At 46.3% G+C, this 144,179-nt stretch overlaps 3 long non-coding RNA genes across 7 annotated transcripts; 2 read left to right on the top strand and 1 right to left on the bottom strand.

Annotated features, from left to right (window-relative positions):
- Positions 1–9,679: 9,679 nt before the first annotated feature.
- LOC144134938 (uncharacterized) lies at positions 9,680–31,608 on the top strand. Of its 5 annotated transcripts, none has more exons than XR_013315311.1 (6): positions 9,680–9,919; positions 21,380–21,452; positions 22,515–22,614; positions 22,718–22,809; positions 25,202–25,291; positions 31,415–31,608. It is a non-coding gene; the product is annotated as an uncharacterized LOC144134938 (long non-coding RNA). The 5 variants fall into 5 exon arrangements; XR_013315309.1 differs by having other exon boundaries at positions 22,515–22,654; XR_013315310.1 differs by lacking the exon at positions 21,380–21,452 and having other exon boundaries at positions 9,686–9,919; positions 22,515–22,654.
- A 54,026-nt stretch (positions 31,609–85,634) lies between these two features.
- Positions 85,635–104,424, top strand: LOC144134936 (uncharacterized). The gene is made up of 5 exons (XR_013315306.1): positions 85,635–85,760; positions 95,924–96,066; positions 96,127–96,218; positions 98,013–98,102; positions 104,200–104,424. It is a non-coding gene; the product is annotated as an uncharacterized LOC144134936 (long non-coding RNA).
- On the bottom strand, positions 90,785–139,973 carry LOC144134937 (uncharacterized). The gene is made up of 3 exons (XR_013315307.1): positions 139,889–139,973; positions 134,878–134,982; positions 90,785–90,841 (listed from the first exon to the last, which is right to left on the bottom strand). It is a non-coding gene; the product is annotated as an uncharacterized LOC144134937 (long non-coding RNA).
- Positions 139,974–144,179: the final 4,206 nt, after the last annotated feature.

Below are 144,179 nucleotides of genomic sequence, written 5' to 3'. Positions count from 1 at the left end.
GAGAGGAGCTCCCCAACTGGGAGGCGAGGAGGTCTGACCGGCGCCGGCCTGGCGGACGCGCCCGTCACGCCTGAACATGTTCATGCGTCGCCGTCTTGTGCGACTCATCCCAAGCCGCTCCTTCTTGCCCTCGACTCCGAGGGTATATAAAGAGAGCTGCCCCGGACGCCAACGGGAGACTTCGATTCCTTCCTTCGAGTAACGTGGTCGCCCTGACCGGCTGCTCTTTTGCGATGCCAGAATAAACAAGTTGTTCTGTTGCCAGTCGACTCTTCCTTTGCCGGGACCTTCGGATGTTTCCAGCTTTGCCCCAGGCCGCCAGGCCAACGCGACCCTTGGGGCTTGCAACCCAAATGCAACACTCGGCAGACCGAAGAGCATGGTGAAAAGCAAAAAGGGATCCCAGTTCTGAGCACAAGCACTTGAGTCATCAAAAGCTGCCAAAAAGTGGAATACCGATGCTGTTGCCGGTGAAAACACTGTCTGGACCTCGAGCTTTCAAGATAGGATCTTGTTGTCTTAGAATTCGCACTTAAAACAGTGAGAAGGACTAGGAACAAAGAAACAGAAACCAAAAGCTCAGTTGCACTACACTTTCACTAATTTCGAATTGTTGCGTCCTTGAATGAGCGAGTGAACTTTTTAGAACTTTGGGTATCGACTTCTCTAGTCTTGTTTCTCAAAGAAGCTGCAGTCTCCAGAAATAAAGTGACAAATATTCTCTCAGTGTAAAGCTACTGGCGCAGAGTGCTATTATAAATTGAACTCTCAGGTTCTTAGACATGTTTCGCGGTTCATTTAGAAAAACCTTTATTTCTGAATAAGCAGTGAAAGCAAGAAACACGTCGCCTATGTCCACACTTTTTTCTTTTACAAATACTGCTGAAAAAACATAAAGCGACTGCAGGCTTCTACTCTCTACCATCCCAATACAATACAAAAACAACGTAGATATGAAGACCTTATTACAGTACGATTTATGACATAAGTAAAAAAAGTCGTTGTCACCAGTTCAGGAACATAATCTCCACGTAGTCCAAGTTCCACTAAAACTGAAGAAGCAGTTCAAATCTTGGCTTTGTTGCCTTGTATGTATATTTAAATTATCGGCCGACGATCGCACCACATGCGATGACGAAGCGCTTGCGGTAGCCGAAACCGTGCTTCATAATTCATTGTCATATTCATCACTCGTTTCTCTCTAGGACTGGTTAGAACACTCCCGTTTACTCCGTTGGAGACAGCGAGCCTTATGGGAGCAATTTCTTTCGTCAGGACACATTGACCTGGCATAGATCGCGACTGCTGCTCTCGAATCCGCTCATTAAACGAATGCGTGGCTCATTTCCTGTGTCACATTTCGGGTACGAGGATGATGTAGCAATGCACATGAGGATAAGACTAAATTGCTTGTGTATGTGAGATTCACGAAGGATGGCTGGGCAGAGATTTTTCACTATATCGACTTCATGTGGCTGGCAATGCAGTATTTCTGGCGCTGTTTTAACAGGAATTTATTCAACCCATCTTATGTAAAAGAGCTCTACGGCTTTCCTGAAAGGAAGTGGTAGAGATGCTAAAGTTGATACTCATTCCGGCCTGCAGTGTTCGGATGGTTTCCTCCGGTTTGATTGCTGACTAGCGTACCTGGTCAACTCCACTCAATATCCGCTAGTAATACCTTACCAGAAAGAGAGTATTTTCTTTTAAATCCAGCCGGTTTCTTGAATACTGATAATACGAAAGCATGACAGAGAAAGCGCTGAAGTCCTAAATTCTTCACGCAAAGAGAACAATCTATATTGTCACGTAGTGGTGACGGCAGTCGAAGCAGCGATGAAGACGGACGAAAGAGTCTTCTAAAAGAAAACTGTTTATTGGGCTGACTTGCACCCAAAATGGACTGAATCACTCGGCGGCGGCGAAGCGACAAGCGTGCTCGGCGGTCGTCGAACAGAATGCCCGCCGCTGCAGGCCGTGCTCAATTTAAAGCTGATAGCGAACTTTCGAGATAAAGCGTGCAAAGTTACTAGAACATTCCGGAACAATGTAGAATAAGCTCTACCTGGCTGCGATCAATCGAGATAAATCTAGTTGCGCCTTGCACCGCAAAGAAGGCGATAAGTCGGTGTGCCGGCAGATTCGAAAAACGAACAAAGATTGTAAATAATCGTGGCATTATTCCCATCTCAAAGAAGCATCGACCTGATGCATTAAAACAAATATTGCGACCAGGAAAAAAAAGGATCTTGCGAAAAAAAGAGCATGGAAATGCAGCGGCCTTTATCGCGCAAAATACGGCTTCAGACGGACTTCATGGACAACTTGTGGTCGTACGCGACGTCGCTTGGATGCAGTCATTGCGTCAGGGATGACTTCATAATCCAGTTCACCTAGCCGACGAAGAACCTTGTACGGGCCGAAATAGCGGCGCAAAAGCTTTTCACTCAATCCACGGCGGCGAATGGGCGTCCACGCCCAGACTTGGTCTCCTGGCTTGTATTACGCGTTGCGTCTTCGTAGGTTGTAGCGTCTGGCGTCGGACAGCTGCTGATATTTAATTCGTAATCGGGCAAGCCTTCGAGTTTCTTCTGCGCGTTGAAGGTAGGCGGCAACGTCGGCGTTCCCTTCTTCTGTAACCTTGCGCAGCATGGCGTCTAGCGTGGTCGTGGCTTCCCTGCCATGGACGAGTCTAAAAGGCGTCATCTAGGTGGTCTCCTGCACTGTGGTGTTGCAGGCGAAGACGCCGTAAGGCAGGATGACATCCCAGGTTTTGTGTTCAGAATCAACATACATGGCGAGCATATCGGCGATGGTTTTGTTCAGGCGCTCGGTCAGTCCATTGGTCTGTGGATGGTATGCAGTTGTCCTCCGGTGGCTGGTTTGGCTGTAGCACAGGATGGCTTGCGTTAGTTCCGCCGTGAATGTTGTTCCTCTGTCCGTGATGAGCACATCGGGGGCGCCGTGTCGAAGAATGCACTCCACGAAAAATTGGGCGACTTCTGCTGCTGTTCCGTTCGGTAAGCCTTTCGCCTCGACGTAGCGGGTCAGGTAGTCGGTCGCTATGATTATCCACTTATTTCCAGATGTTGACGTTGGAAAAGGGCCAAGCAAGTCCATGCCGATCTGCTGAAAGGGCCTTGAGGGAGGTTCAATGGGGTTCAGCAATTCTGCTGGTCGTGTGGGAGGAGTCTTTCGTCGCTGACAATCTCAGCAGGTTTTCACATAGTGTGCGACATTGGCAGACAGTCGGGGCCAGTAATACTTGTCTTGAATGCGGCGGAGGGTGCGAGTAAACCCGAGATGTCCAGCTGTCGGCTCGTCGTGTGAAGCCTGTAGTACTTCTTCGCGGAGACAAGTAGGTACAACAAGGAGGTAGGCTGTTTTGTTTGCTGTAAAGTTCTTCTTCACAAGGACCTCATTCTGCACACAGAAGGAAGACAATCCTCGCTTGAATGAAGCGGGGGGTGAAGAAACCTTGTCTTCCAGGTACTCGATGAGGCCTTCTAGGTCGGGGTCCGAGTGTTGCTGCTGAGCAAAAGAGCTGGGGTTGATGGGTCCTAGGAAGGTATCCTCATCGTCGTCCGGCGGTGGTGCATCTGCAGGGGCTCGTGAGAGGCAATCGGCGTCTGAGTGCTTGCGTCCGGACTTGTAAACGACGGTGACGTCAAACTCCTGGAGACGCAGACTCCATCGAGCGAGTCGGCCAGAGGGGTCCTTCAAATTGGCAAGCCAGCAGAGCGCGTGGTGATCGCTGACCACCCTGAACAATCGTCCGTAAAGGTAGGGGCGGAATTTCGACGTAGCCCAGATGATGGCAAGGCACTCCTCAGTTGTCGAGCAGTTAGCCTCGGCCTTGGAAAGGCAACGGCTAGCGTATGCGATGACTTTCTCCAGCCTGTCACTTTTTTGAACGAGGACGGCGCCTAGTCCCACGCTGCTTGCGTCGGTATGAACTTCAGTATCGGCGTTTTCATCAAAATGCGCAAGGATCAGTGGGGACTGCAAACGACGCTGAAGTTCTTTGAAGGCTTCTGTTTGCGGCGCTTCCCATTTAAACGGCAAGTCTGCTTTCGTCAGTTGGGTCAGGGGCTCGGCCATGCGCAAAAAGTTTTTCACAAATCGTCGGTAATATGCGTACAGTCCGAGAAATGTGCGCACTGCTTTCTTATCGGCCGGCGGTGGAAACTGTTCAATAGCAGCGGTTTTCTGCGGGTCTCGGCGTACTCCTTCCTTGCTAACGATGTGGCCTAGAAAGAGCAGCTCTTCGGAGGAAAAGTGGTATTTCTCTGCTTTCAAGGTTAGGCCACACGACTTGATTGCGTCTAGTACTGTTCGAAGTCTTTTGGGATGCTCTTCAAAGTTCGAGGCGACGACAACGACATCCTCTAAATATACCAGACAAATCTGCCACTTCAGGCCTGCCAGGCCTGTAATGGATAGGTATGTATCCATTACTCGCTGAAACGTGGCTGGTGCGGAACAGAGACCAAATGGCCTCACCTTGAACTCAAACAGCTCATCCAAAGTTATGAATGCTGTCTTCTCGCGATCTCTTTCGTAGACCTCAATTTGCCAGTAGCCGCTATTGAGGTCCATCGATGAGAAATATTTGGCGTTGCAGAGGCCGTCCAGTGCGTCGTCGATGCGGGGGAGAGGGTAGACATCCTTCTTTGTTGTGTTGTTCAAGCGGCGGTAATCCACGCAGAATCGAAGTGCGCCGTCTTTCTCACTAGAACAACCGGTGCCGCCCATGGGCGGTTTGTAGGCTGGACGACGTCGTCGCGAAGCATTTCTTCGACTTGGTCCCGGATGGCTTGTCGTTCTCGCAGTGACACACGGCAGGGGCTTTGACGGAGCGGTCGGACGTGTTGATCCGTTATAACGCGATGCTTGGCAATTGGCGTCTGTCGCACCTTCGGCGATGTCGAAAAACACTCACTGTAGCTTTGAAGCAGATTCTGATCTGGTCTTGTCTGTTCCGGTGCTGGGCTGGGTTGACATCGAAAGTGGGCGAGTTCTTTTGGTCAGGCGAATCTTTTGCGGAGGGGTCGGAGAGGGCGAAGGAGTCTCGTACGTCAAATATTTTGTCGAAGAAAGCAATCGTAGTTCCTCTGTTAATGTGCCGGTATTCTTCGCTGAAGCTATTCAGCAGTACTTCGGCCTGGCTATTGCAGAAATGTGCGATGCCTCTTGCGAAGCTGATTCCTCGGTCTAGAAGCAGGTGCATGTTCCTCTCGATGATGGCTTCAGCGTTAATGGCTTTCGTGGCGCCTACGGTCACGATAACGCTTGATCGGGGTGGGACGCTCACTTCTTCCTACAGATCACTCAGGGCAACGTGATTCTCGGCAGTTTAAATCGAAGCGATGGCTTTGTCTGTCGAAAGTGTGATCTGCTTGGATCGGAGGTCGATGATCGCCTGATGCTCATTAAGGAAATCCATACCCAAGATCACTTCGCGGGAGCATTGCGGTAGTACAACAAAGGTGGCAGGATAGATATGTCCTTTGAGAGTCACTCGCGCTGTGCATCGTCCTAGTGGCGTCATAAGATGGCCCCCTGCGGTGCGAATATGTGGGCCATCCCAAGACGTTGTGAATTTTCTCAGCTGCGCTGCGAATGTTCCATTCATCACCGAGTAATCGGCTCCTATGTCGACTAGAGCGGTAGCTTTCGGGCCGTCGATAGTCACTTCTAAGTCGGAGGTCCTGGCTCTCGCATTGCATGTCGCTCTCGGCGCCGGGTCACGGCTTCGTCGCGTATGCGAGTCGCGGGTGGAGCGTGTGGTCGAAGCTCTTGTGGGTGGCGGCGTCGTTTTCAATGCAGCCTTCGTCGTGGTCGGGGTTCTCATTGTGTGCGGCGTCGGTGCAGCGAGTGCCGGTTCTTCATGCGGCGTCGCGGGTGCAGCGTCTCATGGGGCGTGGTTGGTGGAGGATCTTCAGCGTTTCGCTCTTGAGCAAAATCACCTCCAGAGGTTGCTGCCTTTAGTTTCCCCTACGGGGGCTGGGAGACCTTCCTCATACCGCGGCTGCATAGCTGCGGCGTGGCGACGCAAAGCGCGAGGTTGACGGCGATGGTGAGCGCGAAAAGCGGTTCGGCGTGTACACTTCTCAACGCAGGTACTCGTCGATTTCCTGCGGACGTTGTACGAAGTGTGGTCGTGGGGCGTTAACGGCAAATCCTCGAAGACCGATACGTCGGTACGGGCAGTGACGAAGAATATGGCCGGCCTCACCGCAATGGAAGCACAACGGCCGGTTGTCGGAAGTCCTCCAGGCTTCGCATTTCCTGGGGCTTGAGCGTCGGTCATAGGCTGGGCGGGCGGGGGCTGGGAGGCGGCGTTGTGGAACAAGTGGCTCATTTCGGGGAGCACGTGAGGGTTGTCGTTGGGGCTGAGCAGTCCTTACTGCAGCGGCGTAGGTCATGGCCTGGGGTTCTGTGGCCGTCGGGGTGCCAAGTGCCTGTGGCACTTCTTCCCGTACCACGTCCATTAGAGTCACTGCTTGTGGCTGTGGAGAGGATGGCAGTAACCGGCGTAGCTCCTCTCGGACGATTTCGCGGATAACTTCCCGCAAGCTGTCGCTGGTGGTGGCCGGCGTGTCCGAACGGATTGCACAGGCAGAGGAAGGGCTGTTGTACTGCTGAGCTCGGACGTCGAGGGTTTTCTCAATCGTGCAGGCTTCTTGCATGAATTCCTCGACTGTTTTTGGCGGCTGGCGGACGAGGCTGCCAAAGAGTTATTTTACGCCGCGCATTAAATACTGAACTTTCTGAACGGGCTCATTCGGAAGCTGGATCCTGGACTCGAGGAGTCGTTGTGCTCTTTCTTTCCTCACCACACTGGTGAATACCTTCAATAGTTCTCTCTTGAATAGCTCCCATGTCATAAGGAACGACTCGTAGTTTTCGTACCACGTGCGTGCGGAGCCATCCAATGAGAAGAACACGTGTCCAACTTTTTGCCGCATCATCCCACTTGTTGAATGACGCCACGCGCTCAAATTCATCCAACCATCCTTCAGGGTATTCGCCTAGGGATCCATTGAAAGTTGGCGGCACCCGCGGCTGCTGTAGTATCATCGGTGTCGACATCTTCTACGAGATTGCGGTGCTTGTAGCCGCGTCTTTTCGCAGTCTGGTGCGGTCCGGCAGTTTCCCGAACTCATGCTCTTCTCCCTGGAGACTTCGGCTGGCTCGCTGAGCTGCTGGCTCGTCCTCGGGTGCGAAGCGCTGAGGACTGGCTTCACGACTTGAAGGGGGCGTCCGGAACATGGAAGGTTACCCCGCACCTCCTCCAGATGTCACGTAGTGGTGACGGCAGTCGAAGCAGCGATGAACACGGACGAAAGGGTCTTCTAAAAGAAAACTGTTTATTGGGCTGACTTGCACCCAAAATGGACTGAATCACTCGGTGGCGCTGAAGCGGCAAGCGTGCTCGGCGGTAGTCGAACAGAATGCCCGCCGCTGTCGGCCGTGCTCAATTTAAAACTGATAGCGAACTTTCTAGATAAAGCGTGCAAATTTACTAGAACATTCCGGAACAACGTATAATCAGCTCTGCCTGGCTGAGATCAATCGAGATAAATCTAGTCGCGTCTTGCGTCGTAAAGAAAGCAATAAGGTGGTGTGGCGGCAGATTTGAAAAACGAACAAACATTGCAAATATTCGCGGCGTTATACTGTTCAATTCACTCTTTCGAAATCATGCAACGCTAACGCTGTCAATGTTCCCTCATAACGTTGCTGAGATCATTTTCCTGTACGCAAGCTGCATTTATTGCCAGCCGATGATGGTAGAGTAAAAACTCGTCACTAAAAAACTAAGACAGAAGTTCATTGGTTAACCTTCTAGATCCTTAAAAAATTAGGCCTACTTTTAAAAAACGTTTCGAGTACACTGTCAGCTGAGAGACTTTTAAAGTACGCGAAATGAAATTAAATTGGAGTGATGATCCCAAGAGTCCATATTTCCGCCTTCCATGGAGCATTTGTGTAATAGAAGCACACAGAGTTTTGGCAACTTGAGTTCTCAGAACTTATCCGCTAGCTTTCGGACAAGCTACTCAAGCGTCACTCTGTTTTGGCGCGGAAACACTACTTAACGCGCTCCCAAAGAAGAACGTTGTGCGAAGCCTCCGAGTAACCCGGGTAAGTTGGGATTAGTTGGGAGCACCGTTGCGCAAGCTGCAGCCATTGGGAGGAAGCTGGTGTAACTTTGAGTTAACGCCAGGTACACCTATGGTAGGGTACGGCGGTGGACTCGGTGGTGAACATTAGGCTATCGGATGATCGGTAGTAAACGTGATCATGGCAGCTGATGTCGATAACATAAAGACTGTCCAGCATATAAACACACAGATGGAATGTACGCGCAGTGTACACATTATTCAGCGTAATGTAGCAAACCACAAGTTACAGGGATAGATTGTCGCTGAAATCTTCGTGTTAACGTGTGAAACGAAAGCTGTACGGATGAGCATTGTTTTATTCAGGCAAAAAACGTATGGAAGCATTGAAAGGTTGAAACAAATAGCATTATTCTGAACGCTGGCAACGAAATGCCTCTGCCAGTGAGCGCAGTAGCAAGAGCAGTTATTGTGAAACGGGAATTGTTCTGGTGATATCGGCGCTTGTATTAGCATAGCGCTGAGGAGCAGGTGCTGCTGGGCCGTAAATAAAATGGTCAGCTTGGAAAACGGACAATGCATTGTCTTCGAAAAGCTAGACTCAGTTCACTTCGATTCTTGTAAAACGGTTTAATTTCTTGGAAAACGGACAATACGTCGACTTCTAAAGCTAGACTCAGTTCACTTCGATTCTTGTAAAACAGTTTAATTTCTTGGAAAACGGATTATGCAGTTGCCTTCGAAAAGCTACACTCAGTTCACTTCGATTCTTGTAAAACGGTTTCATTTCTTGGAAAAACGGATTATGCAGTTGCCTTCGAAAAGCTAGACTCAGTTCACTTCCAATCTTGTAAGGCGATTTTTCTTCTGAGTAACTGTACCCCTGCTTCTGAATCAGAAGACCTGCACGGATACGGTTTCGCCTCCTACTTCACGAGAACCGAAAAGCGATTCATGCGAGTTTATTCTTAAAGGCACCTAAAGTCAGTGATTTTCAATACAATAAAGATGTATCGGTTTACTGTTCTGCTGAATAAGGGCTAAATATAACTTGAAAAGTTTCTACTGCTTTCTAGGTGTTAGATTGGGCACCAATTTTTATAGATAGGCAGTACCATCTTCCAAGCACTCAAGATTAAAAACTGCTGTCATGTCTCAGTTGAGGTCATGTGTACTGTTTCTCTTCACTGGATTGATAATACATGTGAATGCGTTTACACGGGAAGAGTTGTTCTACGGAATGCCGGATGCAGACACCCAAAAATTAAGGCTTTCTTCCATACACTGTTCTGCGAAAAATATTCCGTGTTCTTCACAAAATTCTTCACAAAAAGTTGCCTTCGAAAAGCTAGACTCAGTTCACTTCCAATCTTGTAAAGCGATTTTTCTTCTGAGTAACCGTACCCCTGCTTCTGGATCAGAACACCTGCACGGATACGTTTGCGCCGCCAACTACACGAGGTGCAAAAAGCGATTCATGCGAGGTTATTCTTAAAGGCACCTAATGTCAGTGTTTTTTTTTTCAATACAAGAAAGATGTATCGGTTCACTGTTCTGCTGAATAAGCGTTAAAAATAACTTGAAAGGTTTTCTACTGCTTTTTTAGGTTTTACCTAGGGCAGCCGTTTTTATATATAGGCTGTACCATCTTCCAAGCACTCAAGATTAAAAACTGCTGTCATGACTCAGTTGTGGTCATGTGTACTGTTTCTCTCCACTGGCTTGATAATGTGAATGCGTTTACACCGGAACAGTTGTTCTACGGAATGCCGGATGCCGACGCCAAAAAAGTAAGGCTTTCTTACATACTCTTTGCAGCAAAAAATATTCTGTGTTCTTCACAAAATTGCACACTTTAAATAAATACGCCCGGAATAGAACGAACGCGCTGCTTTTATGTTTGTTGTAGCCTCCCAGTGCTTGCTGCCGCACTTGTGCTTATATGTGAACGTTACGTTTCGACTAAGTTTGAAGGTGCAGTCTCTACAGTCGAATGCTGCTTCAGTACACTATCAAGAAAGCTAGAAAGTCTTGACTCCTTCGTTTTTTGACCGAGGTGTTTTACCTACCCAAACCAGTCCGAATAATAGCCAGTAAAGTAAACAACGTTGCCAGTTGGAAAAAGCGCCACCCACGGGCAACCCTCACGAGGGCAACCGTTCTATGCGCAACCAGTATCTGAGGACGGCTTGGGTTCATTTATTTCTTCATTGTCACTTATCTTATCGTCATGAAACTTTTTTTTACAAAGATCGCTTTCAGCAAGTTAAAATTACCTTGATAAGAAAAACCTGACATGCCATAACACAAGTCGCAATGCAGAAAATCCGCTGGAGCTGAGATATCAAAGGCGCTTTAGACTACAATGCGTAAATTTCTGTACATCAAGAATACTGTTTCTGTACAAGTTTTTTTGGTCAGTGGTCACTGGCGTGCGGAAGGTCCTTAAAAGTACATTCGAGATACCGTGTTAGAAATTGCTGCCGGTGCCGTGAATGCCACACTCAGAGTTAGGCTATATTTACATTCAGCTTGCAGGTATTCTCTTCTTGACGGCAATTGTCATAAGGGGCGTCGGCTGCTATCGCAGCCAACCTTATTTTTCTCTGCTTCTTGTTTTCGGGACTGTGATCGCCACCTCTGATAACTGGGAGATATGCTGATTCAGACTCGCAACCACCGAGTAGACTTGGCAGACGGGAAGGCAGCATTTTTTAGGCCCCTCAGGGCGTGTTTTGAAGAACTTTAAGGTAGCCACCTATTTCGAGAGCTCCAGCACGAGTTGGGATTTTTTGTTGTAATCTACACAAACAAAACGGTAGTATATGAAGCTAGTATCCTTCGTGTCATTCGATACGTGCGTGAAGACCGGACCGGCCTACAGCTCCAGAGAGACATCGAAGAACCAAAGGTCGTTAATATGTAAGACGTAGAAAGCAAGCGACCGTTTCTTAGTGAACACCCATAAAGACGGAATAAAATGCGATTTTTTTTGTACACAGTGTGAAAGAACAGATTTTCGCCAGTCTGGCAGCCAATGTTCGAAAGACACTGACTGTAGGCATAATAGTTGCAGCAGACTCTATTTTCGAACCATGCAATACGACCATTTCGTACAAAAATTTACAGTCCACATTCAGAAATTGTCCGCCAGCAACAAAACAATTCTGCGAGAGGCCCGCAGTGATAGTCAACGAGGATTTCTCACGAAAGCCGCCATTTTCTCAGCTGCTTAAAGCACTATTACTAATGGATGTGATTCGTGAAGCAGTATGGTATGCACTCATGCCTCCGTCATCGACAGGCGCATGAAAAGAAGTAAATGAGGCCCCCACGCCTCTTAGTTAAGATTTCCCGGTCCCAATCAACACTCCCTGCGTCCTGTTGTGGCAGCCAACATTCCAAAGAAAGTTTCAACAGCTGGCTCCCTGCTCGCCCCAGGTGCCAAAGTACCGAGCGCACTGCAGCTCATCTGTCCAAGCTAAGCGCGACGCAAAGCCATGGAGACATGCCACAGCAGGTCATAAACACCACGGAACCCGGTCCACCAGTGCCCTGGCGTCATCCACCCTGTGTGCTCTGCCACATCTGTGGAAGCGGCGGGCCGATCTCGACAGCATACTTGTTCAAAAAATTTGTCTATAACCTTAACATGATGATGGTACAGGAAATGACACCTTTGGCAGTTAAGGAGGCATGGCGCCGCACAGGAGGCATGGAAACAGGAACTCTGTGAGTGCCAGGCAGTACTAAATAAAGAACACCGTGGACGCGAGAAGGCAGGTGCGCAGATGCACCTTGACAGGACGCGAAGAAATATCCATCAAGAGGAAGCCGTTAGAATGAGAGCCTAGAAGAACGAACGACAGAATAGAAACGAAACCTCGTTTTTAACAAAGGAAATGCATAAAACAGCCGAAATTCAGGACGGATATCTCAGGCGTAAAGTGAACAAAAGGAGGAAATTTGAAAGATAAAAGAGGTCGGGAAGTGGAGGGTTTCGTATGAATTTCGAGCATACGAGGCTCGTGAACATGCACTCAAGTTGCGATGTTCACACAGGCGTCCTCAATGTTCTCTTCAATAAAAGAGGCCACCGCTAGCACGACTGAGCCCGCATCCATGCTCTGAGCAGCCTAGCGAATTAGGCACTGAGACACGGCGACGGGAGCACGTAGGCACAAAAGTAATACCACTTCCGCGATGAAGAAAAGCAACAGTTGGACGGATCGGTTCATATAAAAGAGGAGGAAGGGCAGATGGACGCTCGTAGGCTTCGTCGCAGTCCTGCTTTGATTTGATTCATCTCTAAATAAACCCCCGTGCGTGCTAAGCCCGTAACAGTTGTGGTGAGAGGTGCCGTGTATCGACCACGGAGCATTCCACCTATCGATCCAGCCGTAGACTCGCTGGCTTACCGCCAATGCCATCGGACATGACTGGAGACGAAAATACCGAATAACCAGGACCATCGAACAACTGGCCACATTATTGAGAGCGCCGGACATTCTTTGAAAATGCTGAGCAGAACGTTGACGATTGGCTGAAACACTAATATAGAGTGAGCAAATATAATCGCGGGAACACTGCTACTGAACTGGCTAACGTGGTGTTCGTCCTTGCCGCCACTGCCTTCGACTGATTCGGCAATCATGACGATTCACTAACTACATGGGATACGTTTACAAGCGAGATCAAGAAAAATTTTTGGGACGAATATGCCAAGAAGAAGCCTGCGGAAAAGACAATGTTTCACTGGGCGCAAGAACCCTGATAAATTTGCACTGAATACATCGAAGTTATCTTAAATCCATGCAGCTAGTCAATTCCAGTGTGCTTCAAAGCGACGAAGTCGGCCACCTCCAAAAAGGAATTGAGAATGATTTTTATAATTTCCTGATTAGCAATGAGAGCCTGAGCACCACCGCTGGCGTTATAAAACATTGTAGAACATTTGGAGCTCTCACGCTGCGGCGAATTACTTCTAAATTCAGTACACTGGCCAATGCCACCTCTGTAGCCAGTGTTGAAGCCTGTCCTCTACATTCCATGGCCGATATGATATGAAGAATGTGTGCGAGCAATTGTCCAGATCCAGGACACCTTCTGCCGTGCAGAATATCAGCGGCAGAGTTGTGCACAGCAGGCAGACGTCGCTGCCCTCTCCACTCCGTGGGCCCAACCTAACGGCGTTTCGCATATGCACGATCGATGCAACTATACCAAACGTTATGCCCACTAGTCGACGGGAAGGAGGTCCGACTACCCTGAAGACGTAGTTCGTCAGTAGCGCGAGCCTGGCTACAGCCAACGTCGCGACTTTGTTCGCCACGACTCTTATGGCGATCGCTTGCGCTCTCAACCTTTGTGTTAACGGTGTGGCATTGCAGGCCATATCCCTAGATATTGCCGCCGCCGTTTCCCGACTGCTCAAGACTAGCGAGCTCCTGCGAATATTCATCGACAACTGCACACCGAACAGCAGCGATCCCCGATTACGTCCGCTTGGGACACGTACCATTCGACACATTTGCGGAGTTCAACACCTGCATCTGATCGCAGTGTGACGCCGCCACCTGAGCACCAACGGCGGTTACCTTCCTCTCGATGTCGTGCTTCCCCTCCAACTCCGAGAAACTAGGAGGCGCGGCCGGTGGAGGTGAGGCCGCTGGCGAGACAATGACATCCATACTTCTACCCGTGTTCATGTTGAACAAATTGGAAGCGTTCATTGATGGTGTGAAAACAATGGCTCTTGTAGACCTGGCACTACAGTATCCGCTATGAGGTTGAGGTTCAAGAACCGTTTAAGCCGGAATGTAATGTTTAGTGGTGACCGTGCAGCGTTATTTCGTGGTGTCGGTGGTGAACTTTTGTTCCCACTTGGTGTGTGTGCTGAAGATGTTCTTATTGGTGGCCTAACGTTTCGAGCAGAATTCGCAGTGCTACCTGTGTCAACGCATGATGTGATTCTGGGGATTGATTTTCTGCAATAGTGTGGTACAACTTTATACTGTCGTACCGGAGAGATTGCTTTGAATTCATCACTGTTTTCGGCATTTGTGGATGAACCGACAATTGATTTTGGAGAATTTGCGGCGGAAGAAGACACTATTGTAGCAGCGTTATCTGCAGCATTCATGCGGGTTTTCTCGATTCACAATCAGTGCGAATCTTTATTAGCTGTAGTACAGCCAACGACACTCGCTTGCTCTAAGAGCATTCTTGTGCCTCATCTCGTCGTTCCCGTGGTCTGATGCCTCCACCGAGCTGTGGAAAGTCAACCAATCTGAAGAGCCAGCTGTGTTGCATCGGGGCCTAAAACTCGCCCGTTTCAAGAAAGGCGTGCCAGGTTCCGTCGCGGCGCTAATCAGCGCTGTCATTGAGCAGCCTGTGAAGCGAAATTTGGAGACCTAACTTAAGGCTATGATTTTTCAGTCCCTTTCTACAACCGAGCGTCGCATTCTCGTGGAACTACTTCTGAAGCACGTTTCCATGTTTGACTCCACCAAGGATGACTCAACACCGCTGCTACCAGTCGTATTCGCCACATGATCAACACCGGGTCCGCACCTCCTATACTTTAGATGCCCTATTGAGTATCAGCAACTGAACGTAAGTTAAGAGTTGACTAAGTTGGACACATGCTAAAACGTGGCATTATTCGAGAATCTTCTAGTCCTGGGCAGCTCCAGTTATCCTTGTTTGGAAACAAAGATGCCACATGGAGGTTTTGTGTTCTCTACCGTCGCTTAAATACAGCGACAAAGAAAGACGTCTACCCACTTTTACGTACTGATGACGCATTTGACTTTCTGCACACAGCTTCATACTTTTCTTCTATTGATTTCAGATCATGCTAGTGGCAAATCCCCATGCACCCTACAGATCAAGAAAAAACGGCATTCATAACACCAGACGGCCTTTATGAATTTAACGTTATGCCTTTTGGATTATGTAATGCGCCTACAACATTCTAGCGGTTCATGGATACAAGCCTGCGTGGTCTAAAGGGGCAAATTTCTTTATGTCATTAGTATTGCGTTATTTTTGGCAATACATTTAGTGAGCACTACAGCCGTCTGGACATCGTGCTTGATTGAATTTAACGAACTGGTCTTGTCTTGAATTCAAAGAAATGTCATTTTGGAAACCGCGAAAGAGTCGTTCTTTGTCACTTGGTTGATAAAGGTGTTCGACCGGATCGCAAAGAAATTGAAGGTGTCAAAAGTTTTATGGTGCCCCAATGAGTAAAACAGCTGCAGAGCTTTTATAGGGCGCTGCTCGTACTTTCGGCGCTTTGTACCAAGGTTTGCGGACATCGCTTACCCACTCACGTGTCTGCTGCATAAATATGCACCATTCAATTTGACCAGCAAATGTGACGCAGCTTTCCGCCATCTGAAATTTCTTCTGACCTCGGACCCATCCTACGCCTCCTCTACCCATCACCACCAATTGAATTGCGCACTAATGCACGTGTTATCGGTATCGGCGCTGTACTTGTACAACGCCATGGCAACGATCAGCATGTGGCCGCATACGCCAGCCGCTCGTTGAGTAAGTACGAAAAGAATTACACGGTTACCAAGCAAGAATTTCTCGCCGTTGTTTTCACTGTACAGCGCATCCGCTCCTCTCTGTACGGGAATGCCTTCACCGTCGTGACCAACCACCACGCGCTTTGTTGGCTCGTGAGTCTACGTGACAGCTGAGGACGGCTCGCTCGATGGGCTTTGCGCCTAGAAGAATTTAATTTTACTGTGATGAATAAAAGAGGCCGTGAACACTCAGATGCTTATTGTCTTTCGCGTTTGCCGCTTGAAACGACTGAAGACGACTGAAGACGACGCAGACTACTTTGATAAATACTTGACTTCACTTTTACAAGCCTTCGCCGATATTCGAGTTTTGCGAACTGAGCAACGCAGACCAAACTAACCTCATTGTTTGATGCCGCCAAAGATGTGGAGAACACTTTTTGTATTCGCGAGGGATTACTCTATAAAAGGAATTTCTCTTACCGGGGATTCCGCATCTTTCTTGTCGTGCCAGAAAGCTTACGCATCACAGTTCTTTAAATGATGCACGACGACGCCCCGTCTGGACACATGGGAGTGGCACGAACACTCCACCACACACAACAATGATTTTACTTGTTAAGATACGTTCAACCATCCAGCGCTATGTAGCCAGCTGTCAGCAATGCCAGTGTTTTAAGCTGCTGACTTCAAATCCACCGGGAAAACTGCGACCAGTCACACCTCCAGCAGCCCCATTTGAGCAAGTTGGCATTTACCTTCTCGACCTTTCCCAAGGTCTTTCTAAGGAGACCGATGGATTCTTGTGTGCGTAGATTACTTAACCCGTTATTGTGAGACAGCCGCGATAACATCTGCTACTGCGTCTGATGTTTTTCATTTCCTACTTGGATTTGTAATTCTTCGTCACGACCCATTTGCACTTCTCATTAGTGAGTGTGGACGCCAGTTCACAGCGAACGATGTAGAAAAACTCCGCCTCAGCGCTTGCAGTTTTTTCCACTGGACGCCATATCATCCCCAAACGAACGTTGTGGTAGAACGCGCTAATCGGACGCTCACCACCATTCTGGCTATGTACGTCGCAGCAGATCATGAGGATTGGGATGGCGTCCTCTCGTTCATTACTGACGCATACAATAAAGCGCAAGATGAGACAACTGGCTACAGCCCTTTCTACAGCCCTTTCTACCCATGATGAACCTTCTCTTGCTACCACACTCGGCAGACCTGAAGAAGTTCGCCACTTTGCCCGCGTTCGAATTTTATCTCCCCAAGAGCGTCCCAAGAACCGATACGATTCCCGACACCAACAAGTACCTTATGTTCCTGGTGACATTGTGTGGTTGTGGTCGCCTCTAGGCAAGCCTGGTCTTTGTCAAAAACTGCTGTCACATTACACTGGACCGTTTCTTGTGTTAGACTGCATAAGAGACGACCGCAATTACGTTTTACCACGCCTAACTGTAAGTTGTCGGGGGTCACGCCAGTCTCAGGTGGTGCATGTAGCCTGTCTAAGCAATATCATCCCAGAGGTTTCATTTATTACGCCCGACGGGCTTCGTCTGCGCAGAGGTAAACGTTACGTGCCTACGTAGACGGATGAACAAGCAGTTCAACGGTTGGACCGATCTGTAGAGGTAAAAGAGGAGGAAGGGCAGAAGGACGCTCGCAGACTTTGTCGAGGTCCTACTTCGATCGATCCCTCTCTAAATAAACCCCCCGTACGTGCTATGCACTAAATAACGTATTCTTCCGCTCCTGCGGGAAAATACTGGTTTCGAGGGCACGAAAGGCAAATAACTGTCTCAATCCTCGGCGGACACAACAGCAGCGCTGTAAGGGAAGTAAAGGTGGGTTTGTAAGAACAAAATAGGTGCCGCAGGGCAGGTTCTAGGTGGGAATCGAACCAGGGCCGCCAGCATGCGATATGGGGACGCTGCCACTCCTCCAGAGCACTTCGACGTTTGAAGCTGAATGAAGGCGCATCTAGTGAACGCATCTAGTGAATTCTTAAAAACATGTCTTCGAGATATGTACTGAGGCCTACAATGAGTAGTTATGAGTATGTTAATTACAGATGTCGCATTAAAGCGAGTACAAAATTTCATCCGTTTCTGGTAAATTTCCACCGAGCTTGGCGTGCAGTCTTAGCGCCATCACGCGGCACGCACTGAACGCCCCCTCCCATCGCAACGTACCGCGCTGACCCAGCAGATGGAGCAGGTAGTAGACCGCACACAGCTATCGCATTTCCGCACGTAAGGAGACATGCATACACCTCTAAATTCTTACGAAAACGCATGCATTTTGGCGCGATGCAGGCAGAATTTTATAGTATAGAGCCCCAGCCGGCGGAGGGGGGAGGGGCAGTTACTCTGTTACGGGATTATTAAAACTGATATGGATAATGATTACGGTGGGCTACGCGGCTCACAAATCATGAAAGCTCATAGTAATAGATAAAATTTGCCTATTAAGCATAAGGTATGAAGCACGCTATTTAGCCCATTTTAGCTGTATTCCATGCGCTGATCTTTTAACCATGCTTTCATAAAAAAGCGCTCTCTAATCCAAAAGGCCTCTCTTTAGAAAATACTGTATACTTTAGGTGATACACCCAATTTTTTTTTCGACATTTGCACATGCCTCTTCTGTAGACTGGTTGCCCAATGACTTTATGGTTGATTGAAGTTTGACAGGGCAAACTCCGCTGTTGGATTTTTTGAAAGCTATAGATAGTGACTTGCTTGATATTGAATTATTTCGTAGCCTGACATCCTAACTCAATATGGGTTATTGTCGAACAACGTTTCCAAAAAAATAACGCGCTGTATTTCTTGAATTGTACAAAATTCTTTTATTTCTATGGAGACAGTCCATGGCGCAAAGCCACATAAATGTTTTCTTAATTACTGCTTATTCTACATCCATCAAGCTGGCATAGAGTCTTGCCACCTTTCTTTACGCGCGTACAATATACTTCCTTGGAAACTGCATCTTGTTTAGATGTGCGCCGTTGGAAAACCTCTTTATTTTACAGAACCAGAGTCATCGTCGATTGAATGCCGCTACCGGTGTTTTCAAATCTTAATCACCAGAGTGCACCCCTTACTATACCCATAAAAAAGAATTTTACCGCTGGTGTGAGAGTGCGCCTGTTGCACTCAAAACCATCCGCGACCTCTTTAATGTCGCACGCGCTGTTCGCGTACGTTAACTTTTTTCGCGATATTTATGTATCCCTGTGAGCATTTCGTCTCACCTTACAAGCACCTCTAAAGCTCCTTCACTGTCCCGAAGAAGAGAAAACATTTCTGTGCCTCCCTAATAATTCGTATTCAACTTTTTCTTCTTATTGATGACTGAACGTTCCAATACACAGCCTAATTTTCTCCTGCTTCAAATAATGCTCTCAGTTTCGGCGCTGAGTATGACTCGAGAGCAGAATTCCTCCTTACCAGAAGCAAAGCATTCAACTGTTCAAAATCAACGTCTTTTTTTTATGTGCGGTGTGCTCGGATGGGAGGCCTGTAGAAACTCGTTTACTAGATAATTCTGAACGCGTGTCAGAGCGTCAATAGTTACTACCCCCAGCCCATTGTGAGCAGTAATGAAACACTGTTACAGGGGTACATAACATGCAAAATATTTATTCAGTAGGTTTTCTTTGCCAAAACTTTTTTTTTCCTGACGACATAACGTCCAACATCGCGGATTCATGAATAGACGACGTGGTAAATTAAACTGAAGGACTGTTTGAAGCCGAGTTTCACTTTCGATATGTTCATGTATGTTGCATATTTCAGAAATTTTAAAAGTGGGCTAACTGAAGACCATTAAGACCTTGGATTCTATAATCAATCGGGGCGCATTCAACATGGAAACATTTGAACGCTTCTTTAATTTTCTCGTTACTTCATTCCTTTTAAGTGCCTCTATAATAAACATAAAGTATGCCTTACCCTAGAAACAACCGAGAGAAACAGTGACAGCGTATCTTTAATTGCAATACATGAGCACTTGCCAAATTAAAAAAACGAAAAAATATTCGTTCCGCCGCTTCCAGTTTTTGTATAAGTTAAGCGTAGACTAAAATTTGGAACAGCATCACTTTGGTTTTGCATTACTTTAGCAGAGCGCAATACTCTTGAACTATCTTCTGCAGTTCTCGAAACCATTTTATCCCCAAGCAGGCACACCTACTTTCTCAGAGCTTCCACTCACTTACTGTTCTAGATTGGTTTGGTCTGTTAGGGTCTGGCGGAGCTCTGAAAGGAACTCCGACTAAAGTTGCGGCATGCATAGCATGTTAAAAAACGTCCCTTCATAAATACCCTCTGCAAAAGTGTTTTTTATGCATTTTGCGGGTGCTGAGTTGTGTGTAGTCAAAATCTGAATTTACGATTTCGCGCCTTTCTCTCTCCTCTCGTCAATTTTTGTAATCAGAAATGTCGGCGCTCCTCCGTCGGCCCCAGACGTTAGGTCCCTCCGCCGGCTGCCAACGCCCGCGGGCGGAGGGGGGGGAGGCTCAGTTTCCGGCCGCGGCCATGGTAGCTGGTTCACGTCAGAAATGGACGTCACGGCGAACCAATGACAGCTCTTCGCTGCTAACGCAACAAGTGCTGCATGACACGTTGAGTGCGGATTCCGGTTAAAGCTCTGCATCGCAGGTCGCCAGACGGCTTGAAAGCACGAATTTTTTAAATAATTTGCAAGCGATGGTTCGCTTTTGAGGTCGTTTACACGGCATGAATGCTCGGTGGCCCGTACTCTACATAATCAAGCGTATTATAGTCAACTTCTAACATTATTTTCAGGGACCCTTTAATGTCTCAAAGTGACTCAGCTTACGTTGCGACGACCCAGTGAACGGCTCTGGAGAGTTTCGACCCCCTGAGGTTTTTCACGTGCGCTGGCATTGTACAGCACACGGGTCTTCTACCAATTCGCATTTAACGGGATCTAAGTCACGCATTTCTGGTCAGCAGCCGAGCACCACAACCATTCACCTACCGCGTCGGTTGTTTCTGGTAATAAAACAATGTGAAAAGCATAAGTCGGAATTTTCTTGAGCTTACCGTTTCGTTCAGCTCGTGTTTCAGTAATTGAAAAGTGATGAATCGTACGTTTTATTGAACACTAGCAAAATTTACAGTGCTATTCCCTCATCTCGTGAGGCAAATCGTTTCTACTTTAGTTGATTGTAGAAATTTCTCCGCTAAAATTTTGTTGGTGTCTCAAACACATCTTGGTCCACGTTAGACCAGAAATTACTTCCCGAGAGCGAAGCCCCTTCTGGGCTCGCTGCTCTTGTATCAAGAATGACATGACAAACAATCCGTTGGTACTTCAATAGAGGTGATTAGAAATAAATAAAGAAAAAATTGTCTCTGGTACTGACTACACGGCAGTGGTAATTAAACCTATCTTTAGGTTTTGGTTCCTGGCATTTACTTGGGTCATAATTAGTGCCGTATTAGACCTTAATTCTTCAAACAATTTTTGCAATTCATTTTTCCCAGTGCACCAGCGAAATAGAGAGAAAACGCATTTTTCTCCACACAGATGTAAAGCTGCATATCTAGATGATGACATTCAATTGCGGCGTAGGTTATATTGCATTGTTTTGAAGTAAAAACAACACATTTTTCCGGTTTAATCTGCAATGGCAAGAAAATTTCCAGCAAAATGGTTTGTTTTTTTCAGAGTTCATTAACAGAAGAAAAAAATCAGTGCCACGACAAATACGCGAATAGAGCAGCGTGTAGCACCTGCTCCGGTAAGAGGTGTTAAATATGCCTTGCAATAATAAATAGCTAAAAATGGGCCTTCTCTAAATTGATATCCATTTGCTCGGGAAAATGGTATTAATATGCCTTGGAATAATAGATAGCTAGAAATGGGCCTTCTCTATATCATTAACCATTTGCTAGATCGCTTTTATAGATAATGGCGTTCTAATAGTTATAGAGCCACTATATTTAATGCTAGCAAAAGGCAGGTTTCATAGGTAGCTTCCAAACAAGTAATAAAATGCTGAGGAATATTATGTTCCTAATACCTGTAATATTAATAATAGTAACTTTACAATTTGTGGCCTCTCACTTTGTTGCTACAAAGCCAGGTCAACAGATATTGTGTAATAGTTGTCCTGAATTGTATACTTCAAATTTTATTCCTTCCAATTTGTGAGGAAGAAGCGGAAAACTTCATTAGCTATGACGAACAAAACAATCTTCGGTGGAGGCTGGGTGACCAGAAGACACAGCTTCGTGTTGACCTCGGGGGCTCGCTTGAGGCCCGACATTGGACAGCCAGGTCTGAGCTGAGAAGCCCGGCCTCCCGCTGTTCAGAAGTACTGAGCTGCAGCTCTGGTTTTCCGGGGTCAGCTGGGCACGCTCATAGGAAGTTGATACAATCGGTGCGTTGACTGCGGAGGGCGCCTTCGGGGCGACAGCTACCGGGAAACATGGAGGCATACAGAGCCCACGTATGGTGAGACAGCCATTGAAGAAGATGCCAGAGGGCTGTTTTATATATCGTAAGAGATTTATATACCGGTGGTAACCGGAACCGATTCCTCGATATTGTATCGACTTGGGGTGGTACGGGACCAGCCTGTCCTTCCCTGATAATACCGCGTCGAAATGTGCTAAATGCCCTTCTCGATGGGTGAGACCCCCAGACACATCCTGTGCAGGAATATTTCCCTGTGCGAAACTATCGAAACTTGCCTGTGGAAGAAAAATAGTTGCAACCTTGATGCATTTCTGCAAGTTGCCGAAATCCATCCGGAAGCTAAGACAGCCACACTTATTTAGCATGTGAATTTCTTTTACAGTTCGTCAACACAAATGACAGAATATGGACAGTCTTAAGTAATCCGGGCGAATCAACGCCGATATGCCAGCTGGACCACTATCAGTGCAATGGAGGATCAGGTTGCCAGCTTCAAAGACGGTCTTCTATCAATAACAGAATGTAAGATATCCAACTAAAATAAACACAGGAAGGATATCGCATTAATTTTTTCGTTTTTCTCAGGGTGAAACGCCACTTCAGGGTAACGTTTTATGCAACTTTCACGCACCGCTTGAACCACGGGCCATCGGATATACCCGAATTTCGTAAAAGAGGTATGATTTTAAACACATTTCTCTGCTATGCTCAAAGCTGGGTTTTGTATAAAAATATTTAAGAAATTCTATCTTACCCCACATGAATTTTAGAGTGCTGACACATGACTGTTGCGCGCGTTACGCGATCAATATCAGATACGCATTTTGTAGCTTGCATCTTAGCGTACAAATAAATACCTATAATGTTTTTTCAAGCTCGTTAAGTTAATCAGATCGATGCTTCATTAAACACTCAATGTGTTGTCTGATATTTCAATCAAGAAGTGCCAAAAAAGAAATCAATTTTAACCAGGCCTGCCGGAAATTTTTACGCGTTATAGTTAATTTTACAACCTTACGCGGTTATTTGTAACATAAAGGTGAAAGGTTTACAGACCGGATCAGTAAAAGCATGCTAGCCTTTCATTTTCAGTGTCATCTTTGTGAAGCTTAGAAGGCCCCAGCCGCCGCAGAAATGAACGCAAAGAGTCCGCCTCAACTTTCATGGAAATGTTCTGAGCTCTTCGCAGTAGTTACATATCTGTGAAACGTGCTCTTATGCCAGGCCGTTGATAAACATTTCTTGATACCATTTGGCTTGCAACCAGGTACAAGCTAATTTCTTATAATTACTGCATCGTTGCAATATATTCTGTTAATACAAAAAGTATAGACAGCAAAATATATTTAATTCTGTGAATAGAAATGCGCACTAAATAGAAAAGCATAGCTAATTATGGCACGTATTATGGAACTTCTGCAGCAGCCTCGTTCCCCCCGTAACTTCAAGAACAATGTTAAAATGTACCTTCTGTCCCTGTCTCCTCCATAAAGTGTCCAGTTTCTAGTTTTTTTTTTTTTACTCGCTGGGTGTATGTCCAGGTTCGCTATTTTTGGTTTTGTTGTCCTAAAGACGTAGGAGACATGCGATGCGGTTTTCATTGTTTTTGGTTTGCGTGCTATTTCTCCCCTTGCCTGTATGTTAATTCTGTGTATCTCATTGTTTGCTATGTCAATTTTTTTTGTTTTGTCCTAGAGACATTTTAGCTATGCGTTGTTGTTTCCTTCATTTTTCATTGCATTTGTGTTAATTATGTGTAACTCATTGATCCTTACATATAATTCATGTAGTACGTATGCGATGTTGTTACTTTTCTTGTTTTGCTTTGTGTATTTTGCTGTATAATTTGCCACCCCCCTGAGCAATGTAACGGGTGACGGGGCCACGTCAGGCAAAAAATGAATTGCCTTTTGTCCCGTCACCTTTGACAAATCGATGTCAAATAAACTTCAAACTTCAAACTTCTAATGCTGGGTTCTGCGTTAGACCGCTACGCGATTGCCGTAGCCTACAATCCAGCTTGGAAGACCACGAGTTTCTCGTGCTGTGCTGGAGATGTCGTCGTCTGCTTCAACTTTTATCCGGTCCCTAAATTATTGTAAGAAAGCGCCGCAATGAAGCGCCCTCCGCTGTGCCCTGAGCGGAACGGAACGGCGGAAGGTTTGATCTACGCAGAAGGGTCGCATCGAACAAATACGCCGAAGCCACAAAGCTTAGGTATTGCATTCTGTCGCATTGAGCGCCCCCTTAATTTGAGGCTTGCGTAGAAAGCCGCACCACCGCAAGAGTGCAGTTGGATATTTCACTAGTCGCTTAAAAGATTTCACTGGCACAAAGGATATCGATCTGAGGACTCCAGCGCTACATTTTACGCGGTGACTGTCGGCATAAAGCAGTGCCTGACGCCATACCTCAGGTTCTTCTAGTAAATCATCGTCAAATATTCAAAGCGATACCAAATTTGCAAAAAGAAATCCATCAGCACAAAGAGACATATCTTTTGTTATTTCTCCGCTATATTCTAAATTACTAAGTCGATATTAGCCGCCAGGAGAAAAACTGATTAGAGCATTAAAAAGGATTGTTCTCATGCATAATTATGCAGTAATCTTTAAATGCTAAAACTTTGTGCCCTTTCATTGTGGAGGGAGCCAGGTGTATTTTGCACATGCTTCTTCCGTTGCTCCTGAACAAATTTCCTCTTACAGGGCTCAATTCACCCATTAATGGTCGTTAGGAACCCCGGCACCACGTAGTCCTTACAAATCAGGTGTACATGAAGCATGACGAACACCAGCTAACCTTGATGTCAGCCCTTGGCTTAGTGTACAAGAATTGTATTACTCCACAGATGCAATGCGACGAACGGGGAATAAAAGAAAGGAACGCGCAGTGACGCAAAAGAACGCTGTGCTGTGCCTCTACGTGGTCCTTTCTTCGATATCCCGATCGTCGAGCTGTAGGTATAGAATATCGTAAACAACTCGCCCAACAACCTACCTTGTCAAAACTTGATTATCATTTTCCACAACCGCATCCGATTTTAGAGACCACTTTAATCTTTTACAGACACAAATAAGTTACGCCTAACAGAGACGGTCATGTACCTAAGCAAAACCTCAACGTGCTCTGTTGTTTATGTTTATCCGGGCGTCAAAGGTCAGTATCTTTTCATCATTTAGGGTTATCAAGAGTTATTTATCATTTAGGTGTATATATAAGTTTTTATAATTATAAAATGTTGTTCTTATAAGTTAACACCACATAATAAATCATTATCACCTGCAAAAGCAAGGTTTTGCAGTTTTGACCTCAGTCTAAATCTGTAATAAAATTACTAAGTCTTAAAATTACGCTTAGGGACACGACTGAGCACTACTCAGAAGAATAATGTTTTAAGGGTTAATGCGAGGCTGGCGGATAAACGTTTTAACGGGTGAACCAACCCGGATGAATATTCAAATATGACGTGCTGTTATGTTATTAGAACAGGGCTAATTTTTCACTATTATTTCTTCAGATAGACTACCTTTATTTAGAGACTAGGGGCAGACGATTAAGCACTCAAGTTAACATCCCTCACACGCCTGTAGCCTCTTAAACCTCCATCGCGTCCGCTGCGGGGCGTGGCAGTTTCCCGGGAGACAGACGAACCTCGTCCGCGAGCAAGTCAGAGTTGCCTGTGGTGGCGGTCTTGAGCCGAGCCATATAGGCCACTCGGCATTGCGGGAGCGGCTATTGTGCGTGTTGAGATCAACTATAACTTGAATTCTGTCCCTCAATTGACTCAGTACGATGAGAGGGACACAGTACCTAATCAAGTAAGTGGTACAAATCTCGAAATTGTGTCTCGAGCAAAACCAAATCCCATGCAGCACCTGTGTCCGCAAAGTGGCACTCGTCGATGCAAAAGCGGTCCTTTCGACGAGCACCTCCAGCACGAAATAATAACTTAAAAACTGAAAGGGCGTCATGCGGCGAAAATGAGAGGACCATGCCTGGGCAACTGCGGGGCAATCTCACGTACAGAAGATAGAATGATGAATAAAAGATGAGGTCATGACTACCGGTGTTGTAGGCCTAGGTCACAAATGGCTTCATGACATCTGTGTTTCGAGGGTGCGGTGCGGCATATATCGGCAGCATATTTATGAAGGTGCAATCTGTGCGCTCAGTGAGATTGATCTATCGTTGGTAAAGTCCAGAGTGGGGGTTGGCGACGCAAGTTGGCCGAAATGTTTCTTCTACACCGTGAGCAGTAAATTGCCATACATGATTGCTAATTATAATACTATATATATATATTATATTATCTATTACGTATTATGTGTATTATACTTATAACCGTTATAATACTCGCTAATAACAACACCCGGAACAACAAGACGAAAAATAAAATAGTGCAGCATAAAAGCCTACACACCAGTCGCCTTTGCTTAAACGAGTGCTGTAGTTTCCAAAAAATCTTCAAATATTCTAAATACGCGATAACTCAGTGTTGTATGTATGAATAGATGGGAAAGGGGTCAAGCAGGTCGTCACGGATTTTTGCAACAGGCGACAATAGTGGCTTGACCCACTGCAGGAGGCCTGCAGGAGGAGTTGGGCAGAAGATAAGGCGTTTAAATTGGTCACAAATTAAGATCTATACTTTTGTTGTGTTATACAAATTAGGCCAATAGAGACAGTTATGGGTTCAATGCATCGTACCGGAGAACAGCAGGTAATGCGATGTTAAAGCATCGTGCATGCAAAAAATAATGGCGTGAGGAGGTTTTCTGGAACACCCAAAAGCAAATAGGCACAGACAAACCAAGTATTTTTCGTACACGAGTCCGTCGTGAACAATGAACAGCATGTGAAAGTACTGCAGCGTGTTCTTTCTGAAGTAAACGTCGAAAATCGAGATTGTTTGATTCTTCTTGCTGGAAGGTTGCTTCATTTGGGAACGTCATGGAGAGGGAAACAAAACACCTCCCGAAGCTGCCTCCCCGCAAGGTGCAGTTGGCAAAGGATGGCTTGTCAACAAATCTGCATCACTATGGCGACGACCGGATTGCAGAGGACAGGAAAGCTGTACTTCTACAGGCGCAAATGCGGACATGCCAGGCGACTAGATGTGTAGTCTAGTCTCATGAGCCAACAGAGGAAATGATGATCCACTGTGCTCGTGCTCGGGTTGCGCTCGGAACTCGTGCGCAGCGAACATAACGTCGAAAAATTCAGTTAAGTTGTAGTTGGTCTGTAATTTCGTTCATTTACTGCAGGCATATAAAATAACGTGCTCGGCACCGCCGTATATTATGACGAGTGGGGCCCCCAGGCAGAGACCACTGGTTTTGATGTGAATCTCAGTTGCAGTGGTAGGATCAAAGTGGCGCAAAAGGGATAACGAGGTAAGGGAAATTTTCAGCTGCTAAAGAATGGTTCACAATCGAATGAACACAAATTTTTGAGTCCTTGTGCCGAATGCAAGTGGCCAGGTTCGCAAGCTGCTCAAAGCCAGGAATGAAGCGCCGAAAACATGAAGGCCGGCCGAGACAGCTACGAAGACAGTTTATCGCCCGCGGGTTCGTGAAATCTCTAGCTTCATCATTATTTTATGGATCAGGCTGGATCACGTCCGGAGTCCTCGTCAGCGGCCACGGAAAGTAGTCCACAAAACCCCTGTTTTCGTCGCCAGCAAAGAAAACCATTTCTTCCGCAGGTGCGGGGAATTGAAGGAAGTACCTTCAGATTCCGAAGCGAGCACGCAACCTATAGGCCACAAAACCGCGTTTCTTAGAAAATGAAAACAAACTTAGTGTGTGCGTTGCCTTACGAGTGTATGCTAACTTGCAGTTGGCCTGGAAGCAAGGAAAAATATAAATTATAAATGAATGCTTTCGTCTTCTTAGTGTGTAAGTAGTCTTATATGCCCTCCGTAATTTTTGTCTCTGGACTGTACCACTCCTATTGCGAAGTCATCTAAGTGTGAGGAAATCTCTGTAAGGGTGCGTTATGTTTCTTCATGGGTATTTTGTGGCAGGCAGGTTCAGAATATGAGAAAGTGTTATTCAACATATCGCAATGTATTACAATCTGCTGAACTGCACAGGATAGATCCTAAACTCCTATCGTAGTGAGCAAGAAGCAGAGAAGCCTTAAAGGTGCCAGGCAGGCATCCATGCAGACGCCAGTTTTCAGTATGTGCAAATATCCTTCAAACTTAACAAAGCAAGTGGAGAATAAGAAGGCGGAAAATTCGTAAAAAGGTGCTTGAATTGATTTCGTAGGCGTTCTGGAATTGAACAGTTCCGTAATTTTCCATGCAGACGGTTACGGTTTTGAGCAATACAACATGCGGAGGGAAGCAGTGTTCTACTGTAGCTGTGAGGTCATCTAGGTGTGAAGAAATCTCTTTAAGGATGCACTATGCTTCTTCTGCGGCATTTCGGGTTCGGTATATCGCATATATAAAAATGTAATCATCCATTAAACGCAATATCTTAAAAGTTTATGAACAGCACAGGCTAGTTGCTAAACTCCTATCGCCGCCATAAAGTAGCAAAACACTACCTACAGGTACGAGGCAGAGTTTGATTCATATGCTGGTTTCCTGTATGCGAAATTTTTCTCCAAATTCAACCAAGCAAGTGGAGAGGTGAATTGTAGGAACGTGCTGGAATTCGCTTTGCAGGCAATCTGGAATTGTGCATGCCGCAGATGTCGACAGAGTCGGTTGTGGTTTCGAGCAGTGCAGCTGCAGCATGCGGAAGGGAACAGCTAGTAATGTAGTCACGAAACAAAAAGCCCAAATTACCACTTCTGAAGTCGCAATTTTGAGCGTGTAGCACCGTATCTATAAATCCCTTGGATGTCGCAAAAGGGTTAAGCAAATCGAACGGCATTACATAGAAATCTAAGCTGTTGAATGGTGAACGTTTGGCGTCCGGCTAATCAATAATATTGATGCTTAAATACAGGATTTTAAGATAGAACATTACACAGTTTCTCCTAGGTTGCGCCAATTTACTATGGCATTCGTCTCGTGCCCCCCCCCCCCCCCCCCCGCTACCCGATACGGCGGCCGATGTAGTTTTGGCTACTAGGCTTTGCTCTGGTGGAAAGCCAGCGGTGGGGATGGGCTGGCCGGGGTCCGTCCTCGACGAATGTGAAACCCCGTGGGAGTGGTAGCTACTCCCAGGTGACTTTGAGGGCCAGTCGCGCTCGTGTGGTCCGATGCCTAAGCGGAGGCAGGCCTGGGGATACACCAGGGCTGAACATACGAAATCCGGCACGGAAGGCATGTGTAAAAGTTCAAAAGGTTTTCAAATACATGCTACTCCGCTCCACATTTGGGGCCGCCCACGTCTGGCGACCGACACGCAGGTTTCTGGCTACGGAGTGGCCAGGTCCGCGCGGGGGCTTCCAGCAGCCAGGCTCCTCGGAAGCGTTTCTTCAGAGAGGCAGCCTCACGGCTGACTTCGGCGCCATTGCCGTCATTGCAGGACACGAGGTACAGGGGCGTAGTACGGCAAGAGCAAAAACCATCGATTTGGTGGAGTACCAACAGGGTAGGCCCGGGTCATCTCGCCCTAAGCCACGTTCTTGGTTTGTGGCCTATTAAGCCCATCCTTGAACACTCGCTCCCCAATAGGCGAGGATCAAGCTATTGGAGAAAAGAAATCCATAGCTTGCTGGTTTGAAGCACAGGTAGGTTCCCCCGGAGGTGTTATGTCAAGGTGCCGAGGGCCGAAGGTCCAATAGGCTTATAACCTAAGCTTATATTTACCATATCACACTACACGCACTTCCGGTGGCTGAAAAACCACGACAAGCACTCGACGGGAAGTAGCTGGCAGGTCCGAAACATGCCCTGAAAGTCATGGAAGGGACCGATGTAGCTGACCTTGGATTAGGTATTCATGTGTCTGTCGGTAGGAGCCCGTTATCTTTGTGGGTGGTCGAGCATCCCGTGAGCGGGCCACACCATTGGCCAATCTTGACGCCCTCCCTGTCCGGACGAGGCAGGCCAGTAATGAAATCGAGAAAAATGAAGGATCAGAGCAAATAACCCGCTCTCCCCATTCCCATCCCAATAACCTTATCCCATTCCACCCAACCTCTCCGCCACGTCCCAGGGGGATCAGGGGAGTCTCCACAGGCCCGCTCCCTTGGATGTGTGTCGCTATATAGCTTTTTACACCCCCCCCCCCCCCTCATTTCCTCATGTTCCCCACCTACGGGTGGTATAATTACATCATTGCCTTCGGGCTTTTTCATTTATCTTCAGATTGGATTAAGCCTGTTCTACGTTGGTGGTGCAGGCCGGGGCTCATAAATTTTCAATCTTTTTAGGTTGCCCCAACCTAATGAATGTGACATTAAGCTATAACTCCTCTGCAACTGTAATTTTGAGAGGTCTGCAGTCTGGAATTCATCTTACAGGGTTTAGTCGCTTGGCTCTGGAAAGGTCATAAGGCAGTTGTTCAACAAAACAGCAGCAGGTTGAGGAACTGTAAACAAATATGCTGTCCTTGCATTAGAAACTGCTTTTGAAATGCTTAGGCAACGCCGGCTTTGGCTTGCATGCGGCGCTTTTCAGTTCTTTCTTAACCCTGACCAAAATCTTTCGTCACTAAAGAGCCTCTCTCTCTACGTGCAGCACGAACTCTTAGCTTTGAAAAATAAACTTCACTGCCTCAGCTTCAGAAGCAAGCAATGCAGCGTCATACACCTTAATCCCACATCGGAAGTACACACTGCTCTGTCTTGAAGCCGACACCTATGGCCCTTGCCTTCTGCCCGATACACCATGCCTAGGCGCGGCCACTCTGAATTCAGTTTGCGCCCTGTCTTAAGGCAGGCTTTCTACCCTGTCGTAGCAGACCGACAGCGTCGCCTGTCACCGGTTCCCACGCTCCATATGAGGGGGAGAACGCTCCTCGGCTACTCGACCAGCTTGGCTGTGTGCGCTTGTGGGAACCGTGACATAACCTGCCTTGAAAGACGGGCTCCCGCAGGCCATCAGGTTTTGTGGCCTCAACTTCAAATTTTAGGTGGTTCTTCTGTGATTTCTTCTGGTGTTGCATGCTGTGCACACTCTCAAGCAAAATTCACTGTTTCGGGAGCTCAGGCGTGAACAGCTGTGGCTTTAATATTATCTCAGAAGGAGCTCATCTCCTGTGCCTCCTTCCTTGCTATGTTGATGCGCGCAGTGGCGGCATCTGTTTAGTCAGTGTTTTCTTCTGCACACGATGTAGTAAAACTTTACTAATTTATTTTTCTCTCTATATTTAGGTGGCTGGGTCGATCTTCGAGTAAGTCAATCATCTATTGAACAAGAACTTGATTTGGACAGCAAAAAATTCTTTTGGGAATTAGTTGCTGACCACGCAAAGAGATACGGCAAACGAAATTGCAGTAAACGTGTGTATGCACCTGTTTGTCAAAAAGCTTTCACAAGAAGTTACACTGTGTAGATCTGCAGAACAGAAGTCACAATAAAGCATTATGAAAGAGAAATCCCGAAGCGAGGATATTGTAACTCTAGAGGGAAAGGAGTTGCGGCTGTTGTTTAGGCTCTCGGACAAAGCCGCCGACCTCATCACTTCAATCCAATTAGTAGGAATTTCTTGGGCAGGAGACATGAGTGGACCGCTGCTTGCTGTCTTCTGATTAGATATACTGTCGATCTTAAGCAGAATTCTGCAACTTCATGCCCAAAGCACAACATAGCTGAAAAAACCTATTTGCAAAAAAAACAGAAACTTTCTGTTGTTCTGGCAAACTTTCCCGTGCCATTTTGAGACCTGAAAACAAAAAATTTTATGTCAAGAGCAAGACTTTCTCTAGTAATATGCAGTCCGCTGCAGTAGGAAGACAGCCAGTTCGGTCGCATCAACACACAATTACAAAATCCGCAGGAAAATCACTCGCAACGACAAAACGACACAACTTTCGGACGTTTTATTGGTCCCTGAGGAGCAAAACAGGATGTCCGGATGTGTCGCACTTTTCGACTTCGAAAGTGCGAAAATCACTGCTCTCACATTTAGATGTTCAGAATTGTAAAAATTAAAACCGACAGCATACACTTTGCTCTCATCCCCAACTGTTCGTTCTAGCGATACGTAGAGCTTCCGAATTTATGGCGAGTTTCAGCGACTCCTTCGTTTCTAACATAAGCTCGAGCAGATCACGCAGCCAAGGACAACAATGTGCCACATTTGTCAAGATTTGCACATGCGTATAATCCTACGACCAGTAGTATAAGACAACTATTGACGCCCGCGTGAGAACCAATTGCAAAAAGCAGCGTCGTCTAGAGTCTTTATTTCCAAAACCAGTTTGTCTTCTATTTTCAATCTACTGGGCACACCTTTGCTAGATTGGATTCAATGGAGTGCTAATTATTGATTACGTTGCATCATGCGGCCCAGGCTGGAGTGTGACGACGTAAAATGACCTTCTGCACTTCAGGAGCTGGAGCCAAACTGGTCACTCTATGTGTTTGAAAAGAAAGCCAGCCAGAGATCTCGGAACCGATACCGTGAGAAAAATGTACTTTGTAGAAACTGAGCACCTGCCGCAGTGGCTCAGTGGTTAGGGCACTCGGATACTGATCCGGAGTGTCCGGGTTCGAACCCGACCACGGCGGCTGCGTTTTTTTGGAGGAAAAACGCTAAGGCGCCCGTGTGCTGTGCGATATCAGTGCACGTTAAAGATCCCCAGGTGGTCGAAATTATTCCTTAGCCCTCCACTATGGCACCTCTTTCTTCCTTTCTTCTATCACTCCCTCCTTTATCCCTTCTCTTACGATATATGAGACAGATACTGCGCCATCTCCTTTCCCTCAAAACCAATCATTATTATTATTGTTGTTGTTATTGTCATTATTATTATCACAACAATGAGCAGAAAATATCTAGACTTTAATGCGCAAGTAAGGATAAAAGCATTGACTTTATTTTTATACTTCTGAGTTGTGCGACTCCGTCCTTCGTGAGCCACTATGATCAACGGCGAAGCAAAAGTCACCGCAGTAAGGTAGATTTTCGTCACAAATGTGGAACATGTGCATCATGGTACTGACACAACACTAAAATTTACTTTTGTCCGAAAAGTTTCGAGACTGATTTTTTTTTCTAGAAATGATTCCCCAAAACAAATCTTGGTGCGTTTGCGTAACGCTATTTTTTCGGGCTAACCAGAACTATTTATTTTTATTGCTATGGCAGCCGCTAGATGACACTACATGTAGATAAATACGTCTATAGTCGTCTGAACATTCTACGGTCAGTGAATGTGGAGAGATGGACGTACACCTCGAACAGCGTGTAAACATAAACTTCTGTGTGAAGCTTGGCAAGACAGCCACACAGACGTATGAGCTCTTTCGTGACGCTTACCGGAACGAGAAATTATCGCGGGTGCGAGTTTTCGAGTGGCACAAGAGGCGCGTTTCGGGAAGAACGTCGGTGGAATACGTCAGAAGGCAGGGGCGCTCTTCAACCTAACGGAATAAATACAACGTGGCTTGGATCAGGGAAATCTTACAGCAAGACCGCACCATTACAGACCGCATGCTGTCAGATGCTCTCGACATTAGCTATACAATATAACACCAAATTTTTCTTGGGAAGTTGAGGAAACGAAAAGCTATATGTCAGTCTTGTGCCGCATTCTCTCACACAGGACCAGAAGAAACGCGGGCACTAGTCAGCGCTGATTTGCTCTTAGAAGCAGAAAAGGATGCTGCATTCGTCGACAGCATCATTGCTGGAGGCGAAACAAACATGTTGTTTTCAATACGACCTTCAAAAAAAGAGGCAGAGTGCCGAATGGCGGTCCACAAGCTCTCCATTGTCGAGAAAGGTGCGGCGACAGGAGACTAAAACAAACACGGTGCTGATAGCATTTTTCGATGACAGAGGTGTCATACACCACGAGTTCATCCCACAAGGGCTGGCGGTGAATCAGGAGTTTATATATCCGCGTGCTCCAACACAAGCGTGATCCACTGCGACGCCGTCGACGTGACTTATGGGCATGTGGACAAAGAAGCCTTCTCTACGATAACGCAGGGCCAAACATTGCTCTTAGTGTGACCAAATTTCTCGCCAAGCACAGCATTACTGTACTTCCCCATGCGCCATACTCGCCTGACCTCTCCCCATGCGATTTTCGCCTGTTTCCTCGTCTGAAGAGCACCTTAAAAGTTCAGTGCATGGTGAGGGTGGAGGCCATAGATGCCACGACAAAAGAACTGACCGCCCTGCCAAAAGAAGAGTTTTCCAACTGTTTCCAAGACGTCAAAAAGCATTGACAACAGTGTGTAGACTGCAAGGAAGACTATTTCGAAGGTATGCGGCGCAAATGATTTTAGTGTTGAACGCAGGTTTTTAATGGACTCAGTCTCGGAACTTTATGGACAAAGGTAGTATAAAGCATGCTACGTGGATAAACTTTCCGCACTGAACAAGTAGAAACAGCAGTGCGAAAAGAATGAAACACGGAAAAAGAATGTTGCAAAAGGGATAAAACTGTGTTTACAAGATAATTCAACGGTAGAACGCATGTTCTGCATAATTTATATACTTCATATTTCTCTGTTCTCGTTTAGTTCTTGCGCTACACCACAGCTATCCGAGCCATCTGTCGTCCAGTGCCTCTTTGTGCGTTTCGAATATGAATTTGAGTTGTGTAATACGAGCGGCCCTCCTACAGTTCTATGTTGTTCACCAACGTGACAGAGCGCTTCAATACAGCGTTTTTCATAGCGCGAATTCCTTTCGTACGTTATACCCCATAAACCGTAAACCAAACCATCCAATGTGACACTATGCTGCAGGCATAGTCCGAAGCATACCGCTTTGAAAACTGATACCACAAGACGCTTCCATGCTGACGAGAGTGCGCATCTTAATTATGGTCATCACTGGTTCTCGCTTGGAGCCTACTAGGACTTTCAGTACAATTACAGCTGGACACGTTTATCTACGGCGGCAATTACGGCACTTAGTAGGAGTGCCAGGATGAAGCAAAATGCAGTTTGACCTGTCCAGAGAAAATAATGGGCTAATATTATTAGTAATCATACTCTGGAGTGCCCGAAAGTAAATGCACGGTCATTCAGGCAAGACTTCCACGGCCAACTGCAACATTTGTTTGCGCTATCGGGGAGTCTACCAGTCGAGAACGGACTGGCTGCTTTCCTGAAGTGGATGCTCTTTGCGAAATCTGCGTGCACGTTTCTGGGTGCCGTTGTGTGACGATGCTATTTAGACGATGCTTATCCTCACTCGGAGACGAAAAAAAACATGGCGTATGAGGATTTAGGAGACAATATTCTTCCTACCTTGAATCCACGGCCTGGTCAAGTTTAGACCAACGGATTAAAATCATTCAGAAAGATATTTACCAAATCCTTCATGAAACCGTTTTCTTTTATGCTGCGCAGAAACGCCTTTATGTTAAAGCATGCCTAGGAAAGATAAATGTTTTCCATGGATAACTAGCTAGGATAACGTCCGCTGCTTTGCCGACCGCAGCTCTGGGCGCTCGCTCTTGCACTTGTGATGCCTAATGCATCAAGTAATTTGCCTTTGCTGAAACAATTTGCTCTCGCTGAACTCTTCAAAAATTAAAGATGAACCAAAGCAAATCTGTGCCTAACAATGTTTAATAGAGCCTTTGCGGTGCATTTCCTTGGCCAGGTGATTTGAAGCAAAGCGTTTTTTAGTGTTTGCGGATTTTCACATGCCGTAGTTTAGTGCTGCTGCTGCTATCCGCAAGTGAAGGTCTTCTGTTCGCAAAGTAGCCAGTAGTCAATACGAAACCTGGCGGCAAAGATACGAAATAGCGTATGCTAATATACAAAAAAGATGCTTTTTTCCACCCTAACTGCATTCCTTTACACAGAGCTAGTAAGCTTGGTAAAAGACACAAACCTGCAAGCTGATAGGAATCGGGGCATTAGATGCACTGGAAATCTGGAGATATCAATCATATCGGTGCCCACTTAGGCTGTCTGTTCTCGCCATCTTTTGCATGAAGATATCTTCTTTCGTGAAATCTAATATCTTCTTCTATGGTTCTAACGGTTTCACGCTTCTGCGCAGGTATTCTGTTTCTGCATGCCTTCGCCACTGCTCTGTCGGCACGTTGAAACAACTCCCGGGGCAACTTTGGTAGTAGCTCACTTCAACCTCCTCCTGGTAAGAAGAAATCGTCACCAAATACCCGTGTACTAAAGCTGAAACTATCGGACGTGAAAGGAAAGTTAGGGGAGTTGGTTGTGGTACATGCTGAAATGTGGTGAGTAGAACAGACAAGGAGAAGAAAACTACACACTACAAGCATTTAAATCTCATCGAAAGTTTTTACTTAAAAGAAGGAAAGAAGCACACCATCGTGTTTGTTCAGGATGAGGAGGAAAACATTATTGCACTGTAGTGCTTCCTAATGAGGTTTTGGGGCACTTTTATAATGTTCTCTTTTTTGGCAGTATCCCCAGGAGTCATCTCTGTCGACCTCGTCCACTTTTATTCAAATGGTTGGCTGCCCTTAGTCCAGTGGTGCGCTCTCCACCGTCGGCCGTTGAGCTTGCTATACCAGACCTTGTTGGTCTTCACAACGGTCGCTAGACAGCAGAGTCTCCGATAGCTCCGCACACAGGTTTTGTATTCGGGGACCTTGTGTATGCTTTGGCTGGCCCATGTCATGTGATATATTGCGGGTGTTTCGTCGCACCAGGGACACTTCTCTGCGTATATCGTACAGTGAATTTTGTTGATTATGTATGAGCTTGGGTAAGAACCTGTCTTATGCTGTTTCCAACTGACAGCCTCCTCTCTGTGGAGAGATTTGAGCGGCGGGGAATATCACATTCCTCTGCCTCTAGTTTTTAGTATGGGCGAGTATTTCTTGCAGCTTGAGTCGCAAAGACTCACGCTGCTGCAGTCAGAGACTGGAAGAGCGCTTTCACAGAGACTCGGATACCACAAGCAGATGCGAGAAATGACGAGGACGGAAGCAATACCCGACGAGCTTCGCAAGTCCCTCAATGCAGCTAATACAAAGGAACATGGACCCCATCCTCCAGCGAGAGAGAAGAGAAGCGAGGGCTGAATACCTCGAGAAAACAAACGCTCCTCAAGCCATGACAGTGTACGCAGACGCGTCCTCCAAAGGGGGAGCACCTGATTGCAGTGGGCACGGGAAGTAGCCGTTGTTCTAGCGGTGGCGGAGGGCTATACCCATACAAAAATGTCCTATGGCCGGCTATAGAATTTTGGCCCAAATAGCTATAGACCTTTCCTATTTCTGTCTATAGCTGTCTATACAGGTTGATATATTTTTCTATAGAGAGCTTAAGAAAATTGTATGGTTCCAAAGCTATAGCTTTAGTGGCATAGATTTTTCAATAGCTGGCAATAAGCACCTCTGTGGGTGCTTATAGACGTTCATAAAAGGCCATACACGGACATAGCTTTTTCCATAGACGCCCATAGGTCTTTTTTGCATAGGTAGGACCTGGAGGTTCCTTTCAATACTCAAGGACTCTCAAACATCCTCCCAAATTACATGAATGGCTGTATAGGTCGTCATTAGATCCGCATACTCCTTGCTGCGAGCAACAAAATAAAAAAACATTGACAAGAAATCGACAAGACCACACAGAAAATAGTGTGGGCACAGGGACACACGGGGATTGTAGGGAACCAAGAGGTCGACATGATAGTTCGACGATTAATTATTTTTTGACCATCTGACCAGACCCCGAAAGTCGCGCTTGTTCAACATGTTGAGGCACAAAAACCATAGGAAATAAGGGCAGGTGGCTCGCTGGTCCAGATGCGCTAATTCCTTGCGGCGTAAGACAGTAGAGGGCTTTGTCACGGAAACCTTACTCTTTTTTATTATCTACGCCTCATCTACCTCCCTGTACATATGAACCCACCACGATATATCGAAACTTTAGCGTCGAACAAAAGAGCGGCCACCGAAGGCTCAGCATAGCATCGCTAAGTAACATACTTCGTTCAGAGTTAATATATACTAGCGGTCTTAACCGTGCATGTGTTGAAAACAACCGGTTTGGGTGATTGTGATGTGTTTACACGAAAAACAAACACAATAGACAACTCCTGAGGCATATGGCAATATTTGATTTCGCGTTTTACACCACAGGTATGGTTTAGAATATTTCGTTCTTAGATCCGCTTGCTAACCGCCAAGCAAATCGCTCAGCTTGTTTCGAGCAAAACAAACCATCAAACTATCTACGGTAGGCAACTTTTTTGTGCGAAACCAATATTGGCCTCCTAACCTTGAAATTGGCGGTGTGGGGTGAAGCCTCTAAATTTATTCATGCGGGGCCGGAAATGGCCTTTTATAAACGAGACATTTAATTAGGTTGACCTTAGCAAACATGTAAAAATATTATAAATATTGCCGCGACTGCTTTTTGTAACCACTGCGACGCGAGCAGATCAGCTTCGGTGGCCACTGCACGAGAGCACTGCGCTACCACAACATTTGATCCCGCGTCGTGTTGAACCGCAACACATTCTCGCGCTAAGCATCGCGCGCCGTCGTTTTCATCAACTTCCATCAGTGCGCAAGCCGTGAAATGAAAGTAAATGTGCTTTCAATTGCATTTTCAGACTCGGGGCGTTGATGTCCATCCGGAAAAATCGACTTTCGCCATATCTTTCGTGGTTAGCAATGCTATACCCCAAGCAATTTTTTGCACGTCCTTTCTAGTATTCGACAAGCGGTATGCATGTGGGAGGACCACTGTCTTTTTTTTTTGACTACTAAGTTTATTTCTTCAACTCTTGATTGCATGACACATATTCCAGGTGCGAAATGGATGGTGATCTCCTTTATCTCGCTGTATTGTTGCAAATTCTTTATTGTCTTGATGAATTATATTGAATGCGGTCGATCGCCCTGTCGACCTTAAGAAGAAATATGATGCTTTGCGCGGCCCTGAGCATCGACGAAACGTCAACCTCTTTAGTATGAACTGTTTGTTTACACCTTTTTTTAAATGCTTGCCACACGACTGTCATGGTCGCTTGAGCACCATGGTTTCTACCATCCAGCCTAAAGTGGCTTTCGTACGTCCATAGGCACAGAAGATGGACTGGCTGTCTTGGCGTCAGCAGTTCTGCGTCAACTTGCAGCCACAATGTACATACTGTACTAGCCATGGACGTTTAAAAGGCGTACGATAATCTGCTGAGCCTCAGTCTGGGCTCCCTGATCCCCGCTCGGCAGCTTCACGTCCGGACCTTATTTCTGCAATGATCGCGGCGGATTTGCCACCTGACCACGCCAGAGCGCTCACCATCCTGTTAGTTTCCTACAGTGACGTCTTCGATTTTGGGAATCGTCCTCTCGGCCAAACTACCGTCGTGACCCATCACATAAATACGGCGATGCCAGCCCCATACACAGAAGGCCCTATCGTGTCTCCCTTCCTGAGCGCCATGTCATTCAGACGGAGGTGGACAAGATGCTGGCGAATAACATTATCGAGCCTTCTAGCAGTCCGTGGGCATCCCTTGCTGTGTTGGTTAAAAAGAAAGATGGTAGTTGGCGCTTCTGTGTCGACTATCGCCATCTTAATCAAATAACAAAGAAAGACGTCTATCCTCTTCCGAGAATTGATGACGCCCTCGACTGCCTACACGGCGGCAGCTATTTTTCTTCTATTGATCTCCGCTCCGGCTACTGGTAAATTGCTGTTGACGAACGGGATCGTGAGAAGACATCCTTTTTTTCCCCTGATGGCCTGTACCAATTCAAGGTCATGCCTTTTGGCCTCTGCAACGCTCCTGCCACCTTTGAGCATATGATGGACTCGCTCCTGCGTGTATTCAAATGGACGACGTGCTTGTGCTACCTGGATGACGTTGTCGTTTTCCCCCCACTTTCGAAAGCCACCTACACCGTCTTTCTACTATTCTTTCCGTCTTCCGCCATCCGGCCTCCAACTTAACTCCAAGAAGTGCAGCTTCAGCCAGCGACAACTTAAGGTTCTCGGCCACTTGGTCGATGCTTCTGGTGTCAAGCCCGACCCTGACAAAGTTCGTGCCGTCCGCGAGTTCCCCACCCCCCGTTCCTCGAGCGATGTGCGCAGTTTCCTCGGGCTCTGCTCGTATTTCCGCCGGTTTATCCCGAACTTCGCCGACACGGCCCGTCCCCTTACTTCCCTCCTAAAGAAAGATGTGCCTTTCTCCTGGGGCCTTGACCAAGCTAGCGCCTTCACCGCACTTGTTGCGGCCCTCACTGCTCCACCTGTGCTGGCCCATTTCCACCCTTCTGCGCCTACGAAAGCTCGCACCGACGCCAGTGATCATGGTATTGGGGCCATCCTTGCGCAGCGCCAGCGCGACCACTATCGTGTCATTGCTTACGCCAGCCGCCTGCTATCTCCCTCTGAACGTAACTATTCCATCACTGAGCGGGAGTGCCTTGTACTTGTTTGGGCGTTAACAAAATTCCGCCCTTATTTGCTTGGGCGGCCTTTCTGCGTCGTTACGGACCACCATGCCTTGTGCTGGCTCTCCTCCCACAGGCCGACTGGGTCGCTGGGCCTTGCGCTTGCAGCAATACACATTTACTGTTGTTTACAAGTCTGGCCAACTACACCAAGACGCTGACTGTTTGTCCCGCCATCCTATCGATCCTCCTGATTCCCACAACCATGATACCGACGACTGTGTTTTGTCCATCTCGGACTTTCTACACATAGACGACGAGCAGCGCCGTGATCCATCTCTGCGCCCTATAATCGACCGCCTCCGAAGCGGCACTTCCGATCCTGACCTGAGCCTGTTCGTGCAGCATCACGATATTCTCTACCGTCGGAATATGCACCCTGATGGCGCCGACCTCTTGCTCGTCGTCCCGACGCATCTCCGCCCCACGGTCCTTGCCCAGCTTCATGACGCACCTACTGCAGGGCACCTCGGAGTGTCCCGCACGTACGACAGCGTGCGCCGGCGGCTCTTCTGGCCTGGCATTTACCGCTCTGTCCGCGGTTACGTTGCTGCCTGCGATCAATGTCAGCGCCGGAAAACGCCCCCGCTCTCGCCTTGTGGCCCGCTTCAGCCCATCAACATTCCGACTGAGCCATTTTTCCGTGTTGGTCTCGATCTGCTCGGGCCTTTTCTTACATCAACTTCCGAGAACAAGTGGATTGCCGTTGCGACCGATTACTCTACCCGGTGCGCTATCACGCGCGCTATACCGACCAGATGTGTCTCTGATGCCGCCGACTTTCTCCTCCATGACGTCGTCTTGCTTCATGGCGCTCCACGTTAGCTGCTTACAGACCGAGGCCCCTGCTTTGTTTCTAAAGTGGTCCGCGACCATCTCCGCTCCTGCTCCACCCGTCACAAGTTCACCACGGCCTACCACCCCCAAACTAACGGCCTTATTGAGCGACTTAACCGCACCCTGACGTACATGCTGTCCATGTATGTCTCCGACCACCATCGTGACTGGGACGTCAGTTTACCCTTCGTGACGTTCGCCTACAATTCCTCACGCCATGATACCACCGGATACTCCCCCTTCTACCTGCTTTTTGGCCGCGACCCGTTGTTACCCTTTGACAGCTTACTGCATTCTGGCCCGTCTACTAGCAGTCATGCTTGTGACGCCATTGCCCGTGCTGACGCCGCCCGCCAACTCGCTAGGGATCGTCTCCACGCTTCTCAGAACGCTCAAAAACGTCGTTACGAACTTCATCATCGTGACGTCTATTACCCTCACGGCTCCCTGGTACTCCTTTGGCTCCCTGCACGCCGTGTGGGACTGTGTGAGAGGCTCCTGCCTCGTTACGTCGGTCCTTACCGCGTCTTGAGGCAACTGAGTGATGTGACCTATGAACTCACGCCGCTGCACCCCCGCTCTCCTTCCGTGGCCCCCTCCACACAGCTTGTGCACGTCGCCCGTCTTAAACCCTACCACACTCACCCACCCCCCTAGGCCTCCCCGGGTCTGTGCCTTCTCCCGCGGGGCGGAGGGGGAGGGGTAGTGTTACCGTACGCAGTCGCCAAGCGAAGACGACGTTGTTGTGTCGCTGAGTAGACGACGAAGACGAAGACGCTGCCGCTAGTGCTTGTGTGCTTACTAAGGTGAAGAAGAAGTGCTTGTGTGACCCGTTTCGTGGTGTGTCTTCTGTGTACGGCGTACCGTTTCTGCTGCTGAACTCGCCTCGTAACAATATGAGTCATGCTGTCATCTTGGAATCGCTTGACATGCTGCATTTCTCCGTTAGAGCACACAATTTTGTTAAATCCTTCCTCGAAGGCCGTCACTTTGCCATACTCCTCGGTGGTGAGGCCGTCTGATCATTTGTGCCTCATCGCGGCGTTCCCCAGGGATCGATGGTATCGCGAATATTTATGTCTCTAGCGCTTACATGATGTCTCTGAGATGAAGTTCTTATTGTATGCTGATGGTATAACTGTGTGGAGCACTCACAACGACCTGATGACTCAAGCAGCAGGCCTACAATCAGCCATAGACATTACGTCGACTTTTGCTTATTTAATTGGTCTGCAGCTTTCAGTAAGCAAAATCACGTTCATGTCAGTCGCCCACCGCTGGGGGCGCCGTAAACTGGCTGCAACACCAATTTGTCTCTATCTATCCAGAGCTCCAATTCAAGAAAGTTCGACCGTAAAAGTCTTGGGCTTGACAATACACGAGTCAGGAACAGGTACTGCTTGGCTTTCTCGGGCTAAAAAGCAAGCATTTCAGGCGTTGTTTCTGATTAGACGCATTGCTCCTAAAACAGGCGGAGCCCTCTCTCATGTTTCACGACAGTTGGTGCGGGCGGTTGTGCAACCGCGCCTCGATTACCAAGCCCAATTCCAGCATTTGACGAGAGCTCAATGGGATCGTCTAAAAGCTGTTAATTGAGAGGCAATGAGGGTCATCACTTGCCTTCCCCGCATTACCCGATCATGGCGCTCCTAGAGCACGCGCTGCTGAATGCTCTAGATGAGCTGGTGCAGCAACGACGCGATGCTCGCCGCCTGAAGTCAAGCCTTACACACACAACGTGTGCACTCAGTGCATATGCTTCATCGCGCTCCATTCTACAGCCGCCCCCGCCAGTTCTTCCTCCTTGGCGTTTTGTGCAGCTAAGCGACAGCAAGCCAACTGATCTACGCCGGCCATCATCTACTCGCGTGGCATCGTCGTTTCGCGACCGAATTAAAGAGCAAGACGCCAATCTGCCGCATGGCTCCATCGTTATGTACGTTGACGCAAGCATTCAGGCATGCGAAACAACAACGCCAGTTTACTGTCCTTGCAAGCCTGCTCTGAACAAAACGCCAAGATTTCGCCTCTCAGAACATCCTTCCTCCTTCTGTGCGGAGATTCTTGCGGTTCAAGAGGCACTTTGCTCTGGGGCCGCCGTTCCCATGCTACCCACGGCCCACATTGTCATTCGCACCGATGCCCTTCATGTCACACGCCTACTAGGACGAGTCACTCGCAAACCAGAAATCTGCCAAGACATCCATCGTCTATGGGCACGCGTCCCACGGCAAATCCGAATAGAGTGGGTCTCGCGTGACCTCCTGAGCGACAAAACCGCGCAGATTCTGCGACCCGCCTTTCGACCCCGACCTCGTCTTTGCCTCGAGTTCTCACTCTAGATGACACCACCCTCCTTTCAACAAGGAACACCTCCAGCACCGCACACGTGCTCTAATCCCTCCGTGTGCGGTAACCCTCTCTCGTGGTCTTACACGTGCAGAGGAGGTTGCGCTTCGGAGGTTACGGCTTGGGGTGGCCCTAACTCCAGCAGTGACATGCAAGTGGCCGCATTTCAAAGATTTATATCCCATCCCGGGTGTCCAGTGTGCCAGAACAGAGACTGTCCCACCACCGGTTGTGAAACTGCCCGGCGCTGAAGCCGACGAGAATTCGGCACCTGGCAGCAGTGGGACTCTCACCGGACAATCTGGATTGCTATATTGCCTGGACACAGGGTCCATATCATCGTTCACTTCTTGATTTCATCAAATCAGCCCACCTTTTTTCATTTATTTAAACATCTTACTCATCTCTCACTTTATAGTTTTTATGCCCTGAGGCAATAAACATCGCTTCAAAAAAAATATAGAGGTTGTCACTTTGGTCTTGTAGACTAAAGCAGGTGTTGTGTGTAAATATATGTTTAAGCGGATATCTTTTCACTGCTTTTTCTGTTCTGTCCGACTTCGCGACAGCACAGTCAAAGAGCAAGATGCGGAGAACATCATATTCCCGCTCAAACAAATTAGCTGAAGGCACTAATAATACGTACATCAATAACACCAAATATCTGCTCTGGCAGGGGCCGGTAAGTGAAGACACACGACGGCGATATATAGAACAGCACGCCGCCCCCACCTACCGTGGCCGGACCTCTCACAAGAAAGTACCCAGGAATTTTCTACACCCCCATTTGTTATACGCAAAGCGGCATAGGAATTTAATTTTTTCGCAAATCTTAAGATTTCCCTATAAGAATGAATACATCAACAGATCCGTCCGCCGAATGTTTCTAGGTTCCCGCTTTTTCTGCGAAAATAGACAACCCATTGGTTTTCTGTGGAAGAGTTAGCTGCTCCGTGGGGGCGGAGGACAAGCTTTAAAAAAAGCTTTTCTTACACTTGTGAACATTAGACCATTCCTATCAATTTTTTATTTTTGTATCATACAGCCCTGCAAAGTTAGCCGACAATTATTTCAAAAAGTTATTGTATTAATCGTATCGCCTCGTAACATCTGGGCGCCAGCGTAAGAAAAACTTTTAAAACAAGATGTTTTTGTACATCGGAAGGTTATATAAATCTCTAGCCGCCGAGCTAGCTCCGCGGTTAGGGATCTTGGCTGCTGACTAGAAAGACGCGGGTTCGATCCTGTCCGCGGCGGTGGCATTTGGACGTATTCATTATCCCGAGCCCTGAACTACGACGTCTATTATACCCTCAGTTGCTTTGGAACGTTAAATACCATAAACCAAAAACACCCGTCATGTCAATGTTTTCGAAACAGTATTTTCAAATATTCCACTTTTTTCCTCACAATTCAAAGCGACGGCCTGGGAAGATGGAATTCCGGTAGTTCGCGGCAACAGAAGCTTATGAGGGGCGCACAATACTGCTTTTAACTTTGTATCAGCCGCACTGCATGGTTGGCTGTGTCCTTCGCGGCGCTTGTTCTTGCTAGTGCGGACTGTGTTCGAGCACCAGACGGCACCAGACAAATGGAAAACGCAGCCAAGGACACCGAAAGAAGGAAGAGGATGGCGGAAAACCGCATCCCCCAGCCAGAGGACCTGGTCGCCACCCTAGAACAGCAACCGCCGTCGATGAGTTTTCCTAAAAAAAGGTATACCTTTCTGGCACAGAGATTTTTTTTTACTCCTACTTTCTGCGAGAGGATAGACTGCCATTACTTAGTCGAATTCCATTATGAATATTCTATTCCGCAATACTGATTTTGAATTAATAACTTGCACTGTGCCAGTTACCGGGTTGATCATAATGCGCAGTACAAAACATGAAGTGTTTAACAGGACGGTTAAATTTATGCAACGATGCCAAGCTTTCATGCGGTCAGTCTTTAAGCCATTTGTTTCGGAAATCACACTCTCCGCCTGTATTAGAGAAATGACTAAGCGGCAAGCGCACAGGCTCTTTGAAAGCGGGTCGACATGCGGCCCTCGCTTCTCATGAGGTGACTGCAGGCGCCCTTTCCATTTTAACCCGCAGAACTGTTCTAACCTATACCAAGAAATATCAGAGCCGTCGCAGACTTTCCAAGTATGTTGTGCTAAGAAATTTAAACGACGAGATGCATCACTCGTCCAAAAACTTAACAAGGTACATTTTTAGGCTGCTGTTAAAAAATACCTTAAAATTTTTCTTTTCTAGGGAGCTACTACTTACGACAAGTATGCAGGCATTGGAAAAGCAGAAGCGCGCATCCGCTGCTGCTTTGTAATGCCAATATTGCAAATAATAAACAAACAAAAGTAAAGGCACATGTCCATGATATATGCTTCCCAGAGGGCTTCTCGACTCCTGCTTTTCAGGCAGAGGGAAGAAATATAGGTTAAATATATTCTTTTGGCCCTCATCTAGAGCTAGAATGGGGGTAGGTGAAACAAAACGCTTAATTCAATTCAAGGAAGTGTTCGAGGAAGTCGCCTAATTTTCCAGATAGTCTAGGTCCCAATTGCAGACTTCTGGTATCGACAACACGCGCGTAATAATACACATATATTCCTCTAAATTAAAAGAAGGCAGAAGTTGAGTTTCTTCTTCCGGTGGCTATGAGAGGAAACTACTTGATGATGAAATCGGGGTTTCTTGATGACCCGGTGGTTCTACTCGCAAACATTCACATTACTCAAGGAAAGGAGAAGGTTAACTATTTATTTACAACATAGGTAAAAAAACGAGAAGAAACAAAGCAAGGAGAAAACTATTTACATGACTAAATCGTGGATCAGACGAATTCAGCCCCCGCCCAACCCAGAGCGCTTGTTTTTAAACCCTCTGTCTCCGCCCTTAGCGGGGACAGCAACCAATAAGATAACAAACGACCCATCTCGCCAATCAGTGGTTAGGGAAAGGAAAATAAGGTCCGCCCACTGATCAGAGATTGGGGAGAAAGTTCTGATTAAAACATTTGGGAAAGAGGTTTCAAATAACCACACAAACAACACAAATGCAACTTCCGTTCCCCACGCCACCCACGGCACCACAGATTCTAGAAACATGTGCCGACGAGGCGATGACTCAGGTTGTTGACAGCAACAAAGAGAGCACAGTCGTTAAGGGAATAATCCGTTTCCTGGTCACCCAGCACTCGGTCCCCACCCAGCTGTATCTCTCCCTCATCGCCGAAGTCTCGTCACCCCTTGACGACGCACACATGTCGACAGCTGTACATGGTTAACGTTTTTCCCGGCGGGTCATCCCCGGGACGGCGCGGTGTAAACGAGGACGTCCGCCGCACGAAGGGGAGGCAGGGACGGGACGGGCCCCTTTGTTGGCGACTTCCGACCCCACTGGAACGGCCTTCCTTGCGAACACAAGACCAACGAGTTCGCGTAATGGTCAGCGAACTCCACACCTCCCAACCAAGAATGTCACGCGGACACTTGCTGTCAGTGTGACATAAAAGTCCAGCCGCAGTTTCTTGGAACAGAATTACACACACACACGTGCACATGTATGCTCGGCTGTTCAATCAGTCCACAAGCACGCACACACGCGCGCACATTGCGGTTAATTCAATCCGCACAGGCAAGGTTAGGACACCAATCGGCACATTCCAGAATCCACCTTGTCAGAACGGTGCACCAAATTAACAGAATGATTTCTAGCCACCTACAGCCACCTACATCTCGAAAAAGGAGTTGATGTTTCTCTTTAGCTTTCTTCACAAGATTGGACCAAAATTCTAATTTATCCGGCACGGCGCCGGTTGTAAAGGCTACCACCGCTATCGGGTCTACATCGTCGTTTTCATCATAAGCAACAAAGCTCACCAGCTCCCTGCGTTCTACCAAGATTACTGCTGCCATCGCATCTGTGCTCTCTGCCTCTTTAAATTTCACAGTTTGGATAGGCCTGTCACCGGCTACTTCATATGCAGTTTTACATCGTGCTTCAGGTAGCGCTAGCTCCTTGTACGGCTGGCAGCCGACATTTTCTTCAAAGAAAACCTTGCCCTTAAGCATTCTTTTCTCACAATTACCCTGACCAGCTTGTTCCCGCTCTTCTCGTAATGAGGTCTTATGCTCCATGTTAAGGCTTACGGGGATGGGTGCAGTATCCGAATCCCCCAGTTCCCTATCTGCTGCGAAACTCGCAGCGGTTCCTGTTAACTCCCAATCTGCTGCAGGAACATTTGCAGCTTTCGGATCTGCCTGAAGCTCTACTAAAGCCCCGGTTTTGTCGTGAATCGAATCGTGGGGACTTTCGAAATGCTCTTCGAAATCTGAACTCTGATTTTCTTCTTCTAGCTGCTCCCTTTCAGAATGCTCTGTTAATGCGTGTATTTCCGGTGTTACCAGCTGCCCTACACCTCTAGCTAGATCTGCTGTCACTGTGAGTGCGCACAGTGTCAGCACCGGCTGGTAAGACAACTCCTCTTTGGCAGCTAGATTGCCATCGACTGCAAAGCACGTTCTCGCACTCATATCCGCCTTCTCGTCCTCGACATTTACTGCTGCGTCAGAGTTAGCGCACATAGACTGGGTCACGATGCTGAACCCTTGATCGCGAGCAACACACTCAAGTGCCTCCTGGGTCTGCTCTATATTCGGTTGCTCTGACAGCAAATGCTTCACAGGTGTGACTAACGCCCCTATGCCTGCAGTACACTCTTGGCTTAGCACACAACGTTATATCACCTTCCTGTTTTATTATTTCGGCCCCTGAATCCACACAGGCTTCAGAACTCTGGTCGTCAGTGAGCAAGTCGCCGCATGCCGGCTCCAGTATCTCTACCTGAGCTACTAGCTCGCACACATCTCCCCTCACCGCGGGAACATCTTGTTCTTGCTCTTTTGGACACTCAATCATCCATTGCCCAAATTTCATACAGACAAAACATTGAACTGATGCGAATAAGACCTCGCTATCGACTTTCGCCCCCTGTCTTAACTTTAACTGCATCTGTGCAAGTTTTCTCTTTTCCAGTTCAATTTGCAGTTTCAAATTTTCAATTTCACTTAGCTGTTCAGCCTCCTCCTGCTCAATGCATCGCATCCTGCCCTCCTGATCATACCGTACGGCAGCCATCTCCGTTTTCCACGCTATTGTTTCTAGCACATAAATACTACACCGACATGGTGAATTCGGAGAAAGCAGAAAGGTCTCCTACCTTACTGGTTGCTCTCTGCCCCGGTGATGTCGTCGTCCTCCGTGATGACGACAGGCACCTCGATGCGGACGACTTGAGCTCTGGATCTCTCAGCAGCTCGCTGACTTTTGCCTCGTGTGACTGGCTTGACTTGGTCGCCTGGTTACTTCTCAGCAGCTCGCTGACTCAAACCAGTTCGAGGTGGACGCCTGGTTCTTTTCAGCAGCTCGCTGACTCGAACCCTCGATGGCTTGTTGTTGCCCGGCTCCTTCAGCTCCTAGCTGACTTGAGCCTCCGACGTCCTCTCGAACTCGACCCGTGATCCTGAAGCTTTCGACGTCAGTCTTTCGACGCAGCTTTACGTTTTATCCTTTAGGACAAACAGCTTGTCCACCGACTTGTTCTTCTCACCTTCCGTCCAATGCCTTGAGTAGAAAGAAGTTGCGATCCTGTGTCGACTGCGCCAGTTGAGTTTCCCCTTCCAGGTGGTTATGAGAGGAAACTACTTGATGATGAAATCGGGGTTTCTTGATGACCCGGTGGTTCTACTCGCAAACACTCACATTACTCAAGGAAAGGAGAAGGTTAACTATTTATTTACAACATAGGTAAAAAACGAGAAGAAACAAAGCAAGCAGAAAACTATTTACATGACTAAATCGTGGATCAGACGAATTCAACCCCCGCTCAACCCAGAGCGCTTGTTTTTAAACCCTCTGTCTCCGCCCTTAGCGGGGACAGCCACCAATAAGATAACAAACGACCCATCTCGCCAATCAGTGGTTAGGGAAAGGAAAATAAGGTCCGCCCACTGATCAGAGATTGGGGAAAAAGTTCTGATTAAAACGTTTGGGAAGGAGGTTTCAAATACCCACACAAACAACACAAATGCGACTTCCGTTCCCCACGCCACCCACGGCACCACAGATGATAGAAACATGTGCCGACGAGGCGATGACTCAGGTTGTTGACAGCAACAAAGAGAACACAGTCGTTAAGGGAATAATCCGTTTGCTGGTCACCCAGCACTCTGTCCCCACCCAGCTGTATCTCTTCCGCATCGCCGAAGTCTCGTCACCCCTTGACGACGCACACATGTCGACAGCTGTACATGGTTAGCGTTTTTCCCGGCGGGTCATCCCCGTGACGGCGCGGTGTAAACGAGGACGTCCGCCGCACGAAGGGGAGGCAGGGACGGGACGGGCCCCTTTGTTGGCGACTTCCGACCCCACTGGAGCGGCCTTCCTTGCGAACACAAGACCAACGAGTTCGCGGAATGGTCAGCGAACTCCACAGCAAATAAACGTCAATGACCTTGTATCTGTTTGCACGTAGGCGCGCCTGCGCGCGATTTGTTTCCACTTTACGCGTATGCTGACAGTGCTTTAATGGTGACCCTTCAACCTTCGACGATGGCTTTCGTCGGCGCAGCTCCTCACTCCGCGATAACTTGATCATCATTCAAGCGCGCAATGCACTACTTCCACATGAATGAAAAATGCGGATGGGGCTCAGTCTTTAAAGTGTGCGTAAAAGGAAACTCTCAACTCCATCACGATTCGCTCTTTCAGCCGCTGTATTAAGGATAAGCATCCTGCAAGCGCCGACGTTAAAAGCACTCCAAGCGCCAGTGCACACTTCAGTCGTGGCAGGCAGGATCTCAGAAAAAGCACGCCGGAAACTCGGAGATGCCAGCAAGGATAGTTGGCCTTGATTCTTTCGCCTCCTGTGAAAAGTAATCGTCTCTGAAGGATTAAAATTCTGGACCCAGCGCTCAGTACTGCAATGTGAATGCGTAGCATTGCTCAAATCTCGGGCGGCCACTCTTACGCAGCCACATAGGGCGCTTTACTGCGTAGAATTGATAAGTTGTTATAAGAAAAGGTGTGGTAGCTGTCTTCCGATGGACACACTCCTTGGCCGAACGATAAGGAAGTGGTTAAAAAAGAAGGAAATAGGGCAGAAATCTACACATATTTCACCGTTTCCAAACATTGCTGAATTTCCCGCATTATGCAACAGGCGTAACAGCTGCAAATTTTTTTTTCTAAATACTTTACTGGATGACGGTAGTGGATGACGATGAGGATGAGGATTGTACTCAAGCTGCAAACATTTAATTAAGAGCGCATTAAAATTTTGCATTTTTACCTTCGTGTAGTGCCGTCGCGGACTTTGTTATTGTCCTTGTACGAGATAAACTGCGAATAAAGAAGCCGATAGAGATTTATACCTGATCGAGTGTAAAGTTTATTTCACGTGCTTAGTATCCAATCTACACAGTGCTCAGTCATGACAGTCATGCTACTTAGTAAGTGTTGTCCTTCCATTCTCTGAAATAAAGTTTTTCAATTGAACAGGCGCTGTGTTGTCGATTTTTTCTTCCTGAAACGACATTATAAACCCATATTCACTGCTGCATTCACGGTAAAAGAAGCAATTACGTCGCGAGCAAAGAAATATGTTCTAATAGCACACGAGTACAATTTATAATGTTAGAATATCGTCCGCACTCCTTCATAGTCATGAAACGTCGCGTAAAAGTGCTTTTGAAATTAGTGTGCCAAGTATCTCCTCAGGTGGGCACAGAAAGCATAACTGCAGAGCAGTGTAAAAATAATAATGATAAGGTAGGCTCAGGAAAAACTCTCACATAACGACTAACCTTATTTTCTTATTTCTTTTCCTTCTGGTGTATAGTTGCCACGGAACCACGGGACCCTGCCGCTCCTGAAAGCTGGCGCCATGTGGGCCTCCGTCCCGAGCCCCATTGCTGCGCTCGCAGCGAAAAGCTGACTCTCGTTGCTGGCTTTCCGTAGATCTGTCGATACCCTGCAGCTGAAAAATACTACAGTCGCTGATACTACATAAAATAGTGTGAGGCATTATAAACGAACAAGAAAATGTGTGCCTTCCTACAGTCAAGGACAAGCAATAAATAGTGAGGAACCGGTTTTCATTTTTCAGGGAGCGTGAGCATGTCGGACAATTTTACACAAGGTGCAGCTTGAGCCGTGGAGTCTACTTACGCTTGAAAACTGCGATCAAGCGCTTCACAATATCTTTTTTTCTTTTTGCTTTAGGGGGCTTAACATTACGAGTTTGATCTTTTAATGCTAACGCCCCCACCGTAGTCAGCCGCAATGAAAGCGAGTAGCCAGGCGCACAAGATACTGTAAAATAAAATGGCTGGCGGTTTAGCATTGCCAAGCATGAAGTATTCCTCGAAAGCACAGTTTATTGCACGTGGACACTCCCGCCGCGCAATTGAAGGCGCGTTTGAGTTGTACACTGACCAAGGGAGCCAGCTATGCGTGTCTTCATCTTTCCCATCGTCAATCCAATTTACCCAACGTACGCCGGTGGCTTATGCTCCAGCGTCGCGTTTCTGCACAGTTGTCAATGCCAACGCGTATTTCTCAGTGTCGTGTTTCTGCCACAACATGGTCCATGCCATTGCATGCAGCGAACATCTTGTCACTGCCGGCACATAGCCCAGAGATCCAATATTAGTTTGATAGCAGTACTACTTAATGAAAAAGCGATGCGCAATTCACATCGAGAGAGTGTGTTGCAGTTAAACATGAGGCGTGCCCGGCAGCGGCGATAGCCTAGTGCTTTCGTGCACTGGCCTGCGAAGCTGTTCTGTTCGCGCCGCCGCGGGTTGGGATCCCAGTCGCGGATACTAATTTGATTTTTATGCGAAGCATAATAGGGACACTACTTAGCTCAACCATAGCCCAGCCTGGCGCGGCCGCGACCACCAAGGCTAACTCCCGCTCCTCCCGCTAGGGGTGCTGCAGCCGAGCTGAAAAGGAACATAGGCCCTTATTGCTAGCATTTCTGGATATTAGGGGAGCCTATGACAACGTTACTCAGGAGCCTTTGTGGGACATATTGGGCACGTTGGATGTGGAAAATGGAGTAATTAATCTTTTAAAAGATATATATAGAGGTAACAGAGTGCTCATAAAATGAAAAAAAATGTATCAGGGCCTGTAGAGATACACCGGGGGCTTAGACAAGGATGTCCTCTGTCCCCTTTGTTGTTCATGTTGTACCTGCAAGGTTTGGAGGCCAAGCTAGAGGGGAGCGGACTAGGCTTCAACCTATCTTTTTTCAAGCAAGGGGAATTGATTAAACAGACATTACCGGGACTAATATATGCGGATATATAGTGATAATGGCTGACAACAAGGAAGACCTGCAGAAGTTGTTAAACATATGCAGTACAGAGGGAGATATATTAGGCTTCAAGTATAGTAAGGAAAAATCTGCAGTCATGACATTTAATGAAGAGGGCGGCGAGCATAGAATACAGGAGTTCGTGCTAAAAGTAGTGAATGAGTACAAGTATCTTGGGGTGTGGATAAATAACAGTGTTGAGTATCTGACAGAGCATGCAAAATATGTAATGAATAAAGCTAGTAGGAATGCAGCTGTCATGAAAAATAGGGCACTGTGGAATTACAATAGGTATGAGGTGGTAAGAGGGATCTGGAAAGGGGTGATGGTCCCTAGCCTGACCTTCGGGAATGCGGTCCTGTGTATGAGGCCAGATGTTCAAGCAAGGCTGGAAATTAGGCAACGGGGAGTAGGGTGGTTAGCTTTGGGAGCACATGGCAATACACCAAATCAGGGGGTACAGGGTGATATGGGATGGGCGTCTTTCGAGAGCAGAGAGGCTAGCAGTAAGATAGCATTTGAGGAACGATTGAGAAGGATGGAGGAAAAGCTGTGGGCTAGGAAAGTTTTCAGATACCTGTATATAAAGAATGTTGACACGAAATGGAGAAAGCGAACTAGAAAATTGACAAGCAAATATCTGGACAGCAGTAAGGGGGCAAATCAGCAATTATCGGTTAAGAAAAAGGTTAAAGGAACAGAGAGAGCTTTGTGGAAAACAGGGATGCTGACGAAATCGGCACTAGAAACACACCGGACCTTTAAAAAGGAAATTGTCAAAGAAAATATCTATGATAATTGTAGGGGAAGTTCTTTGTTGTTTGAGGCCAGGACTGGAGTTTTGTGGACTAAGACGTATAGTCAGGTACCAGGAGATAGACACTTTGTTGCATTGCGTGCGGAGAGGAGGAGGAAACGGCTGAACACTTGATACTTTTCTGTAAAGGACTTCACCCTACAGTGGAAGGCAGCGGGGCTGACTTACCCAAGGCATTGGGGTTTAGGGATAGTGAAGGGAAAGTGGATTTTAGAGGTTATAAGTAACCAAGCGAAGGTTATCTGATTGGTGGCTAAAAGCAAGACATGAGTAAAATTTCACAAGACATGGCTAGGTGGCTTGAGCCACCGCCCGATGTAAAGGGTTCAGCCGTATCCATCCATTCATCCATCCATGGTCTGACGTCACGACAGCTGAGGAGAGACGGGGCTCAACTCGCGCGGTCGCCGCGCGGCCGCGACCACCAAGGCTAACTCTCGCTCCTCCCGCTAGGGGCGCTGCATCCGAGCACGTGGTACGTCACGCCAGCTGTGGAGAAACGGGGCTCAACTCGCGCGGTCGCCGCGCGGACGCGACCACCAAGGCTAACTCCCGCTAGTGGGCGATTGTCGTCGCGGCATTGTATAAAAGAGCCCCGCTCCTCACGCCGAGGCAGTCATACAGCGAGATGCCGCCTACATACAGGGAAGCTCGGCGGAATGAAAATCGTAAGCTTCAGCGAGCCACCGAGGCTGATGAAGAACGAGAAGAACGACTCGCCAAGCGTCGTGCCCAGTATACAGCTCGACGACAACGTTCCTCTATGGAAACAACGGTAAAGGAAGAAGTTATGAGTTTGCTCGACAGTGCTTCTGCCAGTTCGGAGCACCGAAACGCAACCAAACGGCAGATGCGTGCTCAAGAAACTCCCGAACAGCGACAGCAGCAGTATAACCAAGTATAACCAAGTGTCACCAGACTACACCATTTCACAAATCTATTATGCTTCGCATCCTAGGCTTAACCTTAGCTAAGCCAGGCCATTTTTTCTTATATATTGGTTTCGTCCCACCAAAACCCACAAATATCGCAAGATCTTTCTCAGGGTTTAACCATCATAATAGTGCTTTTGCACTAAAACCGAAAGCGCTACATCAGTAGACGCAATTTCCTTATGACCGCTTAAACCACTTGCATGCAGAATGGTTCTGCGTTCGACGAAGAAGTAATTAATGCGCACTCTTAATGCCGCGCCTGGAACACTTTCTGCAACCTTACCATAAAGACCAGCCAAAGAAAGACCGAGCCAGATGCAACTCTAAATTGAGTAGCGAGGTTGTTCTTCTAGGGGAGGCTGGAAAAGAAGGCCTCATTTTTCCACCGAAATTGCCGGGACGTTGCATTCACTGATTCTTGTTTACATAAAATTTGTTCAACAAGTAACCCTCTGTGCTCTACATGCAGTGTGCCCGAGGATCTTCCGCATTTGAGCTCCCGCTGCCAACTCTTCAACAATCATCACAATGCACATTTAAGTGCGTTAGGACTCCGACATGACGGCCCCGTGCAGCTGAAGCGTATCTTTGGACACTGGAAGGACGCGGCTTTAAGTGTGCGCGGGACAAAAGCATTTTTAGTGTTTTGAAGAGACACGGGTTTGGTGGATATTTTGTAAAATTTATGTGTGTGTGTGTGTGTGTGTGTGTGTGTGTGTGTGTGTGTGTGTGTGTGTGTGTGTGTGTGTGTGTGTGTGTGTGTGTGTGTGTGTGTGTGTGTGTGTGTGTGTGTGTGTGTGTGTGTGTGTGTGTGTGTGTGTGTGTGTGTGTGTGTGTGTGTGTGTGTGTGTGTGTGTGTGTGTGTGTGTGTGTGTGTGTGTGTGTGTGTGTGTGTGTGTGTGTGTGTGTGTGTGTGTGTGTGTGTGTGTGTGTGTGTGTGTGTGTGTGTGTGTGTGTGTGTGTGTGTGTGTGTGTGTGTGTGTGTGTGTGTGTGTGTGTGTGTGTGTGTGTGTGTGTGTGTGTGTGTGTGTGTGTGTGTGTGTGTGTGTGTGTGTGTGTGTGTGTGTGTGTGTGTGTGTGTGTGTGTGTGTGTGTGTGTGTGTGTGTGTGTGTGTGTGTTTGTCAGTGCGTACGTGTGCTTTATTTCACCATTTACGCTTTATGTTTCTCTTTTCTTTTTTTTCCGCCATCCTCTACTCTACTCTTATCTTCTTTCACCTTTCCCTGGAGTAGCATGCCAGGCTGACACCCAGGCAGGCCTCTCCTGTTGCATTAAATTCCTTCCCCTCCTCCTCCACCTATTAGATTTAACATCAAGCTGTAAAAGGTTTTGATGCCGGATTGCAGTGTAGGATGCACATGAAACGGTGTATTGAAACAGTTTAAATGTTCTAGATTTAAACAAGCTTCGTTAAGACGAGATGTAACTTCAGAAGGTTGTAAATTATGTTTGTTTGTACTAATTCCCGACGTAGTGTTGCACCAAATCATTTGAACTCCTTCTGGGACTACTTCATTTTAGGGCCACCGAACCACATAACTTGACGGGACGAAAAGACTTCAAGAAGGGGGCCTCTGCTATGTTACAATACGTTAGCGTAAGAGCAATGTTGCGAGCTGCAATTTACAACGACAATTAACATATTGCCACACTACTCATTCTAGTGGCGCCGCCACGCGGTCGCGCTGTATTATCGGGCATTTGGCCAGTCTTGGGAAGGCGCAAGTGAGATTTACATCTCTCCGCTTAGATACCTTCCAACCTCTGTAGGTGGCAGGTCGCAGCGGGCTCTTCTGTACAGCAACCTTGGAAACTGACAGGTTTCTTCTCGTTGAAGCCACCTTGTGGTCTCTACCTACTTTACGTGAGAAGAATTAAGGAAGATTTTTCGCTCCATTTTGCCACCTGCCAACCGTGGCAGGTTCTAACTGGCTCTTCCATATTATAAGTTTCCACCTGTCAAGGTGCGATTTGCCGTATTGCTTTGCTCGCCTCCATCGAAATCCGACAGCCGCAGCCGGAATCGAATCCGCGTATTTTATGGCAGTTGGCTGCTGGCCCGAACGACGCGGGTTCAATCCAGGCCGCAGCGGTCGAACCTCGATGCAGGCAAAATGCTAGAAGAGGCCCGTGTGCTTTTCGATGTTATTGGACGTTAAAGAACCCCAGGTGGCCGAAATTTCCGGAGCCCTTTACTACGGCGTCTCTCATAGCCTGAGTCGCTTTGGGGCGTTACCCCCCCCCCCCTCTTAAACCATAAAGAACACTTTTCTGTCACAAAATTCAGCGCGTATTCGGAAGCAATCTCAGCAGCTCACACAGAAGAGGCCTTTTGAAGTTGGGAGAAATTATGACTCACTTCCGACGGCGAGCGCGTAATCTCGAGCGTGCTGAGGAATGCCCTCTGAACTTCACTCTTAGGGCCGGCGCCGGTTCGGAAGGAGGAACTCGAAATCTCTGGAAGCCAATCACCACGTCTGACCCAAAGCGACCCACGCCCAGCGCGGAGATGAGTGAAATTTTATAGTTATTACTCTCTGCATGTGCCCGTTCCTCTGTTCGTTGGACTCTCGCGGTGCCCTGTGAAAAAAACTGTGTTCTGTTTTAAAGCGAAATCTTTAATGGCGGTAAACTCGCGATTTCGCCGTGGCGATACTCCATCGAGGCACGTGACGTTACAACGCGCGCCTCGCCGCGGAAGGCTACTGTGCTTCGCGCGCTCGCCACGCCATCTGGCATGACGTCAAACCGCGCCGCTCACCGCCGCCGCCGTTTAGTAGGGCGTTACAACGCGTTCCTCGTCGTTGATCTCGCCTCCGCTCGCTTCGACAGCTTCGTCGCATGCGTCATAAGAAGTCACAGAATTGAAAAGGAGAGTTGGCGTGCGCCGCAACCATAGTTGAGGCCACAGTATGGACGGCGACAATTCTGATAAGCTGGAGAATGCCTGGAATTGACAGCGGAACGAGATTAAGCGGAAACGAATCGCCCAGGAAACAGACGAACGGCGCGCCGATCGACTGTCTAAAGACAGCCGTGAATATGCCGTCGCGAGACAGGCGCGTCTGACGTCCGGTGTCTCGACCGCTAGCAGCAGCGACAGCAGCCAAAGGAGAGACCGTAGTCCTGCTGCACTTAAGACGGCCCGTGATGAACTATAGAATGCGAAAATGAGACTTCAGCGGCGGGCTTAAGAAACCAAAGAACAACGTGCCATTATCCTGGAGGATAGGCGTAAGAGTGACGCGACCCCTTCAATCCTTAGATAGCCTTGGTGCTGAAATCAAACACGAACCTGCAGGTCATATTGGACTTTTATGCCTGTGCTTCATACGTTGTGGAATATCTGAACAAGGCCAACCGGGGAGTTTCACACTTGCTTTCGCTACATATTGACGCCAGCGCTCGAGAAGACGAACGCGCCGATCAAGAAGAGAACGAAGTGTTCAGGAAGCGCTCTTGTACAGGGCTACGCCGTTACTGACTCTCGGTCGCTTAGCGCCGTTGCTGAATCTACGCCAACGCCCACGTGACATTTGGTGCAGGTGCCGGATACGTTGTTCATGTACCGTACGCCCCCTTCAAGCCGGAGTTCAAGTCCCGAAGAAATACCTAAGGTAGACACGCTAGTCCACCAAGGCAGTCGACGATTGCAAGGCCTATCTCCCAAATTTGCACAACTCCCTTCTAATCCACCCCGATGGGCTCCCACAATGAATTCCAACACAGCTACATATCCGCCGGTCCTGCTCCACCACCAGCGTGAGCCACCGCATTTCCACGGCCAACCCCACGAGAACGCCGAAGACTGGCTGGACCAGTACAATCGGGTTGCCATCTACAATGGCTGGGGTGCTGACTGCAAGATGCGTCATGTTTATTTCGCCCTCGAAGACTACGCGAGGACCTGGATTATCAACAACGAATCTGGCCTTCGAAAATGGGATACGTTCGAATCCGAGTTTCTCCAAGTGTTCAAGGACAGCACATTAGGCAAGGAGGAGGCTGACCTGCTTTTGCGTGCCCGACATGAACTCCCCAACGAGGGTGTGACGGTGTACGTCGAAGAAATGAAGCGACTCTTCCGACGTGCGGACCCAAGCATGTCGGAGGAGAGGAAGATAAGCTTCCTGATGAAAGGGGTTAAAGAGCAGTTGTTCGCCGGCCTGGTTCGAAGTCCTCCAGTGACTGTAACTGACATCATAAAGGAGGCGAGCTCCGTCGAGAAGTCTCTTGACATGAGGGCCCGACAGTACGACCGCCCAACAGCATCGATGCACACGGCCACTGTGGAGGGAGGCACGATGAACTCGGCAGAATCTCTACGTGAGATAATTCGATCCACTCTGCTCGAAGAACTGGCGAAGCTCTTTCCGGCTAAGGTAACGCCTTAGGTTGCCACACTTGCTGATGTTCGCGAGGATGTGCAACCAGCTTTAAGCACGAGCACACCACTACCTCTCCCAGACCAGGTACAGCCGCAGCACCCTGATCTCAGCTACGCCGCCGTCACCCGTCGTTTTATTCCATCCCAGCCGAACCCACGTTACGATACACCTGCCTCCGCCGCTATGCCGAGTCAACCTCTCCAGCCGAATTCTCCACAGCGCCTAGGACGACACAAAACGGATATCTGGAGAGCACCAGACAAGCAGCCGCTGTGCTACCATTGCGGTGAGGCTGGACATGTTTGGTGCCGCTGCCCATAAAAGGAGATGGGTCTTCGAGTATTCCCCGTCGATTGTCCTCGTCCGACGTGTGGAGAATGAGCGCAGGAGATCGCGGACTACATCTCGCAAGCGGGCTCAGAACAGCGTCGCTTCTCTCGATCACCATCTCCTTGTCGCTACGGTTCGCCAGGACGAGACCAGTCTCGGAGTTCCCGTAGGGGAAACTAGATGCAGCAGCTCATCAGACAAAGTGCCTCAAGACAAGCCGATGTCCTCACGTACCCGTCCGTGGCCACGACACCTTTCCTCAATGCCGAACTCCTTCGGCGCACTGCAGCCGAGACCGAATGCCTCGACATCCCCAAAGTAACACGCTAGCAACAGTCGACTTAGAGATTTCGGTCGATGGCGCCGATATAACGGCGCTGGTGGATACTGGCGCCGATTTTTCTGCGCTCAGTGGAGAATTTGCGCCGGCACTGAAAAAGGTCATAATAGCTTGGGACGGCCCGCAAATGCGTACGGCAGGGGGCCATTTGATAACGCCAACGGGAACATCACGCCGCGGGTAACCGTGCAAGGCCAAACATTTCTGGCAACGTTCGTAGTGCAAGCCGAGTGCTCTCGGGACGTCATACTCGGCATGGACTTTCTGACTGAAAACGGTGCCGTCATTGATCTGCAATCGCAGTCCGTCAAGTTCTCGATCGAGAAGGGCATGTCCGTCGATAGTGTTCTCCCAGTGGCGCTGCACATTATAGACGAACCCGTGACCGTGCCTCCACGTTCCAGTGTAATGGTAACCGTCGGCTCAAAGAACATACGGCAAATTGAGGGTGTCGTGGAAAGCAAGCAATTGTCGCTTCTGGACACAGGACTTTCCGTCGTCAGGACGGTTGTCTTCCTCGAAGATAGCAAGGTGAACGTTCTTCTCACCAATTTCAGCAACGAACACCAGCACCTTAACAAGGGGACGACTGTGGCATATATTGACGCTCTTAGTGAAACTAGGTGTGTGTGCACATTTTAACGACTCATTAATATAAATGTGAAAAAGTAGGGGCCCTAGCACAGAACCCTGGGGAACGCCTGAGCCCACTGTAGAGTAACGAGAGTTGGATTTATAAGCAGTCTCGTATTTAGAACGATTAGTGAGGAAAGACTGAAGCCACAAGATGATGTTAGAGTCGAGATTGAGATTATTTAATTTGAAAAGTAGTAATTGGTGAAAGACTGTGTCAAAGGCTTGGGCGAAATCGAAGAATATACAGTCAGCTATGGAACCCCGGTCAAGAATGAAATGAAGATCCTGTGTAAAGCATAGAATTTGCGTCTCGCATGAGAATAATTTACAAAACCTGTGTTGGCAATGACTGAAAAAAGAATTTGACTCAAGAAAATTGGCAAGGTGAGAGCAGATGACATGTTCCATGATCTTACAAGGGATGCTAAGAAGTGAAATGGACCGATAAATATTAGGAGAATGTTTCGCGCATCTTGCGAAACATCGCATAATTACTGTTAAAATGTTCCACCACTCCGGCAGTCACCTTATCGAGCGTCCACTAAAGAATGTGAGGTTATCAGCACACAAGGGAAAGAAATGCTCGCCAACGACGCTATTCGACCTTCTTGGAGCCCGTAGGCAGCACCTGTCGTGCTTGTGAAGAAGGATGGCACCTACGATTCTGTGCTGACTACCGTCGGTTAAACAACACACTAAAAAGGATGTTTACCCGCTACCCAGAATTGGCAATGCCTTGGATCGCTTATGCAACACCAGATATTTCTCCTCCATGCACCTGAAGGCTGGATATTGGAAAATTGAGGTAGACGAGAGGGACCGCGAAAAAACGGCATTCATCACTCCAGACGGCCTGTGCGAGTTCCAGGTGATGCCATTTGGTCTTTGTTCGGCACCCTCTACATTCCAAAGGCTCATGGATACCGTTTTTGCGGCTTTGAAGTGGCAAACTTGTCTGGTCTACCTGGACGACGTCATCGTTTTTGCCCCGTCTCTGGAGGAAGTTTTGCTGGCCATAACGTCATCAGGCCTTACTCTAGAAGCCGAAAAATGCCTTTCTCATACGAAGACTTCAAGTTTTAGGCCATGTCGTGAACTACGGAGGAGTCCTTCCAGATCCCGAGAAAACATCCGCCATTGCCAATTTTCCACCACCGCATGATCATAAGGGAGTTCGTCGATTCCTCGGACTATGCGCGTATTACCGCCGCTTCGTGGAGAATTTCTCTAACATCGCCTCACCCCTTACTGATCTCACAAAGGCGCATGTGCCGTTCAGGTGGGAACCATCACAGCAGATGGCGTTTCAAGAGCTTCAACACCGCCAGCAGTCACCCCCTGTGCTGGCGCACTTTGATGAACTTGCAGACACCAGGGTCCACACCGACGCAAGCAGCGTTGGTTTGGGCGCTGTCCTAGTTCAAGTTCGGCGGGACCAACCATGCGCCATCGCTTATGCGAGCCACGCACTATCGAAGACAGATGCCAATTACTCTGCCTCTGAAAAAGAATGCCTCGTCATCGTGTGGGCAGTTTCGAAGTCCAGACCATACCTTTATAGCGGCTCTTTCAAATTAGTGACCGATCATCACGCACTATGCTGGCTTACCAACCTCAAGGATCCCTCCGGGCGCCTCGCACGATAGAGCGTTCGACTCCAAGAGTTCGATATCACCGTCATTTACAAATCCGGTAACACACATGCAGACGCCGACTGCTTATCTCGTGCTTCCGTGCAAGCAGCTCCGGACGACGCTGCTGATGACGATGAAGTCATCTTGAATGCAATACATGCCAACGATTTCGCCGAGCATCAACGCGCCGACCCCGATCTCCATGACATCATTCGTTATCTTGAAGGTACCAGCAGGAGCGTTCCTAAAGCCTTCAGGCGAGCTTTGTCGTCTCTCTGCATACGAAACGGTGTTCTCTTCAAGAAGAATTTTGCCGCGAACAGAAGGCAATACTTGCTGGTCATCCCTGTGAACCTACGCGACGAAATTCTTCGCGCCTGCTATGACGAACCAGCTTCCGGCTGGTGTTACTAGAACACAAGATAGGATTCAAGACAAGTACTACTGGCCTCGCCTGGGCCCTGACATTGCGCATTACGTCCGCACTTGCCGGCATTGCCAGCGCCGCAAAGTTCCGCCCGTGAAGCCAGCCGGATTCCTCAAGCCAATTGAGCTGCCTTCTCAAGTGTTTCAACAAGTCGGCATGGACTTGCTCGGGCCCTTTCCTACATCAGACTCCAAAAAAGGTGGATAATAGTAGCCACTGATTATCTCACACGTTATGCTGAGACAGCATCTCTTCAAAGTAGCACCACCACCGAAGTATCCCAGTTCCTTGTTACTCAAATCGTCTTACGTCAGGGTGCTCCACAAGTTTTAATTACGGACAGAGGGGCTGCGTTTACCTCTGAGCTCCTGCACCATATTCTAATTTTCAGTCGCACCAGTCACCGTCGAACGACTTCTTATCATCCCCAAACTAACGGACTGACGGAACGTCTAAACAAGACGCTTGTGGACATGCTTTCAATGTACGCGGACGTGGAACATAAAACCTGGGACGACGTCCTACCCTACGTCACGTTCGCATACAATACAGCCGTGCTGGAAACAACCAACATGACACCATTTGGCCTAGTTTATGGACGTCAGGTCAAGACAACACTCGATGCCATGCTGCCTCATGTCGACGATCATCCAAATGACGTTGCGCCTTTCTTACAACTCGCCGAAGCTGCCTGCCAACTCGCACGTGTTTGAATTCAGGACCAACAGGGCCGGGACGCACAACGCTACAAACTACGGAGGCGGCATGTGGAATACCACCCAGGTGACCTTGTCTAGGTTTGGTCTCCAATCCGACGACGCGGACTGAGTGAAAAGCTCTTGCGCCGTTACTTCGGTCCTTACCGAATTGTGCGACGCCTTGGAGCCGTCAATTATGAAGTCGTCCTTCATGAGACTCAACAATCTCGACGCCAGCATCGGCCCGAGGTGGTCCACGTGGTTCGCCTGAAGCCCCACTACGCAAGGACACCACCCTAGCTCGTCTCGAGACCCCCTGCTCTCTTTTCATCATCGGGTCGATGCTTCCGGAGGAGGGGGCTAATGACGCCAGCGCTCGAGAAGACGAACGCGCCTATCAAGAAGAGAAGGAAGTGTTGAGGAAGCGCTCTCGTCCAGGGCTACGCCGCTACTGACTCTCGGCCGCTTAACGCCGTTGCTGACTCTACGCCAACGCCAACGTGACAAAATATCCTGGTATAGCCGAGCAAAGCCAAAGCCATTTTTTTGTTTGCCTCTGTCTTTTTTTACTGAAATTTAGGTCAAACATTCCTCTTCTATTGTAGTCTCTTTCATCTTACTTTGCATTTGTTGCATTGTATTGAATATATTTTTGTGTGCTCTTAGGAGTAAATATAAATTCATCTGTATCGTCACTTTCTTGTATAAAGTTTTCTTTTGTTTGTAAACCTTAGGTTCCGGCATATTCACTGGCTTGCGATAGGCGAAAGCTGGGCACCATACGATCACCACCTTTGTCACTTGGTAGCTGGTTTCTCGCTAAGATTGTAATGTTGATTCGAAGGTAACTCCTTTGAGACCGAGACCGCTACCCTCCCACGCTCTAAGGGTGTCTTTGCAGTGCACGCGACAAGTGCACGAAGGTGACACTTGCAGATAGAAGTATGAGAAACTGATGTGGTGCAGAGACATGGGGCTCTTACGTCATGAATAATAAAACAATTTTATGTACCTATCAGCCAATAGCCACTACTGTTACCTTCTGCTGGAAGTCAAAGACATATCACATTTCTTTCGTTCTTTTTAGCTCGAGAAAAGTGCAAGCATATAACACGCAAACAAGTGCTCGCAGGCACTGTATGTCGCGGCGCTGTATCTAATATTTTTCTTTTTGAAAAAACACTTTGCATGTCTTTTTCAAGAAATCTTACTTCACAGATTTGTAAGCCTTGCACCTATAGTTTCTTGCTTACACCTAGAAAAAATTATGCTGGGATTGAAACGTTTCTCCTTTGCTCAGCATTGCGTCCGCCAACCTTCACTTCGAAGCATATTGCGAATAGAACAGTACCACTTTATTATGTGGGTGTCGGGGTCAGCACCCATCTATTAGCAGGTAAACGTCACGGCTACTCCACGCCACACAAGTTCAGCGAGCGGGAACGCTCTCAGTATTTTACGGTTACACCCTAGCTTCTGCATGAAATTTGAGTAGTGTTTAAACTCACTGTGGAGCTAATAAAAAAACACGGAGCTTAACACCGAAAAAAGGTCATCCAGAAAAAAATGAGGTTTTCCTATAGAACAGAATGTTCTAGTATTTATAGAAACAGAGCAATTTTGTTCTGTTACAGATCTCTGAATGATACCTTGCCGGTAATGCCTAAATATGATATCTTAATATAATACGTGCACTACTTCTACATTTATATCTAGTGAGAACTGTACAACATATATCTAGTGCAAAGGGTGCAAATGCCGTGCGGCCTTCTTATTTTCATTCCGAAGAGTGCATGATAGAATTCAGAGCGAAATAATGGCGTGTTTAACATTTTCAGAATTGTTTAAAAGAAAATGACTGCTTGCTTTTGAAGCTCAGTATTTTAGCGACAAGTAAAGGTCGCAGGGAGCGTTAAGGATGTATTCTATAGATGCTAGTTGTGGCATCTTCAGTTTGAAAACAAAAAATTGGTAAGGTTTTGATGTAGTTAAAACGAGTAGATGTTCAAAAGTATGTGTTCAATCTGGTTGGCCCGTGGTTTTGCTTTGCTGAGTCGTCTCCGCGTCTCGTGACAATACTAGTTTGATAGTGTTATTAGTTGTAGAGGTCGCCCAGGGAGACGACCGCGTCCACATTTATTGATGGCTACCGGAGAAAAGACAGCAGCGGAGCGGCGGCGGCAGCGTCCGGCCCTGGCTAAGGTCCCGAGCGTTCTCCCCAGCGCGTGCTGGGGAAACTTCGGCCTCTTCGGCATTTAGCTAGTGCCGGCCGCGTGGGTCGCTACATTAGTTATGTGCAGTGCACAACGCGAGAGTGGGTTGCAATTCAATTCGAGGCATGATCGGCGTGCTGCGCGCAAGCCCATGATTTCTTAATCTTAAATATCACATCTGCTTAAGTCACGAGTTGTCCTGAAGTAGCTTAAACCGAAACTAACAGGATTTTCCTACCCCTGGGGACACCCTGACAGAAGCGCATTTGTAAAGGCTCTGAAAAGAGTAATGAATTATGCGGCGTGATTCATTTCATTCAAAAACATCTAAATTTCATGTTTCTATGTTATTCAATCTTTTACATTCCGTTTTGCACCGCGTACTGCGTCTCATTTTTTGTCTGTAGTCAAACAAGCGACAAGAAGCGTGTTTAAAGTTTGATGCAGAGCCGCGTAATGTAGGTTAAAATTATGGCAGCAGTCAGAAGGCGGTTGCTCCAGGTTTTCTCTTATATAATAAAATTACTTAACGGTGACATTGACCAATACCACCGCAGTGGCCCCTGCGCAATCTTTGCCTATCCGGTTGCCGCACTCCATCGCCACTTTTCTGCCATTAACTGTCCAATAAATAAGGTTTGCAGCTGGTCTCACAAATTTATGCCAAGATTTGCCCGATAGAATGAGCTTCAAGCGCTATGTTTTTCTAGATATTCAGGCGCTTCTACTACGATTGCACGGGAATCGCCTTAGCCAGTGTTGACTTAAAATGCTATTGTTTCGAGCATTCACCTTACTTATCGCAAATATCTAGGCAACAGAAGTGTCTAAAATTACTAGTTTTATTTGAGCCCATAATCTCTTGTAGACGGCTTCACAAGATTTTCCTCCAGATCTCGAATACGCTGAAGCAACGTAAAGCAACTAATGATTGATGCTTTCCGCCTAGTAAAATCATAGCGCTGCCGTCTAAACCGAAGGTTATTTGGAACTTTTTCGGAATGTGGTATTTATTACATTGAAATATCGTTCATTGCAGCGAGGAATTTCGAAGCAAATATGGTCACACTGTAGCATTGTTATGAGCCTCCGCCGCAAGCCGCCTGAAGGCTTCTTTCTCAGCTTTCACTTTATGCACTGTGCTTTTATATTCTCAGCAAAATGTGCATCTGTTTCAAGCATAAGTCTACCACTGAACGCTTTGTCACATTGCTTTGTGAACAGTACTCCCTGTTATGGGCCTTACGGTGCGCGCAAGATGTTTCTTAGCCTAAAGGGCACAACATAAGCTACACTGCAGAATATTGAATTCTCGTTGTTTATCCTGAAAACGAACACCAACCTGAACATCATACAATCTGTGAATTGTTTTCTGCCCTTTAGTAAAGCCGCAAAAGCCCCGTTGGAAAGTCTAAGTGGTCAGCTGGCACACCGTATTTCATTAGAGCTTTCGCAGAATTTTTTTTGTTCTCGGAAGAACTGTTGCAAGCAAAACTGCGAATTTCATAACGTGAAATTTCTCTCTACCAGCGAAGACACGATGCAAAATTGCTAAAGCGATGCTTTATAGAACACTGACTCCTCATTCTTTTCTTTTCTTCTTCGATGACGTCTACTCTTTCTTCGCTCCAGCTTCAGAACTTTAAAAGTATTTTTTTATTAGACTTCACAAACGAAAAACATGTGCAAGTCTGCTTGCGCTCTGCAGTCTCACATGTTGTCTAACCCTAACGGCCCCCGTCTTGGGCTGTGTTCGAAAGATTTTGACACTTGTTGAGCGTACAAAATCCAGATTGAAAAATAAGCTTTTGCGTCCAACTACCAGTTTATATCAGTTCTAAAAAAATAACGCCTCTTTTCCAGAATATTTTTTATAATAGCTATCGTTCTCGCATTCCCTTTTTGCAGTATTGTAATACAAATCACGATATTTTTGAACGTTACTTATTCCTGTTGCGTCACAGCCTCCACGGACCGGAACAAAGCATAAGCGGAGGTTACATAAATGTGCGCAAAATCACTAGTATGGGTAAAATGATTATGCAATGCATATTGGCGCCAGGGGCCTTGTCAGGCGGGTACAGTCTCGCCTTTTGCTCCGCCGCCATGACAATCTTGTATTGTCAGAATTATAATAAACTTCAAACTTCATATTTGCAGACAGCATTAACAACGTATAACATTGAATTCCCCGCAAAATGTATGCACAATCCGCGGTCAAGTACTGAATGGCAGACTGCACAGTGCTACAATAACTCAACTCTAAGCTCTGTGTTACCCTAACAGTAATCAGTATTAAATTCCATTTAGTTATACACATTTTCCAATAATGGATGTTATTGTGGTCTACTTCTCAGCTTGCTGTCATTTTTGTACATCTTTTTAAGCAGTGACAGTGAAATACAGAATGAAGTGTAAATCAATACTAAAAAATAGGTTCTAGAAGTAAACCTTAAATTATCAGTGAGAGGAAAACATGAACCAGAGCTAAAATCAAGCATAGGATGCCCAGCGCACCGAAGTGTGCCAACAGGCTTCCCACAACCCGTAGCGTTTGCATTGCCTTTTCACAAACACACCCACCGTAAAAAAGCAGCAATACCAGAAGGCCATATACTAGGACGCGGTAAAATGAAGCCAGAAGATGTAACATTCAGTTTCATATGCCAGTCAACCGTGTTGTTGCTGGCGTTAAACGTGGCGGGAGTTATAAAGGAAAAGAACCAAGACTGAGAAAAAAGCCCACAACGCACGCTATGATTGTTGCGTGCGTTGTGGGCTTTTTTCTCAGACTTGGTTATTTTCCTTTATAACTTCCGCCATGTTAAACGCCAGCAACAACACGGTTGACTGGCATATGAAATATGATTGTTGTTTGGGCTTGAACCTACCTGAATTCAGAGAAAGTTTGCATTTAATTTTTTTTTAAATGTAGGCAATAACCTTTTCCCGTCTTTTTGCATGCTTGATCCTGTAAACGCTTTGATTGCTTCTGTGAGCTTATCTGCAGATATGTAGTGAGATTTCAAATACATTTTTCCGGTCCAGGTGCAAACTGACTAACGGCCATGACAGCCCGGTAAAGTCTCCTTTTAATCTCAAAGGACATACCATGGACCTCCATTTGAATCAGAAAATCACGCCAAAGTGAATGCAGTAGACATCCACAAGATGATTTCACTACATCGTAGACACAAAAGCACCGTTATTCGCTGGACATTTTACTAGGTATTGAGAACACGCGATTGGAAAATCGAAATACTCTCAAAAGATTACATGTGTTCAATTGTGGTCGAGCAGCTGCAATTTGAACGCCATTTATAATGTTTCAGGAATTACACTGTCGAGCTACACTACTACATAGAAGTGGGAGACAGGTCAACTGCGCCTATTTCCATTCCGTCTTGAGGCTCAGATGGAGCGTCCCCGTTGAAGAAACTGTCGTTCCCTTCAGTGCAGCCAATCCGATCATCTCGCTCGCCTGGTACTTGTCGTTATCCAGTCGCTATGTCGCGGTTGTCCGAGAGCATCTAATTGCGCATCAAGAATCTTCCATCACATTTTTTTTTTGCTTTTCAGAAGTGAAGGCTTGAACAAAGTTTTCATAACTCGTAAATGAAACAGCTCTCTTTTGCGAATAATTTTATCGCTTCTCCGAAATAAAATAAAGAGATCAAGCTCCTTATCGGAACTGCACGCTTACTGACGCTACGCCCCCATATGTCTCTATCATTTCTCTAATCTTTTATCACTGAACATATCTGCGTGCCCTATCGAAAATGAAAGAAAATTTTCTGTTTTCTGAAAAGACCTTCCTGTAAGCTTTCCGTACCTTACGGCAGAACTTCTTGTAATAAGAACAGGCTTTTTTGTATGATTGCGCAGTGCCCTGCCGTAACGACAGAGCCAGTTCTGCGGAAAGAAATGATAATGTCAATGTACTACAGAAAATTATGTCTCAATGATAGGATGACAAAACTTTGGACCGGTGCGGTCATATATGATACTATCGATGATTTCCCACTGGTTGAATAGGACCTAGGAACGCCACACTCTACTGAGCATTTTATTTTCCATTATTGCTTTCGGAATCGACACCATCAAACAGCGAACCAAACTAGCGGACGATAATTTCTTCAAAAGCACGCCTGCTCCTCTTGCCATCTGTGCGGCCGACTTTCCCCTGTCTATCGGCCTCAGAGACGAGTCTGCCGTAGGAAGACGTGCAACAGCACCTTGAACGATCATATCCCGTTCAATCTTTGAGTAGGAGCCGATGGTAGACTTTGCCTGAAGCTGAAGTGAACTTTCCACAGTTTGACAACACTGGGTAATTTGAAAGCACGTTCTTTTAAAATGTACAGCTTACGCGAACAAACTTGCAGATTATGAGCATGAAATAGAGTGTCCCGCTCAAGTGCTGGTAGCAGTGAACTTTGCATTAAGTCCCTCTGCCTGCCCTGCGCAGCAGCTCTGTGACTTCGAAAATTGTTTCGCCATATTTGGAGAACATTAGACTGATTGAGAAGATTTAATACTTTTTTCCGTAGGCTTTGATTTTGTATTCATCGCGCACTGACCTTTTTGTCTCCCCGCTTGAGGTTAGTGGACATGTTCACCAATTTTAAAAACTTGCCACATTCATCTCCATTCCATTTCACGCCAGACTAAAGGTACTAGAATTATCTTCTGCACTTTTATATTTTCTTCGGGTTTCCCTTTCCATCTTTCTCATAAAACCAGAGGGAGCCTCTCTTTTCAGAGGGATGAATCGGCGGGTAGATAACGCACTACAAACAGCAGACACAACACTGTTTATTACGGGCTAATAAATGAGCACTAAGATGAAAAAGAAAACGAGTGCACCCGCTCCGCAGCTCAAGCCAACTACAGCGCCCCATTATCCCATAAATAGACTAACGTTTGAGGTCTGCAATGCTACAGCGCGCGGACGCCTGTAAGGACGCTAGGCTGCGTTCAGATGAAACAAGACGCTTCACGCTCAACAAAGTGCACGGCGGTAATCGAGCCTAGCGCAACACAATTAAATGCTGAGTTCGTGGCTGTAACAGCAACTCATTCCACGCACTTCGACTAAGCTGCTGGTGCGCTGCCCTGGCGAAGGACCGAAGAACGCCGCTTATGCAGGACAAGAACCATGAACATGTCGCCAGCGGCTAGCCTGCGCCGTGGAACCACGAAGTGCGCTGGAGGCACTCCCGCTCTAGTCTCCCCCTGCGCGCTGCTCGCTCGCCCTTGAGCCGCTGTGAAGATCACGCGTGTGTTCATCGCACTGGCGACGAGGCGACGAAGTACTTGCGAGACATGCCTGGTACATTTGTACCCCAATGCACTCAACGCATTCTAATGACGCAAGTCGTACTAACTTATGTACCGAGCCACATAGGGAATGAAGGCCCCACATTTTTCCTTCCCCTCGAAGACCGGACACATCAGTGGCCGTCAAGGTTCCTCCAGCCGCCGTGAAAAATGAGAATGCAAGGTCTCGAGGAAGGTCGAACTGGTCGCCGGAAGGCTTCCATCGCCAGCGGCGGCGTCCTGCATGAAAACTACCAGTAACCGCTTTGGAAGGAAATGCCACCTGCGCAGCGGTTGCTCTAGTGGCGTGTTCTATGGTTCATAACCTGCGGCTGGAGTATTGCAGGGCATCGGCAGCATCAGCCTGTTTTAGCGCCACGTGTTTTAGTGGATCTTGAACGCGGGCCGTCGCCTGGACGCCTCCGGCCTGTCTGCAAGTTCACGCTCGGAGGACATATTTGACTGGGACCCTGTCTTCCATCAGGCGCAGTGAAAACGAACGGCGAATGGCGTAGTGGTATTCAATTGGCCCCATCTACGGTGGCGCGTAGAGGCGATGTGGGACTTGCACTAACGCTCTCGTCTGCGTAAAGCGGGATAACCACCGCATGTGGGATCCTCTCAACTCGCGCGAGGGTAAGCACAATGGAGCTTTGCCGTCTTCGTTCCACAGTAGAAGGCAGCGACACAGCGGCGCTCCTATAGCCGCTTTTATTTTCTACGGTAGAGAACGGAGGTCGAACCGGAACTCCGAAGCCAATTTTAGGTTCCACGGTCTTGTACGGATGTACCAGGGGTCCTTAATATGAAATTTTACGTTCCACAATTCAGGGTGGTAGGAGGTACAACGACGCCTTGGCAGCCACATTTACGCACCCTTGTGGCAACAGTAAGCGCTGCAGCGCCTCGACTATTGATACCGTAAAGATCAGAGATGGTAAACAGGCCACCTTCTTTAGTCCGCTTACCTCTTCCGTTAAAGGGCGTCAAACTGCCCGAGCTCTCGGTCCCAGGACGGACGTTCTCTGGTCGCGAATTCACTGAGTTGTGCCAGGTTGTTTCAGAGCCCTTGTTCTGTTTGGAGAGTGGCGCGTGCCTGATTTATCAACGCGGCCACCTAAGTGCGATTCTGAAGCATGCTTATGACCTAAGGAATGTCCCGGGCATCTGCGCTCTCCTCGCCATTATATCAGCCAATGCTTCTTGCTTTGTGTGCTGAATATGTTCAATCTCACAGGAGAGGGCATTATGTCTGTATGAAGCAGTAACTCCCGTAACACATACTTTCGGGGTCTGCCTCATGCCCATCATGAAAGATCCCGTCGGTTTCACAGGCAGGCGGGAAAGCAAAGTTGCTTTTCAGAAGACGAGCTTGCGTATATGCCTCCTTGGGCTCAGCTGCCTCTTGTGGATCCGTGAATGGGCTAGGTAAAGAGCAAATCACGGTTCGAGTAGGCGACATGCTCTACCACTCGGTTCGGTCCTATGCGACAAAGCAGAATGAATCCGAAGTGGCAAAACAAATTTTCAAGGCATGGAGCTGCTGCGCAGGGAATGCAGAGGGACCTAATACACAGTTAACTGCTACCAGCACTCGCTCGGGACACTCGATTTCATGCTCATAATATGCAATTTTGTCTGCGTAAGCCGTACATTTTAAAAGGTTGTGCTTTCAAGTTAACGACTCTTGCCACAATATGGAAAGTTCACTTGAGCTTCAGAAAAATGATAAAACGTGAAATTTCCTTTCATTTTCGGTAAGGGGCGCACATGTTTTCAGACATAACTGACTAAAAATGATAAATACATACGGGGGCGTTGAATAATCAGGCGTAAAAATCACGCTGAGCGCCAGTGATGGAACCTGAATCTTCAGAGCGGTTAGCCGTGTATGGTATCACCCGATGAGTAACACGCCACAAGCAGCACGCATATCGTTTATTATGGGATAATAAAATAAAACCTAAATAAACAAGAAACGTAATGCGCCCGCACTACGGTCAAAGTCAGGTACACCACTAATGCTAGCGCAACACCACAATAGCGTCCGAGTTCATCAGCGCTACGGCGCAGGGGCCGTTCTAGCAACGCTAGGCTACGCTACGATAAAAATTACTGATAGCTATGTTGGGCCAGGATATACGTAGCAAAAGCACGGCGACTTGTGCATCGGAAGAGTCAGTATATAAAACCCGTGCATTCAATAGATGCGCCTTTATTCATGATTAGAGATTTAGCCGTCGTGGCGGAGTGGTAGCGTCTCCACCTCAAACGCTAAAGGTCCTGCTTCGGTTCCCAGCCTCTTTTTATTCAAGTGAGTGTTCGGGGGTCTTAATGGCTCCCATAGATGCCGCCAACGTATACGTTGGTTAGCGGTTAAGCGCGTAAGGACGGGTAAGGGTAAGGGCGGGTAAGGGCGGCTCCGCGGCGAGGCGCGTGGTGTGACGTCATGCCAGATGGCGCGGCGTCCGCCCAGCTGTGGCGGTTCCTAGGCAACGGCTCAAGGCCGGTCTCTGTGCCTCTTCGGAGCACCGACAGAGCGAAATCGGAAGCTCGTGTCAGTGTAGATTTCGCTACAAAACAAGGCGCTATCCGCTCTAAGAAACATGGAGGCGATAATCACGCTCGTGGCTGCGAAAATGACGGTGCCGTTGGTGCAGTAGCCACTCATGCAAGGTACCACTATGGCTCTGCCCGTAGACCGACGTAGCGAAGCCTAGCAGCACACAGTGCTCGAGCCGAACAAAAGCCATGAATGTCTCGCGGGCGAATGGTAGACGCCGTCGAAACCACGATATGCGCGTAAAGCGTGTCCGCCATCCTCTCTCCAGATGCACTGGTCGCTCTGCCGTTACATGCTAGTGGTCGAAATCACGTGCGTGCTCACCCCGCGGCGGTGAAAACTCGCCCGTCATGCTTGAAGGTGTTCTACTCGGACGCGCCCACTCGCACAAGAACCGCGCAAGAACGTGTAGTCGGGCAGCGCAGTCTTTAGTGCTGAGCCATAGAGGAGTGTGGGCACCACAAACTTTTCCCCAACACAGATTAACATGTCAGCGGTGCTTAAACGCGGGTTATAGCCTCTGCCTTACCTTTAAGAGTTTATATTCTTCCAAGTCCTGATTTCTATCCACTGCAAAACGTTTTCAGTTCAAGACTTTTGTTATCAGCAAGCGAATATTGCATTAAAGAATATTTAATTTTCTAAGTGAGAAACTATGCTTTTTCTGTCCTGCCCTGATACGTCCACGTTTTAATCAATGTTGCTCTCATGGCCTGTTATACTTATATTGCTTCACTGTCATATAAACGACTTATGCAAAGACATAGGAACATCTCGTCCTTGAGCCAAAAACAATCAAGAACACACTTTTTCGTGAGGCGTCCAGTAGATTGCCTGAAATACCGAGCTCTACCGTTCAATAGAATTTGGTGTCTTCATTTAGATTAATTGGCTTGATCTGTTTCTACACTTGCTCTTTCATATTTCACCTAATTTTCCCACATGCTTACTTTACCGCATATCACATTGAGCATGAGGAGTGGAAAGTCTTCAAGTCGCGTTCAGAAATGCGTTCATGAACTTAATCAACCTTCAGTCGTTGATGGCTCTCCAGGGCTCTATAACGGCGATCCGGCCAACAGTGAAAATTTGCAATTCATTTCGCCATGCCATGCCTCAAGGGAAACACCTAAGATTCAAAAGTGCATTGCGGCGTGCATCGCTCAGCTTGGGCGATGCGGAGAAATAACGCAAAGAAGGCTTTTGTCGCGAAAATGTAGACCTTCTAACCCGTATTTTTCTATTCCTAGCATTGTTTAAAATTTACCTCAAAAATTCTATATTTTCTGCGCCCTAGAAAGCGAGAAATTGGCATTTTAATATGGGCAACAGAAGGACGCCCTTCGCTTCAGGGGCGGCAACACCAGCTGCTACTGATTTCAAAACCCACCCGCGGGGCTTTGAATAAGCGTCTGTTGCTTGCGAGCCATCGTTAGGAAAGACGCTTTGAAGCGCTTCGGACGCGCATATATACTTTCGCAAGAGTAACGCTAGAAGCGTGCTGCGACAGAAAAGGTAACTATAATATTTTAGAAAGAGCGAAGCTTCACTCCCTAGGAAAGAAAGCACAAGTTGGTGGAATCACTCCCATAGAGCGAATAAAATATTTCTGCCCCATTGCGTTTGTTTGTCATTGTCGTTGCATACCTTTTGCGATAGCTTTGCAGGTTCGAATGTTTATCTTTTCATCCTGAAGATGCTATAAATGCAAAGAAAACTTCCGCACCATTCGGCACGCAGAAAACGGCATTAATTACCTAAGTTGAGATGCAAGAGCGATTATAAGGGGCTCCCAAACTGGCTGATTTTGTTTTTGTGTGCGCGGATTCTTTTTTCTAGCAAAACGACATGCGATTGCGCCTCAACATCGGACTTCCTAGCGCTTCCCTGGGTATCTACCGAGCTTGCTTCGTAGAAAACAGCGTCGTCCTTTTAAGCCAAAGTGAGCAATGCACTCGCAATCCGCACAGTGGCCACGAGGGAAGAATGTGGTGAGCGAATACCGTTTGTAGAAGCTGACATCCTTGCAAACAATAGTAGCTTTTATTTTGTGCCCTTCATGGTTTGGTAGAAACGTCAGCAGCTTGCGCTCGGAGGAAGCAGGACAGGCTCGAGTCATTGCTTCATAACTTATGGTCTCGTTCAATGGGCAGTATTGGAAATAGGGGCGTACTTTCCTCTTCAGGACACAGCCTTAGGCGACATTGTATAATCAAGGTGATTAAAAATTCAACTTTGCTTATGGCTCGGTTAAGCCGAAGAGCATGGTGAAAACCAAAAAGGGATGTTAGTTCTGAGCACAACCACTTGAGTCATCAAAAGCCGCCAAAAATTGAAATCTCAATGCTGTTGCCGGTTAAAACACTGTGGGGACGTCGTGCATTCATGGTAGGGTCTTGTTCTTTTAAGATTCACACTTAAAACAGTGAGAAGGAACAGGCATACAGAAAAAGAAACCAAAAGCTTTGTTTCTCTACACTTTCACTAATTTCGAATTGTTGCTTCCTGCAAATTACCGAGTGATTTTTTTACAACATTACGCATAGACTTCTCCAGTCTTATTTCTGAAAGAAGCTGCAGTATCCGGAAATAAAGTGGCAAATATTCTCTCAGTGTACAGCTACAGATGCGAAGTGCTATTATAAATTGAACTCTCAGCTTCTTAGACATGTTTCGCTCTTCATTTAGAAAAAAATTTATTTCTGAATAAGCAGTGATAACAACGAACACGTCGCCGATGTCCACACTTTTTTCTTTTGCAAATACTGCTGAAAATACATAGAGCGACTGCAGGCTTCTGCTCTCTACCGTCCCAATACCATACAAAAACTGCGTAGATGTGGAGCCCTTATTACAGTACGATTTTTGACATAAGTAAACAAAGTCATTGTCACCAGTTCAGGCGCATAACCTCCGCGTACTACAAGTTCAAGTAAAAGTGAAGAAGCAGTTCAAATCTAGGCTTTATTGCCTGGTATCTATATTTAAATTATCTGGCGACGATCACAGCACATGCGATGACGGAGCGCTCGCGGTAGCTCAAATCTTGCCTTATATTTCATTGTCATAATCATCACTCGTTTCTCTGTAGCACTGGTTAGAACGATCCTGTTTACTCCCTTGGATACGGCGAGCCTTATGGGAGCACTTTCTTTCGTCATGACACATTGACCTGGCATAGATCGCGACTGCTGCTCTATGGGGCGCTCATTAAACGAATGCGTGGCTCATTTCTTGCGTCACATTTCGGTTATGAGGATGCAGGAGCAATGCACATGAAGAGGAGACCAAATTGCTTGCGAATGTGAGAGATTTTAAGAAGGATGGCTGGGCAGAGATTTTTCACTATATCGACTTCATTTGGCTGGCAATGCAGTATGTCTGGCGCTGTTTTAGCAGGAAATTAAGGTAGTCACTCGACCCATCTTATGTAAAAGAGCTCTCTGGCTTTCCTGAAAGCAAGTGGTCGAGATGCTGAAACTGATACTCAGTCCGGCCTGCAGTGTTCGGTTGGTTTCCTCTGCCTTGATTGCTGACTAGCGTACCTGGTCAACTACACTCAATATCCCCTAGTAATACCTGACCAGAAAGGAAGTATATTCCTTAACTCTAGCCCCCTCCCCCGCCTAGAAAACTTGACCACACGCAGACATATGAAAACAATACTTGCACTTCATCATGCAGGCATTTTACACCAGAAGTTAGACGCTAGCATAAACCATGCTTACCCCTGAAATGCTGCTTGCATAGCATACCGCACAAATAATTTTAATTAAAGGAGATAAAAATTATTAGAACCTAATAAAGGTAGACTATAGGTACCTTAAATAATCAAATACGGGGCGTTATTTTACAGCGGAGAAGCCCAAATGAGATTCCCATCCTTCATTCCCTGTTCGACCCTGACAACGCAATACGCAATATCCTCATACAGCCTGTTTACAATGGTGATAATAGTAATTTTTTCATCCATTTTAACACAGCAGCAATTCATCACTGAAAACACACCTCAAGAAAACAACTGAATCTTTCACAAAAATTTCATTACACAATAACCAAACAGCACTAAAATGATCGTGCTTAACGTCCGGTTTCTTGAATACTGCTAATACGAAAGCATGACAGAGAAAGCGCTAAAGTACTAAATTCTTCACGCAAAGAAAACGATCTATATACTGTTCAATTCACTCTTTCGAAACCATGCAACAGTAGCGCCGTCAATGTTCCCGCATAACGTTGCTGAGATCATTTTCCTACGGAAGCTGAGTTTATTGGCAGCCGTCACTCGTCCAATGAACATCTTGCCATTTATGGTTCTACACGTTTCGTTCTTGCAAATTTTCGCGTATGCTTTCAAAGAGCTGGGAAGTTTCGATGAAATACAGCGAGCAATTCTCGTGTGGTCCCACTGATTAAGAGCAGTTTCTTACCAGGAAGCCATACCTAATAACTAAAAATGGAAGTGTGCATTATTCAATTTGTAAGCTCCCAAAGGTACGCTGCACATGCTGATAATGAGCAAAGAAAGCAATTTGTAGTGACATTAACTTTATATTAAATTTAAAAGCCGAGTAAGTTGTATAAAGCACAATTAAATTTTAATTCGGGAGGAGCCTTGAGCCTGGCAGTGAACTCGGCAATGTTCATAATGAAACCTTCGACCAGCTGCGCGATTCAGGCGTCTGTAGCTGGCCAGGAAAAAATACATATACATGATAATCTTTTTGAGCTCCTGTAATATGAATTTTCTCAAACTGTAGCGATTTTCCTTATTCGTAGTTGTAGCACAGTTGGGAAATGTACCACAAGTCAGAGACTTACAGTGCAGTGCTTGTGGATCTGCACGTAGGTTTCTTTACAGCCAGGCTTCAATGCTTGCCTCACAGAATGGTCACTACGCCCACCTAACAGAAGTGGTAAAGGTATGTTGTCGTTCATGTCACCCGGAGATCTTGGGCTAATCTGTAGAGGCACTGCAATTCTCTTAAAATGTTTGACGTCAATGTTTGTGCTACGTATGCTCTTCACAAGGCATTCGCAAATAATTGCATTAATGATTGACTACTGTTACAATCAAAAAGAGAAGCAAATATCTCAATGTTTAATCAGACAGCAGAAGTTGGCCATTCCTCTTAAAACACATGAACTGTATATCTCAGGCAGTGAAAGGCGTCCTAGATAATTTTTTCAGGTTGCTGACCTCACATTGCATGGCGCAACATGGGCCCATTACACTGTAATTGTTACAGATGCTTCCAGGGACACCTAGCAGGCAACGATCTGTATTTTTTCAGTCTCTCTCTAGGAGCTTTTCTATACAAGTCCTGGATTACACACCTATATTTCTAGCTCAGTTTATGGCTCTTGGGCGGGCTGCTTTGAAAATTCTCACAAATTTTTCTCAGGTGGTATTCCTCTCGGATTGTCTCTCTGTTTTGTTGACGAAGGAGTCCACAGAGGACGCACTTCGTTTTCAACATCTCATGTACCCATGGAAGGCTCGTACGTGTAAATCTCGGCAGTGTTAGGTAGCGATGACTCTCATTCAGTGCAGGATCCCCTGCTTAATTCTTTACTTGTGCTGATGCGCGATCAGTCCCACATGCCTTTGCGCGGCTTGTGGAGCAGTAGAAACATTGGAGGATTTCCTTCTCTCTTGCCGGAGGTCTGTACCTCAGAGGAGGACCCACCAAGTTGCTTCCATTACAAAGTTGGGGCTCACTTTGTCGCTCCCAGTTCTCCTCTCCTTCGGTGCGAGCGCAAAAAGTTTTTCATTGTACCAAGTTTGCGAATTCATCCACAATTGTGTAATAGCTACTGCCAGATTCCATAACTAATTGTACCTAAAACTTCAGCATTTAAAAGATCTTTCAGTAATTTTCTTGCATTCAGTTCGCTCACATTCACTGCTGTTATTTTTTCCCCTGTTTAATTATTCTTACATAAGGCACCACCATTAGCTTGACACCAGTTATTCTCTTCCTTTAGCTCTCCTCCCCGATTCCTAGCCTTTCCCTCATCGAGAGTATGGGCCATGTCAATAAGGCAACGATAAAAACAATTTCGACCACCGGCGGATCTTTAAAGTGCACTAACATCGCACAGCACTCGGGCGCCTTTTTGCATTTCGCCTCCATCGAAACGCGGCCGCCGCGGTCGCGTTAGAACCCGAGTACTCCGTCTCAGTAGCCTAGTGTCCCAACCACTGAGCCACCTCGGCGGGTAATATAACATTCTGTAAATAGCATTCTTCGAAAACAAGTCTCGTCGAAATCCCATAGCCATTAATTTATTGAGTTGAAATAATGGAGCGAGCATAACAGTAAACACATACGTGTTCTCAACTGCAGTCCAGCTTCAGAATCGCAATCCAGCAGTCAGTAATTTTTACAAAGCCCGTCGCCTCACTCGCCTTAGTGTTCTCGCCTCCCGAGATCGATCCAAAGCGCGCTATGATGGTCACAGCTGTCCAGCTTCTTGCACCCGTAGACTTCTATCACCCCAATTCCTTTCGTTCTCGCCTCCGCCGTAAACTTAATAGGCGCCACAGATGGCGTTGAGGTCGCTGGACGTCTGCCGCTGTTAGAGCTAACCCCTCCCCTCTTGTAGTTATGTTACAGAATAAATATGAATATTCTAGGTGATGGTGCACCTGTCATGGCTTTAGTTGATACCAGAGCTACTATTTTCCATACAAGTGTTTGCTCGGACGTAAAGGTTTGTGCCAGCGGGACAAAAATGTCCATTTTTTGTGGTGTGAGAATTGAACCGTTGCCTGAGACTTAACTTTGCATTTTTAATGTTTCTTTCTCTGCAGTATTTGCCACAGAAACGACGGTGCTCGCCCGATCGACAGTCGACGTCATTCTTGGACTGGACTTTTTGCAGATGACTGGCGCTAACTTCGACTGTCACGTTAATAAGCTCAGCGGCGACAAATGTCTCGACACTTAATTTATAGAAGACTCCTCCAGAGCTGAGAGCGCGCTCTTTGTTTCGCGTGATACCTTCGTGCCTCTTTCTTCAGCTCTATGTGTACTGCTTGCCAGCCGCGACACGGCTCTCGACGTCCTGGATGCGACTATAGAGCCGAACCATTTGGCCTTCATGAAAAAGAATGTACAAGCTCCCCATCTCCTGGTTTCTGTGCCAAAAGTTCGCTCTGAACTGTGGAAACCAAATTCTTCACCGATTCATCAACTGAAACTTGCGCCATGCAGCCCTAACTCGCCAGTGCCAGTTGCCTTGGTTACCGACTCCTTCACGTTCTCGCTTTCCAAGATTCGTATAAAACACTCTACGACATCCACCGCCATCTTGTCCCTTACAGCCCTGGTAATTTGTTCTTGTTCTGGCGGCCTATCAGAAGGCAGGAATTTTCATGAAAGCTGTGCCACAACGATGGAGCTTATGCCATGATTGGCGAAATCAGCGCACTTAATTGAAGCAAAGCGACTGACTGCAAACGGTCGTCGTTCTGCGAACGCTCTAAGTACTCATATTGCACGCATGGTGCCCTACCAAACGAGCAGCGCTTTTTAACTCGGCCTGCTTGCTTCATATGCGTAGGGTGCAGTGTAACGCACATCAAGCGGCGACGCTTCTACTCGTTGTCGGCATCGCCGACTACGCAGATAATGAGAATCAGGTAGTAGACTCCTCGTGCTCGGCAATCGCATCGAGCTGGTTTTAATCACCCGGCCATAGCCTGAAGAATGTGTGCTCGTAAAAATATATTCTAAGGGGCGGGGGGGGTATATTTGTTATTGCACGTTTGGTAAATTCACATGAAACACATTAGGAAAGTGGAAAGCTGAATGTTTACACTACCAACTGTTTTGAAAATAAATTTTATGTCGAACAAATATTATGTACGAAGTGCATTTGAAACTGGTTATTCCCTAGACTGCGCATTATGTTATTAACATTTTCTAGCTCCAGGCGCCTTAAAAAGCAAAGTACTGGAGAACAGATGGCAAAATTAATTAGAAAGAACGCAAATATATAGAGTGCATTGCGTAGGTGGCTGTTGCTTGGAGCTGCTAATTTTTTCACGAAAATAACAAACAAATGCCACTATTTTGAACCTGTAAAGCAATAATGCGGAACCACTCTCGAATTTTAAAGTAAAGTACACTATTCTGCTCGCTCAAAACAAGCGCCCAGTCATAATGATGCACTGGCAATAAACCTAAATATTGCAAAATTTTAACGGAGCTTTATTTCAACGCTTGTGAAATGTGCGGTTTTTAGAGAAAGTACTTGACACTATCAAAGGTGGAAACAGTGCATTTCGTTTTATTTTATTAACTACCTCTTTTGAGAAATAAGTGCTTTCTTTTAAGCACTATAGAATAATGCCAAGAACTTCAAGTATGTAGCATAAATTTTAGGGTCGCAGACAAAAAATGAGGTGCCGATATGACATTGATACAAGCTATTGACGCTAGTCTAAAAGAGTAAGGCCATGTTAAGGTGTCTGGTGCCTCCTTTCAACCCGCTTCCTTTTTGCAGCCTCATCGGGAAAGAAAACTCCGATGTGCGGGAAATCCCTCTCGATACGTGACTATATGGCTATACATTTATGATGCTATTATAATATATAAAGAGTGAATATGAGCCGCAGCTTTGAAGAATGCATATTTTCGCCATGCTTTTATTCTCTGAACCGAGAGGAGATCTTCTAAAAAAGATAAAATACGTTTCAGGAGATGTGGAGCAGGCCCCAAAATTTCTTCGCCCGGTTCATTTGAAAACAACATTGCTTGACCAAACCAACCATGGTGTGCCGGCACAGCAAGTCTGTTTCGAAAGTTGCGGCCTGGGTCTTTGTTTGGCAAGGAGGTGATGATTTTCATACGATAAAAATTTAATTTCTATGTTTGGGATTGTAAGCTGAACACTCGGGTGCCCCAAGCTTCGGCACAAAATTAGTAGACAAACGCACGCTGCTGACTGACAATTTACTAAGACGGCAAGACAGTTTTAAAGTTTTGTGCATTCTCCATACCTGTCTTGAGGATGCCCTCGGCAGCACGGCCCTTTAGAAACTAACTGAGCAAATAAAGTAGGAAAAACTGTGCTTCTTTTATTTGTGATCCGGTCTATTTGTCCCGTCATGGTTGTCACATATATTAAGAAGCCTAAATTAAATTTTAAAGGAAAAAAGTGTGAAGAAGACGACACGCATTAACCGAAGAATAAAGAAGAGGAAGAAGAAGCATTCGTTGAGGTGGAAAGAGATGATTGGTGAAGAAGCATTCGGTGAGGTGGAGAGATGATTGGTGGAGAAGAGAAGAAGACGACGACAAGGCATACGCGGACTAACACCGAGGCTGTAAAAGGGCGAGAGCGAGGCATAGGGGGAAACTGCAGAGAAGCGTAGGCTCCGGCGGGTCAGGGAAACATCGGCTGGAAGAGAGCGACGCCGGCTACTACTCCGGTGAGCTCGCGTTCTACGACATCGCATCGTGGACTTCCTGGCGTGCCTGAGCCCGTTCCGAGCAGTCAACTGAGGACGCTACCACCTGCTACGTCCAGGGGTGTCTCCAGCGCTGTTGCCACCCGTCCGCGTGGTGCCCCCAACGTAAACAACTCCGGCATCACCTCCACGGGCGCTTGGACTGGAAGCTTGTACGACACAGCCAGCGACGCCGCCAGCGACGCCAGCCCAAGCGCGTCGAGCGCCGCCACTGACGCCATCCCAAGCACGTCGAACGCCGCCTCGACGTCGCCTCGACGCCGCCTACTGGGTCCATACAACGCCGCAGCCACACCGAACCTAACGTGAGCACGAACGCCGAACGCTAGTAGTAGACGCTGATAGCAGTGTGCCCGGGTCGTGTGTATTTATAGTATTTGTGTTTTGTGCTAGTTTTGTTAGTTTTGTGTTATAGTGTGTGTTTCACGTAGGCTGTATAAAATGTGCGTTTGTGTGGGTACACCCGTCGTCTAGTCCGTTCTTTCGGTCCGAGTGTTCTCCAAGGAGATCCGTGACAATAGTATAGAGGTGAATCAAACCTGCTGATAGCACTTCTTATGGACTCTGAAAACTTTGTCTACAAAATATATAGCCTGGTATGTGGAAATAACTATAAACCACTATGCGGTGTACAGATCAGCATACCATATTTCTTCAAGGACAACTCAAAGATTTTTCTTGTTGGTAAATGTATGCAAGCCAGAAATCTACACAGCCAGATAAAACCAAGAGTGTGACACATTGCTAAGATCGATAATGTGCTGGCTAGCTTTTTCGCAATAATCACGTATTTATTTGCTCTCACATTCTTGTCACGAAGTGTGGTTTTAACTAAAAGCACGTTGTATTATCCCCCATGCCTTGCCAACTTTAATAATGGTTGCTCTGCTTGTATTCCTTCATCTTTGATACTGATTTTCAATTGGAGTTGATATTAAATATATATCCATTGAGCATATGGTTGTATTTATCACGCGTAATTATATGTCTCGCCAGGAAGTAAGAGACCTTCACTCCCTGAAAAAAAAAATTAACAGTTTCAACATGGGTAATGCCGAACGCGCTTGAATCAACCTAGTTATTATCATTCTTATTTACCCATCACTAAAAAATTCATGCAGTAGTTCGTTGGTTAAACTTCTATATCCTTAAAAAATAAGGCCTACATTTAAAAAACGTTTCGAGTACAAAGTCAGCTGAGCGAATTTTAAGGTCCGCGAAATCAAATTTAATTGGAGTGATGGTCCGAAGAGTCGATAATTCAGCCTTCCATGGAGTATTTGTGTAATAGAAGCACACACAGTTTTGGTAACCTGAATTCTCAGAACTTGTCCGCTAGCTTTCGGACAAGCTATTCAAGCGTCACTTTGTTTTGCCGCGGAAACACTACTTAACGCGCTCCCAAAGAAGAACGTTGTGCGAAGCCTCCGAGTAACTCGTGTAAGTTGGGATTAGTTGGGAGCAGCGTCGCGTAAGCTGCAGCCAATGAGAGGAAGCTGGTGTAATTCTGTTTGAGTTCGCGCCAGGTACAGCCATGGTAGGGTACGGCGGTGGACACGGTGGTGGACATTAAGCTATCTGGGGATCGGTAGTAAACGTGAAAATATCAGCTGGTGTCGGTAACATAAAGACTGTCCAGCATAGAAAAAACAGCTGGATTGTACGCGAAGTGTACGCATTAGGCAGCGTATTATAGCAAACCACCCGTGCAGGGATATATTTTCGCTCAATTCTTCGTGTTAAGGCGTGAAACAAAAGCTGTACGGATTAGCATTTTTTTTATTCAGGCAAGAAACATATGGAAGCATTGAAACGTTTAATCAAATAACATTATTCTGAACGCTGGCAACGAATTGCATCTGCCAGTGAGCGCAGTAGCAAGAGCAGTTATTGTGAAACGGCAATTGTTCTCATGATATCGGCACTCTTCTTTTTAGTATAGCACTGAGGTGCAGGTGCCGCTGGGTCGTAAATAAAATGGTCATCTTGGAAAACGGATAATGCATTGTCTTCAAAAAGCTACACTCAGTTCATTTCGATTCTTGTAAAACGGTATAATTTCTTGGAAAACGGGTTATGCAGTTGCCTTCGAAAAGCTAGACTCAGTTCACTTCGATTCTTGTAAAACAGTTTAATTTCTTGGAAAACGGATTATGCAGTTGCCCTCGAAAAGCTAGACTCAGTTCCCTTCGATTCTTGTAAAACGGTTTAATTTCTTGGAAAACGGATTATGCAGTTGCCTTCGAAAAGCTACACTCAGTTCACTTCGATTCTTGTAAAACGATTTCATTTCTTGGAAAAACGGATTATGCAGTTGCCTTCGAAAAGCTAGACTCAGTTCACTTCCAATCTTGTAAAGCGATTTATCTTCTGAGTAACGGTACCCCTGCTTCTGAATCAGAACACCTGCACGGATACGTTTGCGCCGCCAACTGCACGAGGTGCAAAAAGCGATTCATGCGAGGTTATTCTTAAAGGCACCTAATTTCAGTGTTTTTTTTTCAGTACAAGAAAGATGTATCGGTTCACTGTTCTGCTGAATAAGCGTTAAAAATAACTTGCGAGGTTTTGTACTCCCTTTTAGGTTTTACCTAGGGCAGCCATTTTTATATATAAGCTGTACCATCTTCCAGGCACTCATGATTAAAAACTGCTGTCATGCCTCAGTTGGGGTCATGTGTACTTTTTCTCTCCACTGGCTTGATAATACATGTTAATGCGTTTACACCGGAGCAGTTGTTCTACGGAATGCCGGATGCCGACGCCGAAAAAGTAAGGCTTTCTTCCATACACTGTTCTGCGAAAAGTATTCCGTGTTCTTCACTAAATTGCGTAGAACAAATATATACGGCCGGAATAGAACGAACGCGCTGCTTTTCTGTTTGTTATAGCCTCCCAGGGCTTGCTGCCGCACTTGTGCTGATATGTGCACGTTACGTTTCGACTGAGTTTGAAGGTGCAGTCTCTACCGTCGAATGCTGCCTCAGTACGCTATCAAGAAAGCTAAAAAGTCTTGACTCCTTCGTTTTTTGACCGATGTGTTTTATCTACCCAAACTAGTCCGAATAATAGCCAGTAAACAACGTTGCCAGTTGGAAAAAGCGCCACCCACGGCCAACCCTCACGAGGGCAACCGTTCTATGCGCAACCAGTATCTGAGGACGGCTTGGGTTCATTTCTGTATTGTCACTTATCTTATCTTCATGAAAGTTTTTGTTACAAAGATCGCTTTCAGCAAGTGAAAATTATCTTGATAACAAAACACTAACCCAAGCCGCAATGCAGAAAATCCGATCTAGCTAAGATATCAAAGGCGCTTTAGTCTACAATGCGTAAGTTACCATACATCAAGAATACTGTTTCTGTATAAGCTTTCTTGGTCAGTGGTCACTAGCGTGCTAAAGGTCCTTATAGTACATTTGAAATACCGTGTTAGAAATTCCTGCTGATGCCGTGAGTGACTCACTGAGAGTTAGGCTACATTTACATTCAGCTTGCAGGTATTCTCTTCTTGAGGACAATCGTCCTAAGTGGCTTCGGCTGCTGTCGCAGCTAGCTCATTTTTTTCTGTTTTCTTCTTGTTTTCGGGACTGCGATCTCCACCTCTGATAATTGGGACAAGTGCTGATCCTGCCTCTCAAGCACCCAGTAGACTTGGCAGACGGGAAGGCAGCATTTTTGTTAGGCCTCTGAGGGCGTGTTTTGAGGAACTTTAAGGTAGCCACCTATTTCGAGAGCTAAAGCACGAGTTGGAATTTTTTATATTAATCCACAAGAAGAAAACGGTAGTATATGAAGCTAATGCGCTTCGTGTCATTCGATACGTGCGTGAAAACAGAGCCGGCCTACCGCTCCAGAGAGACATTCAAGAACCAAAGAAGACCGTTAATATGTAAGACGTAGGAAGCAAGCGACTGTTTCTTAGTAGACACCCATATAGACGGAAGAAAAGGCAATTTTTTGTACACAGTTTGAAAGAAATGCTTTTATTCGGTCTGGCAGCCAATCCTCGAAATGCAGTGACTGGAGTAAGAGTAGTTGCAGCAGACTCTAGAATTCCGAACCCTGCAATACGACCACTTGGCACAAGAATTTGCAATCCATCTTCAGAAAATATCTGCTAGTAATAAAACAATTCTGAAAAAGGTCCGCAGTGATACTGAAAGAGGAGTTATTTTGGATGCCACCATTTTCTCTGCCGCTTAAAGCACTCACACTTATGAATGTGATCCACGAAGAAGTATTGTATGCATTCATGCCTCCGTCATCGATGGGCGCATGAAAATAAGTAAAAGAGGCCACCCACGCCACTTCGTTAAGAAATCACGGTCCCTCTCAACACGCCCTGAGTCCTGTTGTGGCAGGCAACATTCCAAAGAAAGTTTCAACAGCTGGTTCCCTGCTCGCCGCAGGTGCCACAGTACCGAGCGCACTGCAGCTCATCTGTCCAAGCTAAGCGCGACACAAAGCCGTGGAGACATGCCACAGCAGGTCATAAACACCACAGAACCCGGTCCACCAGCGCCCTGGTGTCATCCACCCTGTGTGCTCTGCTACATCTGTGGAAGCGGCGGGCGGATCTCGACAGCATACTTGTTCAAGAAATTTGTCTAGAACCTTAAGATGATGATGGCAGAGGAAATGACGCCTTTGGCAGTTAAGGAGGCATGGCACCGCCAGGAGGCATGGAAACAGGTATTCTTTGAGTGCCAGTCAGTACTAAATTAAGAACGCCGTGGACGCGAGAAGGCAGTCGCGCAGATGCACCTTGACAGGCGACGAAGAAGTGTGCATCAAGAGGAAGCCGTTAGAATGAGAGCGTAGAAGAACGAACGAGAGAATAGAAACGAAACCCTGTTTTTAACAAAGGAAATGCATAAAACAGCCGAAATTCAGGACGGATATCTCAAGCGTAAAGTGAACAAAAGGAGGAAATTAAAAAGATATAAGCGGCAGGGAAGTGGAAGGTTTCGTATGAATTTCTAGCACACGAGGCTCGTGAACATGCACTCAAGTTGCGATGTGCGCACAGGCGTCATCAATGTTATCTTCATTAAAAGGGGCCATCGCTAGCAGGACTGAGCCCGCATCCAAGCTCTGAGCAGCCTAGCAAGTTACACACTAAGACACGGCGACGGGAGCACGTAGGCACAAAAGGAACACCACCACCACGATGATGAAAGGCAACAGTTGGACTGAATTGAAGGTGTAACCGAGCAGGAAGGGCAGAATGGCGCTCGTAGGCTTCGTCGCGGTCCTGCTTCGATTCACCCCTCTCTAACTAAACCCACGTGCGTGCTAAGCACGTTACAGTTGTGGTGAGAGGTGCCGGGTATCGACCACGGAGCATTCCACCTATCGACCCAGCCGTAGACTCGCTGGCTTACCACCAATGCCATCGTACATGACTGGAGACGACAATACCGAATAACGAGGACCATCAAACAACTCACCACATTATTGAGAGCGCCGGTCATTCTTTGAAAACCCTGAGGAGAACGTTGACGATTGGCTGAAACACTAAGATAGAGTGAGCAAATATAATCGCGGGAACACTGCTACTAAACTGGCTAACGTGGTGTGCGTCCTTGCCGGCATTGCCTTCGACTGTTTCGACAATCATGAGAATTCACTAAGTACATAGGCTACTTTTACAAGCTGGATGAAGAAACATTTTTGGGACGAATAGGCCAAGAAGAAGCCTGCGGAACAGACGATGTTTCACGGGACGCAATTACCCGGATAAATTTGCACTGCATACATCGAAGCTATCCTAATTCCATGCAGATAGTGAATTCCAGTATGCCTCAAGAAGCCGAAGTAGGCCACCTCCAAAATAGATTGAGGATTATTTTTATAATTTCCTGATTAGCAATGAGAGACTGAGCACCACCGCCGGCGTTATAAAACATTGTAGAACATTTGAAGCTCTCACGCTGCGTCGAGTTACTCCTAAATTCAGAACACTGGCCAATGTCACCTCTGTAGCCAGTGTTGAAGTCTGTCCTCTACATTTTATGGCTGATATATTACGAAGATTGTGTGCGAGGAACTGTCCAGATCCAGGGACACTTTCTGCCGTGCAGAATATCAACAGCACAGTTGTGCACAGCAGGCAGATGTCGCTGCCCTCTCCACTCCGTGGGCCCAACCCAGCGCCGCTTCGCATATGCACGATCGGAGCAACTATGCCCAAAGTTATGCCCCCAGTCGACGGGAAGGAGGGCCGCCTACCCTGAAGACGTAGTGCGTCAGCAGCGCGAGCCTGGCTACAACCATCGTCGCGGCTTTGTTCGCCTCGACTCTTATGGCGATCGCTTGCGCTCTCAACCTTTGTGTTATCGGTGTGGCATTGCAGGCCATATCCCTAGATATTGCCGCCGCCGTTTCCGGACTGCTCAAGACTACCGACCCCCGGCGAATATTCACGGACAACTGCACACCGAACAGCAGCGATCCCCGATTTCGTCCGATTGGGACATGTTTCATTCGACACATTTGCGGAGTTCATCACCTGCATCTGATCGCAGTGTGACGCCGCCACCTCAGTGCCAACGGTGGTCACCTTCTTCTCGATGTCGTGCTTCCCCTTCACCTCCGGGAAACTAGGAGGCGCTGCCGATGGAGGCGAGGCCTCTGGCGAGACAATGACGTCCATACTTCTACCCGTGTTCATGTTGAAGAACAAATTGCAAGCGTTCATTGGTTGTGTGAAAACAATCGCTCTTGTAGGCACTGGCGCTACAGTATCCGTTATAAGTTTGACGTTCAAGAACCGTTTATACAGGAATGTACTGTTTAGTGGTGACCGTGCAGAGTTATTTCGTGGTGTAGGTGGTGAACTTTTGTTCCCACCTAGTTTGTGCGCTTCGGATGTTGTTATTGGTGGCCTAAAGTTTCGAACAGAACTCGCAGTGCTACCTCGGTCAGCGCATGATGTGATTCTTGGGATTAATTTTCTGCAATAGTGTCGTACAACTTTATACAGTCGTACGGGAGAGCTTGCTTTGAATTCTTCACTGCTTTCGGCTCTTGTGGATGACGCGACACATGATTTTGGAGAATTTGCGGTGGAAGAATTCACTATTGTACCAGCGTTATCTGCTGCATTCGTGCCGGTTTTTTCTATTCATAATCAGTGCGAGTCTTTTCCAGCTGTAGTACAGCCAACGACACTCGCCTGCTCTAAGAGCATCCTCGTGCCTCATCGCGTCGTTCCCGTGGTCTGATGCGGCACCGAGCTGTGGACAGTCAACCACTCTGAAGAGCCAGCTGTGTTGCATCGAGGCCTTAAACTAGCCTCTTTCGAGGAAGGCGTGTCAGGTTCCATCGCGGCGCTAACCAGCGCTGTCATTGACGAGCCCGTGCAATGAGATATGGAGGCCCAAGTTAAGGCTATGATTAATAAGTCTTTTTCTACAACCGAGCATCGCATTCTAGTGGAACTACTTCTGAAGCACGTGATCATGTTTGACTCCACCAAGGATGACTCAACACCGCTGCTACCAGTCGTATTCGCCACATGATCAACACCGGGTCCGCACCTCTGATACTTCACATGCCCTATCGAGTATCAGCGACTGAACGTGAGTTAATAGATGACCAAGTTGGAGACATGCTAAAACGCGGCATTATTCGAGAATCTCCTAGTCCTGGGTAGCTCCAGTTATCCTTATTTGGAAAAATAGATGCCACATGGACGTTTTGTGTTCACTACCGTCGCTTAAATACAGCGACAAGGAAAGACCCCTACCCACTTTTACGTATTCATGACGCAATTGAATTTCTGCACTCAGCTTCATACTTTTCTTCTATTTATTTCAGATCAGGCTAGTGGCAAATCCCCATGCACCCTGCAGATAAAGAAAAAAACCGTCTTCATGACACCATACATCCTTTATGTATTTAACGTTATGCCTTTTGGATTATGTAATGCTCCTGCAACATTCGAGCAGTTCATGGATACAAGCCTGCGTGGTCTAAAGGGGCAATTTTCTTTATGTTATTTGGACGACGTTGTAATTTTTGGCAAAACATTTAGTGAGCACTACATGCATCTGGACATCGTGCTTGATTGCATTTAACGAACTGGTCTCGTCTTTAATTTAAAGAAACATCATTTTGGAAACTGCGTAACAGTCGTTCTTGGTCACTTAGTTGATAAAGGAGGTGTTTGACCGGATCGCAAAGAAATTGAAGGTGTCGAAAGTTTTATGGTGCCCCAATCAGTAAAACAGCTGCAGAGCTTTTATAGAGCGCTGCTCGTACTTTCGACGCTTTGTACCAAGGTTTGCAGACATAGCTTATCCACTCACGTGTCTGCTGCATAACGATGCACCATTCATATTGACCAGCGAATGTGACGCACCTTTCCGCCGTCTGAAATTTCTTTTGACCTCCGACCCATCCTACGCCTCTTCTACCCATCAGCACCAATTGAAGTGCACACTGATGAAAGTGGTATCGGTATCGGCTCTGTACTTTTACAACGCCATGGCAACGATCAGCATGTGGCCGCATACGCCAGCCGCTCGTTGAGTAAGTACGAAAAGAATTACACAGTTACCAAGCAAGAATGTTTCGCCGTTGTTTTCACTGTAGAGCGCTTCCGCTTCTATCTGTACGGGAATGCCTTCACCGCCGTGACCAACCACCACTCGCTTTGTTGGCTCGTGAGTTTTCTTGACAGTTGTGGACGGCTCGCTCGATGGGCTTTCCGGCCAAAAGAAGTTAACTTTACTGTGGTGCATAAAAGCGGCCGTAAACACTCATATGCTGATTGTCTTTCGCGTCTGCCGCTTCAAACGACTGAAGACGACGAAGACAACATCGATGAATACTTGGCTTCACTTTTACATGCCTTCCCGGATCTTCGAGTTTTCCGAACTGAGCAACGCAGACCAAACTAACCTCATTGTTTGATGCCGCCAAAGATGTAGAGAACACTTTTTGCATTCGCGAGGATTGCTCTATAAAAAGAATTTCGTTTATCCGGAGCCCGCATCCTTTTTGTCGTGCCAGAAAGCCTACCCATCACAGTTCGTGAAATGATGCACGACGATGCCCCTTCTGGGGACTTGGGAGTATAACGAACACTACACCACACACAACAATGATTTTACTTGTTAAGATACGTTTAACTATCCAGTGCTAAGTAGCCAGCTCTAAGCAATGCCTGTGCTTTAAGCTGCCGACTTCAAGTCCACTGGGAAAACTGCGACCAGTCAGACCTCCAACAGCCCCATTTGAGCAAGTTGGCATTGACCTTCTCGACCATTCCCAAGGCCCTTCAAAGGAAACCGATGGATTCTTGCATGCGTAGATTACTTAACCCGTTATTGTGAGACATCCGCAATACCAGCTGCTACTGCTTCTGAAGTATCTCATTTCCTACTTGGATTTGTAATTCTTCGCGACGACCCTGCTGCACTCCTCATTAATGAGAGCGGCCGCCAGTCACAGTGGACGTCGTCGAAGAACTCCGCCTCAGCGCCTGCAGTTTTTGCCACTCGACGCCATGTCACCCCCAAACGAACGGCGTGGTAGAACGCACTAAACGGGCTGGCTAAGTACGTCGCTGCAGATCATGAGGATTGGGATGGTGTCCTCTCGTTCATTACTGATGCATACAACAAATCGGAAGATGAGAAAACTGGCTACAGCCCCTTCTGCCGTCTCCACGCTCGCTCGCCTCGCTGTGACCTCGACGCCATACTGCATTTTTCATCCATGATGAACCTTCTCTTAATACCACACTCGGCAGACCTGAAGAAGTTCGCCACCTTGCCCGCGTTGGATTTTCATCTCCCCAAGAGCGTCCCAAGAACCGATGCGACTCCCGACACCAACAAGTGTCATGTTCCTGGCGACATTGTGTGGTTATGGTCGCCTCTACGCAAGCCGGTTCTTTTTCAAAAACTGCTGTCACACTACACTGGACCGTTTGTTGTGTTAGAGTGTATACGAGATCCTAATTACGTTATAGCACGCCTCACTGTAAGCTGTCGGTGGTCACGCCACTCTGAAGTGGTGCATGTAGCCCGCCTAAGCAATATCATTCCAGAGGTTCCATTTAACTCGCCCGACGGGCTTCGCCTGCGTGGAGGGAAATGTTACGTGCCCTTGTAGACGGAAGAAGAAGGTGAACGGTTTTACGAATCGGTAGAGGTAAAAGAGGAGTAAGGGCAGAAGAACGCTCGTAGGCTTCCTCGAGGTCCTGCTTCGATCGATCCCCCTCTAAATAAACCCACCGTGCGTGCTAAGCACGTAACAATATGTTTCCGCTCCTGCCGGAAAATACTGGTTTCGAGGAAACGAAAGGCAAATAACTGTCTCACTCCTCGGCGGACACATCAGCAGCGCTGTAAGGGAAGTAAAGGTGGGTCTGTAAGAAAAAAATAGGTGCCGTAGTGCACGGTCTAGGCGGGAATCGAACCACGGTCGCCAGCATGCGTGACAGGGACGCTGCCACTCCTCCAGCGCACATCGACGTTAGAGGCTGAATAAAGGCGCGTCTAGTGAACCCAGAGTTCTTAACGTCTTCGAGATATGTACTGAGGCCTACATGAGTAGTTATGGTATGTTAATTACAGATGTCGTAATCAAGAAAGCACAAAATTTCATCCGTTTGTGGTAAATTTCCTCCGACCTTGGCGTGCAGTCGTATCACCATCACGCGGCACCCACTGAACGCCCCCTCCCCTCCCCTCGCAACGTACCGCGCTGACCCAGCAGATGGAGCAGGTAACAGACCGCACACAGCTGTCGCATTTCCGCACGTAAGGAGGCATGTATATACCTCGTAATTCTGACGAAAGCCCATGTATTTGGCGCGATGCAGGCAGAATTTTATAGGGCCCCAGACGAGGGGCGGGGGGTTCCTCTGTAACGGGAATATTAAAACTGATATGGATAATGATTATGGTGGCCTACGTGGCTTACAAATCAAGAGAGCTCATAGTAATAGATAAAATTTTCTATTTAGTATCAGGTAAGAACCACGCTATTTAGCCCATCTTAGCTGTATTTTATGTGCTGATCCCTTGACCATGATTTCATAAAAAAGCACTCTCTAATTCAAGAGGCCTGTCTTTAGAAAATCCCGGACACCTTAGGTGATACACCAAAGTTTTTTTTTTCCACCTTTGCACATGCCTCTTCTGTAGACTTTGCCCAATGAATTTATGATTGATTGCAGTTTGACAAAGTAAGCTCCGCTTTTGGAATTTTTGAAAGCTATAGACAGTGACTTGCTTTATATTGCCAATTATTTCGTGGCCTGACACCCTAACTCAACATGGTTTATTGTCGAATAACGTTTCCAAAAAAATAGCGCGCTGTATTTTTTGGATTGTACAAATTTCTCTTATTTCTATGCAGACAGATCATGGCGCAACGCCGCATAAATGTTTTATTAATTACTCTTTATTCTACATTAATCAAGCTGGCATAGTCTTGCCACCTTTCATAACGCGCATACAATATACTTCCTTCGAAACTGCGTCTTGTTCAGATGTGCGCCATTGCAAAAGGAAGACTATGCATAATTTTGTGCACGAAACTCTTTAATTTTACAGAACCAGAGTTATCGTCAATTGAATGCCGCTGCTGGTGTTTTGAAATCTTAATCCCCACAGTGCACCCTTTAAATACCAATAAAAAAGAATTTTCCCCCTGGTGTGAGAGTGCGCCTGTTCCACTACAAACCGTCCACGAACTCTTTAATGTCGCACACGCTGTTCACGTAAGTTCAGTTTTTTTCGCGATATTTATGTATCTCTGTGAACTTTTCGCCTCACCTTACAAGCACCTCTAAAGCTCCTTCACTGTATCAAAAACGAGAAAACATTTCTGTGCCTCCTTAATAATTCGTATTCAACTTTTTCTTCTTATTGATGACTGAAGGTTCCAATACACAGCCTAATTTTCTCCCGCTTAAAATATTGATCTCAGCTTTCGGCTTCTCCTTACCAGAAGCAAAGCAATCCAACTCTTCAAAATCAACGTCTTCTTTTTTTATGTGCCGTGTGCTCGGATGGGAGGCCTGTAGAAACCCGTTTATAGATAATTCTGAACGCGTGTCAGAGAGTCAATGGATACTACCTCCAGCCCATTGTGAGCAGTAATAAAACACTGTCACAAGGGTACATAGTGTACAAAATATTTATCCAGTAGGTTTCCTTTGACAAAACATTTTTTTCCTGACTGCATCACGTCTAACATCGCGGATTCATGAATAGACGACGTGGTAAATTAAACTGATGGACTGTTTGAAGCCAGTTTCACTTTCGATATGTTCATGTATGTTGCATATCTCAAAAATTTTTAAAGTGGGCTGACTCAAGACCATTAAGACCCTGAATTGTATAATCAATCGGTTCGTGTTAACCTCGTGGGCTCGCTTGAGGCCCGACATTGGACAACCTGGTCTGAGCACAGCAGTTCGGCCTCCCACTGTTCAGATGTTCTGAGCTGCAGCTCGGGTTTTCCGGGGTCAGCTGGGCACAGTAATAAGAGGTGCGTTGACCGCAGAGGGCCCAGTCGGGGCGATTGCTACCGGGAAACATGGCGTCATACAGGGCCGGCATATGATGAAACAGCGTTTGAAGATGATGCAAAAGGGCTTTTCAAATATCGTAAGAGGTTTATAAACCGGTGGAAACAGGAATCGATTCCTCGGTATTGTATCGGCTTGGGGTGGTACGGGACCATCTTGTCCTTCCCTGATAATACTGCGTCGAAGTCTGCCAAAGGACCTGCTCGATGGGTGAGACCTCCAGACGGATCTCGTGCAGGAATATTTCCCTGTGCGAAGCTTGCGAAACTGGCCTGTGGATGAAAAATAGTTGCAACCCTGTTGCATTTCTCTCAGTTGTTGAAAAGCCAGCCGGAAACTATGACAGCAGCACTTACTTAGCTGTGAATTTCTCTTACAGTTCGTCAACACAAGTGAAAGAATATGGACAGTCTTAACAAGTAATCTGGGCTATTCAACACCGATTTGCCAGCTGGACCACTATCAGTGCGACGGAAGGACATCTTGCCAGCTTACAAGAAGGTCTTCTATTAATAACAAGATGTAAGACATGCAACTAAAATAAACACAAGAAGGGTATCACGTTAATTTGTTTTTGCGCAGGGTGGTAGGCCACTTCAGGGTAACATTTTATGCAACTTTCGCGCACCGTTTGAACCATGGGCCACCGGATGTACTCGAGTTTCGTAACAGAGGTATGATTTTAAACACGTTTCTCTCCTCTGCTCAAAGCTAAGAGATCTGTATAAACATAATCAGAAAATTCTATCTTATTCCACATGAATTTAGGAGTGCTGACACATCAATGCTGCGCGTGTTCCGCGATCAATAACAGCTACGCATTTTGTAGCTTGCATCTTAGCTTACAAATAAATACCAATAATGTTTTTTCAAGCTCGGTAACTTAATCAGATCGCTGCTTCATTAAACACTCAATGTTTTTTCTGATATTTCAAGCATTAAGTGCCAAAAAAAGAAATCAATTTTAACCAGGCCTGCCGGTACTTTTTTACGCGTTATAGTTTCTTTTACAGCCTTACGCGGTTATTTGTAACACAAAGGTGGAATGTTTACTGACAGGATCAGTAAAGGTCAGCAAGCCTTTCATTTTCAGTGTCATTTTTGTGAAGCTAAGGCCCCAGACGCCGCAAAAATGAACGCAAAGAGTTCGCCTCAACTTTCATGGAAATATTCTGAGCTCTTCGCAGTATTTACTTTTCCGTGAAACGTGTTCTTATGCCAGGCCGTTGATCAATATTTCCAGGTAACATTTGGCTTGCAACCTGGTACAAGCTAAATTCTTATAATTACTACATGGTTGCAATATAAACGGTTAATATAAAAAGTATAGACAGCAAAACATAGTTAATTCTGTGAATAGAAATGCGCACTAAATAGAAAAGCATAGCTAATGCTGGGTGCTGCGTTAGACCGCTACGCGATTGCCGTAGCCTACAATCCAGCCTGGAACACCACGAGTTTCTCGCCCTGTGCTGGAGATGTCGTCGTCTGCTTCAACTTTTATCCGGTCCCTAACTTATTGTAAGAAAATGCCGCAATGAAGCGCCCTTCGCTGTGCCCTGAGCGGAACGGAACGGCGGAATGTTTGATCTACGCAGAAGCGTCGCATCGAACAAATAAGCCGAAGCCACAAAGCTTAGCTATTGCATTCTGACGCTTTCTGTAGCAATTTCATTGTCTACCTATTGCATTCTGTCGCAAGAGTGCAGTTGGTTGTTTCACTAGTAGCTTAAAAGAATTCGCTGGCACAAAGGATATCGATTTGAAGACTTCAGCGTTACATATTACGCGGTGACTGTCGAGATAAAGCATTACCTGGCGCCATACCTCAGGTTCATCTCGTAAATCATCGTCAAATATGAAAAAAATCTGTCAGCACAAGCAGACATTTATTTTCTTAATTCTTCACTATAGTTGAAATTACTAAGTGGATATTGACTGCCAGGAGGAAAACAAATTATAAAAATAAAGCATTCTTTTCATACATAATTAACAGTAGTCATTAACTGAATACTAAATTTTGTGCCTTTTCATGGTGGAGGGAGCCAGGCGTATTTTTCACATGCTTTCTTCGTTGCTCCTGAACAAATTTCCTCTTAGAGGGCTCAATTCAGCCATTAATGGTCGTAAAGAATTCAGCCACCACGTAGTCCTCAAAAATCAGGTACACATGAAGTATGACAAGCACCAGCTAATTTTGATGCCCGCACTTGGCTTTCTGTACAAGAATTATATTATACTACCCCACAGATGCAATGCGACGAACGGGGCATAAAAGAAAGAAACGCGCAGTGACACAAAAGAACGTGGTGCTGTGCCCCCACTTGGTCCTTTCTTCTATATCCCGATTGTCGAGCTGTAGTTATGGAATATCGTAAACAACTCGCCAAACAACCTACCTTGTCGAATATATATTGTCATTTTCCACAACCGCATCCTTTTTAAGAGACCGCTTGGCTCTTTTGCAGTTACAAATAAGTTACTCCTCAGAGAGACCGTGAAGTACCTAAGCAGCGCCTCAACATGCGCTGTGGTTGAAGTTTATGCCAGCGTCCAAGGTCAGTATCTTTTCATCATTTAGTGTTATCACGGGTTTTCTAACATTTAGGGTTATCTCTATATTTTTATAATTATAAAATGGTATTCCTATATTTTTTTAAAAAGAAATAATAAAGAATTCTCACCTGCACAAGCAAGGTTTTGCAGTTTTGGTCGCAATCTAAATCTGTAATAAAATTAAATGAGGGCGCTTCGGTACACGGCTGAGCACCGCACAGAAGAATGAGGCTTTAAGAGTTAATGCGAGGCTGGCTGATAAAATATTTAACGGGTGCACCAACCTAAATGAATCTTTCAAAAGTGTTGTATTCCTATGCTAATAGTACAGAGAAAATTTTTCGATATTATTTCTTAACAAGGATTAGCTTTATTTAGAGACTAGGCGCAGAAAAGTAAGCACTCAAGTTAACATCCCTCGCACCCCTGCAGCCTCTTAATCCTCCATCGCGTCCACTGCGGGGCGTGACAATTTTCCGGGAGACAGAAGAACCTCGTCCCCGAGGAAGTCAGAGTTGCCGGTGGTGACGGTCTTGTGGCGAGCCAGATAGGCCACTGGGTCTTGCGGGAGCGACAATTGTGAGTGTTATCATTAGCTATAACTTGAGTTCTGTCACTCAGTTGGCTCAGGACGACGAGAAGGCCATAGTAACTGACCAAAGAAGTGTTAAAAACCTCGAAATTGTGCCCCAGCAAAAGCAAATCCCATGCAGCACCTGTGTCCGTAAAGTGGCACTCGTCGAAGCGAAAGCGGTCCATTCGACGAGCACCTTCCGCATGAAATAATACCTTGGAAACTGTAAGAGAGTCACGTGGCGAAAATGGGAGGATCGTATCTGGGAAAATGCGGGGCAATCTCAGGTACAGCAGATAGAATGATGAATAACAGGTGAGGTCATGAATACCGGTGCTGTAGGCCTAGGTCACGAATGGCTACATGACGTCGCTGTTTCGAGGGTGCGGTGCAGCATATATCGGCCGCATGTTTATGAAGGTGTAATCTGTGCTCTCAGTGAGATTGATCTATTGGTGGTAAAGTGCACAGTGGTGGTTTCCGACGCCGCTCGACCGGGCTGATTCTTCTACACCGTGAGCTGTAAATTGCCGTTCATGCTCGCTAATTACAATACTACATTTATTATAACTATTAATACGTATTTTATGTGCTATACTTATAACCCTTATAATACTCGCTAATTATAACACGCGGCGCACCAACACGAAAAATAAAAGAGTGCAGCATAAAAGCCTACACACCAGTCGCCTTTGCTAAAACGAGTGCTGTGTTTTCCACAAAATCTTCAAATATTCTACGCACGCGATAACCCAGCGCTGTTCGTATGAATACATGGCAAAGGGGTCAAGCAGGTTGTCATAGAATTTTGCAATAGGCGACAATGGTGGTTTGACCCAATGCAGGAGGCTTGCAGGAGGAGTTGGGCAGGAGATAAGCCGTTTACATTGGTCACTACTTAAGATTTATTGTTTTGTTGTGTTATACAATTTAGGCCAATAGAGACCGTTATGAATTCAGTGCAGTGTACGGGAGAAAAGCAAGTAATCCTATGTTATAACATCGTGCATGGATCAGAGAATGGCGTGAGGTAGTTTTCTGGGCCACCCATAAGCAAGGAGGCACAGTCAACCAAGTGAATTTCGTATACGAGTTCGTCGGGAACATGAACGATAAGGAAAAGCGTTGCCACGTGTCCTGTCTGAAGGAAAGGCCGCAATTCGAGATTGTTTGATTCTTCTTGCTGGAAGGTTGCTTCATTTGAGAACGTCATGGAGAGGGAAACTAAACACCCTCTGACCCTATGTCCCCACTAGGTGCAGTGGGCAATGAATGGCTCGGCAAAAAACTGCATCACTACGGCGACAGCCAGATTGCAATGGACAGGAAAGCCATATTCCTGCAGGCGCAAAAGCCAACATGCCAGACTACCAGAGGTGTAGTGCAGTCTCATGAGCCAACGCAGGAAATGATGATCGATTGTGCTCGTGCTCGGGTTGCGTTCGGAACTCTTGCGCAGTGAACACAACATACAGAAATTCACTTCAGTTGTAGTTGCTCTGTAACTTCGTTAATATACTGCAGACATATAGAATAACGTGCTCGGCACCGCTGTGCATTATGACGAGTGGCGCACCCAGGCAGAGACCACTGGTTATGATGTGAATCTCAGTAGCAGTGTGAGGATCAGTGGCGCAAACGTGATAGTGTGGTAAGAGAAATCTTCAGCTGTTAAAGGATGGTTCACAATCGAATGAACACAAATTTTTGAGTCCTTGTGCCGAATGCAAGTGGCCAGGTTCGCAAGCTGCTCAAAGCCAGGAATGAAGAGCCGAAAACATGAAGGCCGGCCGAGACAGCTACGAAGACAGTTCAGCGCCCGCGGTTTCGTGAAAGCTCTAGCTACATCAACATTTTATGGATCAGGCTGGATCACGTCCGGAGTCGTTGTCAGCGGCCACGGAAAGCTTTCCTCGAAACTCATGTTTTCTCCGCCAGCAAAGAAAACCATTTCTCCCGCAGGTGCGGGGAATAGAAGGAAGTACCTTCAGATTCGAAAGCGAGCACGCAACCCATAGGCCAGAAAACCGCTTTTCTTAGAAAATAAAAACAAACCTAGCGTGTTCGTTGCCTTACGAGTGTATACTAACGAGCAGTTGGGCTATTCGGAAGCAAGAAAAAATATAAATTGAAAACGAATACTTCCGCCTTCAAAGTGTGTAAGTAGGCTTAAATGCACTCCGTAATTTTTGTCTCCGTGCGGCTCCACTGCTACTGCGAGGTCATCTAGGCATGAGGAAAAATCTGCAAGGATGCGTCATGTTTCTTCAAGGGTATTTTGAGGCAGGAAGGCTCTGAATTTGAGAAGGTAATAATCGACATATCGCAATGTCTTACAAACTGCCGAACTGCACAGGCTTGCTCCTAAACTCCTATCCTGGTGAGCAATAAGCATATCATTCCCTACAGGTGCCAGGCAGGATTCCATGCATATGCCAGTGTTCAGTATGTGCAAATATCCTTCAAACATAACAAAGCAAGCGGAGAAGTAGAAGGTGGAAATGCTGCAAAAAGGTGCTTGAAGTGGTTTCGCAGGCGTTCTGGAATTGAACAGTTCCGCAATTGTCGGTGCTGTCATTACGGTTTTGAGCAAAAGAGCATGCGAAAGGAATCAGTGCTCTACTGCTGATGTGAGGCCATCTAGGTGTGAAGAAATCTCTATAAGGATTCACTATGCTTCTTCTACGGCATTTCGGGTTCGGTATATTTGGAATGTGAAAATGTAATCATCCATAAAATGCAATATGTTACAAATTTATGAACAGCACACGCTGGTTGCTAAACTCCTATCGTAGCGAGCAAGTATCAAAACACTCAGTACAGGTAGCAGGCAGGATTTGATGCATATGCTGGTTTTCTGTATGCGCAATTTTTCTACAACCTTAACCAAGCAAGTGGAGAAGGAAATTCCAGCAACGTCCTGGAATTCCCTCCGCAGGCAATCTTTAATTGTGCATGCCGCAGTTGTCGATAGAGTCAGTTGCGGTTTCGACCTGTGCAGCTGCAGCATGCGGAAGGGAACAGGCATTGATATAGTCAGGAAACAAAAAGCCCAAATTACCACTTCTTAATTCTCGTTTTAGTGCCTGGAGCACCGTATCCTTAAATCAGTCGAGTATCGCAAACGGGTTAAACGAATCGAGCGGCGTTGCATAGAAATTTAATCTGATGAATGATGAACATTTGGCGACCGACTTATCAATGATATTGAAGCTTATATACTGGATTGCTCGACATTACACAAAAGAGTTTTTCAGGTTGCGACAATTTACTGTGGCAATCTGCTCGTGCCACCCCCCCCCCCCGCCACCCGATATGGGCCGGTGTAGTTTCGGCTACTAGGCTTTGCCCCGGTGGAAAGTCAGCGGTGGGGATGGGCTGTGCAGGGTCCATCCTCTGCATATGCAAGGATGGACCCATGGGCGTGGCAGCGACTCCCAGGTGACTCTGAGGGCCAGTCGCGCTCGTGTGGTCCAATGCCTGGGCAGAGGTCTGCCTGGGGATACACCAAGGCTGAACCCACGAAATCCGGTACGGAAGGCATATGTAACAGTTCAAAGGATTTTCAAATACATGCAACTCACCTCCGCATTCATGTGCGTAAACGTCTGCAGACCGACGCGCAGGTTTCTGGCCACGGAGTGGCCAGGTCCGCGCTCAGGGGCTTCCAGCAGGCAGACTCGTCGAAAGCGTGTCCTAGGAAAGGCAGCCTCACGGCTGACCGCGGGGCCATTGGCATCATTGCGGAACCCGAGGTAAAGGGGCGTAGTACGGCCAGTGCAAAAACCATCGATGTTGTGGAGTACCGGCGGAGTAGTCCCGGGTCATCTCACCCTAATCCACGTTCTTAGTTTGTGGCCCGGCCAGCCCAGCCTTGAACACTTCCTCGTCAATAGGCGAGGATCAAGCTACGGGAGAAATTAAGTGCATGGTTGGTTGTTTGGAAGCGCAGGTGGGTTCCCCGGAGGTGTTAGGGCATGGTGCCAAGGCCAGAAGGCCGATAGGCTGGTGACCTAAGCTTCTATTGCTGTATCACACCACACATATTTCCGGTGTGTGAAAAACCGCGAAAAGCACTCGACGGCAAACAGCTAGCATTTCCGAAACAAGCCCTAGAAGTGGAGGAGGGGCCAGAGGTAGCTCACCATGGGTTAGGTATTCATTTCTCTGTCGGTAGGGGGCCAGTTGCGTTTTTGGGTAGTAGGTTACCCCGTGAGCGGGGCCGCACCATTGTGCAATCTTGACGCCCTCCCTGTCCTGGCGAGGCAGGCCAGTAATAAAGCCGAGATATATGAAGGGTCAAACCAAAAAGCTCGCTCTCCACATTCCAATCCCAATACCCATAACCCATTTCACCCATCCTCTCCGCTTTGTCCCAAGGGAGATCAGGGGAGTCTCCCTAGTCACGTTCACCCGGGTGTGGGTCGCTATGTAGCTTTTTACACCCCAACTTCCTTGTTCCCCACCTACAGGTGGTAGAATTATATAATTGCCTTCGGGCCTTTTCATTTATCTTCAGTTGGATTAAGCCTGTTCTACGTTAATTGTGCAGGCAGAGGCTGATTACTTGTCAATCTGTTTAGGTTGCCTCAACCTAACGGATGTGACAATAAGCGTTAACTCCTCTGCAACTATAATGTAGTGAAGACAGCAGTCGAGAATTCTTTTTACAGGGTTTAGTCGCTTGGCTCTGGAAATGTCATGAGATAGTTGTTGAAGGGAACACAACCGCAGGTTGAACAACTGTAAACAAACAAGTTGTCCTTCTTTTAGAAACTGCTTTTGAAATGCCTTGAAAACGCCGGCTTTGGCTTGCATGCGGAGCTTTTCAGTTCTTTCTTAACACTGACCAAATGTTTCGTCTCTAAAGAGCCTCTCTCCATTCGTGCTGCACGCACTCTTAGCTTTGTAAAATAAACTTCACTGCCCCAGCTTCAGAGGCACGCAATGCAATGTCATGCACCGCTATGCCACATATTAAGTACATACTCCTCTGTCTTGACGCCGACACGTATGGCCCATGCTTTCTGCACTATACACCATGCGTAGGCGTCCTGGCCGCTCTCTATTCAGTTAGCGCCCTGTCTTACGGTAGGGTTTGTACTCTGTCGTAGCAGACCCACAGCGTCTGGTCTCACCGGCTCCCACGCTGCATATGAGGAGAAAAACGCACCGCGGCTACTCGACCAGCTTGCCCGTGTGCGCTGGCGTGAACCTCGACGTAACCTGCCTTGAAAGACGGGCCCGCGCAGGCCATCAGATGTTGTGGCCTCCACTTCTTTGGGTGGTTCTTGTTTGATTTCTTCTCGTATTGCTTGCTGTGAACACTCTCATTCAAAATGCCACTGTTTCGGAAGCTCAGGCGTGCATAGCTGTTGCTTTAATATTATCTCAAAAGGAGCTCTTTCCCGGTGCCTCCTACCCTGCTATGTTCATGCGCGCAGTTGTCGCATAAGTTTATTCAGTATTTTCTTCTGCACACGATGAAGAAAACCTGACTAATTTCTTTGCCTCTCTGTATTTAGGTGGCTGGGTCGATCTTCGAGTAAGTCAAGCCGCCAGTGGACAAAAACTTCATTCGGACTGCCATATATTCTTTAAGGAATTAGTTGCTGACCACGCAGCAAGATATGGCAAAGCAAATTACAGTAAACGTGTGTATCTTCCTATTTGCCAAAAGGCTTATAAAGTAAGTTACCGTGTATAGAGTTGCACAACATGAGTCACAATAAAGCATTATAAAACAGAAATCCTGGAACTAGGACATTGTTATTCTATCGGGAGAGAAGGCGCGGCTGCTCTTTAAGCCCTCGGCGAAGACCGCCGGCGCCATGACTTGAAACCACTTAATTAGAACCTCTTGGGCAAGAAACGTGAGTGTACCGCTGATTGGTGGCTTCTGCTCAGATATACTGTAGATCTCAAGATGGTCCATTCAGCAGAGTTCGGTAACTGCATGCGCAAAAAGACAAGATAACAAAGACACCTAAGCGAAGAACACAGCGGAAACTTTCTAATGTACCGACAATTTTTTCCGTACCCTTTCGAGACATGTCAACAAAACATTTTATAACAACAGCAAGATTTTCTATAATACTGTGCAGTCCCCTCACATAACGACAAAGACATTTCTGTCACAACAACACAATTTTGCAATCTGCAGAAATATTTGTCGCAACAACACGACCACACATCTTTCTGGCGTATTTCTTGCCCGGGTGTGTCCCAGTTTTCGACTTCGAAAGTACGAAAAACAATGCTCTAAAATATTGGAGTTCAGAATTGCAATCTTTGATGCCAACTGCGTACAATATCTTCTCATCCCCGTCTGTTCGCTTTTCAGCGACACGTAAAGCTTCCAAATTTATGCCATATTTCGACGAACGCACGCTAGTCCAGATCGCACAGTCAAAGTCGACAATGTGCCACATATGGCAATCTTTGCCCGTGCGTACGATCGTGCGACCAGCAGTGCAAATCCCCTTCTTGATGCCTATATTAGAACAAATAGGAAAAAGCAGCGCCATCCAGCATTTTGAATTCCAAAACCAGTTTTTCTTTTTTGGGGGATCTTTTCTTGGTGTCTTTTCTCTAGGCACGTTTCTGATGCTTTTTAAGGGTCGATGGAAAAAAAAACACGCTGCATGCTTGCTTAGAGGACAAAATTCTCCCCACCTGGAAAGCACGGCCGGGTAAAGTAGAGACAAACGGAATAAAATTTTTCAGAAAGATGTTCACAGAACTCTTCATGAAAACGTTTTCTTTTATGATGCACCGGAAAGCCCTTTCTGTTAAGGCATGCCATGAAAACAGACATGTTTTCCTTTGAAAATTATCTTCTGCGTATAATACCTGACACAAAGAGCAAGTGTTATTATCGTAATAGGAAGCGATATTTTAATGGAAAACTTTACAGAGTACTCTGAAACAGGAAACTCCTCTAGCACTGTACAATGAGGGAGAGCTATGTAGCTTGATATACTTTAGCTTCCTGGCTTCCAGTTTTTCGAATACCAAAATGTCAGCATCCTACACTCAGCTCTCAACATGTAACCAGCAAGGAATATGTATGTTTCTATCACGACAAGCAAACGGCGAACTAATGGCCACGTACCGGTGTTAGGGCGCCACCCCGTCGCCTGTCTTTATCTCGATATAAGTACATGGCATGCTGGTTTGCACGCTCATTCGTCCACCAGCGCGACGCGTGGTCTGACGGCCGGCTGACCATAAACCCGAGTACTTGTTACACCTCGGCTATAGTGTGGTTCCCCTCCCAAGGCACGACAACCCTTTAGCGACGAGGATGGGATACTGAAGCAGACGGACGACCGTTATCACAGGGACTGTTAGGACGGATATTCAGCCAAGCGTACAAGAAGGACCACAACGGAGCGACTCGAAAACACCCAGGATGAACCCGATTGGGCAAGTGTAATCGTTCGATGAATCTCAGTATGATTTGGGAACGTACGAAGGAAGGATTGATGCATTCCTGCCAGTGAATAAGATTCCAGAAGCGAACAAAGTAGATGCCTTCCTGAGCATCGTGGGTCCGAGGACGTACAAGTTATTGAATAGTTTTACTGCCCCGAACTTGCCGGCTAGTCAATCTTAAGTTGAACTGCAAAAAGCATTATTTACTGATTTATTTTATTTATTTATTCAATACTGCCAGCCTTGGTAGACCCGGGAAGCAGGGGCGATACAACTAGATGCAAGGCATGGTAACATTTAGCACGCAAATTAAAAGATGAACAAACCACCGACAACATGCATGATTCGAACAAAAAATAAGTAAATTAAACAGAATTTCTTTTCGCCAGAACTGGACATACAACATTCAAAAGTCTTTATAGAAAATTGGCAATGCTCTCAGTGCTTATTAGTCCACACAAAGGAAGCTGGTTCCACAAAGTTATAGTTCGGGGAAAATAAGAATATTTGTACGAGTTTGTTCTGGCACGATAAGGTGTTAAGTACTGGGTGTGACGATGTCTCGTTAATCGCGTCACTAGTGGTTTTAGGTAACGTTCCGGGCTCATTGATAACTTGTTATTTTTCAACATAAAGAGAAATTTTAGTCGCAAAAACTTTCTTCGAGTTTCCAGTGTCTGTATGCCATTAACATTCATTAAAGTTGTAGGGGAATCGCTAGTGCGGAATTTAGAAAAAATGAGCCAAACTGCTTTCCGCTGAATCATTTCTAACGCATGGATATTAGTTTTAGTGAAAGGCTCCCACACTGCAAAAGGCATATTCTAATTTTGGTCTAATAATTGATGTATAAGATAAAAGCTTATTTGCGGAAGGGGCTCGTTTTAATTTATATCCAAGGAATTACCAACACAAACAAATTTGGTTCTATCAGTGAGGTATGCAGTAACCCATTTGATTAAGGAAGAAGGTAGACCAGCGAATTTGAGTTTACAAATTAGTTTCTTGTGTGAAACAAGATCAAACACTTTCGTAAAACCTAAAAAATTTACATCTACTTGGCCTGATCCATCGAGGATTTCTGCGAAGCTGAGCACAACTCAAGTTAATTGAATTACAGTTGAGTAACCTGTTCTAAAACCATGCTGAAGTGGACTTATAAAACGTTTGTAATTTAGAAATTCTGTTACGTAATTGGCAATGATGTGTTCTAACATTTTACAACGGGATGATAGCAATGAAATGAAGCGATAATTCTGGTGGAGGGTGGAGTTGCCTTTTTTGAGCACAGGGACTTTACGAGCCGCTCGCCAGTCAGAAGGAAGGTTTGCTGACGAAGTGGACGCTCGAAAACTAACTACTAAGAACTTTGATAACATTTCAGCGTAACGATGCAGCAATACATTAGGGATGTTTTCTGGTCCTGGAGACAAACGTACTTTTAAGTTCAGAAGCATTGCACAGACACCAGGCAAAGACACCAAGTCACACTCATCGTCGATTTGTTGGTGGAGGACATCGCTTTGCGCATGTCTGATTGGAATAGAAAAAACTCTGTAAATATTCATTAACATGATTCGTGATTACTTGCTTGTCATGAATGAAAGAACGACCATGCAGTATTTGATCTACCGGCTTTCTCTTTTTGGATAAATGGCTCCAAACTTTATCAGGCTTGTTCTTTATAAAGTTAGGCAAAGTAACGTAAAAATAGTGCCGCTTGGCTCTGCTCACAGATTGAGTAAGTGTGGCCCGTGTACGGCCAATGATGCACTGGCAGGCGCCACTCTGTTTCAAACGTGTTTTTCCTTTTGGTTTGTAAGATACATCGTGTAATCAAAGGTGTTGTTTTTGTACGCTTCCTGATTTTGGTTGGGAGAAAATTGTGGAGACAATGACTGCATATCTCCTTAAACTTGTGCCATAGTACAGTGACTTCAGACCCATGAAAATCATTTAGTCGAAGATGAAGATAGTCCAGCACACTTTCGTCCCTTGCGCGTGAAAAATCGTTCAGAGTTTCAGGTTGTACGGACAGGTAGTCGCGTGAAGCATTGAAAACACATGAAAAGCACACCATTGTGTGATCAGATATGCCAGGCTCAACAGTGAGTTCACGATTTTCAGTTAAACAGCTAACAAAGACTAGATCCAGTACAGAACTAGAGGAGCCAGTAATACTAGTAGGCTCGTTGATTACTTGTATTATGTGTTTAGCAAGTGTTATGTCAAACATATACTTAGAATGACTGTTTTGCATACTGTCAAGTGGTGGTTTGTTCCAAGCAGTGCCAGGCAAGTTAAAATTTCCTGTCAATATTATTTCGTCGTGAGCAAATGTAGCCATATGTTAAAACAAATTATTCATAAATTGGGGTTGAAAATCGAGTGCATTACGTGATCATATTTCGCCCCAGCCATTAGCTGTCGCGAAAAACGAAAAGCTTCAACGAAAAACGTAAGAACAAACGAAGACATCCTGCAGAAACATGCCACTTTGGAGCGAACTGGGAAGAAACTCTGAGAGACAGATTTTTATGCGGTTTGGCCCGCGCTGGCATCCAGAAGAGACATTTTGTTGAGGATGTATCTCTGACTTTGAAAAAGACAGCTGAGACAGCCTTATCACTAGGCGTGGCTTCCAAGTACGTCACATAGTGCCGACCTAGCAGTGCAACCAAGGAGGACCTTCAAAAGTTTCTGCAGAAGACTTCCTTGCACGGGACGGTTCGCTGTGCACGCGATGTGGCTTGCGTCATCGCAACCGGGCTTGCCGGTTCTGAACAGCGACTTGTTTCATATGCCACCAAGTAGGGCGTATTCAAAAAGCATGCCGCTTCCAGCTGACATCTAATTCACACCCTCCATAAGCGTGTGGACAATACACACGGGAAAGGAACTCCCAGAGGCAAAGTTTCGCCATGTTCGAGACCGAGGAAGACATCGTGCCACTGTAGCAAACAACTCTCGAGAAACGGCGTCAACATCCGATACGCTTTACGATGTGTATTCAGGGAGTACCGCTTGACATGGAGCTAGACACAGGAGAAGCAGTGCTGTACCATTTGTTTCGCTCATGCTTCCCACAGATGAAGTTACGCCCGGCATCTGTGTCCTTCGTACTTACACAGGGGAGTGCGACGCCGGAAAAGGGTAGTAACAATAAACGTCAAGCATCAGCGCTAGTCTCTCCAGCTACCTCTGCACAATCTCATCCAGGAGTGTCCTGCTCTCATTGGACGGGACTGGCTGTATCAGCTCAGGTTCAATTGGAGTAGCTTTAATCATGTGGTTGCGCAAGACCGCCGGGCCTTGGAACAAGTCTTAAACCGATATCCTCAGTTGTTCATCGATGAACTCGACGAAATTCAAGGTGATCAAGCTCCACTTTCCCTGAAGCCGGAACAACATCCGATGTTTTGTAAAGCCATAAGCGTTCCATTCGCACTGAAAGAAGCGGTGGAGAAAGAACTAGAAATACTAGTTAGCCTGAGCGAGATCTAACAGTTATTTCGCTTCACCAATTGTACCAGTAGTAAACAAAGATGGCTGCGCGCGCACCTGGGAGATTATAAGAACTCTTTGAATCCTCTCTCAAAATTGACTTCTACCTCTTACTCAACATGGAAGAAATCTTGGCCGCACTTTCTCTAAGGCAGGTGTTCTCGAAGATTGACCTCGTTAGACTTTATCAGCAAGTGTTAATGAACAAGGCTTAGCGCGAGTACCTCACCCTCAATACGCCGAACGGACTGTGTAACGTATTTCGGTTAGCTTTTGGGGTAGCACGTGCACCGACGATTTTTCAATAAACAATGTAGAATATTTTAAAGATTGAACGGTGTAATATGCTACCTAGACGATATTCTCATCACGGGCCGGAACGAAAAGGAGCACAGAGTGAACCTGGATGCGTTACTAGACCGGTTACAAGAAAGAGGAAGGTGGATTAAGGCAAAGAAGTGTGAATTTTTGAAACCAGAATTGCAGTTTCTGGGTCATGTGGTCAGTAAACAGGAAATTGCAGAATCACCAGAGAAGCTAAAGGCCGTATTAGAGGCCTCCGTGCTAGCCAATAAAAAACAGCTGAGATCGTTTACGGGCATGTTAATATACTACGGAAAATTTTTGCTTGAGTTATCAATCGTCATCTTCTCATTGAATACGCTGCTGTGCCAGAATGCGCCGTCCGTCTTGAGTGAACAGTGCGACATAGCGTTTAAAATCATAAAGAGGTTGCTAATAAAAGCGCTGGTGCTGGATATTACGATCCGGAAGCCCAGCTTCAAGTAATGTATGATGCCTCATCTTATGGGCTGGGTGCCGTCTTATCTAAAGTGGAACAAGATGGTTCCATGTAGCCGATCATGTTTGCATCAAACACATTATCAACGAGTGAACGGAAGTACAGCCAGTCAGAGCGAGAAGCGCTAGCCTTACTCTTCGGAATTAGGAAGTTCTATTGCTATATTTACGGCAGACAGCTCAGCTTGGTAACTGATCACAAGCCTTTACAGACGATAACCTGTCCCAAAACAGAAGTACCAAGCTTTTCCACTGATCGTTTGCAGAGGTGGGCAATTACGCTGTCGGCCTACCGTTACAATATCGTAAATCGTCCAGGGGAAAGCGACCTAGAGGCAGACTGTCTGTCGCGTCTACCGCTGCCCGGGAGTGGCGAGAAGGATGATGAAGACGGAGTAACCTCCTGCTACGCCCTTCGGTGGGAGACGTTTCTAATAACAAAGTAGGATATTGCGCGGGAAACATCACGTGACCACACCTTACGGCGGGTTCTTCATGCTATAATGGGACAATCACCCGAGCGAGTGGCTGATGATGAGATGAAACCATTCTTTTCAAAAAGACTGGAATTGTCGGTGAAACAAGAATGTTTACTTTGGGAAATACGCAGTGTGGTACCCCCGTATTTACAGAAGACAATCCAAGACTAGCTGCACAAGGTGCCTCCTGGAGTGGTGCGGATGAAGGAAGTTCCTCGGAACTGCATTTGGTAGCCAGGAATTGACGCTTACATGAAGAACACCTTGCAAACGTGTGCGACTACCGGCAGCAACGAGAGCTGCCTACCCAAGTTTCCCTTCATCCGTTTGCTTGGCCTGCAAGGACATGGACCCGACTCCACTTGGATTTCGCTGGCCTGTTTCTTCAACGCAATTTTCGGTGGCCTTAGACGCCTATTCAAAGTGGCCGGAGGTGTTCGTGATGCCTTACATCTCAGCAGAAGCTACCACCAGTAAGCTGCGTGACCTGCGTGACAACGGGCCACAGTTTTGCAGTGAAGAATTTCAGTTATTCCTCAAGATGGTCGGAGTAAAACATGTACGGTCCGCGCCATATCACCGTCAAGTAACGATTTGGTTGAAAGATTCGTTCTAGCTGTGAAAATAGCCCTGTTAAAGGACAACAGAGCCCAGCTCATTGAAGAGCGACTAGCCAGTTTCCTTCTAGCGTACAGGAATACATCACACAGCAACCACCCAGCAATCTCCGGCCTCACTCTTGATAGAGTGACCTCTGACAACTTGTCTCGATTTACTTAGGACTAGTGCTCGTTCAGTAACTGAACCAAAGCAGTTTCGGCAAACACGCAGTCGAAGAGAACTTCAAAGAATCTTTGTCTTCGGTGACAGAATGTTTGTGAGAAACTGTAGAGAAAAGGTTCAAGATGGTTGGAGGCAACGGTGACATCACGATCGAGGCCAGTGTCCTATGTGTTACAGGGGACAACACCACGTGGTGTCATGGAATGAAAGAGGCATCAAGACCACATACGCACAAGGCAAGCAGACCTAGAGGCAACGTCTGCCGACAACGACTGTGGCGCCCATAGTGAGGACTCCTGCCAGCCTTGGCAATCATCTGGATCACCGACGGGTAATGATGAACATAGTGCCATAAAACCGCAGAAATAAGCAGCGGGGACAGCTGAACAAAATCCGGGGGCGTTTACCGCAGGAGGCGAATTATCGACGGAAGCCTTCGGTTCTGAGGAAATCGATTACTACTCGGGCTTTCTACTGGCGCCAGGGGCCATGAAGCCTGAATACGTCATCGGTACCCGGCAAGAGAAAGACGTCCCCCGGATCGGTACACACTAGGGCCGTGATTGTGCCAACGAACATTTGGAAGTTCACTCTGAAAATTTAACTTGCTTCTGATATTTCTGTATAAATGCTAACCATTCGTTACAAATGCCAACCGTGTGTAATAAGGCATGCATCGTCTAGCGAAGAGGGATTGTAGTTTTTCTATCACGATAAGCAAACGGTGAACTCATGGCCACGTGCCGGTGTTTGGGCACCACCGCCTTGCCTGTGTCTCGATATAAGTAGATGGCGTGCTGGTTTGCACGGACAGGCGTCGACCAGCGGGACGTGCGGTCCAGAGGCCGGCTGATAACAAACCAGTGTTTATGTTGCACCTCGGCTGCAGTGTCGACCCCCTCCCAACGCACCACAGGAGATTTGATGCAAAGTATTTTTGTTATCAGGTGCAGTAAAAGTCTGAATTAATCACGACTTTTGGTGGCTTGGTTTGAAAAGACATATTTTTAATTATTTATTATTCGAAGTAAACTTGACATGTTTTGTATTTGTGTGCGTACTCCGACCTATTCTTTAGAGCAATGAACAAAAAAGTTGCCCATATTTTCAGCATGCTGCTTGCTAATGCTATATTATAATCTGCAAGAATTATTTCTAAATAACCCAAACTCGACACCATCGGAGCCTGACATCCACCACGAGCATCAGAACACAGGAAAACTCCCACTAACATCGAGAGAAGACTGATGATGTGGTCGAAATGCTCTGAAAAGGAAAGTAACAACCCCGATACTGTAATGGGTAAGTTTCAGCATTTCTGCAGTCTGTTATTTCTGCTTTTGACTGCACAAATCTTTTTCTTATATCTATTAACGCAGCAGTGTTAAGTAACCTGTGCCGCAGAAAAGCCTACGTCCGTTTGAGGCCACGTAGCGGGAGCGGCCAGAGCCATCGCTTAACCCTTCACCACTGGCGAAGTAGTAATATGAGGACTACCGGGAATCTATGAATGTTATTTTCAGAATGACTAATTCTGCATATATGGCACTAAACCCGTTAATGTTATTGCGACATACCCTATTGGGACAAAAGGAGGAGCTTAGCTGTCCCCTCCATTTTTTGTTCAAAAGATGCACCATTGAAGACGTGGTCACAGGTGGAACTCCACTATATCAGGGGAACGCTTCATCGACAGCTGATACAGGTGGATCATGACAGCCGGGGCGGTGCGATTCTGTGGTAGCGGTGTGGTTGCAATTGCCTTCAACAGTTATGTTTTAGACCGGCCGAGTTGTAATTACGCATGACCCAGTATCGTAATCATACCCCTTTAAACCCCATCTTATTCCCTTGCTTTAGAGCACTTGCAAACGCCCACCTCCTGTGTGGTTGCTACCGCGCCATTCCTTAGGACTGCTTCTAACCCCTATACAGATATTTCCTGACTCCCAGGAGCAGCTCGAACCATTTACCGGCTTGTTACGACAGCGCACTCCTCCCGCTGAAAATAAAGGTTTCAGGATGCACGAGAAGCAGCCTGCCTGCACATAGTGGCCCACTGAACATGAGAAAGAGCTCCGCGCACTCTCGTGCTCTAAGTTGCCAAGCCAAAGTGAATACTGGCTTCACAAGTCAGCTGATGGAGGACATGTGCCTGCACCACCAATGGGCCCAATTCACATGCGAGCTACCATCATCGCATCTTTTATGATCCGATTAAGGAGATGACGCCTAATTACACCTTAGTGAGCAGTACGAGTGACGTTTAGAGCGAAAAGCTCTACTCCTCCCTGCTTAGCCTGAAGGTCAACTGACTCTTGAATTTGACCTCTAACGGGAGGTTGTTCTTAGCCTCACACAATCCCGCTAATACGAGAACATGATGGGGTTTAAAGAGGTAAGATTACGATACTCGGTCATGCGTAAATACAACGCAGCCGGTCTAAATGATAACTGTTTACCGGGAGGTGCACCGCACGTGCAAAATCGCGCATGGCAGGTGCCTCGACCTTCCTCTTCATCGACGCCACTGCTGCGCGCTTGGCCGTCACGTCCGCCGCTGCGCTGGCTGCTGCTCGGCCGCTCCTCCTCGCCACTTGTGGCACGTGATGTGTCACGTGATTCGCTCTTGCGCTTGGCAGTTACCGCCGCCGACCACAACTCTAGACGCTCGCTCTTGTACTTGTGGCAAGTGATCCATCAAGTGATTTGTTCTTGCTGAAACAATTATCTATCGCTAAAGTCTTGAAAAAATAAAGCAAAGCCGTGTTTAACCATCCTAAAGAGAGCTTTTGCTCTCTATATCCTCGCACAGGTCACTTGAGCCAAAGCCATTTTTTTGTGTTTGCGAATTATCACATGCCGTAGTTTAGTTTTTTCTGCCGCAATCCTATCCCTATGTTAGGTTCTTCTATTTTCAAATAGCCAATTCATGAAAAACCTAGCAAGAAAAACAAGAAACAGCCTAATCATGTACAAAAAGGAGACACTTTTTCACTATAACTGCAATCATTTACACAGCGCTAAGTTCGGAAAAAGAAAAATACTGCAAGCTGCTAAGCAATTCTAAAGCCCTACACAGGTCAGGTCAGGAAGCACAGTGCCAAATTTTATTGCAAATTCACTTCGTGCCGTAAAGGTAGGAACCAGAGGATTCGGTGCACTGTGAATCTGGGGATAGGAAATTTATTGGCACCCACTTCGGCTGTCTCTTCCCACCACCTAATGCATGAAGACGTCTTATTTCGTGATATCTAATATATTCTGTGAAGATTCGTATGGTGTGGCACTACTGCTCCAGTATTCTGTTTATAGATGCTTTTTCTACTGCTACGTCGGCACGCTTAAACAATTCCTGCAGCAACTGTTATACTAGCTGACTTCATCCTCGCACTCGTGCGATGAAATCGTCACAAAATATGCAAGCAAGAAAGCTATCTAATAATGTTGAACGAGAACGGAAAGTTGAGGGAGCTAGTTGTGGTACATACTAAACTGTAGGGAGTAGAAAAGAGAAGGAAATAAAGGAGACACTACAAGCAAATGCCGACGGAAACTGCTGCGACAAACGTAGCACTTGGCTTGGTTTATATATGGCCCCCGAGAGGAGTCACATTATCTCGCCCGGTAAGGCGTTTTTTTTTTCGGAAAGACTGTGGGCCCCCAAATTGTCGCGCATGTTTCGGAGTGGTCGCGTTCTAATCTGCGGTATACCTAGAACCGAAGTGCTAGTCGTAACTTGCGTCACGCATAGGTACGGAGTCAAACTGGGGACAAAAAATACTTGCGCGTGTATGGGAGAAGGTAGGCCTTGCCACTCGGGGTTCTTTTCGTTGACATGGTGGGGCCCGTAGGTTCGCATGGGGCCGTTGCAGGTAGAATGCTATCACGCTGTCCACACGTAATTTGAATACGTGGTGATTGCCTTCCTGCTAGAAGTTGCCATAAACGAATGGACCACAGAAAAGGGAGAGTTGTCACCTTTCACGGAAACGCGATTTCGGTCACTAGGTTGTTCCACGGCTGCTCGAAGTGTGCTGCAAATATGCTGACGCGGACTACCCATTTGTTAGAATTGAAGTATAATTTGCACGAATTAATTTCATAATTACTAAAGTTCTCTTTAAATGCATTACCAACATGCCGTTCCCGAAACGCGATTTCGAGCACTAACTATTCGTCGGCAGCTTGCTCTCTGCTGCAAATACGTTTAAAGGGACAGCTCATTCGTTAGAATTGAAATGCACTTTGGACGAATTAATGCCGTATTTGCGAACGTACACTTTCAATATATTGCCAACATGAAAAGGTCATTTCCCGAAACACGATTTCGAGAACTAGATTGTTTTACGGCAGATAAAATAGTGCTTCAGATATATTTAGGACTGCCCGTCTGTCCACTCTATTGTAAGTTTCTGTAGGACCATTGCAATAATTCTGTATGTGTTCAGTACATTCCATGTGGAATTCCTGTATACACGATGCGGATTTCCATACCATACCGTACACTACCATGTCATATCATACCGTACAGCACCAGCCGCCGCGGTGGCTGAGTGGTTATGGCGCTCGGCTGCTGGCCCGAAAGACGCGGGTTCGATGGAGGCAGAATTCTAGAGGCCCGTGTACTGTGCGATGTCAGTGCATGTTAAAGAACCCCAGGTGGTCGAAATTCCCAGAGCCCTTCACTACGGCGTCTCTCATAGCCAGAGTCGCTTTGGGACGTTAAACCCCCATAAACCAAGCCAACTTTAATCGAATTAATTTCATATTTACGAAAGTACACTTTTCATAATTTCACGAGATGCTAAAAGCGCATACATATTTTTTTCATGTTTTCGAAACGTTCTCCAAACATGCTCTTAGTCACGCATACTTCACGCAAATTAATTTCATATTCATGAAATTGCACTCTTAATACACTGACAAGATGCTAAACAGCACACATTTTTTTTATGTATTTGAAACATGCTCGAAGCTTGCTTTAAGTGACGTATTTTTGGGAAATTTTGAGAATATATTTCGAATTCCAAGCATGCAATTTCAGGAGGCATATTTTTAATGCAATCATGAATACAAAATATGTTTTAAATACATTTTAAATATCCCGCCGTATATTCCAAACGGTTAAGTTTTCGCGAAGGGTTCTTGCAAAAGTTGTATTAATTGGTAAAATTTTTTGGACTATGGTTGATCGTTCTATCGATCCCAACAAGAAATACGATAATGTACGCGGCCATGAACCTCGAACAAGCCTCTGCCAGATTAGTGTGAACTTTTTATTTACACTTTTTTAAGAGGTCACTTTGGTCTTGTAGCTAAAGCATGTCTTGTGCGCAATTATATGTCTTAAGTGGACATCTTGTCGCTGCTTCTTCTGTTCTCTCCGATTTGGCAATAGGGCTATCAAGGAGTAAAAAAGAGAGAACATCATATTCCCAAATAAACCAATTAGCTGAATGCACTCCTAATACGTACATCAATAACCTCAAATACCTGCTGTGGCAGCGGCTGGTCACTGAAGACACGGGACGGTGGTACATAGAACAGCGCGCCATCTCCACCTACCGCGGCCGAACCTCTCACAAGAACGTGCTCGGAAATACTCGTCAGGCACATTTGTTCCACGGAAAGCTGTCTACAAAAGCAATTTTTCATTATCTTATCATTCCCGCACAACAATCAATATATCTGCAGATCCCTCCGCCTAAAGCTTCTAGGTTTCCGCTATTTCTGGGTAAAACCAAACACCATTGGTTTTCTGTGGAGTCTTAGCTGCTCCGCTGGGGCGGAGGACAAACTTTAAAAGCAACCTTTTGTTATGCGTCAGAACATCAGACCATTCCTGCGAAATGTTCACTGATGTATCTTGCATCGACAAAAAATGAAAAACTTTCTCCAGTAATTTTCTGCGGCAACATTTAACTTCACGGTGCGAGCGTAACACAAACTTGAAAACCAAGATTTTTTTGCGCATTCGAAGGCTATATCATTCCCCAGCCGCCGAGGAAGCGGCCGCACTCTTCCGTAGCCAGAGAGGGTGGGCTTCTGAATAGAGGCGATAATTTGAATCATGAAAAGGTGTAGCTGTCTTCCGATGGGTACACACACTGACCGCACATTATGGAAGATATTAAGGAAGAAGCAAACCATGCAGAAGTCTGCAAATATTTCACCTTTTTAATATATACCGCTGAATTTCCCGCTTTACGCAGCAGGTGAAATTGTTGTGGCGAATTTTTTTCTGAACTAGTTTACCGGATGACGATAGTGGATGACGAGGAAAATTACGATAGTGGGTATCTGAAACTGCAAGCACTTATTTCAGAGCGAAAAAAATTTTAATACACACATGCTACTTCGTTGTATTAACCACAAAGCATTTGTACTAAATCATGAAAGAATCAATTCGCGAATCATCAGGAGGATGCTAAACTGCAAAGCCAGCTTGAATTCCTAGCGCTATTACCTCCGTGAAGTGCCGTCCCGGACTTCATTGTCATCCTTGTGCGAGATAAACAATTCAGAATAAGCAAGCCGATAAAAATTTAAAACTGAACTAGTGTTTAGTGTATTTCAGGCGTCTTAATGCAATCCACACAAAGGTCAGTCATGCTGCTTAGTAAGTGCATTTTATTGCCCTTCCGTTCTCGGAAATAAACTTTGCCAACTGGAACTGTTTAGTCATTAATAACATGTTTTTCAAATGGATAGGCACTGTGTTGCTGACTTTCTCATCCTATAACGCCCCTCGAAACTCATGTCCACTGCTGCATTCAAGCTAAAAGAAGAAATTATAAAGTGAGCAAAGGAATATGTTCTAATAGCACACGTGTAAAATTTATAAGGATAGAAACTGTCTGAAGTCATTCACAGTCTTCAATGGACATGGAAAAGTGCCCTTGTATTTAGTGTCGAAAATATCTCCTCAGGTGGGCATCAAAAACATTTGTGCATAGCAGTGTAAAATCAACAAAGAGGGTCTATGGTTACGATAACCTCTCACGTAACGACAAACATTTTTTTTTCTCAGTTTGCCACGGAACCACGGGAACTTGCCCTGTCACTCCTGAAATGTGGCTTCATGTGCCCAAGCATCTGCCCTAGCAGCGAAAACTCAAAGCTTCCTGACTCCCGTTGCTGACTTTCGTTGATGAACGCCCTTCGCAATTACGCGTACATCAAACGATATCCTGCGGCTTCAATACTACGGTCGCAATCACTACACAGTATAGTTTGAGGCATTATAAACAAAAAAAGAAAATACAGACAACGAGAAGCAATCAAAAGTGAGGAACCGGTGTTCATTTTTTGGGGAGCGCGAGCATCCTGGACAATTTTACGCAAGATGCACCTGGAGATTTGAAGGCCACTTAAGCTTAGCAAACTGCGATGAAGCCCTTGACATCGTCTTCTTTTTTTTGCTGCAGCAGGCTGAACGTTACGAGTTTGATCCGCAAAGGTTAAGGCCTCCACCGTAATCAACCGAAAACGAAGCGAATACCTTGGCGCACAAGATACTGCTAACAAAAATGCCTGGCAGTTTAGCATTGCCAAGCACGAAATATTGCGCGAAAGCACGGTTTATTGCCCTCTGACAGCCCCGCCACGTACTTGAAGGTGTGATTGAGTGTTCCCATGGCCTATGGAGCCACTTATGCGCGTATTCAACTTTTCCATCGTCAATACTAAATCACCCAATGTACGCCGGCAGCCTATGCTCAAGAGCCGCGTTTCTGCAGCAATGTTGTCAGCGCCAACGCGTATCGCTCTAGTCCGTTGTTTCTGCCACAATATTATCCACGCCAACGCATGCAGCGCACATCTGTCTCTCACTACCGCCACACAGCTCAAAGCACGAATATTAGTTGTATAGGGTGATGAGGTATAAGGTGATGAGGAAGGCGATGTGCGGTGCACAGATGGAGAGTGTGTTGCGGTTCAATACAATGCGTGTCCGGCAGCGACAATAGCCTTGTGCTCTCCCGAACTGGCCTGTGATGCTTATCTGTTCGCGCCGCTGTGGATTGGAATCCTAGGCGCCGGTGTTTATTTCATTTATTAAAGCGAGATCTCTACTCCTAGAGGTACAACTCCCGATTTCTATGTGGTTGAGACAATGACCTCCAAAGTCTCACAAGTGAAAACGAACTTAACTGCGTGGTGGTATGGACTTTTGGATGCGACGATCGGGGTCGCGGCTCGACGAAACCATGGTCAAGACGACACCCACTCCTTTCAATACTGGAGTGCCGCTGATTGAAGCGGTTTGTTAGTGGAGGAAGAAAACTGTGTTTATTTACATTTTTGCAGCGTAAAGATCAAAAGAGGTCATTCAAGTGCGCTCAGCGTGGAGTTTTTTAGCGCTCTTCCTTAAATTTGCCTGTTGTGGACGCCCTCACCGGGGTCGGAGTGGCCTGAAGCTGTCATTCGCGCGCATAAACTCACACCCCCACACATATGGACCCGCCGCCGTCACATGCTGAGCCCAAGAGAGAGGAGGATGCAGTCGAGGTCGCGTCGACGGCTGTAGGTGATGTCATCTGACCAGCCGAAGGTTCCCACGTGGTGCCCCACCTGTTCTTCATCAAGTGACCACCGACGTGCAAGGCCGAACTGCAAGTTTCAAAAGAGAGGACGAAAGTAGTCTTTTTCTCCTTAGACTTGCTTGCGATGGTTGGGGATGATGATCGCCAGCCCGCCGCGGTGCTTGGCATGCCCAAAAGCCCCACCGGAAACGAGGCCCTTTTGTTCCCCGACATAGTCACGGCGATTGGGGAAGATTACGTCCCCTTAATCGCCACGGCGGCGTCGGAGACTTCACAAAGGGGTTGTGCTCAAACTTCAGCCCTTCGTTCTTTTGGGTCCCGCAAAACGGCCCGGCAAAGCTCGGTAATTGGAACTAGCTGACACCTGGGTCCTCTCCGTGTGGTCCTTGAAGGCCGGCCTGGGAGCGATCATCATCGAGTTGCTCGGAGCCACCCTGTATGCATGTCTTGGTTGCCAAGAGAAGACTTGCTGTCGCCGTTGCTAATAACGAGGCTTGCTGTCGCCGTTACTAATAGGCCCCAGCGATGGTACTATGAACACCTGATCATATGACTATGACCATTGGGTACATGACTTAAACATTTGACCTTGGCCTTTCACCTTAACGTTTTTTTTTTTTTGAGACAGTGGAGGCCAAGCTTAACACAGCTTTCGCTTTGTTTCAAGCCACGTGGAGCCCAGGTCATTTTTATTTGTTGATTTCACCTGACACGTACCCACAGATATCGCAATATCGTGCTCGGCGTTTACCCATAGAAATAGTGCTTTCTCACTAAATCGACAGCACCACATTAATAGCGCGCAACTTTCGTATGGTAGCTTAAACCACTTTCAAGCAAAACGGTTTTGCGTTCGAGAGAGAAGCAGTAAATACACGTCTTAATTCCGCCCATGGAACATTTTCCCCCGACTGGGAAGGAAAGCTGGGGAAGAAATCTGCGAGCAAAATTCAGCTCTATTTTGTGCAGCAAGCACCGCACGTGAATGGCAATGATATGTCCACTTTTTTACTAACTTCAAGCTGCAAATAGTTTGGGTGCCCGATTGTAGTGTTGCCTGCGCACAAAATGGTTTGTTGAAACAGTCAATATGTTTTCAGATATAAGCAGGTTTCGTTCAGACTGCCGACGTAACCTGAGAAGGTTGCGAACTATGCTTGTTCATTTGTAATCACATTCTAATTAAACGTTATGCCAATTCAGTTGAGCTCCTTCCGGGACAATTTTCTTTTAGCGCCACTGAACCTTACAACTTCGCGGGTCGAGAACACTTCGCAATGGGGTCCTCTGCTCTGTGATGGTGCATTAACATAAGAGCCTTGTTGCTAGCTGCAGGGCAGGAATATACATACAGCACAATGCCACACTACTCAATATAGTAGTGCCGCCATGCGGACGAACTGCAATATCTGTTATTTGGCCAGCCTTGGGCATGCCCAAAGGGGATTTTTATCTCTCCGCTGTGCCACTTGCCAAGCCAGGTAGGTGGCAGGTCGCAGCTGGCTTTCTGTGCAGAAACCTTGGAAACTGACAGCGTTCTTCCTATGCAAGCCACCTTGTGTTCTCTACCTACTCTTTATAGCTACTGCTCTTTATAGCTATTCGTCACTGGAACACACTTCCATAATGCATTGCATCAGTTAACAGGCACGAAGAATTTGCTTAAAAACTGGTCTGTTTTTGGTATGGCCTCTTCTTGATATCTGCCGCATTGCTTGTTTTCATTATTTCTGTTCTTTATTGTTTTTATTCATCTCTTGCATTCTTCGCCTCTTTCTCTGTAATACCTCCCTGAGGCCTTTAGGGTATGTGAATAAATATATATACTCTAGCTGAGAAGAAATAACGAGGATTTCCCTCTCTCCTCTTTGCCACATGCCAGCCGTGGCAGGTTGCAACTTGCACTACCGTGTTCAAAGTTCGCATCTGCCAAGGTGCTATCTGCCAACTTGCTGTCGCAAAATTCACCACGCATTCGGAAATCCAGCGCGGCACGGAAGGAATCTCCACAGCTCACGCCATGACTAACTCAATTTGATTCGCTTCCGATTGCGAGCGCTTAACCTCCAGTGTGCTGAGGAACCACCTCTAAACTTCGCTCTTAGGAGCGTTGCCGGGCTGGAAGAAGGGACTCGAATTCTCTGAAAGCCAGTCTCAATGCCTGACCTTTGACGTCGCGTGGCCCGCGCGACAATGAGAGTGCAGTTGTACGGTTAATACTGCATGTGCTCGCTTGCCTTAGCGCGAAAAAACGTACAGACGCCGCGCGCTCCGATATATAAAAAATTTCAGCGGTGTCAGTCAGTCCGTGCCACAGTTTAAACGCTCGCACGACTCCTGGGTCAACACACTCGCCCAGCCACGGAACAGCGAGGCAGTGTGCGCCAGCAGCACCCCCCCCCCCCCCCCCCCCGTGGTCTTCCGGTCATCGGACTGTTGCAGTGCATGGTTACAAAATTGTGTTCTGTTTTGTTGCCCTCACTTCTTTTAGTGCATTTTAGGTCCAATATCATCGTGTTACCTTGCGTGTGTTGCATTGTATAGAAATAATTTTGTTCTTCGTAGGAGTGTCTGGAAGCTCTTGTGTACCGTCTTTTTCTTGTATAAAGTTGGTTTTCTTTCCGAAATTTTGGCTCCAACCTCTGGCTTGCGACGATATTGGTGCGATAGTAATATTAGCGTATGAAGACGACGATGTGCCATGCACAAGGCCAGAATGTGTTGCAGTTGAACACGAGGCGTGATCGGCATGCTCTGCGCAAGCCCGCAATTTATTAATATTCTAAAAACATCAGGGCTCAGCCATCATGTGTGCTGAAGTAGCTGAAACCGAATGTACCGGGGTTTTCCTACTCCTGGCGAAGCCTTGACAGAAGCGCGTTCTAAGGCTGTAAAGAAAAAGAGGCATAAAATACATGGCGTGCTCTTTTCTTTGAAAAACATTTTAATTCCATGTTTCTCTGGTTTTCAGTCCACTACATTTAGCTTCGCCCCGTGTACTGCGTTTCATCCTTTCTCTGTAGCCAAACAAGCTAAAAGAAGTGTATTTAAAGCCTGGTGCAGAGCCAAGGAGTGTGAGTTATATAATTATGGCAGCAATCAGAAGGCAGATTACTGTAACTTTTCTTGCACATAATTAAATCACTTAGAAGTGACATAGACCACTACAATATCACCGTAGTGCCCCTGCGCCACCTTCCCCTATCCGGTATGTCCCTTAACGAATTCTTCCATTTGGTTTTAGAACATCTATGCGCCGCCTTGGCCGGTAGAATGCGCTTGAGGCACTTTTGCTATGACATCTATGCGCCGCCTTGGCCGGTAGAATGCGCTTGAGGCACTTTTGCTATGATTGTAAGAGAGTCATCTTAGCCTGCTTTGACTTGAAACGATGTTGTTCCGAGCACTCACCTTATTTATCACATATATCTAGTCACCACAAAATGTCTAAAATCTCCAGTTTTATTTCTGTCCAGAATCTCTTGTTCCTCTGCTGACGAAGGTTTTCCTATCGATATCGAAGACTCTGGAGCATCGCGAAGCAACTAATTAAAATCGCAGTGTCCTTGAAGGTCGAGTTTAATTGGCACATGCTTTCCACCTAGAAAAACAATCACGCTACCGGTTAAACCTATGGGGCTTTCAGCTTTTTTTCGCAGTGTGGTACGCATTTCATTGAAATATTGTTCACTGCAGCGCACAATTTCTAAAGAAATATGCGCACATTGCAGCATTAATACGAGCCTCGGACGCAAGCCGACAGCAGAATTCTTCATTAGCTGTCACTTTATGATCCATGCTTTCATATTCCCAGCGAGATGCGCGTCTGTTCCTAGCAGAAGGCTACCGCTCAACGCTCTTTCGCATTGGCTTGTGATCAGTGGTCCTTCTGATGGGCCTTGTGATTCTCACAAGAATTTCCGTAGTCTTAAGAACACAAAGTAAACTACACTGCGAGAATATCGATTTCCTGTTTTCTATCAAACCTGAAATCCCACGCCAACCTAGTTATTATCAACGGCGATAACTAGGCTCGCCTGTTGGCAGCTAGCACATTTGTTTCTACTGGGAGGCTCTGAGCAACTCTAAGGTGATCTCTATCAGGCCTGCCGTCAAGGTCCGCATGGAGTGGACCCAAGTATTCGCTGGTTCCAATTACCGAGTTTTGTCAGGTTGGAGCGTTGGATCCGAAAGAACGGATGGCTGAAGTTTCAGCACAAAAGACCTCTTTCTGAAGTCTCCGACGCCTTTGCGGCGAGCAAGCGAACGTTATCTTCCCCAATTCCTGCGACTATGTTGGAGAACAAAAGAGCCTCGTTTCCGGTGGCTCTTCGGCGTGCCGAGCACCGCGGCGGGCTGGCGAACACCTTTAACAACTGGTTGGGTGCGGTGTGATGATCCGTGTGGCATTGTGCTGCACTTGCAGGTGAGTGTTTGGTTTTTTGCATTTAATCTTCCAGGCTTCAAAGTTTCGGTTAGGGATTTGAACTGCTGGTCGATCGGGTGCTTTGATGTATGTAGCACAAGGGTAGTTGCACAGAACCACCATGAGCGAGCAAAGCCAATATATACAAGCAACGACCGTGGACCTGACGAGGTTGTCGAGGTCAGAACTGTTGTTCTTGCGCGATGAGTTAGGAGTGGATGTGTAGAAAAAGGCGAAATATTCGGATATTAATTATGCAATCGAAAATTTTGAAATTGAGGACGAGGTTGATTTTTAAATTGTTTGGGATAATACGCAAAGGTGGGAAAAAGAAGAGGAGCGTAGAAGAGCTAGGGAAACGGAAGTAGAACAAGAGGCAGAGCTATAGAGCGTACAAGAGCTCGGGCGGTTATAGAGAAACTAGCAGCGGAGCTAGAAGAGCTTAATCTCGAGGCTGAGAAAAGGCGGATTACAAGGCTCAATGGGCTTAATAGAAACGAAGTAACAAACAGCGAAGCTAACTACGTTCAGCCAGAGCAGTCAACGTTACAGGCTATCGCCGAGTTGTACAGACGTGATGCCGTAAACAGGACTGAGAAATGGCGCACAACCGTAGTGTATGGTACACAACAAGGAGCTGCCAAAAAAAAGTGGCTACAGCGACCGTCACAGAGTTGGCTAGGTGTAACTCCGCGAAAGCTCATTCTGAAAACGGGTCGAAAGGGCACGAATGGCGTCGTACAATGCCGAGCCAAAAGAGAGTGTTCAAAGTAGCTAAGGAGACCATCGCCCAGTTCGATAGTCGCAAACCTGTGATTAAGGGCCGAGTAACGGAGTCCAGCTATCACCGACGGCTTAGAAAAAAAGAAAGCTTCGAAGACAGGCTCGGCAGCGCCAACAGAAACCGTCGCCGAGTGGTTAAGCGCGACAACGCCTGAAAAGGGCCTGTAAAGGCGACGAACCGTCGGTTTTCGTACTTGAATCCCGGCGACTTTTAGACATCCATCAATGAGGAAACGTAAGCACAAAATACGAGACAGAACGTCACCGGCGGAAAAGGAATAATTTCGCCAAAGGTAGAGGTGAATCGTTGCAACTGCGAGGTGAGGTGTCACTACAGCGGCACAGAACAAGCAAGAGTTGTGGCTACCTCAGCGAAGCTTTCGTATGAAAAGTGTGGAGCTTCAGTTTGGTTAAAATGCAGTATTGAAAGCAGCACTGAGGAAGAGGACGAGAGCCCGATTCTATAAGAGCAGTGCGTTTCTGAGGAAAGCACTCATGGTGATGGGCAGGCGGCGGAGGACTGCCTTCAGGGGAGAGAACTGCACATCTCATGGGCAGCAGAAGGTCTGTCTGTCAGCTATGTGGAGCTTACACTGCGCTACGAAGGCCAAGAGGCCAATTTTGACTTGAAGGCAGGCTTGAGAGGTGCAACTGAAAAGCTAGAGGAAGCTAGTTGTGATCAGGAGATGCACACAGTCTAGGTGGAAAAACGAAAAGGGGAAGGACCAGGACCAAACGGATGAAATGTCAAGCCCTAAATTCCGGTGTACGAATAGGTGCTAATGCTAGCACAGATAGGATTGCGGCAGAAGAGAAAGAAAAACTTCCCGCATTGGACCTTATAATCTTGCAGCTACGGTTACTGGTCAGGCTACATGACCGGACGGTTCAAAACATGACCGTAGTAACAGAAAGGGAAGACCGCATCTTCCAAGCGGAAGAATAGAAAGGTTCTTTGACGGGCATTGGCCAACAGGAAGACCCAGACGTCGCTCTCCTGACAAAAAGGCGGTAAGAGAATAACTAAAGCGGCCCGAGAGATCAGAAGGCGATGGCTTGCGCCACACTCCGCGCATGCGAGGGCAGCGATCATGCCACAAAGACCATATATACAGGCTTGTCTGGCGTGCGCACTTAAGAAGAATGTTGGGTACATCACTTCAGGCGCTGCATTGGAAACTCGCTGGGCGTAAGGGTAGCCGAGCTTTCCTGGAGCGAGTACAAATAAGTAGCTTCTCGCGCTGGTCGCTGTTCACCCGCAACCAGTTATGGACACTGCATGGGCTACCAAGGCCTTCTGAGCGCGTCGAGTGGCTTTTGAGACTACAGTAGTGGCCAGGAATTGTTTTTTTTCAGTAGTTTTTTGTCCAGCCTTGACCATAGGACAATCATTGAGAGCACGACACGGGAGGGCGCGTCTGAAAGACATCCTTTCAACGCCGGGGTGGTGGGTCTGGTTTCATCGCGTGTACGATTAGCCATCCGAAGCTGTTTTTTTTGTTACTCTTTTTTGTCTGTATGAAACCACGGAGGAAAACGCTATTTTGTTTTTTTGGTTAAAGACTTGTAGTTGATCAGGTATTGTTGTTATCGTATAAAATTAATAGATATAAATGTGGCACTGAATTAGAAGAGACGAATTAGAATCGAGACTCTCGAGTAGACGATGTGCTGCTTGCTTATGAGGGACCGTTCAAAGCAAGCAAGATTCTTTTTGCCTTTGAATTTTGCCACACGTTTATTTTTGTTTCTTCAGCACATACACGTTCAGCGTGGAACACGGGAAAGTTTTGCTTCAGCACATATCGGAGGACAATTATGGTTGGGGTTCCTTAGTTTAAGTACCAAATGTTTCTCTCATTCGCGACTGTGTAGCTAATGTTATGCGGAGGCAAAAAAAGTACGGGTATTTGTGCCCACTTGCGTACTCGTGTTTAGCGGCGCGCGTTTAGTTATCCGTTTTTCTAATTCGGAGATTAATCGAATGAAATGAGGCTGCATAATTATCTGGAGAACCGCTGTAGCAGTTTTGTGTACAGAAGAGGGGGATGAGGTGGAGAATTGACACAAAGAGTTTAAGGGAAGCCTTGCGACAGGACGAGAATGAGTATGGATTCTCATCCGCATTCGCATCTTTGTGAGTTCAGCTCGAGCACTAGATTATTAGTTTCAAGCTACTAAGCTCCTTCGAGTCTGTATTCTAATCTGAGCATGGGCGAAATTTTAAGCAGACTTTCGATATTCGGGTGTTATAGGGGAAACGAAGCATCGATTGATAGTGAATATAGTTTATATTAAAAAATTTGTAGGCTTTGACAAACCACCGCTTATAGTACGACATGGCAGTCGGTTTTTGGCGACCTGAGATGTGACGTGGGCGCTTACTTTGACACTAAACTCGGGCAAAATTGAGGGGTCAATATTGTGAAGCAAGAATTTATTCGGCACTAGAGGGAAACCTGGTGGTTCTTGATTGAATTTTGAGCGCTTGCGCCTAGAGTGGTGTTTTGTTGTTTGGAACTTTCCATGTATGCTTTCCTTTGCTGGTCGTTTTGTGCTTTCTGTTTTGCATTGGGACTTCATATTGCAATCCACGAAATCAACGTTGACGCAAGCCGAATCTTCCTCCGAGCGGTCGGGAACGCTGGCCAGTCGATATTTTCCGGTCCGCGGAGGAGCTGGTAAGAACGGCGACAACAAGTCTAGTTATTATCTACGGCGACCGCAAGTCTCGCCTGTTGGCAGGCAACACATTCATTTCTACTGGGTGGCTCCGAGCAACGCGGTGATGATCGCTTTCAGGCCTGCCGTCAAGGACCGCACGGAGAGGACCCAGGTATTAGCTGGTTCCAATTACCGAGTTTTGCCCGGTCGGAGCATGGGATCCGAAAGAGCGGATGGCTGAAGTTTCAACACAAAAGACCCCTTTCTGAAGTCTCCGGCACCTCTGCGATGACCAAGCGGACGTTATCTTCCCTAATTCTTGCGACTATGTTGGAGAACAAAACGGCCTCATTTCCGGTGGCTATCAGGCGTGCCGAGCAACCGCGGTGGGCTGGCGGTCATCGGACCCAACCATCTCAAGCGTTTCTAAGCCCAAAGACCAATTTCCACTTCTTTTCCTGACCTTTCGTTCCTGTTTTTGCGCGTCGGTTGTCTTCTGATGAAGAACATGTGTCAGCAGCCCGTGGGAGCCTTCGGCTGGACAGATGACACCACCGACCGCTGTCGACGTTACCTCTCGGGCTCAACATGTAAAGGGGGCGCGTTTATATGTGCGGTGCTGTTAGTTCGTGCAAACAAGTGAAATTTTGAGACCACTTCCACCCCGGCTAGGGCGTTCTCAACCTGGGGAATTTAGGGAACAAGAACGCTATAAAATCGGATTTTATCGACAGCAAGTGCAGTCGATAAAATCCCGCTTTTGATCTTTACGCTTGTAAAAATAGTAAGAAACCCAGTATTATTTCTCCCATCACCCAACTCCTTCAATTCATTGACAGTCCTGTCCTGGTGGTGGGAGCGCGCGTTGTCTTGACCGTGGTTTCGTCGAGCCGCGCCCCCATCCCCACCTCCAACAGTCTGGAGGATGGCAGGGCGCCGACAGCACCAGGAACGCGGCGAGACTTCCCATTCGCCTCTCAGCGGCTCTTGTTTTGGCGGACCTTGAAGGCGCGCCGGCGCCTGGAGGCTTCCAGTCGGTTCGCATGGTTCGCACTTCTCCAAAACAGAGTAATATGGCAGCGGTGTTTAAAAGCGGCTTAAATCATGTGCCTTACCTTTAAGAGTTTGCCTTCCTTCCTACAGGTCGTGTCTGCTATCCACTGAGAAAAATTTTTAAATTTCAACACTTTTGTTATCACCAAGCAAATATTGCACCAAGAGATTCCCAGTTTTCACAGTGATGATATATGGCATATGTCCTGATGCGTCCATGCTTTAATCAACTCTTCTTTCAAGCTATTGGTCTTGTGTCACTTCATTGTCATATAAACAAGTTATAAAACAAGATCTGAATATCTCGTGCTGGTACCCGGGTACAAACCCGACCACGGCGGCAGCGTTTCGAAGGAGGCGAAACGCTCAGGCGCCCGTGTGCTGTCCGATGCCAGTGCACTTACAGATCCCCAAGTGGTCGAAATTATTCCGGAGCCCTCCACTACGGCACCTCTTCTTCCTTTCTTCTTTCACTCCCTCTTTTATCCCTTTCCTTACTGCACGGTTCAGGTGTCCGCTGATATGTGAGAACAATGCTGCGCCATTTCCTTTTCCCAAAAACCAATTTTCTATTTTTCAATTCTCCGGCTTGCGAAAGAAGAAAAGAAGAACACACCCTCTCTTGAGGTATGCAATAGCTTGCGTAAATTACATAGCCGTTCCTTTGAAAAGCTGTGTTTGTGCTTCATTTAGTTTTATTGGCTTGATAAGTTTCCACAATTATTCTTTTATAATGCACCACACTTTCTCACGTCCTTACTTTAGTACATATCACTTTGTCATGAGGATGGGAAAGAATTCATGTCCAGTTCACAAATTAGTTCCTGACATTAATCATTCTTTAGTCATTGATGGCTCTCCAGAGGACTATAACCGCAAAACCGGTCAACGGTGCAAAATCTGCAACTCAGTTCCTCACGCTGTGCCTGAATGAAAACAACGAGGATTGCAAAGTGGATTGTTGCGTGCATCACCAAGCTGAGGCGATGTTCGAGCATAGTCTTATGGAGAGATATAATGAAAAGAAGGCAATTGTCGCGAAAAGGCAGATCTTCTGACCTGTATTTTTTTATCCCTAGCCTTATGCGAAATGCACCTAGAAAGTTTTATTTTTGTTCCACCCTAGAAAGCGAGAAACTGGCATTTAATCATGCGCAAAAGAAGGACGCCCTTCGCATCAAGCGCGGCCACACCTGCTTCAACCAATTTCAAAACCTACCCACGGGGCTTTGAATAGGCATCTGTTGCTTGCGAGCCCATGTTGTTAAATACGCTTTGAAGCGCTTCGGAGGCCCATATATTCGTTCGCAAGAGTAACGCTTGAAACGTGCTGCGAGCGAAAAGGTAACTATAAAATTTTAGAAAGAGCGAAGCGTCACTCTATAGGAAAACAAACTGAAGTTGGCGGAAACCCGCCCATGTAAAAAACAAAATATTTCTGCCCCATTGCGTTTGTTCGTTATTGTCGTTGCATACCTTTTGCAATAGCTTTGCCCGTTCGAATGTTTATCTTTTCATCCTGAAGACGCTATAAATGCAAAGAAAGCTTCCGTGCCATTCGGCAAGCACAAAACGGCATTACTTACCTAAGTTGAGGTACCAGAGCGCTTATAAGGGGCTCCAAAACTGGCGGCTTTTGTTTATGTGTGCGCGGATTTTTTTTTTTTTTTTTGCTTAGCAAGAAGGAGATGCGATTACGCCTCAACATCGGACTTCCAAGCGCTTCCTTGGGTATCCACCGAGCTTGCTTCTTAGAAAACTGTGCCCTCCTTTCAAACCAAAGTGAGCAATGCACTGGCACATCGCACGGTGCCCTCGAGGGAAGAATGCGGTAGACGAATACCATTTGTTGAAGGTGACATCCTCACAAACAATAGCATCTTTTATTTTGTGCCCTTCATGGTTAGGTAGAAACGTTGGCAGCTTGCGCTCGGAGAAAGCATGACAGGTTCGAGTCATTGCTTCACAACTTATGGTCTCGTGCAATGGGGCAGTATTGGAAACAGGGGCGTATCTTCCTATTCTGGACATAGCCTTAGGTCACAGTGTATAATCAAGGTGATTAAAAATTCAACATTGCTTATGGCTCGATCAGGCCGAAGAGCATGGTGAAAACCACAAAGGGATGTTAGTTCTGAGCAAGCACTTGAGTCATCAGCAGCCGCCGAAGAGCGGAATCTCGATGCTGTTGCCGGTGAAAACACATCGTGGAGGCCGAGCGATAAAGATAGGCTCTTGTTGTATTAGGATTCATACTTCAAACAGTGAAAAGGATAAGGCACAAACAAAAAGAAAGCAAAAGCTCCGTTGGGCTACACTTCCGCTAATTTTGAATTGCTGCGTCCTGCAAAGGAACAATGAACTAGTGCGGTTCTGAGACCATTAAATATAGATTTCTTATGTCTTGTTTCTCGAAGAATTCTTAGTTGTAAATAAAGTGGGAAATATTTCTTCAGTGAAAAGCTACTGGTGCAAAGTGCTATTAGAAAAGGAGCTCTAAGGTTATTTCACATTTATCGCACTTCGTGTAGAAAAAATTTGATGAGAGCAAGCAAAACATCGCCAATGTCCACTCTATGTTCTCTCACAAATATTGCTGAAAAATCATACAGTGACTGCAGCATTTCTACTATGTATCATCCCAATACCACACAAAAAATTGGTGCAGTTAAACCACTTATTATAGTACGAGTTTTGTCATAAGTAAACAAAGACATTGTCACCTTTGTAGTTCGGCGAAAATTGAAGAAACAGTTCAAATATTCGCTTTGTGTCATCGTATACCAATTTCAATAATCACTCGACGATCGCAGCACATGCATATGACGGAGCGCTTGCGGTAGCCGAAAGCCTGCTTTATTATTTAATTATAATTTTCATCACTCGAATCGCAGTAGTACTGGTCAGGGCACTCCTGTTTATTTACTCCCTTGGATACGGCGAGCCTTAAGAGAGCACTTTCTTTCATTAGGACGCATTCACGTGGCATCGATTGCGACCACGGATTGCGAAAAAAATCATGGGCTCATTTTCTATGTCACATCTAGGGTTCGGGTACGAGAAACAATGCACATGAGGAGGAGACTAAAATGCTTGCGAATACGAGAGGTTTAGTGAGGAGAGCTAGGCAGGTTTTTCACGACATCGACTTCGTGTGGCCAGCACTGCAGTAGGTCTGGCGCTGTTTTAGCCGATCATTAAGGTAGTCATTCAGCCCCTGTTATGTAATCAATCTCTCCTGCTTTTCTGCAAATATTTGATAGGGATGCAGACGTTGATACTAATTCTGGCCTGCAGAGTTCGGTGGGTTTTCTCCACCTCGACTGCTGACTAGCGTACCTGGTCAAGTTCACTCAATATCCCCTAGGAAGACCTGACCAGACCGGGTAGTATATTCCTTAAACCTTAGCCCCCACCAGCCTAGACGACTTGACCACACGCACACATATGAGGAGAATGCCTGCACACCATCTTCCAGGCATTTTCCACCAAAGTTTACGCCATACTATAAATTTTGCGTACGCCTGAAATGCCGCTTGCATAGCCTACTAGTAAAATAATTTGAAGGCACCGAGATAACTATTTGTGTTTTCTAAAAAGGCGCAATATGCGCACGGTACCATAATTATTCAAATAAGGGCCGCTATTTTACACAGGAGGAGCCCTATTGAAATTGCCATGTTCTATTCCTTCTTTGACCCTGCTAACAAAATACGCAGTATCCTGAAACAGCCCGCTTACAATGGTGACAATAGTGGATTTTCAATTCATTTTAAAGAAGTACAATTCCGCACTGAAAGGGCACCTGAAGAAAAGAACTCATGCTTTGGCGGAAACATAAAGACACAACAACCAAACAGCGCTGAAATGATAGTGCTAAACGTCATGTTTCTTTAAGAGCGCCAATAGGAATGCATGACAGAGAAAGTGCTGGAGTCAAAAAGTTCGGAAGGCAAAGCGAACAATTTAAGCACTCTTCAATTAACACTTTGGGAGCCATGAAATTGTAGCGCTGTCAACATTTCCAAATATTGTAGCCGAGATCATTTTCCTGTAGGGAAGTGAAGTTTATTGGCAGCCGTCTGTCTTCCAAAGAATAGCTTGGCACTCAGGGTTGTAGACTTTTCGCTCTTTCAATTTCTCTAGCCGGCTTATGTAGAGGTCTGCAGTTTTGTTGAAAAACAGCGTGCAATTTTCGTGTGGTTCCATGGCTAAGGAGCAGTTTCTTACCCGGAGGTCAAACCTAGTAACTGAAAAGCGAAGTATGCATTATTCATTTTACAAGCTCGTAAATGTACTCAAGACATTTCGATAACGGGTCAAGAAAACTATTACGCGATATTATCTCTCTAGAAAGTTTTAAAGCCGGGTAGTATGTAATGAGCAGGATGAAGTATTATTCGCGACGCCTTGAGCATGCCAGAGGACTCGGGGTTATTCATCATAAAACCGTCGACAACTGCGATTCAGGTCTGTAGCTGGCCAAGAAAAAAGAAATATATACATGATAATTGTTTCTTTTTTTTGCAACTGCTATGTTATAAACTTTTTAAATGGTAGTGATTTGCTTTGTTTGTAGTGGTGGTGCAGTTAATGAATGTGCAACTGGTCAGGTATTGCAGTGCCTTGTTTATCAAGATCTGCACGTAAATTCTATCACTGCCAGGCTTCAATGCTTGCCTCATAGAACTATCAACAGGCCTATCTACCAGAAGTGCTTATGGCATGTTGCCGTTCACCCCACGGCAATATTTTAGGCTTGTCTGTAGAGGCATTCAAATTCCCTTAAAATGCTTGACGTCGATGTTTCCAGAAACGCATGTTCTTTAGAAGGTATTCCCAAATAATTTGAAAATAAAAGACAATTGTTTGAATCAAACGAGAACCGAACATCTAAATTTTTAGTTACACAGTATAAGTTGGCCATTACCCGTAAACCACATGAACTATATGTGCCAAGCAATGAAAGGTCTCCTACATCATTTTTTTCTGGTTGGTGTCCTAACATTGTATGATACAACATAAGCCAATTACGTTAGTGCATTAGCTAGATCACTCGTTTCATTTTTTCGGACCATGGATTTTAATATTAGGGAACGGAAACCAGATGCATCATGCGGAACTGACTGGTCCCGGTACACAGCCAGGACACATGGGCTTGATATTCTGCGCTGTGGAACTATTCACATACTCTCTGTAAATACAGCATTTTAACGGAACTTATTGAATATTTTTGAAGTAGTTGGCTTTTTTTTTTGTTCAGACGTGGAGCATTGCCAAAATTTTCGAGGTTGCAAATAATGAGATTTGGTCAAAGCCTTTATTTAATTTCTAACTTAGAAGAATGCACACGTCTGTCAGCTATACACCATAAAAGCCTAATTTCTGATGTACACTGTGGGCGCAAGTTTTTGACGATAAACTCTTGTTGGCCTTGGACTCTCAACTAGAAGTGCCAGAATAGCTACGCAGTTAAAAAGTTTTCAAGAAAAGCTAAATGTAACTTAATATTTACTTTGCGTTTCTTGCTATATTTACAACTTTTCATGCTTCCTACAACTTCTAAAAATCTCACATAATTGAGATATTCCTGAGCATGGCTGTCAGTACTTGTTAACACTCAGGGGCGCGAAGTAATAAATATATTTCCAAAGCCGGTGGCGTCCCTTAAGGAGAAACACCAAGAAAGAAGAAAAAGAATCTAAGCATTAAATAAGAACTCACTGTTCGGGTGTTTGAAGAATTTAAATACACCACAGCTGTTATCTTCGCTTTGGTACAGTAACTGCTCATCGAAAAGTGGGTTTTTTTGTAGATGGATCGGACGCACTAATGCATGCAGGGAAAGAGAAGTCGAAGACACAAATTAGCACTTTTTTGTAATGCATTGCATTATAAAAGACACTACCGACATGTCCTGCATGCGTACTACGTAGCCGCCTCTAAGAGTTGTAGCGAAAGAAATCAGTCCAATTCACACCTTCACAGCAGACGTTCACTATCCAAATTCAACACAGACCTTCGAAAGGGAACGCAAATTTTTGCCAGGAATTTTTCAGCGGCAGCTTTCATAAGGATGAAAAATTATAATTTTAATGATACAAACAATCAAGAAACACCGTATCACAGTGTCATTAACAGGAGCCGTTGCGAAATGAAGGAGATAATCGGGGAAAACAAAGAATACTAAATGTGGCACGCACACAAAAATCAAAAGCCTACTTTCTTTGCTCAGAACATTATTTTGTACCTCCTTTAATATTTTGCGATTGAACATTCAAAAAGCGAAATTACAAACTTGAGGCGACGGGGAAAGCGCAAGGCGTTGCACATCCTAATGACGACGCTATAAAAATGTACACATGCGGACAAGAGTAAATGGAGCACGTTATGGTCTTGAAACATTTTTCAAATCTTGCCTGATTGAAACTGCCAGCACTAGCGTCCACTGCTGGCAGTGGACGCTAGTGCACTTTTCATAGATAAATAATGGTTCTTTGTGTGTGATGTAGAAAGTGTGATTCCATTCAGAACGGAATAGCGCGCTCCGTTTGCTTACGTCCATGCCTGAACGTGAGTGCGGCTAGCCTCAGCTTGAGCAATCGCTTTGGATGCCGCCGTTTCTTGTTTCCAAAACCGCTATTAAAAATATCTGGAGCACCGCCTTCACTCCTTGCATTGTTGTTGAGTGTACATCTTTCGCTGGGTGATGCAATACTTTTCAGCTGAAATATGCATTTCTTTTTAGCAAGAGATGCAAGGTTACTTAGTGCGCTTTATACGCGCAGTCGGTCTAACCGCCGCAACCGCTATTTTTATGGGTTAATGATTACGTTGGTAACTGCGAATCACTGGGCACTTATCACTGGCCGTACCTTTTCGGCAAGAGGTTTTTTTCTACTATCCGCAATTTTTTTGTGTTCCTTGCAACTTCCTTGCGAAGCGTTCATGATACCTAGGACACTGCAGCTAAAAGCGAAAATTTATTTTTTCACATAGATAGTTGTTGCATCCGGCATCATTACTAATATAACACACGCTCCATTCAGTTGAAAGCATAAACCGCTTTCCCGCCACCGCAAGGAACCAGGATTCATTCCTTTGGGCGACTCTCTGGGAGTGGAGACAGTTTCAGAGCTGATTGTGTTCACTTATTAGAACCCGCCCGGAGCAGCAGCCGTACCTCCAGATGTAAAAGCAACCACGAGCTCCCCGAATATTCGTTGTTGAAGAACATTTAGAAGTTGTTTCATCTTATCTATCATGAGGGAAAGCGGTAAGCCCATTGTACTTGAAACTTTCGGTTTCAAAATCTCGGTAACTTCGGCCTCGCTCTTCGACCTGTCAGTCACCCTTGTTAATCCCAGTTGCATCGGGCAGGTGTTTTTGACTTCCGGACCAGGTGGAGTTAGGCCGTATGTAAGCGCTGAGATGCACGATTTATTGCAATTATTCCTTTGGAGCAGAAAAGCTTATCCTCAGTGCACCGGAACGATTAAATGGGTCAAAACATTTGCGGGAATATGGACGACACCAAATTGTAAAACAAACAAAAAATGTCAGTACATTTGGGCACATAGGCCAAATGCGGAAATGTGCGCTAGCATGATGTGTTCCCATGCTGCGGTGCTCTGCTAAATTACGGTTGTTGTTTGTGTATGTGTTTTTTCATGAAAAAGTGAGAGAAGAACATGGCAACAAGGTGGGTGCTATGACAAGTGTTGCCATCAAAGGGACTTGAATTGCTTGGGTTGGGTTGCGACCGCGAGCTTGCTCTTCCCAAACAGCCCCTCACGGTTAAATGGGCTGTCGCCTGGCATAGTGCACAGGCTGCCTACCATCCTGTGGGCAGGTGAGCAGCCTGCCATAAAACCGTCTTCAGACAAACTGAAAAACAGACAGAAAGACCAACACACTACGGCCAAATGCGGAAAATGGCCAATATAAATTCTAGCGGAGAGTTTTCTACCGTTTTTCACCCCTCACGCGAGGACAAACATTAGAGAAACTTCTTAGGATGCGTGGAATATTGCTGCAGCTATTGAGAATTTCTATTTTCTTTGTATGGTGTCGTCGCGTTATGTTCTCATCTCAGGTTAGGAGCGTCGGACTCATTAAAACTGTGAATGTATCCTTTCGGATCCCAAGTGCATTACGACGCACAATAGACACAATAAAACGCACATAAGAAATATGTAAGGAATAAAAGAGACGCCACAGCAATATTGGAAATATAATGAAATCCTAGCCAACTGGTGCTTGATGGAGCGGCCGATGAGGTAGTCCCGCGTTGTCAGTGTAGAAGTTCATCGTAGACAGGGATGGGTTGCACCAATGGCGGTGCCGTAGGGTATACAGGGAACAAAAGTATCTATACCACGTGTTTATCAAGCAAAGTCAATAGCTATGCTATAATCCGGCGGCAGGATACCATACTTTTGAGATAAAAGAAACAATTTTGACTTTCACCTCCCCAAGTGTGGTGTCCAACAGCCCGCTAACAGCAGATCTATTGACTGTCTTTGAGGAACACGTCGTCCAGAGACTTTTGTGTCCGGCTGTCTGCCATGCTGTCTGCTGGCGAAGCCCTGCCTGGCAGGATGGAATAGAGCTGTGAGGGCTGCCACACGCTGCAACTTGGTCCACGGCACTGGATGGTGAGCCGGCCTTGAAAGCCACCAAACCCCCGTTGCCATTTGCTGTTATGTCACAACCTGCTTTACCAACAGTGCAACTAACGCCAGTCATCTCCAATTAGCGCTTACCAATATCACTCAGCACTGCCGTCAATGGCCGCTTAGTAGGAAATAGAACGTTCGCTTCCGTATCCATAAGACCTGAGTATAGTCTCTCTATTCTAGAACAGTCATGTTTACACTGTCCATACTATCTAAATCCTCTCATCCCTGCAAACGCACTTGCATTGTGGTCCCTTGGTGCGCTCCGTCCCTGTCGGTGGCTCTTAGACGGAGCTATTCCCGTTAGCATCATCATGCTTTAAAATCTGACATTTCTGACACGCGTTCATTTTTTCTGCCCATGAGGACACATGAGAATACTGCTAAATAAAAAGGGAGAAATTGAACTTCAGAACATTAGCGCTGCTTAGGATGTTTCCTCGCTCCAAATTTTACGCACTCATGAAATGTATGGGTGGTACACAGGTAACCTTCGCAAACACGAAGTGAGATTGGGTGCTAAATGCAGACAAAATGGTGGTTCCTGCAGTGTAGTGTAGAACCCATTAATTTTTATGCTAAATCCGAACTGTACATGTTAGTATATACGTCATACATCGAATACTTAGAACAGTTCTATCTTTGATCAACACAATTACAGCTGGCATACCATGCCGATCATATGAAAGTAGACCGAAAGACAAGCTACATGGAAACACAGAGCGCACATGTGTCCCTTGCAATCATAAAACATTCAAGGCATCTTAATTATCCGCTGGGCAACCATGTCTAAAATATCTCATTTATAAAAATAGCCGACGATGGAGGCGAAATGCTGAAGGCCCGTGTACCGCGCGATATTGTGCACGTTAAAGAACCCCAGATTGTTAAAATTTCCGGAGCCCTTCACCACGGCATCCCTAAAAGCCTGAGCAGCTTTGTAACGTTAAACCTTCGTACATGATAAACAAAACATAACACGATTGAAATTAAGCATCCCTACAGTTCAGCGCAGAAAAAGCAAAAAATACCAATAGTAAAATTGTATGCAACCAATACGCAATGGCGAAATGTTCGTGACAAAGAATCATTAACAGCCAAAAACCTGAAAATCAAAAATAAATCATCATACTGAAAAAACCTGAAGCACAAAAACAAGGACTCAAGAAAAAAAATTGAAACCTAGGAAATAAACTGACTAAGAGTTGGAGCACATGCAGAGGCGAAGAAAAAAGGAAGTGATATAACGACACTAAAGTAACAGGCAAAAAATCAGAGTAAAGCAACAAGTCTGAGTAAAACTAAAGAGGAATCCATCTAAAATACGAGGGAAGGAAAGTAGAAACAATAGTAAACGCAAGGAGAGAAAAAAGAAAACAATAATAAACATTATAGTCAACATCATAATAATGGTTGTGTCAAACGCCTCTCCCATATTCCTCTAAATAATACGGTTCATCAATGCTGTAGGTGTAGAGCATCCACCTCGCGTGCAATAGAACCGCGTGTCGATTCCCTAAGGAATACAATTCTTCAGCGAAAAAAAAATCTGTAGCCCGCCTGTTGATGAAATTGCTTAAGCAGACCAGGGATGCAGCCTAATTAAGGTGACCACAGCCGAAAAAGCCTTCCATCATCGGAACAATATTTTGCCGGCCAGGTTTCGTAATTTCCCACCACATACAATATAAAAATTAGGTTGAACCCAATTGACCTCCAAGGTGGAACAAAGGTGATAGCAATCGGTACTAAATACAAGTAAGACTGGCATTTTCTTGCCTTTTCTTCTACCTACGTAGTCGTCATTGAGCGCAATTTTCATAAATGAATCATAATCACCATCGAGCACGCCAGAAAATATTCATGAAGGTTCCAGTACAAACGCGCAGAAATAGACTGATTGATGCCTTACTTGCGTCGTAGATTAACGTTCTGCTGCTCCTGTGTGTATGTCCTTTCTGGAGCAGCCTCGTAAGTGACATCTTGACTCTATAGAATCTTAGGAAAAATGCAAATGAGCCAAGAAAAACAAAAAATCGCTAAATAGGGAATCCTACCTTGTTTGATTTGAGTAGAAGGATCTCTCAAAATATAGGTCACTCAGGGTTGTGTTGACTGTGACGTCCACAAGGCAGGAAAGATTAGTGCTATCATGGGCCCTGCTGCGGTATGTCCAGACTGGTTCAGTTGTATTGTAAAACTGCGATATAGAAAAAGATACCCATAAGTGTTTCATTTTCCATAAACACACTAATGAAAAGCAGTCGCCCCTTAGCAATAGATGAAGCTTTGCAGCGGCTTGTCCCGACGTCAAGCGCTACTTAATTATTTATTCAATTGAAACCGGTGACATGAACGATATGATAAGAGTTTGAGACAAACACCACGTTTGAACCTTTTGTGCAATGTCTGGTACCAAACGACGTGTGAGCTTGGTTTTTTTATACCAAAAAGCAAGTTTAAATAACCCTGAAACAAACGGAATTGATGTAGGTTTACCTCACGCTCATTTCCGTATCGTGCGGGATAATGCAAGAACCCGCTTTAGGGGCTCAGTCGTTATGATGCTCGGCTGCTGAACTGAAGAAGCAGGTTAAATTCTGGCTGCGGTGGTCCCATTTCGATTGAAGCGACTGCTTGAGGCCCGTGTACTGTACGGTGATTGTGCACATGAGGTCGAAATTACCCGCAGCCCTCCACTGCGGTGTCCCTCATAGCCTGAGTTACTTTGTCGTGCTAAACCCTATCAAACCAGAAAATAAATTGCAATAAAGGCTCTCGGAAAAATACCACGTTTTTAGGAACATTGATCGATTGCCTAAAAACCTGTTACAAACTGTTTCTTTGGGCATATTATCGGCACCTCTTTCTTCCTTTTTTCTTTCACTCCCTCCTTTACCCTTCTCTTACGGCGCGGTTCAGGTGTCCAACGATATATGAGACAGATACTGCGCCATTTCCTTTCCCTAAAAAAACAATTATATATATATATATATATATATATATATATATATATATATATATATATATATATATATATATATATATATATATATATATATATATATATAATCTACAGGTTCACAATACAAAACAACTATTCATAAATTTTCACAAACGAGGAGATCGTGTCAACGGCGCTCTGCCACCATCGAAATTTCCGCCACCTCAGCTCGTCCATCGATTGCTACTACTACTTCTTGTCGTGGAATAATTCAGTACGGCGGTTTTGAATGTGGGCAGAACTTCACTCTAGACTTTAGTTGTATCCTGCAATAGTTGTTTTGCGATACTAATTCGCTGATTTATTACGTGCCTCATTCCAAAATCCCCTTTGCGTTGTGAGCTGTTTGTGCTCGTTATTTACTCTCTGCTTAGCCATTCGTTCAGCAGCTGTAGCGGCTAAAGGAATGCCAGCAAGCAAACAATTATCGACTCTATGGCTTTCTGAATTCTCACACAGGTCGCTTCTTCGAGCTGCACCTTCTAAGTCTGCGCCTGCGTACAACCTCTACCTACCGTAGCTGTCGACATGATGTGAGCAATGGCAGATTTATACAGCCTGACCAGCAGCCATAAGGCCGCAATCACCGTCCGGATGCCAACACTGGTGGCGCAGCACTTGTGGTCCGACAAACAAATATATAATTGCGATTTTCGCCTACTTGTGTGCTGTTTCTGAGCGCCAGCACGTAGGGCACCAAAACCAGCTGTAAAAGTGCGACGCTTAAGTCAATGAGAAGCAGCTAATGGCTACGCGTCGGCCAATTTCGAAAGCAGCCAGGGGAACCACCGCTCTGCTAAGCAAGAAAAATAAAGCGGGCGGGGGTGGCAAGCGCTCAAAAGAAGAGTAAAACCGTGACTTATCCAGATAAAACGGAACCATATCTTAGCCTTCTTAAAACGAGCTGCGTCGATCCTGCAATGTGTTTCTGGCTTATAGCCAGTCACGAAAAATCGATGTGAGTGTAAATTTTGTGGTGCCTAATTGCTGCAGTCCTTATGTAGATTAGCGCATGCATCGTTTATCCAGAGAAATTATACACGCGGCTAGCCATTGTAACCAGATTGCTATGCTCGCAGCCTCGCTGATAACGCAAATGGCCATTGCGATGTGTTCCTTGGCGTTTCACTCCGCAGACGCGATGTTAGCAGTAAGGAAGTGTTGTGAACGTCAGCTTCCGATGAAGAAAACCTAAGCAGGAACAGCGCTGGCCAACCTTCGATAGTTTTAAAATTACGAACCTGTCTTCCACCGACAAGCCGGATTATGCCGGTTGTGACGAGTTCTGAGAAAGACACATGAATAGAAATTGAATTTGAAACTTTAGGGAACACTTAAGCTCCAACTTTAAGGGTATGGCTCTACATCTTTAATGGGCGCAGCCAACGGTTCATCTTGCCCACGCAGACACAGACACTTTCCTCTGCCAATCAGAATCGTTACGTGAAATACAACACGAAATAGGTATGAATACGAGCTTTAACCACGCCGTACGAACATGCCTCAAGAGCAGCTAGTGAAGCCTGCTTATTTGCCGATAAATTCACGCTACAAGTTTCCAACAGGTGCTTTAACTGGTACTGCCGGCGTTGGTTCCGTAAACAGCTATAGCGTTAAGGGTAGCGACTTCAAGGGCCATGAGCCCAGCCATTTTGTCTGAGTATCTTATTTAACTCAGCAGGCAGAAACTCCTGTGGACCTGTTACTACCTGAATACAATATTACCGTCCGCCATTCGAGAGGCTTGTTTAGAGGGTGTGTGCATGTATTTGAGAAGTGCACTCGAGATGGCTGACCGGTCTTGTTTCATTGCTGATGAGGGGTGGCTAATATATTGTGACCTCACCATTTCGGCTCAGCAATAGCGAGTTGTTTGTGTGTATGCACCTGTAAAGCAGCGAGATAGAAAAGTATTGTTCCTGTAATTGGCGAGCGCCCTTTTACGGACCGGCAAATTTTGCTGCTGTGAGATTTCCGTCGGGTTTGAATAAATGAGGTTCGGTCAATGCATCACGGACATTATGACCCCAGTTCTGCTGTTCCTGCTCACTTAGTTTGTGATCACAACCTTCTTGACATTGTCCGACAAAAAGCGATAGGATACATTTCACGCATGTCCAATTCTTTTCAAATGCTCCACTTGACAAGATCTCATTTTCAGATAACAGCAGATCGGGTGAAGGGCGAAGGGAAGATTGTGCTAGAAGAACTAGCCACGCTGTATACACATTGCTTTGTGACCTCGAGCTTGCCAGGTGCTTGGAACAACGCCACTATAATCTTAATCTATAAGAACGTAGACGGCAAGGACTTAAAAACTACAGACCAATCACCTTGTCGTCTTGTCGTCAGCTTGTATCTTACCGGTACTCACATTTGGGGCAGAAACGTGGAGGATGAGAAAAAGCGTTCAGCTTAAGTTAATTGTCATGCACTTAGCTATGGAAATGGAAATGATAGGTGTAACGTTAAGAGAAAGGAAGAGGGGAGAGTGGGTAAGAGAAGAAATGAGGATTGGACATCCTAATCGAAATCAAGAGGAAGAAATGGGCTTGGGAAGGGTATTTATTGCGAAGGTAAGATCACCGATGGCCCTTAAGTGTATGATGATTATGATGATAGTGGCTTTTTATGGCTCGAGGGCATCTGTGGCCAAAGAGCGCCATGATGCAAGGTATGTTCGTTTACTTAAAGTGGGGTGAAAAACCTATTTCTCATGCATTTCACCCTGAATAAGACGAGCACCAAGCCAGGGCAAGCTTGTACCCATTGTATCACCGGTGGGTACCCGGCGACGCTGTGGATCGAACACCGCACCTCCCGCATGCGAGGCGGAAGCTCGAGCACGTGGCCACCGCGGCGGTTGGTCCTTTTTAGGGCAACGGATTGAATTCCACGCGAAGGTAAGCGTAGCACGGGTTGACAGATGGCAAGACATGCGCGAGCAGCCGGAACGCGCAAAGGACTCGATGGCCGACACCGATAAGCAGAAGACGTGCGTCCCGGTGGTTGCAATGTAATAAACCCAGTTATGTTTAATCCCGCCTTGTCCTTACTGCTCGGACAGGACAGATAGGGTGGCCGCGGCTGGCGAGGGACAGTGTTAATTAGAGAGGTGTGGGAAATTCCTGTTTTCCCTGTAGTTGGCGTACTTAGGCTAATGATGATGATTATGACGCTCCTGTTGGCACAAGAACTACCAGTCATGGCTACTGGGTGAAGCCGATATTTTTCAGAGAACGCTACATAGTATCTGCTCCGACTGAAAGGTACACTCGGCGTCTACTCCAGCCAGAGTGGGAGCATGTAAGCTAATTAATCCTCTCTTTTCAGATGAAAATTTT

Source organism: Amblyomma americanum, chromosome 5 (assembly GCF_052857255.1).
Source record: "Amblyomma americanum isolate KBUSLIRL-KWMA chromosome 5, ASM5285725v1, whole genome shotgun sequence".
In the NCBI taxonomy this organism is placed as follows: Eukaryota; Metazoa; Arthropoda; class Arachnida; order Ixodida; family Ixodidae; genus Amblyomma; species Amblyomma americanum.
Note: the sequence above shows the minus strand (reverse complement) of the source record. Positions and strands in the feature narration are given on the sequence as shown.